The 144,179-nt window shown below is 37.1% G+C and overlaps 2 protein-coding genes across 4 annotated transcripts; one reads left to right on the top strand and one right to left on the bottom strand.

Moving 5' to 3' along the window:
- Positions 1-56,331: 56,331 nt before the first annotated feature.
- On the bottom strand, positions 56,332-86,046 carry RASSF9 (Ras association domain family member 9). 3 transcript variants are annotated; one of them, XM_054053624.1, is made up of 2 exons: positions 85,294-86,046; positions 56,332-61,725 (listed from the first exon to the last, which is right to left on the bottom strand). In XM_054053624.1, the coding sequence occupies exons 1-2, from the start codon at positions 85,338-85,340 to the stop codon at positions 60,450-60,452; spliced, it is 1,323 nt and encodes a 440-aa protein (XP_053909599.1). In that variant the 5' UTR covers positions 85,341-86,046; the 3' UTR covers positions 56,332-60,449. The 3 variants fall into 3 exon arrangements, with proteins under 3 accessions (XP_053909599.1, XP_053909606.1, XP_053909605.1); XM_054053631.1 differs by lacking the exon at positions 85,294-86,046 and adding an exon at positions 85,042-85,187; XM_054053630.1 differs by lacking the exon at positions 85,294-86,046 and adding an exon at positions 80,653-81,145.
- Positions 86,047-103,560: 17,514 nt separating this feature from the next.
- Positions 103,561-115,566, top strand: NTS (neurotensin). The gene is made up of 4 exons (XM_009557398.2): positions 103,561-103,823; positions 107,867-107,928; positions 112,887-113,111; positions 115,194-115,566. The coding sequence occupies exons 1-4, from the start codon at positions 103,754-103,756 to the stop codon at positions 115,338-115,340; spliced, it is 504 nt and encodes a 167-aa protein (XP_009555693.1). The 5' UTR covers positions 103,561-103,753; the 3' UTR covers positions 115,341-115,566.
- Positions 115,567-144,179: the final 28,613 nt, after the last annotated feature.

The following is a 144,179-nucleotide window of genomic DNA, read 5'->3' on the forward strand; positions in this document are numbered from 1 at the left end:
TATTTTGTTCATCACTTAGCACATGATTGTTTGGTCATAGATTAGTGAGATCTCCAGGAAATATCTTGTTAATTCAGAATTTTGAAAAGCAAATTGTGATTATGTATTTCTCAATTTTCAGATGTTCAAAGTCCAGCAAGAGGTCCAGGCTGTTAGAATACATCTTTCAAGAAATTATCCTTCTTAGGAGTCCCTAAACTCCTAAAACTCCAAGGAGGACCACTACTGCCCAGAAATATCAGAGAAGTTGCATTTCTTTGTAAAAGATAAACTTCGAAGACAGAGATGCAAATTTTAAGTAATTAAAATCATAGCCAAAAGTCAAATAAACTTTATTATTATAAAACATGTTATAATCCAAAAGAACTTCATCAAGATATTCCAATCACTTTGCCTACTACATTCCTTTTCCTTTTTTTTAGCCTTTGTTTTTGTGGTTTCGTGTACTTGAATCATTTAACATGAATAAATCATGTCTTTATATTTAATGGAACTATCTAAATTCGTAAATCTACACCTACATTTGCAGATACTAGTAAGCTGGATGTCAGTACTTCCTTCATCAAAATTGTACTGTATAGAGAGTGAACACACAAAAAATGTACTTAATGCCCACTCTCACTGCATTCAAGTTTAAGGTTTTTGCATATATTATAGGATTTTTAATGCTATCTGCCTCATCACCGTCCATGTATGTTTGTTGGAGATATCTGATGAAGCTGATTGATAAATGCTATCAAATTCAAGATGAAGATGGTAATAATTTGCTTTTTAAGGAATTTATCCTTAAGTTTGCCAAAAGCTAGACTCTTTTCCTTACTACTAGCTGTTATTCATCAGTTATTCATATTTATATTAAAGTTGTGAGTTGTGGAATTATTTTTCACGAGAAAGATAATAGAAAACATCGGTCAAAATTGCCATTTTTTAAAGTAACTTTTTCCTTTATTTTATAATTCAAACTTTCTATACAACTATCAAATCCTTGAATACTTATGTGAAATATAACTTGCAGTATACCATGCCTTTAAGCTGTTACTGCATTACTTCAGTACTGCCTCATTTTGTACATAACACCTAAGGAGAGCATGGAATATTCTGACTCAGAAAATAAATGCTTTTGAGCTCTAGAGCTTCTGCTCCTCACAAAAGGAGAAAAAAATCATGGAAAGAATGCTGGAAGGGACTTCAAGAGATCACTTAGTCATTCTTCTTTTCCTCTCTCAACCAATTATTTTTAGGGCTAGCCTGAAAGGTGTTTGCCTAAGATTAAAATTTTCAGTGTGTACAGAAAATCTTTCCTGCTACAATTTAAGCTTTTTAATTTTTCTTCTGACCACGAACATGAGAAAGAGATCATTCACTTCCTCTTTGAAGCAGTTTTTACGGACTTGAATTCCATTAGCATTTCTCTTCTGTCTTTGTTTGTACACTCTGAACAACCCAATTAATTAATTTTTTTTTAGTAATTCATGATTTCTAAATCTTTGATTGTTCTTGAGGATAATCTTTTTTTCCACTCTGCCCAAGTGGTTCACATTATGCCTGAAGTGCAAAGATTGCAGCTCACAGATAAAAAATGTGGCATGATGTGTGACAGAGAAAATAAATTGCTTGGATGTCTTAAATATAATTCATTTTTTTTACAACAGCATGAAATTTGTCATTCACAAGTAGCATGAAGATTCAAACGACAAACCTTTTTAGATAGGTTGTTAGCATTCCCCTCAACCCGTATTTCTGCTCTGAATTGCCACCTAAACATAAATCCTTGCACTTGTCTTTCCTGGGTAGCTTAAACTCCATGTGCTTATCTGTACATTTACTCCTAAATCTATATAGAAACAATAAATTTTTTATTATTAATTAAAATATTAGACAACATAACTCCAGGACTGATGTTGATGGTTGATTCACTTCAGGTGTTATTCTACCTTGAACCACTGATGATTCCGGTTGTGATTGTGCAGCTAATTATAAACCCATCTCTAAGCAGTTTCATTTAGACTGTTCTGAGAATCATAGTATGGTTTGGGTTAGAAGGGACCTTAAAGATCATCTAGGCCTCACCCCTCTGTCCTGGGCAGGGGTACCTTCCACAAGATCAGGTTGCTCAAAGTCTCATCCAACCTGCCCTTAAACAACTCCAGGTATCGGGCATCCACAAATTCTCTGGACAAACTATTCTAGTGCTTTGGCTTTCTGGGATGCAAAAGCATATTGAGCTTCATGTTGAGCTTCATGTTGAGCTTCTCAACCACCAGCACATCCAAGACATTCTCTTCAGGGCTACTCTCAATCCATTCTCCACCCGGCCAGTATTGTGCTAGGGATTGCGCCAACTCAGGTGCAAGGCTTGGCCTTGTTGAACTTCATGTTCACACAGGTCCATCTTTCAAGCCTGTCTAAGGTCCCTCTGGATAGCTTCCCTTTCCTCTACTGTGTCAGCCATGCCACAGAGCTTATCATTAGAAGTCTTGCCAATTTTTTTAATATGTCAATAAATTGATAAGAATGTATATATATTTCTTCTGCTGTTCATCCACTACTTACTTGCAGATGTCTGTCACAATGGTTGCTCAGCAACAAGCTAGTCCAAATCAGTGCTGTCTCTTATTTGCCTTACATTTATCAAATGTTACAAACACTTTGACTATTTTCCAATATTTTTACATGAACAGTTCCCTTTTCCCACTTGTTAAAGAGAGGGAACTATCCAAAAAATATTAAGCTTCACTTTGTTCCTCAAAAAAAATTACTATTATGCCTGAGATTGTTTCAGACAATCATATTTGTTTCAGTTTTCTGCAATGTTGGGATGAATTTTATCTAGATTTTTGTCTTTAAAGCACTCTTTAGCCCTCTCTTTGCCTGTTCCAGGTAGAAATTCTATTATTTTGATTTATCCTTAATTGCATTAGTCTCTTCTCTATAATCAAATTAGTTTTATTGAAGATTGTTTCAAAAGGGACATCAAGATCTTTGACCTCCTCAGCATTATCTACTCCCAATTACGCCCTTCCTGATTTTTATCTTCTGTTTGTATTATTCTTTTATGTTTGTCCCCAGTGTTGAAGACTGCAGTCAATGAAAAGTTTGTGATTCAGCTTTTCATTAGTAAATTGATCTCCTACCAAACTCCTGTCTTTTACTTGTATTTAATTATCAATTGTCAAGTAGAATCTTTTACAAGGATTTTATAAAACTTTATAGGGCGTAATTCAGTTCTTTTCTGAAAACGAAGTATTCTGAGTGGGACAGTAAAGATCTTCAGAAATTTTTTGTTCTTAGCTGATAACAAAAGACAGCAAACAGATTCCTGATTGGAACCTGAATGCAGATTCACCACAAGTAACAAATCTCTTTTGAAGAACTTTATAGATTTTTATATTATTATTATTTTTTAAAATGAAGAAGTGCTTAACAAATTGAGACAATGCAAATAAAAATTCACTTTATGTCTTTATTTTTATATAGTTAGTTTCTATTCATTTTATCATTTATGTGATTTAGATGTTTCACAAAGCTCTATGATATATCCTTATTAATGTCACAGGGCAAAGAAAACAAAAGACTGTATGTTTAATATGTTACTTGAAGCTCAAGAATGCCTTGATGATCCTCAGAAACAGGAGTTTTAATTTAAGTGGGTATTTTTGAGGACATTTTATAATTTGAAAAAGCCAGAGAAAAACATATTATTTATTCAGAATGCTTTGTGCACCTGCTTTTCCTGTTTCCACTTACAAATTTCCATAAGCATTTTATTTTCTCTTCCTGTCCTTTATTAGTCATTTCAAGTATTGCAGTCAATTAATTGTTTGATAAAGCTGATATCACCTTTTAGTTTCTAATAGTAACAGCAGTGAAGTGATCAAGAAAAGTATTGAAGACTGCATTAACAGCTGAATAGCTCTATAAAACAAACAATGGTACTATCACTGTTCTAAAATGCCTGATAATGCCCGATCAGGAACAATGTGCATAGTGCTGATAACCATCCCACAGGAAGGACTATACCTCAGAGAAGGCAAGGCATGAAGAAACACAATACTATATCCCAGAACCCTGATTTGACTTTCCTAGAGTTGGAACTGAGTTTTCAGAAAGCAGAATTATTCTTCAGAATGATATAAATGAAAAAAATATGTGAATGGCTTCTACTGTTCTGCTTATTCATTCATACCAGTAAGAACAAACATACATGCCACATTAGTAAAGTGCAAGATGGGAGTTAGGTCCCCGATGATCCCATTAGTGAAATTCAGAATCTGCCATATAAACCAAGAAAAAAAAAATAGAAGCTAGAGAGCTGTCTGAAAAGATGACTAACAAACTTTAAAAAGTGTGCTGTAGGTTAGTAGCGATGATTACCCTAAAGTATACATTCTAATTTAAAATATTTTTTGGTCATAAATAAAGTATAATGCATTATGTTGGTAAACTTTCTCGTGAGGTTTCAATACAGCATTGTAAGCCACAGACACTGAAAATTTAATTTAGTACCATACCTTGTGCCCACCCCATTCAAATGATGAGATTTGGAAAAGAGCGTATGTAAAGATTAGGGAGTTTGTTTGGTTTTGTACCTCACTGGGAATGTTTATCCTCTAACTAATATTCAGTCTGTTAAATGAGGGCTGAGATTTCTTAGCAAAAATCTGCTTTCAGCAGCTCAAATTTCAGGCTACAAAACAAATGAAGAAGACAAACTAAACAAAGAAAAACACATATATCACGAGTGATGAGAAAAAACTCCTTATATCACAAAATCTGCCAGTGCTACTGATGTTTTCCATATAGGTAACAAATAATAAGATCATAAGGATCTTGCAGACTAAATTAAATTAATGCAGCAAAAATAGTGCTTACCCTTTTCCATAAAATCATGAGGGATGGCACAGCAAGCAAGCTACACAGTTCTTTGAAAATCCAGACAGAAAACAGGTATCTGTGTTGGGACTTCTGTACCTGTTCTACCTCCTTGAAGCATTGTGTTTCCTATGTACTTTTGACAATACAAGAGAACTCCACTACATACTAAACAACGAAGAAAAGAGGGGTGAATTTAAGACAATCCTATTCTGCCTGTTAACCTTTCAGAATCCCTCTCTGAAGCTCTTAAATCTGGTTACAAATTATCTATAAATTTCTTGCCCATCCTCAAGTTATAACTTTTAAATGTGCTGATTTGGGTTGTGGTAGAGTTAATATTCTTCGTAGTAGCTTTTACAGTGCTTGTTTCAGATTTGTGACCAAAACAGTATTGATAATAGGCTAACGTTTTCAGTATTGCTGAGCAGTGCTCACACAGTCTCAACACCTTTTCTGCTCCTCACACCACCAGGTCAATGATTAGGCTGGGGATGGGCAAGAAGTTGGATGGGGACCCTGCTGAGGTTGCTCACACACAGGTACTCCGTGTCATCTTATAGGCTGTACAATATCTGGGAAGTCCAGAGAGGGATTGACAGATATGACATCTGACCTATGGAGCAGACCTGATTGATAGAGGGAAGCAGGGAGATCTGCCAGGCCCAGGGTGTCTAAAATGTCACTAGATGTCTATATTTAAGCAATGAAATCACTTCCTATGAATCCTGTATTTTTTGAGTAAGCAAATACTTCTAGTAGGATAAAAGCCTAAGAATGTAATGTGAAGGTAGTTGAAAAAACAATCCCATTACCTACACCATCCACATTGCACATGCATAAATACCAACATTAGAAGAAATATAACCAGTAACATTAGGTTTTTTGTATTTTAGTACACCTACTTGCTGCTATCAAAATATGCCTGTAAAGCAAGAGTAACATTAGCAGAAATATGATTTAAAGAGAAGATTATAAAAAGTTTATTTGGCTTTTGCTCCATGTCATAACACTGAGATGTTAACAGGGTTAAGGTAGACAATGCCCCGAGTGTCCTGGTCTCATTGCAGTTGGACTATACGGCATCTAGAGGTGCCTTCCAACCACAGCAGTTCTGTGATACTACAGATTCTTTCAGAACAGCACTAAGTTCTGTTGTACTACTGCTTATTAAGCTTATGGTCTGCATGAAAGCAAAATGAGAGTGGTCAGCTATTCTGGCCAGTAAAATGTGTGTGCTTTTGTAGTGGTACATCCAGGTTCACAGTTTACCTTTTTTTATTAATCTAAAAGGTTTCCTCTTTTGGTGATTTAATTTAACATACTAATTTGATTCAGACACCACTGCAGCAGAAATAGAACAACACAGAAACACTTGCAGTGCCCACCCTGTTGTTACAAAAGCCACTAAAGCCCGTTGAGTCTAAGCATACTCAGGTTCCAGAAGAGATGCAGCTGTCCCCTCTCTGTTGGCCTGCAGAACCCTGCACTTCCCTGACCGTGGAGAATTCAAACAACAACTCCTGAGCTGGAATTGAATCAATCTGCTTTTGTTTCAGCCTTCACCTACTGCTTAGTGCAAAGTTGTAAATGAAAAAATCCCATTCAGTGAGCTGTGGCATGCATTAGTTTTGATTTGCTTTACCTGTAGGGGCATATATGTTAACATTTAACAGTTGGCTTGATGATTCACCTTTGCTGCTGAAGGCAAAATTGTGTTTCACTCAACTAAAGTGCAAACAGTTTGTTCTATAAATCTTTTTCTACCCTAAAAATCTGTGTTCTTACAGAAATTCTGACATTTATCATGCCCAGGTTCAAAAAAAAGCCTCAGAAATATAGAATTATCTATTACAAGTGATGGTCAGTGAGGGCAAAACAAGGTGTTATTTCTTGCAATTCACACAATGAAAATAAATATTCTGAAAGAACTGTTAGCAGAAGCAGTTAACAGAATTCACAACTTTTCCTTCTGATGAAAGGTCACACCGGCCCATTCTTGAGTTCAGGACCTTCATGGTTAGTCTAGAAGATGTACCAACACACAAACAGCCCGATCAACTAAATGCTTCAGAGAAAACGGCAGCTATCTGAAGTACTTTCCAGTAAAGCATTTATTTAACTTCAATATATATTGATTCTGACACTCTGAAGATTACACCACATGAGCAACCATTTTTCTGTCCCTAAATTACAACTATACAAGGAGGAAACTGTAGACAGGTGTTGCACATTTTTTTTGGGGGGGGAGGCAACTTATGTCTGGTCTTTTGTTTGTTTGGGGTTTTCTCGTTGTTGTTGTTCAAAACATTTGCAACTCTTTTAATTTTTCGTCAACATTGTTGAAGGAGTGAAAGTTTGGATGTCCAGGCAGTAGTATGTTTGCATCCATACTCTAATCCAATTTTTATTTGCTTTTAAATATTATTCAAGATTATGCACATTTGTGCATAAAGTTGAAATGCTTCAGAAGGTGGTGCACTATATCAAAACAGAGATGCTAGTGGGGAATGATAGCACCTCTGTGTCATTCTATATGGCTATTTAAAAGGAATATAAATACAGTGGAGACTGAGAACACTTGAGCCTCTGCAAAATTAAAAATTTATGATGAAATTTATCACTGAACATAACAGCATGTATGATATTGATGCGTTCTCCTAACCAGTTCATTTTTTTTTGTCATTAATTCTAATTGCAATGTTTAGGGGTTTTCATCCCAAGTAAGAAATCTCTTTTACTATATGTTGTTTATTAACTTCAATATAACTTTGAAAGAGTGGAACTGTCTTTGTTCTGTTGGACTGCTGCATAAGTAAAAGACAATTTTGAAAATTGTTTTAGTCCATCCTGTCTCAGTTTCCAGACAGACTCTGTGTATATCATTCACAAAGTTTGTTTACCTTTCTTGGATCCAAACAATATTCTTCCAACTTAAACCTGAAAAGTAAATCTCTCCTTTCGAATATTTAATACTCTCATTGTCCAAAGCCTATTTTAATTATAGCAGGATAATATTATATTAACAACACAGAACTTCATAATTAATTAAATGTGTTTTCATGCATCAGAGTTTGACTACTTGTAAATTAACTCAAATTATCACTTAGATAATATGAAATTTGAGATTCCACAACAGAATTCCACCCAAACTCAAATCATATGTCCAACAGCAAAGAGTGCAAGAAAAATAAATCACTTGGCATAACATAAATATCAGGGCTGGATATGGTAAACAGATATTTAAAAGAAAATAGAAAGCACAATAGGACCAATAAACTGCAAGTCACATTCCATGTTTTCTCAAGACCAGGAAGGAAATGACAATGCTAAATTGGCTTTGCTTTTATTTCTGACCTCAACATAACACAACAAATAGAATAATAATATTCTGCACTGAATAAACTTTCAATAACTGTACATGTGTTTCTATGCCAACAATATTTCTGGTATATTCTTTATTATGATCACGTCTCTTGGAATGGGTAGGAGGCATTGTAAATAGAGCATATCATACATGCATTAAATTCACACCAGCTAAAATGACTCTTCACCTTCGTGGGTCAGAGATGCTAAGAGGCCACTTTCATTCTCTCTGACTTCTCTATAGTGCTTAAGCTCGACAAAGAGATAGCAACTATTTTCACCAAATGTGCTCACATGAATACCATCAGAGAAGAACAAGCATTCCATATTTCTTATTCCATTGTGAAGAAAAATATAGTTATTTTCATAATCCTGTTCTTCTAAACACTTTATTTATACTTTATTACTGGCAAAATTCTGTAGATAGAACAAAAGTAGACATATTCATAACTTCTTTGAAGACATTTGTATTTACCTTAAAATTACTCGGGAGTGGAGACACTTGCATTTCTGAAAATATAGAAAGGTGTGTATGCATCTGCATACATAAAGCTGGAGACAAGTATTGTGCTATTAAGTGATTTAATATACTTAAGAAGAATATTTCAGAGCTCCTCTCTAGGGCAATGCTGTGAAGTTCTGAAGAAGTTAATTTTTAGTATAAATGTATAAAAAATATTCTTCCACTTTTCCTTTTAAACAAATCTTGGAAGTGTTTGCTAAAGTTCTCTTTTATAAGCAGTGTCAGAATAACTGAGAATAATGGCACGAAACTAAGAAAAAGTAAATTTAGGCTGAGCATCAGGACAAATCAATGGTGAGAAAATAACCAGAACTCCCAGTCGGAAAGGATAAAGCACTTTTGTTTAAGTGATTTAAAACTTAGAAATTCACTTTAGAGAAAAATGCAGTGCTTGGCAAGGAATAGCCAAGATGAGTATCGGTTGCTTAAACTCCTTTCTAAGCTGATTGTGCGATTCGTATGATAGACTATCATTCTATTTACTTCTTATTGCTTCTTTATGATAATGTAGTTGGTATCACATAACATTACAGATTCATCTCTGCAGGATTTTTACAGAGCTGTTCAGGCAGACAGTTTTTAATAGGACCATAATCCCAGCTGAAGAGAAATCTGATGTGACCATTCCTCAAAGAGTAAAAGGAATCTATGCATTATTTCTACAGATTTTGGTTATCTTTTGATATTTATTGGGATCACGCATCTGCGTATATTTATACTAAACTGTGTCACTGTAATAATTAAAAATATGGTTGAAATTAAAGTAGTATTAGGCATTTCTCTACTTTCCATTTTAATATAGTGATATTACCTCTGTTTCATTTTTATTAAAATAATCTCTAATGAAATTTAGTGTACCACATATTTATATGCATATTAAGAGAATGTTCAGTATTTTTTTTTATTATTTAGACATGCTCAATTCACACTGAGAATCAAATACTTTGAAACTGTTCAGAGCCTCTAAGGTTCTGCTTTTTTATATATTTTGGAGGATAACACAAATACACACATATACTTTGTCTGAAGATTTTGTAAATATCTTTTATCTGTCAAAAGATGAACAGAAAGTTCATGGAGGGTTAAATTATTTTCCAGAGTAGTTGGGACGTGACTACAAAAAGCTGGTGTTCAGCAGATGGGATTCTGGCAGAGTTTTCTGCATCTCAGGTTCATTTGATATCTCAGGAATTCCACTTCCCCCTGCAGGACCTTGACGTTCACCACAACCATTTCAGATTCCTAAATAGGAGTTCTGTCTTGCCTTTGCTCCTTGTGTACCAACAGCCAACTCTCTAGCCAATCGAAACTGCCAGGTAAATCTATGCAACTGAGAAATGAGCTATAGTACAATATAATTGCCTTTCCAAATTTAAGCCAAACCAAACCAACAAGTCGAGAACGAAGACTTTCAAATAGAAGATGTATAGCATATGAGCTGGCTTGTAGATTTATTGTAATATTCAAATATTATTTCCTTCTGCCAAGAAACTATGTCAGAGTGATGGCCACAGCCATAAGGTCTAACAGTAATTTTTGTCATTTTTTTTTCCCCAGCATTTTGCCCTTACGATAAGTCAGTCAGTATTCTATGATTTTCAAACAAATATTTTCCAACAGCAGAGAAGCAGAATATATTCAGAACCTAAACAATCACAGTTTAGGGATCTGATGATCTTTCCAAATCTATGGATTTGCCACGGTGAGAGTAGAGCTTTGAAAGGAAGAAGATATGACAGAAAGAAACAATTTTCAAAAGTCTTTCTCTTCACAGAACTTGAACAGGGACAAAACAACCATCATCGTGACTCTGAAAGCTTTTGGACCCACTGACAATCAAGAATACCAAATGTTCTCTCAGTTAAAATAAATTTGATAAGTCATTTCTTCAAGCACCAGTAACAGATGCTCGAGTGTATGTTAGGAGTGAAATAAATTACATTCTCATTTACATTCCATACTTATGTGGAATTAAAAACTGAAATTGATAGATTTTTTTTCTCATGGTTTCTGGGTGCTCTCTGATATGTTTTTTCACACCCTTTCATGCTATGGCTTGATAACAGTACTCAACACTGATGAAGAAATAGTTACTTTAAAGGCTAAGTTTTATTCACCTTAATTTTAAAGGCCTTGACTCATCTTTCTCAGAACATCTCCTAAATTAGAGGATTACTAATGTAAAGCCATGGTTTAGCCACAGTTTTTCATCTTTTGCCGATCTCTTTCATACTATTTTAATTTCCTAAATACTATTCTTCAATTATTTCAGCTTTACTGATTAATCTTTATAATGCAGATATTGATACATGTACACTAATTTTCCAGGATCACATTACAGTTGGATTTAGCAAAGTATGACTGTGGTAAAAAAAATACTTGAAATGTACATAACGATATTCATTTCTTAGTTTAAATTCAGTTGCATAATAGCAACAATGAATGTTGTTTGGACTGACATTGTATATGTTCCTTAATATGGTGCTTTCATAAGATATTAGTAGGCAAAATGTATACTAATAAAAAATGGATTAACAATGAAATGTGGTAGTAGAACACAAACTATCTTTTTAATAATCGTATTTCAATAATCCAATATTTCAGTAAGTAATGTTAAAAAGCTAGCAGTCTTTCTAATCTCATTCATCTTTTGACTGTATTTGGAAATGAAAAGCAACAGTTTCTCTCTGAAATATTAATCAGATAAATAGTACAATACTGAACAGTAGGCAAAGAACTAGAATCAGTGGGCTGTAGCCATATCTGTATCCATTTAGTAATGTAGTCCTTGAATACTCTTATTTACTTGAAAGTCTCTATTAGGTACATTTTCAATGCTTCGGAGTACCAACTAGCTTCCATACCCTGATGAAATATATTTTTCATAGTGGCAACCTACTTCCTTGTTGAGTTTTTGCGTGAAGCATGAGGACATCAAGACAAAAATTGATGAAGCATTTCAGTCTTAGAACAATCTCTCATTTTTTTTTAATAGGATTATTCTAGAAGAAAAACTCCTGACTGCCGTGTGGATGCTTTCACAATGAGAATCTCTAAAAAAGCCCTCAAAGTGATCATGCAAGGAATAATGACTTTTTTTCTCAGAACGCTTGTACGTTATTCCAAGGTGGATAAAGCATTCATGGAGTCAGGAAGATCAGCAAGAAGCAAAGAAATACCTAGCAGTGTTCCATATTTGTCCTTCAGACTGTATAGGTTGCTCCTCACTTTTGCAGAACTTTATTGCCATTTTCTGAAAGCTGTAAATTATGAGACAGTCAGATGTCCTTCCTAGGGCATGAACTTAGAGTGCAGGGCTTGTTTGACCTGTAGCTGTTGATATTTGCAGATAGACACAACATGAGGGTCTGTTTCTACAGAGTGCACCCTACAAACAAACTGTCAGAAGGTGTCAGCTCCAGAGCAAACCATTGTTTTGAGATTAAATTCTCTTTTCACTCTTTTGAAGTTTCTTTCACTTTCGATGAAGTGAACAGCCAAACATTATCAAAAGGTTTCCAACCTGTATATTTCTGTAGAAGACAGAAATATACATATAAATTTAGCTACAACATATAAATAGGAAAAAAATCAAATTTGTTGAGTGGGACAAGATTGAAGCCTTGAGATTTTGACCTCTCCCTCCTTCCTTCTCTGTTTCTTGCTCTGCAGTTACTGTGTCTTCGTCCTTTTTGCAGTTAGTCTTCTTTCAATTACTACTTACATTTACTGTAGCTCTTTTTAGAAGATTACTCTGTTTTTAGAGGATCTTTCCTTGCTATGTCTCTTAGTTTTTGCCTGCATCACAGAAATTTTTCCCAGCTGAGAATAGTCACTTGTGCTCAGAGACAGAGTATTTTTTCCCTGTCTCCATTAGCCTCTGCATTGCCCACCTACAACCAGAACAAATAACCTGGCAGCCCTCTTTCCTGTTGCCCAGCCACACCTTCTCAAACAAAGCATATGGGAAATGACACATATACACTGGACCAAGAACAAACAGATTTAAAATTTCTGCCATCTTTCACTTAGCTCACACCCTCCTTTTACCTTAATTGCCGGATCTGGAGTTGTGCCAATGGCTAACTGCTGAAAAGTCTCTAGATTCTGGGATGGATTTTAAACAACGTGAAATAAATAACATGAGATTGGAAGATTTGTAGTTTACTTGTTTCCTATCCATCTTAGAAATTTAAGCAACAGATTTAAAACAATCTGATAGATTGTAGTGTGACTCGTTGGATTACTAGGTTAAAATTAAGTTTAAAAATTACGGCCACTGTGATCTGTGTTGTTTCCAAGTCTATATCAATGAAAGCGGATCAACATTTAGCCCTTTAAACAAACTTTATGGATATATTTTTCTCTGTTGAATCTTATCACTTCATTCCAAGAGAAATGTAAATAATACTTAAGAATACTTGATTGCTTTCCAGAATTTTTATGATAGTCTGTGAGGCTGATTGTTTTGCTTCTAACTGTGCTTCGGAGGAATTTGAAATCATATATCAGAAGTTCTGAATATTTAAATGAAAAAAGGGCACTTTCCCAAATATAAGAGGTACTTAATTTCTTCCAGCTAGGATAGATTTTTGGCAACTGATAATACTTGTTATATGTGTTACCTACAGATGATAGCATAACTTGTACTGCTGAGCTGACGTTTTCAGGTCAGTTAATATTACTGCACAGAAAAAAATGTGGCTGCCTACAGGAAGTTAAATGTAATACCTGATTAAAAATATTTGGAACATTTTGTGGTAGAAAACTTTGGTGAAATACAGGATTTTATGCAAGTAGAAAAATTTGCAAGCATACATCTGTTCCAACCAAGTTTTTAATGAGAAAACTCTAGGTTTGAAACACATCCAGAAAGTGAAGAACTGATGCTTGCTTTCTCAGCATCTCTGCATATAAGCCAAATTCCCACCCACCAACATATAGATGTGACTGACAGATGTATTTGCTGACTGATATCCAGTTTTACATAGATAAGAAAAATAAACAAGCAAACAAAATTTTGATCATTATAGTATGACAGTGAAAAAGATAAGAAAACTTTAACAGCTGTTCACAGACTAAATAATTAGTTATTACTGAACATTTTTGCATGGATGAGCTAAATTTCCTATGTTGCATATCAATAATTGAAATTACAGAGGGGAAAGTAATTACAGTTTTAGAAATATTTTTATTGCACCACTATTTAGATTTCAATTATATCTAAACATCTCGTGTTACCTCAGGATAAAAACCTTCTGACCACTTTAGTTTCAATTTGTGCCCCCAAGAAATCTGGGACTCTCCATAAATATTCAGATAATAGATGAAATTAAATCGATAAATTCATGTGACCTAAAGTTGAAAGGCTTTTTTCTTTTAAATGCAATTCTCATTTTCAATTTAGTTTAAATCACATTAGCAGGTAATTTTTAATTATGCTGGAAGAAGGAGCTTAGTCCAAAATTAGTGCCCCAGTGGAAAACTGTATTCTTATAGTTTGAGCAGTGTGGAATAATTTTACTGCTGTAACTTTCTTGGAAGCTTTGGAGATTCTGGAGATTAAGTACAGTTTCTGTTAAATTCCATTCCTTTCACTGTGGACAAGTAATTCAATTTCTCTTTGCAGTTTGCCCCATCTTAAACATCTAAAAGTATTAGACTTTTCCATCTTGTCTAGTTGTCTTGGAAACTCACAGTAGGGAACTGGCTCTGATTTTCTACATCTATTTTGCTTTTCAGAATTCTCTAGTGTAGTTATCAAGTGAATTACTGAACGCTACTTCCATATTAAAATAAAAAGCTTACCAGCAGACAAAAACTGAGAATCTTTTACCTTGTTGTTGATGAAAAGAACTTCCAGTCCAAATGAAGAAATAAAGAATCAAAAGAAACCTTGGATGCATTAGGTTGAAAGTGCATGTGTTATTTTGTCATTGGGTATCAATTCGAATGTCTGATTTTGGTATTTTAGGGCAGATTTAATTAGTAGTATTAATTAGTTAAATTAATTGAGATTCTCATAGATCACAATGTAAACTGATCAAATTCTCGTTGAAGTGTAAGTTTCTGAAAAGTTTGGTCACAGCCTGGTATTTTTGTTTAGTGTATGTGTTTTCTAATTTAAAAAGCACAAATATCTGGTTTCTTAAACAAAGTCTAAAATATGGTCAAAATCCCAATCAACTATTAAGTTGTTTATTTCCATGTTCTATATTTATGATTACCAAGTAGGGTAGCATAAATTGTTAATGTCACATTTTGGCAATTTACTGTCCATTCTAGTGTTTCCCTCTGACCAGCGTCACCACCAAGTCTGTCAATTTTACTGGCATGGAAGAAAAAAAAAAATTACTCAAACAGGTGTCTTTCATTTAATTATGCTAGACGCTACAGTTAAATTTACTTGTGAATAACATCACCAAAATAAATGCTCCACTAGAAAATATTGCAAGGGGAAAAGTCGTTATTTATCTTCTTTTTAAGTGTCAGGCTAATGAGAAAATAAAATAAAATGAAGGCTGGGGATAAAGCTGAATGACAATAGTAAATGTACTTATTGCCTCCATGCAGCCTGGACATTTCGGGAAAACTAACAGATATATATTGTGGCTGCTCTATGAGGAGACAGGAGTATGAATAAGTTTTGAATACCGTTATTGTTCCTGTCAGTAGAGGAATTCAAACTCTTATCACAGTGACACGACACTTGTTATAAATGGTTACAGACTCTGTGCTTTTTCTGTAGTCCAGAATTAAACTATTTTTGAACCTGCTAAACTCCAGCATTCATTTGGGACCCACTGTGCTCAGTGAGAACATAATCAAACCCCTGCACAACCCCCTTCTTGATGATTGGTCTATGAGTAACCCAGTTCATGATACAGAAAAACAGAGCATGGAAGTAAGAGCTATGAGAACAAGTCCTTCAAAGGATTGGAGGTGGAACAAAGAGCAAACGAGATCAAAGCAGCAGTCTCATATTCCAAGAGAAAACATTTGGATACATAGAAATAGATGTACTAGTACCAAGCTAGTCCTGTAGAATGTAACATTTGAAGTCTGTTACTTAGGAAAATACATCAGGATATTCAGGATGAAAGACTCAGTTTTATAACTTATGCTAAATTCTTGAATTTTCTCATGAAGGTATTAGACATACAACATCAGCAAACATTTGCCTTTGTACATGTTAATCAAGACATTCTAATGTCATGCTTATATATGTATTTTCTTTCTATATACATGAGTTAACATGAGCAGGCACATGCAAGATGTTGAAAGAGCAGAATTCAAACACGCTCCAAATATGGAGCATAAATGAGAAGTTGCCTGGTAATATGGGTAATTGGCTTTAAAAGAATTGTGAGGGTTTTTTTCTCATAGCAGCAGAAATTAAGAATCTAAAAGCTTTGAAAATCTTTTTTTCCTGTAATCTATTTACGAGTTGACTGTTCAGGGAAGGAAGACACTTGTAAGCCTTACTTAGTGCCAAGTATTACACCAACAAGGAGTTAGTTGTTTTCCCATCTCAATTTTAATACACTTTGACTGTTAAGAGTTATTTATCATTTCCATTTGTGTCACTTCTCTTTAAGGAAGATAATTCATAGATTGACCAGTTCTGGGGCACAAAGAACTGTAAGATAGGACAGAGATTCATAGTCAGCCTACTGAAATTTCCACACTGGCTTTTAGTCACTAGATTTTTGTAAGCACGTTACTTATAGTAACTGGTAATAACATTAATTCAGCATTAAGTTGGCAGTCCATAAACAGGGAGTCTTGGCTTGAAAAACTAATACAGAAAAGAAGAGGGAAAAGAAACGTGAATATTCTAGTTACTTTTTTGATAGTGCTATAATAGGCTAGTTGAAGATCTGACAACATAAGGTGGTACTTTTGAATCCCAATTCAAAATCCTATATCTATGAGACAGAATCACACAATCAGAGAATGACTGAGACTAGAAGTGACCTCTGGAGGTCATCTGGTCAAACCTATCTGTTCAAGTAGAGCCACTTATAACCTGTAACCCAGGCATTTGAGTATCTTCAAGGAGGGAGAATCCACAACCTCACAGGGTTCACCGGCCACCACTGAAAAGAGCTTTGTTACATGTCCTTTATACTTTCCCCTCAGGTATTTGTACACATTGATGAGATCCCCCTGAGACTTCTCTTCTCCAGACAGGACAGTCCTAGCTCTTAGCCTTTCACCATAGAAGGGATGCTTCACTCCCCTAATCCTCTTAGTGGCTCTTCACAGGACTCTTTCTAGTATGTCTGTTTTGTACTCTGTTGTACTGGGGAGCCCAAAACAGGGGACAGTTCTCTAGGCGTGGCCTCATCAGTACTGAATAAAAGAGAAGGATCACCTCCTTGGACCCATTGACAAGGTTTTGCTTAATGCAGCCTGGAATGCTACTAAACTTTTTTATTGCAAGGGTACATTCCTGGCTCGTGCTCAACTTGGTGTCCACCATGACCACCAGGTTCTTTTCTATAAAGCTACTTTCTGGCTGGGTGGCCACCAGCATCTACTGATGCATGACGTGGGTTCTCCCCAGGTATAGGACTTTGCACTTCTCCTTGTTTAACTTCATCAGATTCCTCTCAGCCCATTTCTCCAGCCTGTCAAGGTTCTTCTGAATGGCAACGCAACCTTCTGGTGTATCAGCCACTCTGTCCAGTTTGGCATCATTTGTGAACTTGCTGACAGTACAATCTGTTCCATCAGCCAGAATGCTAAAGAGGAGCTGAACAGGGCTGGACACAGTGTTGTCCCCTGGGTTACATCACTAGCTACTGGTATGCAACTAGACTTTGTATCACTGATTACTGTTCTGTGCCCCTGTCATTCAGTCAGGCTTCAGTCCACCCCATTGTATGCTCATCCAGCCTTCACTTCACAAGTTCCTCTATGAGAATCTTATGGAAGGGTGTTGAATGTCTTACTGCAGTCAAGGTGGACAATATCCATTGCTCTTCTCTCATCAATCAAGTCAGTCATTTTGTTATAGGAGGTGATCAGGTTGGTCAAACATGATATAAGAATATATTTTGCTACGTCCATTACGATTCTGTTCTTATTTTTAGAACTTAGTTCAAGTTTCAGAAGCTAAAAAAGCGAAAATAAGAATTGGTATAAGAATACGTCACGTAAGTTTTAAGGATAACAACTAAGAAACACTCCAAAACAGGAACAAGAAGAAACACTTTTTTTTCTCTATTTAATTACTGAAAATTAAAGAAAAGGCTTTATTAAGAAAATACCATGACTGGAAACTGATTCTGATGTAAATAAAACAGAGTTTTCAGATTTGGAGTTCTATCAGTACATCAGTAATCTAAAGGCATAGTATTGTGAAAACTCCAAAGATAGGATTTCTTTTATGGTTTTCTTAATTCCTCCCAAATGATTCATGAATTGGTCCCCAATGTTCAACAACAAACATATTCTTAAGCTTGGATGATACTGCTTGATATGAATGTGCATTATTCTTCTCTGTGCTTTCATGTCTACATTTACAGCAAGTCTCTTTTTGTTTCTAGATACAATTTCAAGCTTGAGCAATCCTTTGACATCTGCAGCACTATAAGTTCAAAGTATAAATTCACTAACGGAGAAATGAAGCACAGTTGTCCTGGCAAGATTACAGACAATGAGATGGAAATAAAGAAAAGGAGGCAAGTGCAAAACTAACAAAAACCTCACAGCTATATTTAATGCCTATGTGCTATGCTGTTATTTTCTGTTATTTACTTATAAAGTATGACAGGACATCAGTCTACTAATTAATTGTTGGTTTTAACTTGTGATGGAGCAATATATGACTATCAGATTTCTGTTAACTGGGAAGTTTTACATACAAAGCAGTGAAAGACAGCAGCTTTTTGTTTACAGCCATTCCAGTTGGTGATTTACCTATTCAGTTTTGTCATATATCATGCACATATTTTTTGAAAATGAATCAGTCCTTGCAATTGCCCAAAATTCACTCTTTTATTCATTCAGCTTCTTCTTGTGCATTCTATGTCATTGTAACCATTGCTTTTTCAGTGTAATCTATGTTCCCTTTGTCATAATCAAATCAGAAAAGTGAAAATCAAGATGACTCCTATTTAGAAGAGTTGCTTTCATTTCTCAAAAACTTACAAAAGCAGTAGCTGTAGAAGTTGGGCTACAGGTATGATTACTCACTCTATAATTTTATTTTTTTTTATTTTAAGTAGTGATAGAATGTTTTTCCATCTTCGTTACTGTACTTGACTCCATAGCTGCTTGATGTACAGAGAAGAAGCATGGAGAAAACAGTTTTGCCAAGAGCTTTCAAGAAAGGATGAAATCAAACCTGTGTGTCCCAGATCTTAGGCCAGGATCCTAGCCACTTGAGGTACTTTGCCTCCATACTCCTAATTCCCACCTATTTTTTACAAAGTAAATTTCTCAAGGTTTGCTCTTTATGGTGAGCTTGTTACATTATACATTCCCAAACAGCGTTGTAACAAACACATTTAGCATTACTGTGTATTGGTGTTCATACAAGATCATCAAAGCAGTACTACACAAGTAACTTTAAAAGAAGTGACGTACACATCTTACTACTCTCCCCACACTGTCTCAGCCATTCTCTCCAGTAAAAACTAAGCATTCTTTCCTTGAGACTTCTTTCTATAAAACTAAGTAAATATTTCTAGTGTGGAACAACTACATTCCCTGAAGAGTGAAGCAATATTAGTCTTAGCTAACATGTTTCAACTCACCTTGTAATTTAGAAGGTTCATTTCATCTCCTTTAGCTGCCATTGAAACCTTTCATTACATGTCTAAGGTTCTGAGGTCAGCTGTATTCCTTTAATTTGCAAAATGGCATTGCTATTAATGGTTATCAATAAAGTCAATAGCAGTAAAAACAATTTGCACCATTTTGTCAAGTCTTACTTTAATATTTTTTCTTTCTCCATTGAAGAAGCTTTTTTTAACAGTCACAGCTCATAGCAGACATCTCTTTCTGTTTATCTGCAAACAATGAAAACCTCCTCCAGCCACATATAGCAAAGGGCTAGGAATTTTGGTTTTTGACAAATTAAATGACTTTAAATTGCTTTCTTTACCTGAACCAAGCACTTCAGGTATTCCCACATGGTATTTTGGGCAATAATTCACTGAAAGAATATCTGAAATAAAAATCAAAGCTAGATCTATAGCAACTGAACAGAATGATAAAATCAGCTCCAAATGCTATTGAAAAGTTCAGAGTCATAAGGGCTATAGGCAACAATATCTAAAATTCTCTACTAACAACTTATGTCCTATGTATGAGGAGGGGGTGTAGAAAAAAAATTGCATACCTAAGGCATGAACAACAAGCTGCATCTATTAGATCACAAATTAAAGCTTTTTTTTCCCTTTTTTTTTTACATCATTTCATTTCTTTCACATTGAACTCAGCATTATTATTTCTTCCTAAAAATAATTTTATTTATCTGTTAGATCTATTATGGCAGCCTTTCTCTTTTTCAACCAAATTGTATTATCCTATGTTTGCCATGGGCTGAAAGGACACCCACAGACAGACACTGTGACTTAGCCAACGTGTGATAACTTGTGCATTATTCCAGTTTATTATAAAAATAAAGTTTCACTTAATGAGTCTGTGAACTCCTTTAGGTACTCCTAGATACTTAGACTTCATTTAAGAATTTTGTTTTCAATATTGGCTGAGCCCTTTGCTTTCTGGCTCTTTTAATTTACAAAAGCCAAAGGAAAAGTGTGATTTTCAGATTTTCATACAGTAAGATGAAAATCAGGTGTCTTAGAATGAAATATTAGATACTCAGAACACAAAGCGTGTGAATACCAGTTACCACCTTTCAACTGGGATCACTAAAAACCCTTGAGTGCTTTAATTCTAGAAGTGTCTATAAGAGTGGTGGAGGTGCTTGAGATGTCTCTTTGTTCCCAGGATCCTCAGGCTGCAAGTTTGTCTTTTAGAACATAGTTCTTTATTGCTCTCTTTCAAAAATGACACTATTCATTCCTGATTTTCTGAAGACACCACAGTACAGTTTTTCAAGGCGTGGTGGGTTGAGGTAGTGGAAGATGCAGATTTAGCTGGTATTTTTCTTATGACTGTTTCTGGAAGGAAGAAAATAAAGTTATACAGAATAGTCATAGCTTTTCCAGATGAATGGTCTTATCAGAAAAACATAGAGCCTAGTGGTTAAACTGTTCTTGAAATAGGGAGAGGTGTAGGTTTAAAATACCTCAGGTCAAGGACAATGTTGAATTTAGCTAGTGGATACCTTCAGTACCAATCTTTATCCTTCCCTTCTCTACAGATACAACATTACCACGTATAACATAGTATCCTTTGTCTAATGCCACCATCTAACTAGATCAGGCTTTTTACTTGTAAGTCTCAAATCATACTGAATGAGGTACAACAGAATCTGTGGGTAAGACACAGGCACCCTGAGGGCAGTAATTAGACACCCAGATGATGGAGCATAAAGCCTCTTTTGCTGTGCATAGTTCTCTGTTCTAGTTTCCACCAAACAGTGACCTATTTAAATGATGAGAAAAGAACATCAGTGTGATACAGTATTTAATACGTTAATCATAAAAGATATTACAAAGGCCTTTCATTAATAAATAGGAGTCACCACCCAGCACTACCCACCTCATGACTAGTTTACAAGCATCTTGTTCCAGAAACACGAGTTACTTTTCCTGTTTTAAATGTCAATCAAGTGATGGTAACATATGGTCTTATTTCATACTTAGATAATTCTGCCAACATTATTGTGGACCTTAGAAATCATTATTTCGGAGAAAACTTGCCTTTGATTCTCACACCCAATTCAAATATCTTCCACAGCATTTTCCTCTATCCCAGTTTCTGGCATTAGTTTGATTGCATGCATAGCAATCATAAGGAACTGTACCAGTTTTTCAGCATGACTAATTATCTCAAGCGGGCAGAGAGAGACAGCCACACCAATAACACACCCACTATCTTTTTGCATAATGTGTACTTTACACTCACCAATCTGTTCACATATAAGGATATTTTTTCAGCCACAGTAGTCAAGAATTTTAAAGAGATAACACGTAGAGAAAAAGACTGGCAGGAAAAAACCCCAAGCTGGACATATCCTTGTTCAGTCCAAATCACATCTGTTCAGAGCTATTGAAACATTAATCCAGAAAGGGTGTAGGCAATTTTCATGTTCACCCGGTTGTGCATTTTCTGGATGCATTAATTTTAAAAGAAACCAACCCACCTACCCTAAAACAATATACTCTGCTCCATCTAGTTTAGGATAAACTGGAATTTCCACAGATAATTTTATACTATATGATATATAGCATACAAGATATGATATATGGTACACAATATATGATATATAAAATATTATATATTATATCGTGTATATGTATATTATTTATTTATGTACATAAATTATATTTTAGTGGAAAAAATAAGCATAAGCACTCAGACTTCATGAGGCTCACCAGAACACATTCTCTGCCCTGTTCCTCTAATTTGGACCAAGAAATAGAAATTGTATTCAACAGTTATACATGCCATTCTCTGGAGTATGAGCTGTGCTAAAACCTGGGGAGATCTATATCACAGAGGATTTGGTCTGTACAAGGTCTCGAGGGACCAGGCCAGTATGCACTGATTTCAGCTACTCATGACCCTTAAAGGACAATGCTTCTCTGTTGAGTTACAGCATATGACTCTGGAAAGAGAAGTCAGAGAGTCACAAATGGCTTCTGAGAATCTCAGAAATTCTTTGAACTTTCTTCTTTAACTCCAACTACTTTTATTCCATCATTAAAGGAGAAGATCAGAGACAACCTGTTTAGTGGTATAATTAAATGTATGTGGAGTTAATCCATGCTTTATTTAGGCAGCATTTACTTTTGTTCTCATTGTACTTACTGGAATAGCAGGAAGAAAATTTTCCCCACTCATCTTATTTACTACACTGCCACTGTGTATTTTGCTTCATGTTCAGCAAATGCAGTCACAGAATGACAAAGGCTTTTAAAATTTTTCTCGAGGTAAGGAATTTGAAATTTCAATTTGAAATGTTTCCTTACTTCAACCAGCCAAAACTGCAGTATATAGATAAGAAATATGTGATGAAGGAGTAGAAATAAATAAAATAAAAGTACATATGTACTGGAGTCATCAAATATCTGCTGTAATTGACTGTGCTCTGATTCTTAGAGAGGATGGAGCAAACAGTGCTGAGCGTGCTAGTGGAAGTCATTATAACTCAAGCTCAAGGCAGATCCAGAAATCCGCGCTTCAGCCAGGTGAGATCAGCTTTCATTTACTGCCTGGTCTGTGCTGATGGCAACCGAGGTTACCTTTCTGGATGTGCAGATTGCATGCAACTGGAAAACTGTAAGAGACATATTGTCTGAAAGTCAGAACAGGAAACTTACTGAGAGGGGTGACTGAGGTCTCTCTATTTAAGTGCCTATTCCCTTCTGAGCTTTTATGCTGAACAGAGATAACCATCTGTGCTCAATTGCTAGTTATGGTTTTGTAACATCAGCATCTGCTGATGAAGAAAATAAGGGAATGTGTGCCTGCAATAGCTGAAGCCTCATTTACCACATCAGAATTCACTTTCTAATTGTTCAGCTTTATTTTAGTCAGAGTACAGGTGCTGCCATTCCTTCTGCCACAAGAAATTACCTAGAGTGAGATTCATCTTTAGAATGCTGTAATTGTTAGGTGTTTGTGCTTGATTTTTTTTTGTTTGTTTTTTTTTTACTTTCCTATGGATTTTTACAAAAAAAAAATAAAGTATATGTCTTTCTGTATGTGTCAAATTAAAAAAAAAAAGCTTTCTAAATATTTTTTCTCTGTTACCACATGATCTCAATCTAAAATGACAGTTTTTAGACAAGGGAGAGATGAAAGTGAAATCTCTTAAAGGATCACAGAACATATATCTCTTTTGTGCCAGCTGTAAAATATTAGCTCAGAATGTCTGCCTCTCTGCCACTGACAACTGACAAATTTTAATGTTGCAGCACATGAGATGTTAAGTCATAAAAAATGAGTCTCGCTCAAGATTGGCACATAGCCGCACATCTGCACTAAACACAGTGTGCACACATACGCTTTTGATATGATGCATCAATTTGATATGAAGTGCTGTATTTCAGACTGTCAAAATCCCTGTTAGGTTTGCAGACAGCAGTGTGAACACAGTGGATGATTTAACGGAGGATGGTGGGATGTACACTCAGTGCCTGAAGTACTCAGATCTTCAGCGTCTTTTATCGAGGCAACTTCTGTGCCATTGGAACTGCAATAGGAACACTTTCACGGCTGAGAAGAGTCAGCTTGGGTCTTGTGGTCTTGCTGAATGGGGCCTATATCTAGCCATAGCAGACCAGAGATGATTAAGGATGGTTACATGAAGTTACATGATCATTTGTTTCTGTATTTTGCTTCCAGAAGCCATAGTAATTGAAACACTATGGGAAAAGACCTAAACTGGCTTCCATCAGGCTTGTTAGCTAGAACTGCACATGGCAGGAGAGCATCTGCATTTCCTCAGGGTCCAAGCAGTCATCAAAATGTTGTACCCACAGCTACGCAATGTTGTCTATAGGCACCTACACCCCAGAGGGCAGTGTAGACAGCACAGTGAATCTGAACCTAAATAAACCATCAACAGGTAATTGAGTTTATTTAATAAACATCCTGACTATTAAATGAAAGAGTTGTCAGGAACACGAGATGATTGGACACTAAAGGATGGTAGTTTCAGTGCTTAGCTTCAGACAGTGTTCTGAGACGTCTGAGTTTCATAGGTCTGTTTCTGCACTTGTGTGATAGGGACCTGGCCTCCTCTTCTGAGCACTGCAGAGGAGTACCAGGCTACTTCTCCCTCAGCAAGTAATGCCCTGCAAAAGTGTTAATTCATTTATTGTTTAAGTATGAAAATATGATGACTGCGAAAATAATCCTTGAACATGATTTCTAATTTGATTTTTTACAGTTTAATCCCCTAATAAATTGAGACACCATGTAGTGAAACCTGCCAATACACTAATTGACTTACACACAGACATAGATGTAATTCTGACTGTCTTGGAAATTTACATTTTAATATTACATGTCTTAATACTCTATATTTGCCTTAAAACAATCACAGCATTTTGGTATAAATAAATCATTACTACTAGAAAAAACAATAAATATCAGTTAATTTACCTGGAAAAACAGGAATGAGCCTCCTTATTTATATATACCAATCATTAAGGTATAGGTCAGGTCAGATTATAAACTTAATTTAATTTTTTATATATATAAAAACAAGTCCACAATGAATGAAATACTTGGGATCTGTTTTTTGGGGGGAGGGGGTGTTAATTTCCTAAGTATCTGAGATGAGATGAAATAGATATGGTAGTAATGAAGAAAAATATAAATGACAGGTGAAAATGTTTGTTAAGGCACCATCAAAAGAAGCAACTAGTTTCTGGCAAATTCAAGTAGTAGTCTAAAAGACAATTTCATAAGAAAGAAAATTAATGTAAATATGAGAAAGATAGAATAATTTAGAATATAACAATAAAATCCTTTTTATATGATGGCATGAGTAGAGCCATGTGAGACTCACTGACAAAATCAAATATTTAAACAAATAATTTTGTCAGTGTTAGAAATGAAAACCAATAGGCACATTGAGATTCCTGTCCCAAAAAAAGAGTTCAAAGAGTAGATCTGAAGTGAAAGAGCTGAATAGATCAGGTAATTGTAGCAAACTTTCCACCTCTAAATCTCTATTTTTAATTAAAACTAAAAAAGTCATTGCAATCTGAAAGCTGAAGTAAATTTGCTTTTCTTATTCCATTTGTTTGTAGTGAACATTGGTCCACATCACACTTATTCTGAATAGAGAGGATCAACAAGGCTTTGTTCCTGGATTACTTTTTAAGTGAAAGAAAATGTTTCCTTTAGGACAGGATGTGCTTTACCTCTATGAATAGAGCTCTCCTTACTCGAGAGTTGCCATTAAATATGATCTTACAAAAAAAAGATAGAAAGAACTGGAAGGTTGCAATGGATTGAGATAGCTGAAATAAGGACAAAGAACATCACAGACATCTTCAGGAAATTTTCTGCTTTCAAAAATGCCACAGGAAAAGGAACTGCCCACGCAATGATATACAGAATTGCAGAAGTAGTTTGGAACAGTATAGTGTTTCCATCTCTTCCATTTCGTCAGTCCGGTGAAACTGAAGAGATCAGCAATATTTTAACTTGATGCAATTTCTGCCCTACCCTTCCGACTGAAAGACAATAAAATTGTACCAAAAATAAACTAAAACAAAATAAACTGTGGCATTGATGCTTGCATATGCAGTTAATAAAAAAAAAAATTAAGCAAATGTATCTCACTCATTACAGCAAAAGGTAAAAACTACGTGCAAGTTTTAACTTCTTTTTCCCCAGTAATATCATTGTAAATCCACATATTCTTGCAAAAGTTTTGTGTTGTAACTTTGTATATCATCTTAAACACTAGAAAGGTTTGGTGTTCTGAAAAGACGGCTATACTCAGGCACCTAAATTATCTCTCTAGCTTCAGAGTGATGTAATGGTGTTAAAGGAACACATTTAAATTACAGAAAGTAGAGAGTTAAGCTATGAAATCCAGAATTAAAACAAATGTGAAAAAGTAGTCCTGACACGCGAATAGGAATTAGAATAGGTGTTAATCAAACAAAATGGTAAAAGGATGAGACACTTTCCAATGACAACAAAAGGCCATTGAACAACAGAAGATCTGTGACATATAAAAGCCCACAACACAGAGAACTTTCAAAATATAGTACAAGAATCTTTATATATTAATATTTACAAGACCACCACAATAAGTCTTTCCCGCATACACGCTGTACTGTGTGGTAAATTGTCCCTAGCTTGTGTATCTTTGACAATTATTGTTGCAGTACGTATGTTTGCTGGCTGAGATCAAATGATCTGCTTGTCTCCTGTGACAAAGCTTTCAAAACCCTTAAACTGGACCTCTGGTGAAAGTGTGCTACTCTTTACATTTCAGAATGTATGTATTCTTACACCAGCACTGGACTGTCCTTACTTTTCAGATCTAAATGTGTTCACAAGCGGCAACTGCAGTGCTTTATCCTGAAACTGTGACCTTACACATCTCCCCACCATGCCTCCTCTCTGAAGTGCAAATGCAACAATTACTCCATCAACTCATGGCTGAGATTGTGACAAACATGGCTGAGAGCAGCCATAAACAGAATTTATAAAGGTGAGGTGAAATGCTTTGCTTTCATTTATGAGTCAGAGTCAGTTGAAGAGCTTTGACCGACTCATCACACAGAAGAAACCATACTGAGAATTCAGTGTCAAACTTCTCTCTAACAAGACCTTCAGCTAAAGCCTAAGAATAATTAGTGTATATCCCTACATCATCAGGAATTCAGGATGCTTACAAGTGTATGTTATCATCCTTAAAGTAGGGAACAGCAAGAACTAGAAACACATACCCAGCTGCTGGAACGTTACAAGCTCAGTTTTTTTATCCAAAGGTTACCAGTTCTTCAGCTGCTCAACTCAGCCACATTTGAAGGACTTGCAATACCACCCACAAACACACATAATCCTAGGAAGGCATGTTGGAGAAATAAAGAAGAGATTCTTACTATGGAGAAAAGATTCAAGCATATACTGAGTATGTTTCAAAATCAAAGAAACAAACTTCTTAAGAAGTGTGATCTAGATACACAAAACAAACAAACAAACAAATGAATGAATAAATATGGAATCACACAATGGAATGACACAATGAGTCCAAATGGCTACCGGAACATATTTTGGAAGCTTTCCTTATGGATTAACAGGCTCAGAAAGACTTCCTTTAGGCATTAGAATTTGCAAAATGTTCTGTCTGGAATTGGCAGTTTTCTTTACCTACCACCAAGATATCTCAAAATATAATGTACAGTGGTTCTCAGATAAAATTTTATTTTTTAATTTTTTTTTTGTCTCTCAGGAAACCAAAGAAATTATATTTGCTGAATTGATATTGACGATTGCTGTGTATTTATACTTTGGATCTTATTTTTTAAGAATATGAACTCTTATATTTTTTTATAGTCCAGTAGATAATTTGGCTTTGGTTACCAGTTCTTACGTTTCATGTGAAGTTTCTGGAAACAGATTAGGAAATCCTAGCACTTAGAACATTTAGTAACATACCATGTATTTTTGTCATGTAAATTTTTCCCTGTAAAATCAGTGTAGAGTAATACTTTCCTTCGCAGCAATGCTAGAAACTCCTGTTGTTCTATTACTTTCTTACTGTTGTTCAGCTTTTTAAATACAATTGTAAAAGAGTTTGGTTTTGTTCCTAGAAATACTAATCTCAGTCCTGACCAAGAAAAAAAAGGCATACAATTCGTTATGAATCATAATTATTATGACTGCCTTTGTCCATGTAGTTTTTGGATTATAAATGATTCCATATATTCACTAAATTTTAAGAAAAAAATCTCAAGTAATTTTAGAATCCTTAGCTGTTCACAAACTGACCAACTCAAATATTTGGCACATGATTTTTTATAATAGCTCATTTACATTATTAATTACTGTTCCTATTCCTAAATTTGTATTTGTAATGTTTTGAATGGGAAACTGCTTAACAACAAAATAAACATATTAATTTCTATTTAAATTACTTAAACTTTCAATCTTAACTAAAACTTGCATGGCAATAACTACTCATGAGCGACAAGACTAAAATCTTCAGGCAAAAAAGGATTCCTTATAACTCCTTACGAATAAATCTCATGCTTTTGCCAAAAGTAACTGAAATGTTTCTGGGGGAACTCTGAGCTTGTTTTTTAGCTTATTACTGCAGCTAGGGGAGGAAAGACAACTTTGGGATTGGTGGGATGTCTGTAAAGATTTTCAAACTTTAGATTTACAATAGGGTTGGGAAAATACTTTTCCCTGGAAAAGAGGTGGAAAATAGTAGTTCCTATTTCATTTTTTCTTGGCAAATATTTAATTTTTGTTTGATAAAAAGTCAAACAGTACAAAAGGGTTTTTGCCAAAGTGCTACATTTTGTTTAAAAAGTTTGATTAAAATTATTTCAGCCAGTAGTAGTAAAAATATGTCTAAAGTGAAGGAATGCATCTTCTTATTATATTAATATAGTACTCTCTTACCAGTAGAGCTAGTAAATGGTGCATATTTTAGCCATTTGATCAGGAAAGTTTAGGCTGGAGGTGATCACAGAGTTTACTGAAAGAAAACCATCTTCAAACACATTCAGCATAGGTAGATCTGAGAATTAAGCATGTACTTACAAGACATATTAAGTGGGGCTGAGCTTTTTATATAGTGCTCGCCCTAGTTTTCTTCATCTTTTTAATTTCCTCAGAAGTATAGCACGACCACAAAATATTCTTATAGAACTTTGATGCACATCAGCAACCACAATGTAAAATACACTTGCAAATAGAAATGATTAAAGTATAATTGTATTTCTCTGTATAATTTGCCTTGGGACATACTTACAGGATTCTGGAGTTCAGAATTTATCACAAAAGTTTGCAGTGAGGCAGAGGAATGAGCATTAACATTAAGGTTAGTGTTTTCAACTAGTGTTATTCCACTTCTGTTATTCTCAGTAACAGACATAGGACCAGATGAAGAACTGTATTTTGCCCTGAGCACATAAGTTTGTGGGCACTGTGATACTGGATGCCATGGTACATAATAGTTTGACAGATATATAAAGGAATGAGGTCATAAATATCTTGATCCTGTGGTAGGCTGTATGCATACAAAAAGCACACTGATGTAAAAGGGTTTTAAGTGAAAACTTGGGGTTCTAAGGCTGTTACAATGCCAAAAGCGTGATACAGTCTTTGTGGATCAAAAAGCCCTTAGTTCCCTTTATGGATTTTGCCAATCTCAGGTACTGTGGCTCTGCAATCAGCTGGATTCAGTTATATAGGAGATGTGAATATGAAAGCCTTTAGAAGCAGACACCTTAGAAAATGCTGAGCTATTAAAGTATAACAACTAGTGCCTTCCTCTCGTTTTATCTGTAACACCTTTCCTACTAATTAGTAATATTGGAGGAAAAAAACCAAAACCATACCAACAAGGTACAGTTATTGAAATGTGAAATTTTGATTGGAAAAATCACATGTAAAGCATATAAATGTTAAAATTCTTAATACGAATGTTCACCATAATTCAGCAATGTAACCCCATAATCTTTTTTTTGAAACTTGCCTTTTGTTCAGTCTACAGTCCATATTGGAAATAGTAAGAAAAGAAAAGAACAAGTGATACCTCACATATATATTACTGCAGTGTAGGATTTAAATGAATCCCAAACTCATTCTGTCGGCAGTGATTGAGCTGACTTATGGTAACTGCCTGCTGAAACTTCAGAGTGAAACACGATTTTTATCGTAAGCAGTATATTCCACTTTATTCTTCTCAACACACAGATCTTGCATCAATTTTTCTTGTCTGTGTAATTCACCAGCATGTTGGAGAATTTCTTGGCTTTGGTCTAGCAAATAGATGTAAAGACAATGTTAAAGGATGACGTGGATGACAGAGCAGGAATAGAACTGCATCTTCTTCCTCAAAATCCCACAACAGTCATTATATTTACCCAAAACCCCTGTTAAGACTGTGAAAATATGTTTTCCTCAGCCAAGGATCTTTTTTAAATAATTATTCTTATTCTACTCTTTGGCTTTCCACAACTAAATAGCAAGCTATGATCACTGTGGAACAGATATGATCATTACGCCACAGGTTATTTTTTTTTCCTAAAACAGTGAATAACTGAATATTTATATCAGAGCTAAAATCAAAGGTGAGAGATGGAGCTATGCCCATTTCAGAATGCTGAAGAGGTTGTGTAAGTTAAGAAAAATGGACTTCTCAAAGGGCATTTCATTCCTAGACAGGGTATTGTAAGTGTTTGGAGATGTACCAGCAAAGATGTTTAGTCTGTGTCTGCTTTAGATGCAAGGCCTAGTCCAACAAGAATGCTTTGAAACAGCTTTGTGATTGGATGAGATGCAAAAGAGAACACATAATTAGGTGAACAAATATATAATTTGTATAATAGAGAGAGAATAGATGAAGAAAAAACATTTTCAAATTATATATCTAACAGCAAAAGGATTGATGAATGATGAAGTTTAAAACTTTTGCCAGATATGGTAGTTAATTATTTTTCAGTAGTCAGCAAATCTATATGCTGAGTTTAGTTTAGTAGTTCTCAATAACACACTCAACCTATGTTAATACCATTTTGTTAGTTAAATGCCTCAGGCTTTTACTTAGTCCAAAATTTCAATTAATCTAAAACACCACAAGATAGCATCAGAGTGGGAAAAGCTTGGCAGAGATTTAGTTTAATATGATATGAGCTGTACACATTAATGAGTCAGTGGCAAACTTACCAGCTACATAAACATATAACACTGACAGGCAGACAAATGGAAGACGAGTTGTGGGTCTCCTCCTTAGTACATTATTACAAATCACTGATTTAGCTCAGAAAATGGCCAAAACTCTTCGCAAAGCAGAGGAAGATAGTAGCTTTCTCAAAAAAACTTATAGACAAAGATATGTGGTATGGAAACCCAAAACATTTGACAGTTGTTTATGCAGATATGGGGTATAGCATAATTATTGGAAGGAAAATAAAGATAGGAAAGGATTCAGAACGGTTGTTTAAAGTGAATTCTAAAGGTAGAAGGGAGATGGGGCAGAAGCAGATTATGATATACATAGGGTCCATGGTGAAAGAATAAGTGAAAATAACTGAGAGAAGATGAATAGATGAGCAATAAATTTTACAGAACCTCAACATGATAGTAAAAAGAATACTTTATGTACTATTGCTACAAACATGTAAAAGTCTGTGTATTAAGAACATACCGAGGTCAAAATTTCAAAGCAGTCACATTGCCCTTGAAACCGTTCTACTTTGAACTAGTAGTTTTGGACCATAGAAACACCTCTGTATTCACAGATTTCTAAACTTCCTATATGGAACAAAACCTGCGAGTGCTTTATTTTCTTCTTTGATCCACATTGTCCACTGCAAAAAAGCACGTCTAGGGTAGAAGTAGTCCTTTGCAGGTGTTGTAAAAGTAGGACCTCTGTTAAAACAGCTTCGGAGAAAATGTCCCACCAGTAACCTTGGAAGGCTATCTAAGTCTTCAAGGAAAGATGGGATCTTGAGGTTATCTCCAGTGACTTACAAGTTTACAGCAAATTGCACTTGAGATTTCAGCAAAAACTGGCAAGCACAGATAAGTAGGTGAAGGACAGAAGCAACGTGATCCCTTTTGGGTCTTCATTAGCGCCTCTGAGTGGTGATTAAGAATGTTACAATGCTTAAAGTGCTTTTGTAAGGAAGATGAGAGACATCTACGAAAGCTGCTGCGCTATATTCTACTGCCCATCCTGACTGAGATTGTTGTAGGAAGTAACTAGAAATGATTTGATGTGTAAGAAACATGCAAGAGGAGTTTGGGGAATTTTTTCTTACCAATGTAATGCCAAATAATTCCTTCTCACTGTAGTGGTTCTGGACAACAGGAAGAATTTTTGGTTTGAGCACTTAGTGTTGCTTTTGCAGCCTTATCATGTAATTTGTTTCCTGTGAGAATAGTGTCAGGGGTTTTCTAGGCCCGGTTTTCCTTGGCAGCGAAGGCTGCACCAAAGGTGCACCACAACTATGTCTGCTGGTCTTGGTTGGAGGGAAGTCCAGCAGTGACATAGCAGTTGCTGTGTGGGAGAGTTGCCTGGCTGCAGCTGAGCTACCAGGGAAAAATGCTTGGAGAACTGCCAGTTAAAGAGCCTTTTCTTCCTGCTGACTGCAGATAGCACTGGCAGAAAGAAGCACGGCAGGACAACTGCAAGAGGAGGGGGGTGGCAAGGGGTGTTGGATCACACCTCCTTATTCTTAAAGCATAACTCTTGTCCTTTGCTGAAAATCTATCCTCTGATAGCGAAGGGGAGGGTTCAGGATGACTTCTTTTAAAGGGGAGGAGGAGAAACACCACATCACCTCCAGGACTGCTGCACAGCATAAATTTTTAATGTTGTTTTTATATCTGGAATACAACTTACTTTCTCAATCCAGATAGTTGAACAGTACACAGTTCAAGGTTCCAGATACTGGTCAGTACTACATGCTTGTGGACCTAGCTCATGTTCTTTTGTGGGTTTCCTTATCTTGGCTGACTACATAGAACTTGATTAATTTAAGTAATTAATCTTGAAAAGCTTTTTTTCACATGTTATATTCCACGTCACCAACTGCATTAAAAGGACTCCTTATTTTTTTTCTCCTGTGTACAATGCCACAGGAATGCTCTCCTGCCTAGCTAAATAGTTGCATTTGCATAAATCGGTTTGCAAATGGGCTCTTTTGAAAGTTTAATAACAAGAATATGACCTAGTAGTAGATATCATCAAAACATATTTGGGGTAGTTATTTCAGACATATAATTTATTCTAATAATTGCTACTTAGGATAAAGTCCTTTTTTTTTTTAATATTTTTTTTAACTTTCTTATAATTCAAAATGCACATAAACAACATTATGGAGTTCTATCACATTTTCCATGAGAAGTAAACTATCAGAAATTAAATGCTCCACGGATCTAAGATGATCTTCTACTCTCTGTAAATAAAATACAAATTTGAATTTACTTTCATTACATCCCAGAGAGGCGATTGAACTGCTCTTCGACCAACTGACTAAAGCTGAAAATCAGGCATTTAGACAAATGTCGCTTTTATTTTGCCTGAAAATGAAAAAAAAAATAGAGGAATTTAAGATATATTTAAGACTTTTATATTGTCTTTTCTTTAGGAATAACGTACTGATAATGAAAAATATATTGGATTTAAAATATAATGAAAATTAATGAGTCAAGAAGCATAAAGCAATTAGTATAACATTTCAAAAGTTTGTAACGAAGTACTGCTTTCTGCTGGGTCTTCCTTGCCTGAATTTGGTTACCTCTAAAATGCTTTATTTTAACTGCTGGTGTAAAATGAAATGTTGTTCAGGGGAAAGTATAGGCTTATCTCTGAAAAGGTCAGAGGTTGGATTTAAAAAAAAAAATTACTTATATTAATGCATACTTAGATCACCAAAGCTTAAAGATCAGGTTGCTTTTGACTTCACCTAGTCTACTTCAGTCATCTGGAAGATGAAAGACTTAGGAAGAGAGCATGAACTCAACCAGTGGAACTTCCACAACCTCACACAGCTGTTAGCAGTTTTTCCAGTTAGAAATTTCCACAAACAGTAACATTCCACACCTACAAAGTCAACATGCTAGGCTTAAACTTGGTGCCAGTTTCTAGCAAAAACTGTGAACATGAATACTGTTAATGATGCCACCACTATTTCTGTAACTTTCTATGTCATACTCACAACAGTTAATACCCTTTCCATAAAGATACTCTTAATTTTTTAAAGCATTCTTGGGCAAACAACTATTTTCACTTATACAGCAACTTACTCATGCCTTATGATGCCTTATGATGTGGAAGAAGAAAGGATTCATGATGAGAAGAAAGGATTCATCATGAGAGTTAAAAGGGACATTACTTAGAAACACCACCACCCTTTTTCAGATGAGGATATGTCATTTTCTCTGTATGAAATTTCTCTGTATGTATTCTCTTCTTCCTCCAGCTACAGCAGGCTTCACGCTTTCAAGCTCTCATCCTACTCGGGAACTTCGACCACCCAGACATATGCAGGAGAAGTAGCAAGCCGTAGGCAATCCAGCAGACCCCTGGAGTGCATCAAAGATGATTTCTTAGTCCAGCTGATAAAGACTCCCACCCAAGGAGAAGCAATACTAGACCTTATGGTCACCAGTCCAAGCGAACTCACCAGTGACATTAGGATCAGTGGCAGCCTGGGCTGCAGTGATCATGCACTGGTGGAGTTCAAGGTCCAGAGGGATATGGGATAGGTAAGAAGTATAGTCAGGACACTAAATTTCAGGAAAGCAGACTTCCAGCTCTTCAAGGAATTACTTGGTAGGACCCCCTGGGATGTAGTTCTCTGAGACAAGGGAGCGTAGCAGAGCCGGAAAATATTTAAGGAAGCTTTCCACAGGGTGCAAGAGCGTTCAGTCCCCAGATGTAGAAAACCAGTCAAGAAAGGGAGGAGACCAACACGGCTGAGTCAAGACCTGCTGGTTAAACTAAAAAAGAAGAAGGAACTGCACAGGCAGTGCAAGCAGGGACAGGTGACCTGGGATGTGCATAGAGACACTGCCTGGTTGTGTAGGGATGAAGTCAGGAAGGCCAAGGCGCAGCTGGAGCTGAATGTGGTGAGGGAAGTAAAGACCGACAGGAAGGGCATTTACAGGTACATCAGTCAAAAGAGAAAGATCAAAGAGAACGTACTCCCACTGATGGCTGGAAATGGGGATCATGTATCAACAGATGAAGAGAAGGCTGAGGTACTCAACAACTTTTTGCCTCTGTCTTCACTGATAACTGCTCTCATCACCCCTCCTGGCTCATGGGACAGCAAGATGGTGACCAGAGGGGTAGACTCCCTCCCACAGCAGAGGAGGGTCAGGTTCATGAACACCTGAGGAACCAGAACACATATAAGTCCATGGGAGCTGATGAGATGCATCCCAGAGTCCTGAGGGAATTGACAGATGTGGTTGCCAATCCACTCTCCATGATATTTGAGAAGTCATGGCAGTCAGGAGAAGTCCCTGGTGACTGGAAGAAGGGTAACGTTGTGAAGGGTAACATGCCTAGCTGTCCATTTGAGTCTGGTGTAAAAATAGGGATGGGATACAGCCAACAAGCATAGGAAATCTGTAAGAATAAGATATGGCAGTGTTCCCTCTTGATATTCTTTTTTTTTTTTTTAGATTCAGAGATAACATAATAACGTGTAAAAATTTGAGAATTCTGCTTAAAATCTCAGCTCCCCTGGAGTTCCCAAATTAGACTTTAAAGTCAAGGCTAGATCATGGTCTTCTATTTCACATTTGCATTGAGAAAGCTCTTAGGTTTGCTGCGTTCTGGAGGGGCTCATGGCCTTTCTGAGCTTTCACAGTAGATAGGAATTGCAGACAAAGCTAGGCCTGCTTTCATAAGGATTAAAAGTAAAGTTTTTGTCCTAAAATCAGTGATGCAAAGTTGAAAGACTACTATAGCTCGCAAACAAATGGCAAGTCCTCGGGGTTTCAAAATTTATATTTAGAAGAAACATATGCTAATCTAGATATGCCCCACATAGCTGAAACAGCATGATTCACAAGGGAACCTCGTTAGCCCCGGAGCTGAATAATATTACAGCCCCTGGGAGATCAAATGAAATAGGTGATTTTTTTTAAAAAATACCCATGCATTCTCCTAGTTAATCCCTAGAGCTTCCTAGATATTTTTTGTTCTGTTCTTTTCGATTATTAATTTGCTGTCATACAAAACATAGATTGCCATCTAGGAAAAGAACAGCAGTAATCTTCATTCCGCCTAGGATGGACAGGCAGATCATTAATGCCGTACAATAGCAAATTGAATATGTCCTGTCTTCAGCGAAACAGACAGGCAGGCAACTTATCATCCAAAGGAGACTAGACAGGTAGGGTCATAAAATGCATCCAAACCATAAACCTAGCAGATTTACTAGAATAAAATTAGTCATTAGTTTGTAGGTAATTTGGAATCTCATGCCTCAATAGAATAAAGCCTGCCAGCTCTGAACAAAATTAAATAACAGAGAAAAACGTAAAAACTGAGAATATTAAGATTCATTTTGTTGAGACTTTATTCTCAAAAGAGCAATAATTGATAATTTATGTCATGCTACAGCTATTGTGTTCCTGTTGACACATAATAACAGTTATGACTCACATTCTTAAATAAAATTTTTGCTTTTTTTCTATATAAGAGGATATTTTTAGAAATTGAAATACAATAGAAGGTAACAACAGTCAGAATAAGTTTAGCATCGTGCCAGTCTATATACAGTCCATGAGTTTGGTCTTGAACAGAGACGCCAAGGGCCAAAGAAGCTGCTGTCAACTTGCAGGCTTCATTTAAATCCTAAATCAGCCTCTGTGACAGGAACAAATTTTGAGATACCAGAGAAAATTCACTCCTGGCAAAGTTTCAGAGAGCAGCCTCGGGGCACCAGAGATGATTCATTCCTGCACCTGAACTGTAAGTAAGGACACATGAAATCTGTTCAGGAATGACTGGGACTAGGAGAAAGTCACTGTCTTCTCTGCCAGTTCTGAAGTCAAATTGACTGACTGTCCATCATCCATTTATCTTCCACAGCTCACTAAGGCCAAGCTGGAGAATAATTGCAATTCCTAGCTTTCTCAAGCATTCCCCTGTGCTGCAGCACAGAGGATTTGATCCGAAGGTTCTTGCTGGGGTGAGAGGCTAGTGGAGCCAGTCTCTGGCTGCTTGCTGGGCTTGAAGCCAGAATTACCCAGCACAGGAATGCTACAGCTGAAGCCAGTCTAGCTTCTGACAGGAAGAAATTATCAAGAGTCCATGGATCATTAGTCTCATTAATACAATTCTCCTTAGCTCTAACAGAAGAATTCCTCTATTCTTCGACAGTAAGGGAGGTTTTCTGTGTGTCTATTGGGGGATTAACAAAGCCTTTCCCTTTAAAATAATTAGCAAGACCTACCCAAAGAATTTTAAATTTCCAAATTGCTGCTTCTTTAAATGTATGAAGGCATTTTTCCATGAAAATAGTTTGCAGCTGGAACCTAAACTGAAACCTATTTGCTAATGCTAGGTGTTTTTTTTCTGAGGTTGTTGTCCATATTCTTTGTGATTTTTATCTTTCAATCTAAACCCAGTTTAGATTATACCTCAAATTTAAAGATGGACAGCCAAGCTACTTCTTTTTTCTGGCAATCAAAAGATTGCAGAATAAAACTTCTGTTGTTCGTTTTGCTTAATGAATGTAAAAAATGACAATTTATGCTTTCTGTTACTGTTCACCTGAGAGTTATATTGCAGTATTACACATATGCGTTCTTGTTCAATGACTTCAATTTCTCACCAACATCTATATTGACTAGTATGCTATTTAATCAGGCTTTGAGACATCTTATTCCTACTAGTTTTCATCTTTGATGTGTTGTGAGCTCCCTTATGCCATTTCTTAGCCATGTGGTCTTCAAAAGCAATGTTTCAGTAGTAAATATTAAAAAAATCACACAATAGACCCAAAAATAAATGGACTTTGCAACAGCAAAATGTTACAAATATGCTAAATGTTCTATACCCTTAACCAGGTTAATTCACTTGGAGATATTTTTGACACAGCACGTTATTAATAAAATATGTCTTGAAAGATTTTTTCATTACCTTTTCTCATTCAAAAATCATTTTAGGTTACATTGATAACAAATGAGAATGCCACAATCATTCCACTTGCACACTTACTAAAAATGTAGGATCAAAAAAGGATGCCTTCCACGTTGTAACGCATTGAATCTTGAAAAAGAACTTATTAGCCAAACAATAGAACTTCTTAGCCAAACAATAGAACTTCTTGGTAAAAAAGCAATCCCATTGCACTGTGTTAGAGCTCTATAGCTGGAAAAAAAGAATTTCTTAACTGGAAAATACCTTAAAACACTAATACTTCTCAAAGTGAGATTAACTAAAACACAAGCTAGTCTACTGAGTATAAATGCTAACCACTCATGGTTGTAGAGGTTGATATAGTCGTAAAACAAGGTCGAAATCACCAGCTTTGTTGATTGCCTTTGAACAAAACAAAATACCTTTTGAACAGTACTATTTTCCTTACTGCTATGTGTCTGAGGATTTGTTTGGAAGATTTTGGATGACAATACCGTTGAAATATTAGTCCCATGATCTGCAGATAACAGCTACTGCTGCTCTGTTTACATGTGCATTGAAATAAAGGATGGAGTTTCCTGTTGTACATTAAGTAAAATCCAGCCATTGTTAATCAAAGGAAACTTCTTCCTCTGGTATTTCAGTTAAAATCTGATTAAAATTTTTCAGAGAGTCACTAAGGTGGGGCACAGTTTCGCTGATAGTCATTTCTGGCAGATTTTTTCACAGGCTCCAGGGAATGTTAGTCTTCAAGATGTAGTGTCTGCAAAGGCAGCAGAGCTCATGGCTCGCTTGGCACCTCGCAGCTGCCTGGCTTTGTGTAACTCCTCTGAGCTCTGTCAGCTTACAGCTCACACAAGGGTAAAGCCAGAAAGCATCAAGGTGCCGGCATCAGGACCATTCTGTCCCGTGGAAATGGTCGCATGTGCCAGCCCCTCGTCCAAAAAACAATTTAAAAAATATGCTAAATTTATACTACCCCTTCTAGATAATTAAGTACCAGCTGTTTTTTCTCCATATTTGTACAGACAATTAGTGTATTGCAACCCAGTATTAAGAAACTTCATGTGCTACTTCTAACTCTTTTATACAAGAATGTCACAGAAAGGGTGAAACAATGCCAGAGTGGCCTGAAAATAATCTACTGACTTTCCAGGGATATGTCCACTTAATACAGCTGAAAACATAATTTTAAAAAAAGGATTTTTTCTTCTTTCTGTTTTAATTACTGCAATCACAAGCAAAATTTGTGATAATGTTAAATATATATTAAAAAAAGATCATTTGGAACTAGTTTTAAGTTGACATTGCATAGTTTAGGGTATCACAAAATTTCTACGACTCTCAAATAGTGTATGCAAACTGTGTAATTATTCTTATTAAACCCCACTATTAAACAATGATGTTTAACATCACTTCAACCCTAACGCTGAATAATGAACTGTAAGAGAAATTTTAAGATAGATATATATATATATATATATATATAAATAACTGTTAGATTATGGATTCATTTGGCCAATGATGAAATTGAAACAGCTATTGAAACAGTCAAATGCATATTGTAATTTTCAGTTTTTATTTTGAATTACTTATTTACAATTCATTTCAACCAGGAGTACATTTTCACCATTTTATAGATTTCTTTCTACTTCATCTTTTTCTTCTTTCTTGCAGTTATCTTATTTCTGTTAGCATACTTACATTCATGAAATTTTCTTTTAATCTATTTCTCTCCCTTTTAACTCTTTCAACTTCAGACATCACACTGTAAGAGCAGACTATAACACTGGTGAAGTGCTATGATTATTGACATGCAACAAATAACATGATTCAAACTAGCAGAGGTTTATTGTCAAGAGTTTTTCGAAATAAACAAGAGGAACGGAAGTTTTCATTTCTATTTTGTCTGGCATCTTGATGACTTATGGAACTCTATGGCTTACAGAACATTTAAAAAACCCAGGTCTACCATATAAATGAGCTGAATAAAGGCTGCAATACACAGCAGTTCAAGAGCTCCACAGATAGGAAAGAACTCAGTTTCTGAGGAGAGAATACATCCGTAAACTCTTCACCTTTACTTACTAAAGAATTTTAAACTTGCTTCTTTTTTCCTTGCCATGGTTTCCTGCCCATAGTACCTTTTCAACTCCTAAAATATTTCTGGCTTTGTTATATATTTTTTTTCTGTTTCTATTCCTTCTTATATCTGAGAGATAACCAAGATCAAAGAGGGTTCAAAAAGAATTTTCCATCCCTTTCTATATGGTACATTTTCACGGTTATAACATTAAAGTGTCTTGCAAATTTACAAATTTTAAATGTGTATCATCTTCCCATAGAGGAAAAAAAAGGAAAATTAGGCAGTTATTTTTGTTTTCATTAGAATGGCAATACTTCAATGTTTTCAGCACTCATTTTCCCTTATGGTAGTGGTATCCTACTAAAACCTGGAGCTTCCAAAGGACATGATCGCTCAGCCTGCTTTTCACAAAAAAAACTCTCTGTCAAGTCTACACGTACCTTATTATGTAGAGATGGCCATCAATAAGAAAAACTACTTGAAATGCAGGAAAGCTGTCTTATGATCCTGTACACATTGCCTCTTAGGGGTAGTTTCAGTGTTGAAACTGAAGGCAGTTGGGTATGTAAATACCAAGTAGTTAGCCTGAATAGCATTTGAGCATCTACCTTCCATGAGTTTAAGTTCCTAAATACCTTTCAGGATCTGAGCTGTAAACACTTGAAATTTTATTTGGTTCATTGTCATCTTATAAGTCTCATTTGCATGATTTTACTGAGATGTAAATTCCTTCACGTTTCCTGTCCTCAAATATATACTCTGTATTTTAATAGGCTTTGCTGTGTGTAGTAATTTGCTGGATGATTTGTATTTGTATTAAAAATTCTATGTGTGCCATGCTGGGCCTGCCTTTGCCTCTAGAGAAGTGAATTTCAGAACCTTGCTTGGTTTCATTAGATCCTAGAGCAGTCTTGTAGTAATGTTTATGCATAGCAGGAAAAAGGGAAGATGCATAGCAGGCAAGAGGGAAGATGCCTCTATAGTATCTATGACAGATCATATACTCTCTGCCTAATGGCACTGCAATAAATGTCCTGCAAATTAGCAGGACATTAGCATGTGAGCTATGTTGCTACATGTTTCCATGTATTTATTACTGTGTTTTGATATTAGTGATGTTTCCTCATTGCTGTGTTGTGTTATTGTATAATATTGTATAGTATTGTTAAATATTATATTAAAGATGTTCCACTTATTTACAATTGCTATAAGAATTAGTTGTTAAGCTTTCTCTGTTACTTGGACAGGCTTTCCATAAAGGATGTAAGAATCATTTGTTTCCCTTATATGCTATGCTGCAGTAAAGAACAATAACTGTTTCCATTATGAACCACTTAAACAGAAAGCAATGTCAGCCCTACAATATAAAAGCATAAGAAAAACAGGTCTTTTGCTATGCAGGAAAAGATACTTTCAGAATCATAGTGATATGAGAAGATCATAATGGCTGGGAAAAAGTTTCCGGGCAAAAGAAAGGAGTAGAGAGAGGAGGGAGGATCAGCTTATAGAATTGAACTGGCATGGCTCTAAGGGGTTTTTTTGGACTGTTCCGTTTAGTTCTGTCACAGAAGAAAATGATGACCAAAGAATCTTCAAAAAAAACCTTAGTGCTGCCTAAACAGTGGTAGCACTGTTGGGAACAATGTTGAAAGTGAGCACTTCTGAATTTCAATAGGGCCTTTCCAAAGAGGAAAATAACAGCCCTGTACATTGTGTATCTTTGGACCAGACACCTTATGAGGGGAGCTGCTAGGAAAATAAGCTGAAGCCTATTACAGAACAAGAGACCAACTGTTTGCTATAATATGGAAGTACTGGCAATGAAAACCAGAACACAGAGAAGAGTGCATGAAAAAAAAGCAACAAGGAAACGTACCTATATTAAAAAAAAAAAAATGTGCAAATATCAGAAATCAGCTTGTCAGTTTACAGAAGGCATGTAGTAATTCAATTTGTACCCTGATACCTGAGAATCCGTAATGAGAAAATTAATTAACCATTTGCCTAACATGATTAGGTTAACTTAACCTGGAAACAATTTAATTTGGCAGACAGAAATAAACCGATATTGTATTGAGGAGAGCTCCGGAGAGGATTGTGCTCTGATTAATGAGAAACTGAGACACTACAACAAGCAGCAAAGGCTTTCGATCCCGTTCTGATTCTGATTACACCAATATGAATAAGACTAACCTTGCTAGTGACCTTCCAGTGCACGTCAGGTCACAAATAAGTCATTCAAACTTCAAGACCTACTTGGAAAAGGTCAGCAGTGAGTAGTAAATAAAATTACTTATTCCTATAAACTATGATACTGAGAAAAGTCACTATGGAGATTGGAATAAAAAAATAAAGCCGGTTTTGTTATTCCCAAAGGACATAATAGAAACTGAATTTCCTATCAGGAAAAAAATAAAAAGTTGTTAAATACTATTTAAACTGTTTCCATGTCCATATAATTAATTTATTATGATGACCTCGATTATAGCATGTTAATTTACATACATTAAAAAATGAGATCCAATGCAAACATGATAGGAAAAAAAAAGATATTCTGTTTGTTTTTTTTTAAAAAAGTTGGAAAGTTTCAAAACAGCCTAAAGTGATGTGGCTCACAGGATGATTTTCCAAGTAATACAGCACAAACTCTCTAGATAGCACAGCTAAAGATCTCATCACTGTATTAAAAATGAGGAAATTTTAACTGTTATTGTACGTGTCCTCTGGGTTACCATTTGGGAAATAGGATGTGTACAGAGGATTTTAAGGTTTGAGGGACTTCTCTTCAAAAGGAGACTCTGACCGGCATAATCCATAAGACCCACACAGCTCTGCCTTCATTTTTATGAACTCTGAACAGCCTTTGTGTGAAAACCTTACAACATGTTGCCATTGCCTTTTTTGTTCCAGCCTCATCAGTTGTTTTCTTCAAATTTGTTTTTTCTGTGAGGTCTTGTGTACTGGCCATATTGCCAAAGACCACCAGACCGTAACCTGCCCTGGATGAGAATTTAAAAAACACTGTACTCCATAAAAAAAGCATGAGAGAGCCGTTCGTGTTCTTTGGAATAACAAATGAAAACAAAGGCGAAAGATCACGCTCTTCTCTCGAATGCTACTTGGAACACACACACAAAATGCTTACAAACCAAAATGTTACAAACCAATACAACCACAACAAAGAATAGTACTTTTTAAAATGTAGTGGAGAGTCATTTAACTGTTATATGCAGAAATATCAGTTTATCAATTTTCTTCATTTTTCACAGGGTTGGAAGTCCAGCACATGTGACCACATTATTCAACGAGAAATTCCAAAGAAAGATTTCACAGATTTCATTGGATGTATTCACAAAATGGAAGTGAAAATAGTAAATGTTAATAATATATTCGTGTTCATAGTAACTAGAGGTACGTTATCATTTTAATTGCTGTCCAATCCACAAAAGCACTTTAAGCAAGTACTTACTTGCTTACTGTATTACGAAGTTTTAACATTAATGGTCCATTGGGACTTTTACCATTGACTTCAAAGGGAACCAGATTAGAATTTATACAGATTTGGCCAGTAGCACTACATACTATTAAAGACCTTCTTTTATGTTGCATAAAACTTTGCCAGACTTTAACCATTTAGGCTGAAATTCCATATGCTTCATAGCTGCCTCAGGCTGAATTCTTCTGGAAAACTCCAAACAAAACAATTCAGCTCTTTTAAAGAGCTAGGACTGACTAGGCACGAGACTGTGACAGGGAAGCCGGGGAACGTCAGTGGGATTGGAAGTGTCTGGAATAGGAAACTTAGACTGGCAGTGAAAGAAGTAATCTAGGACTACAAGGAAAAGCTGAGAGAGAATCAAGAAATACTAGAAAAAGAACAAGTCTGAGGAGCTGGGAATAAAATATTATGGAGAGGGCAATATGACTGGTAGAAGAAACCATGAGTGGGAAAGATGCAGAACTGCAGAACTGCTGTTAACTAAACTTCTAGGGAGGAATAGGAATTATATATTAAAGAGAAACCAACAATAAAACAAACAAAAAAGACCATTTGTGAACCAAACAGAAAACCCCAGGAAAAGAATAGAGTTAAAATTTTGGGTTGTAACCCAGATTATTCCTGGAAGTCCTTACATGACTCTGCAGAACGTTTGTGTCTGATTTATTTGCTTCCAGCTTGCCTGTTATCTTCCCTATCATAAAGTGAAAGGGTTATGTCAATTCCTTAGGAAAGTAAGAGGCTGCTCCTTAGATCATGGAGAAGGAGAAAAGTTTCCCGGAGGCTGCAAAGAGCAGAACAAAAAAAGAAAGAGAACAACAGCAACAAACTCTGAACATGAACTATTATGAAGACTGAGGATTGAAGATTGCATCTAAGACAATGGAAAGAAAAAATACCTAAGGATCAGGAGGAATTGAGTCATTTGTTTTTCAATTAATGGACAGCAAGACACAATCTGTCTTTGGGGACACAGTGGACAAAGTAAGTGTGATTTTTTTATTTCTATTCTGTTCCTTCTTTTTTTTTTTTAAAAAAAAAAACATTGTCATATCTAATCCTAAAACATCTATATATTTGATGGAGTTGCTTTGAGGTTTTGATTTGGTTTTTTAAATTTTTTTTTATTGTTTTACTTTACAGACGTTGGAGAGATCACAGTAAGCAAACGCTCTAAGCAGTTGGCTGAAACATCAGCAAAGCTGGGGTTCAGACATGATGATGAAACAGACATTTCAAGGGCAACTACTGATTTTGCATTCCTCATCTCCTAAAAAGATAGATTCCATAGGAAGAAGACTGATAGGGCTACTCACTTCCTGACAAACACCATCATCCTTGTGCTATGCCGTGGTTGCCATGCTGTTGCTGCATTTCTCTTCTCTCCCTCCAGCTGGCCCATTTTTTCCACTGAGAACCCTATGTCTAATTGAGGAGCATCCTGAAGAATGAATGAAATTTAAATTTAATTAATGAAAGACAGGACTTTGAACTTGCACCCGTCATTGATGGCTGTATGTTAATGCTGTGAGTCAAGCGCTAAGGAACTCTTGTTAAACATGCAATGTTAATGGAAATGTTTGACCTTAAGTTCTTTCTGCTTCAGCTTCCCTTCTTCCATGACTGGCTTATAACAAAGTCTTCGTCAGTCTCTGTGAATTTTCCATGTCTTTGATTCCACAGATGCTTCCCACAATGAAATCCAGGAGGGAACTAATAATAAGACTTCTTAAAGTGTGAATAGTGTGTAATACATAGAGCAGAAGGCCACATGGGGAACAAAGAAAGAATACCTCAAACAGTGGTCCATTACATGACAAGAATTTTTTTGCACTGCATAAAGGACGGTCCTACCGAAAAACATCATATGTTAATGTGATTGGTGTCTTTATAGTATAATACATGAAGTCAAAGGAAGTGAATTAATTTTGTGAAAGGGATGACCCTGACATTTGAGTGATTGATATTGTAGTTAAATGATATGTTTTTAAAGTACTTTTATTGGGTAGCATATATTAAAATAAAAGCTATGCCTCTGTAATCAGCATGCAGGAGTAAGACAAATAGGAAAATAAAAGAGGAAGCTATTTTAACCCCGGGTATTAATGATTGAAAAACTACTTCCATTAGACAAAAGGAAATGTCACTTGTAAAGGTACAATTTTTTTCTATAATAAATACTTGCATATTGACAGAGGGAAAAAGCAACGCTGTATTTATTTTGCTTTCCATATAAATATTATAAATTATCATCTAACTTAGGTTTATTGCTAAAAATGCATTACATTTAATATAAAGAAAAAGAGAAACTTTTATGTTTGAAATCCTAAGTTTCATTATAGACTCTTTTTTCAGTTTAGGTAATTCTGCAAATCACAGAAAAGCTGTTGTTCTATTTCCACTAACTGAGTCTCTGGATTAGAATGAAACAAGTCTCTTAGAAAAAAGGCAGAGTTAAAAGCCTCTGGCCCCAGCAATAACTATTTCTGTTGATATTTTCATTCACCTAAATGGGTTCTGGTTGAGAATAATAGACAGATGACTATTCTAGGATTCACTGATCTCACTAAAAATCCCAACTCTGCCACTGACTGACTGACTAAATGATCTTTGCCAACTCAGCTTTCTGACTTGATTTACCTCGGAAAGAGTAATACTAACATATTTCATAAGGTGTTGTAAGAGCTTAGGACAGAAAGCTTTGGAAACATTAGAAGCATTATAGCTATGCTTTCGTAAAAGCTATTACTGAAATGCTCAGGTGTAATGAAATCACTACTGTATGTTATATTAAAATCAAGGCATTCAGATTTTTATTTTTTTTCCTCATTCCTCCTCCCTAATGTACACCTACACATAACTTTCGCAAATCTAAAAACATGCTCATATCCTCCCACTCCTGTGGATCAAATGGCTTCCTCTGTATGTATCTATGAAAAAGCTCAGATATTTCAGCAGGCATTTGAACAACGTGGCTTTTCTGATCAGGTACCATATGAGAAGAAAAGTTTTCAAAACATATTCCCTATAGTCACTGCTTAATAGAGGAAAGTCACGGTCGCAAATGGCAATGACTTTAACACTAGTTGCTTTGTATCTTGCTTTTGCTTTGAAAATATTTCAAGACGTGATCCTGTGGTGATAAGAAAAGCCATGAGGTTCTATTATATTTAGTAGTGATAGCAGACGCTAAGTCATTTGTTGCCACAGCAGGAAACTCCTAACTATGCCCCACACGATGTATCATATGGCAGAAAATTCAATGAAATTCCTACATGCTATTCCTAACTCATACACACAGCATGTCCTTTGCAGTACAAAACTAAGCAGTTCCACAAATATAATAAAGAAGTTGTTGCATAACTTCTGCACGTTTGGCAAAACCCCTGCTATTGTGTTTGGAAAATGACTGTTGGTAAACACTGGAAAAATTTTGTGCAATAGCACCTTTGGCATGCGGAAGCAATAATCTACTGTAAAGCTGATAGCTATTTTATTCCATGCTTAATCAATACTCACAGCTTTCCTGGGGCCCATTGTTAGGTGTGGTGCAGGTACTAGCCTCTGTGCATGAAGAAATGCCAGCCTGAGCTCCAGAAGGAAACTGTCCAAGGAAGTGACTTGTCTTCTCTGAACCAGGGGCCCTGCCAGCCACATCACATAGAAACCTCACTCACAGTTTTCCAGCCTCTTGTGAGCCGAGGGAACCCATTTTTAAAAATTTAATCAATTTTCAACATATTTATTCTCTGTTCCTCTCCCACATCATCCTGCTAGCAGGAGAGTATGGAGGGAATTCCAATATTGGCGTATCTTGCCTCATCTCTTATTCTTCTGATTTCTTTTTTTTTGCCATTCAAAATCACTCTCAACCATAGTCTAACAGAGGCCTATTCTGCTGGATGTCTGGATTATAACTGAGCCAGATTTTGTACCATAAACATTTGCAAAATACTTTATTATTAAACAATTTCCTTCTGTGAGATAAGATGAATATATCTAAAGTGAGTAGCAACTGAAGAGGTTAGGCAGAGTGAGTATGTTTCAGTATCCTACCATTTTGACTTCTCCCCCTGTGAAATGTTTTTCTTAGAAACCTACATTGCTGTAACTGGTTTTGAATAGTTATTCTAGGATCAGTTTTCTCTCTAGCACTTCCTCCCTGTGATGTATTTATAAAATACCTTATGCTCCTTAATTCTTTTGCCTGGCACCAATAGTTTGCTATGAATGACTTCACTGTCAGTGTTCCTGCAAAATTTTACACTTCTAAGTCACATGCAAATTTTCTGACATTTATTAAAATAACCAATAGTTTATGCAAATATAAAGAACTTATTATTAAGAAAAAAAAAGGAAGAAAAAAGAAAAAAAGAAAAAGAGAAAAGAAAAAAATTACCAGAATTTCCAATATGTAGCAAAAGGTCTGTAGCATAAATCTATAAATGACACAATTTCATAAATTCCTTGTTCTGGACTACTTGCATCCTTCACTTGGGGAGCATTGTGTTGCATGCTATGCGAACACATGATGCTTTCACACAGAATACCACAGAATATGGTTTCTTACATAGCATTCATCATGACCATATTTGCTGTATCAGCCCTGAAATTTCTTTAAGACGTAGCCTAATCTTTGCTGAAGACTCCACCGTGCCTATTTGAGAACTAAGTATTCCAAGTTCCTTGTCAACTATGTGAAGTCAGATCACTATTTCCACCTGGATAATCCTTGAGAAATTCTTCCTTTTTTTCTATATGTCACGGCTCTTGCAAGGCCTCATGACACAGTTTCCAAGTACATCCAGGCTTTGAGAGACTATCAAAGCAAAAATTCCAGTCCTTCTTTTGGTCTTTACTTGTCTGTTCCCAAGAACATTGTATGATTTGCCAAGCTAGGTGAGGAGAGGTGTATTTGACTTACCGACAAGGAAAGTCATGCAACTCCATGTGAAATACCTACTCCTTTAAGGAATAAATTTAGCTTAAATTGCAGATGTTCTTATCCTTTCATGTGTAATTTTCTGCTCAGCATGGGTATGTATATTTGGAGATCCACACAGTTCCACAGAGAAGCAGGCTGTTCTCAAACACCTTTACTTAATAAAAGACTATTTGGAAAATTTCTTTCCAGAGGCTGCTATAAAAAAAGCATATTTTCTCCAATAGTCTATGAACTTTGTTGCATAGTAAATTATCCAATTTCCAGTAAAGCAGATGGAATGCAGCAATTAGATGATGTATCATACAGGACCACATGAATGTTATTAGATGATGTCCTTGCTAAAACTAAAGCTGAAGAATGCACAGGAGTATTTCTACTTAGAGTGATCTCACACCTTAAAATGAGATTCTCCATCTTACTTTTGTCAATCAGGGTAAATTCAATTATACTGAAAATTTCCCATGATGAACTGTCATTGTATTGAATACATCATGTGTTGGACCTTTAACAGTATGTGATGAATTGTGGTTCAGTGCACAGGCATAAACACAAGTTGTACATCAGGAAGCATTTACAAAAACCTGCTGTCCCAGTGAAGTTCTGCTGAGCTCAAGGAAGTGATACTTTGATGGAAAAGCTTTCAGTTTTTTTTGCTCCAGTTAACCTCTTTTAACTAAAGGCTTTTTGCTTTCAATACAGATATTACAATTATCAGTAGAGAAGACCAAGAAAGTGAGATCAGAAATGATAATAAATGAAGTTCAGTTAAATGACTACTGGTGAAATAACTGTCACAAAATCCTTTGCAGACCATGAGTGAGGAATATCATGTAAAACAGAATATTTTTTTTTTTAAATATTGAAAGAGAGATTTATCCCTCTCCATCTGTTCCTTTCGTTGGCTAACTTGCATTATCTGTAGTCCCACTGGGTATCTTACATCACAATTTGGGGGTATTCAAATTTCATGCTTTTGTGAAAGGATTTCTCATTCCTTATTTTTCAAGTTTTCAGCCATACCCAGCCATTAGGTCAGGTATCTTATCTCATCTATTACATGTTCTGATCTGCCACTTTTGCTATCAGTGATCAGTTTTCAGATGCTATTCTTCTGAAAAATACCTTCGATGTCTTTCTAACCATGATCATTTCATGATGTAGATGTAGTTGGGAGGAAAGGGAGAAGAGGTGGAAAAAGATTTTTTCTACAGTTTTCTGGGATGGGGCCATCTGAAGGGTTCACTGTGTAAAAACTTCTGGAAACATTCTGAAAAAGATGAAAAACTGTTTTTCCCTGGCTGGCACAAGGTTTCTTTTTAATGTGTGAGCTCAAGAGAGTGGATCAATAGTTTGTAATTTAAAAGGATATATGTCAATACCAAGCCCTATGACATGGTGTTCTCATGTTTTTGACATTTTTTCCAAGTACATGTAATGTACCTCTTATTCCTCAACCTTACAAACAACTTCTGAGAATTTACTAAGCTATGTAAGCCTAATACAATTACAGCAGTCTTGTTTGGCTTGATGATTTACAGTAAATATATAAAGAAAAAAGTGCAAAGAGATCTTTGCAGCTACAGCTTTATAGAAATAGGTTAAAGCAACATGAATGTGATTACATGACAGAAAATTTAATTAACCTAAACCAGCTCAGGTTTTAACCCTAGTAAAATAAGACCAAGACTCATTTTCAGAAGTTTACTTCATACACTCACATGCAGCAGAACTTCCTGAAGCCCAGAGTAAAACTGTGAATGGAAAAATTAAGAATTAAAGTTGAAGTAGTTGAGAAATGTATAATTCAATAATTTTTGGGATGTAGCATGAAGCTAAAAGCTAAAGCAGAAGACAGAATTGATACCTTTGGGCTATGTTATTTCCTTCCTCATCTTTTGCAGTAATAAAGAAGAGAGCCAGAAATCACTTCCCTTTTCTTTATTTTATATGGTCTATTATATTCCCTTTGCATTCATCTGTTCTCCCCATCTTCTTTTCACCTGTTGTCAGGTGTTACACATAGAGTACTCCCACTCTTTGGGCCCTGTAGTAGTATCACAGTTTCAGTAGAAGGAAGTAGGAAAGATTTACTGTGTGTGCGGGCTTTGCTAGTCTAGTTCCTTAGTTCCTTTCTGTTTCTCCTCCTCCAGTAAAGTGCTCTATGATGTGAGACAGGAAGGCTGAAGCTAGATAGGAGGGAATGTCTTAGCATTAATAGCATGACAGATCCACACCTAATTCTATTTATTCCCTGACTCTGACAGAAACATCACAACGTTGAGTGACTCAGTGATTCTGAGTCCAGTTTCTCACCCGCGTAAAGCCACTGTTTCTTTGTCTGCTCCAACAGTCATTGCACAGGCAGGTAAATCTCTGCATGGGCTGACACAAGAGATATGCATTGTGGAAATAACTACAAGCAAGTCTGGGGACATAAATATTCCAGAGCAAGCAGATTTGCCCATTCTGGAAACAATGTTTCTTTATTATAAGGAAAATACTATATAGTAGTATCTCAGCTGTCCTTGTTCCCTTCGTTATTTTCAGACAAGGTTTTGTTTCTGAGCAGCTGTAAATTTTAAGGGCAGATTTTAAGACATAAGGATCATCTGGTTTGATCTTTGCCTGACACAGGCCATGAAATTTCACCAATAATTCTTGTAGTGGGACATATCATCTTCCCCTAAAATGTAAGCAAAGACTGTCAAACCCAATAACTTGTGGTTTACTAGAGCATAAAAACATCCTGTTTCAATTTAGGGTATTCTGGAGATAATGAATTTCCTTCTTCCTTGGCAATGGATGATTACTATCACTGCAGAACAGTTGTTTCCAATTTTCATTTTGTCATATGATATGGGTTGGTATGGCCTTAGAGTTTGTCACTCCCACAACAAGGGGCAAAATATTCTACTTTATATCTGTGCATATCTCCTTGCTCTGCTGGCCTCTCATAAGTATGTTTTAAGGGTTTACTTTATGGTTAGCTGCAAGTCAACCCTTACTTTACTTTTATGCTACTTCAATCTAAACGGCTCTTAAATCAATTTCTCTTTCAGGCCTCTCAAAAGCTGTCCCAGGCCACAGAAAAGAGAAGGCAGGAATTATCTGGTGTGTCATGGGATGTAAGAGAGAGGGGATTGTGTGATGATGGTGCTTTTCACTCATGTATTTTGTGTTAGGAGAAGAACTATTGTAGCACAGTTCAGTTGTGAGACATGATTATCTGCCTGTGAGCCAAGCATCTGCCAAGCATAAGCTTACCAGCTTCTGAAAAAATCATGCTGGGATCTCAACTACCAGAGGCAATTGGTCAAATGTAAGCCTGCCTGACTGCATCAGGCACATGGGATCATGGAGCAGGAGACTGCCAGCACAGTGAATGCCAGAAATAACTAATACTGTAATAGAGAAACTTGAAACTGGAGGAAGATATGTACAAACGCATGTCATACCAAGACCATTCCCAGTGTATTTCCATACTCTTTTGCCTTAAAAAAAAGAACAAAAACTCCAATCTCTCCCATAATAAAATCGTATAGACAGACTTTCTGTATGTCAGTGTCAATCTATACTGTAACTGGCAAAATCATGTATTTGCCTTATAAATACCTCTTTAAAAGTATTGATAAGAATTCTATCTCAATAGTGTAATAGCTGCATTAACAAATTGAAGCGTCTAAGTCTATGTGCACTGATTGTGTCGAAAGGCTATTTCTCAAATAGCCTTTCGACACAATCAGTGCACATAGAATTAGAGTCAGTCTAAAAGGAAGGAAAAGCAAATGTTAATGAAATATAGATACAAACAAATCGTAAGATTGTTACTTAATGACACAAAGATTACTTAATCCAACAGTGTATAAAAAACCCCATGCTTTGTTTAAAAAAGAAAGTAATCTAGAGAATGCTACAAAACAGTGGAAAATTAACTGTGAATCACAACAAACTGTTGTGCTTTTATGCAGAAATATAAGGTTATTAATTTCCTTTTAGAAAACAGATAATTCTTTTCTTGTTTTATTCCACTGAATTTACTCATAGCATAAATTTGAACTGCTGTATCACTCATTCAGTATAAGGAGGAGTGTAACATATTTCTGAGGAAAATCTTCCACGTTTTGTGTACAATTTAACTGACAGTCCAATGATGGAACAAAAACAATTTCTCAGATGCCACGTGTTAGGATGCTGTTTTGATGGATGCTTTTCATACATACTAATCTGAGGCTCTATTGTGGTTTAGTAAATTCAGGCGTCAATAATTTTTTGAGGCAAATCTGTGATTTAAAACTACAATTTTACTAACCCAAGAATTAAGAGACATTATCGAGACCTGCTATCGTGAATTTAGCTTAAAGATCATTAAAAATTCTTGGGTTTGAACCAGCTTCTTGTGTTTGATCAAAAAATTATATGTGGGTCATTTTTCAGGCAGTCTTCTGCAAAGCTAGAACAGGAAGTTCATTCCGTTGTCCTAGTGAAAGGAGAATCACATGTAATCACAAAATCCAAGAAATAGGTTTATCGGGATGTTACATTTCATAATGAATTCTCTTGCCATCTTCACCAAGATGTAGTTGTAGAACATTCATGTTACAGCAAATGCTATGAGATGGATCTGCTTCCACTCCACAGTCATACATAGACAATTTCTCTTTCTTGAATCTTGTGAAATTTTACAGTAATGAAACAGTTAAGCAAGCACAGTACCTGGCCTTTCTCTAAATGCCTACATTGAACAGCTCAAATATTGACTTAGCTACAAATGCTCTCAGCCTGTAATTTTAGACACCGAAACCAAACATACAAAATATATCTTGAAAAAGAACACTGAATGCAGCAATAGTATGGAACTGACGAGTTTGTACAGAAAAAGAATAATGCATTTTTTTCTTGAAAGAGTTGAGCTAAAACTTGTTTATATCATTCCTCTTTTGCAGAAATGAGAAAGGAAAAACTAAAGATCTTCTTGTCAATACAAAGTCCTCTCAAAGAAAGGGAGTGTTCAAATTCACAGAAAAAAATTGTTTGCACAGTAAAATAATCATCCAGATGGCAAAAATAAGCAATCTTGAAAATGGGAAATGTTAAGAGGAAGACTATGCCTCTTGAGGTCATCATCAGTAACAGTTTTATAATAACTATTTCAAGGTTTCAGCTTGAAGCACACCAGAACAGTTTAGTGAACATTAGCTAATCTGTGTATTGCTTATCTTTTATTCTAGAAATGTGTGACTGCACAATACAGTCCTGGGTTTATGAATGACCTGGACCTGTTTGACATGAAAATACCAGAAAAGAAACATCAGTTCAGATTTTTTTTTCATATAACTCTTTTGCTGTCAGAGTTCAGTGCAACTATAAATAATGTAGGAAATATTTTAATCAAGGCATTCTTACATTACATAAAAGCATCTTCTGATCGACTTAAAATTTTTCATACATAAAGAAGCGTAAAATAACAGCAATTTACTATATGCAAGCTATTAAGAGGCTAATCAGCTTGTTGAACTGAAATCTAAGCAGCAACCTCCATCCTCAAGAAAGTATGTACATATGTTTTATTAATAATGTAAGCAAAATAAAATATGAAGCAGCAGCTATTTAATCACCAGTTTACATGCACTCAGAAATAAGAACTTGAAATACAGTATCTGAAGCAAAATAGGAATCATCATAAAATAAAAGAGCGTGATATTTGATGCTGGAAGAAATTGTAAATAAAATCTGATCTAATCACTGAATAACTCAAAAAAGTACAAATATAACCATAATACAAGCTGCGAGGAGCTGCAAATGCTTAAGTCTGCTAATTATTTAGATACAGTACGGAGATGAGTCAAATTAGAAATGGGAAAAATGGTCAAATAAGCTTTAAATTCACCCGGAAAGCTGAAAAAGAATTAGGATTACCACTAACATTTTATATTTTTCTGTCAATATAGTCTATCACAGAAGAAACCTACACTACTTTACATCATGAATCACAAGAGCACTCTGAACCAAAAGGTCCCTCTTTAATGCCTAGCTAAACATCCGAATAGAGGTAGAAAGGAACTGAAAGCTACTTCTTCCTGCAAATTATTCCTCGTTTCCCCATGTAATCCCCAAAGTTGATGACATGTAGCGTTCTCAGATAAGGTGCACTGGTAAGGTGCTCAGATACTTTTGCATCTTGTGTACTCCTTTAATGCTTTGCTTTGTGGGACAACACAAATATATCATAGCAAGTATCTGCATGACTTTCTTGATAGTTAATGACATGATCTATCCAACCTCAATACTTTCTAGGATTAAAATTGAACTTTTAGATGACTGAGGAACTTTTGTACCACCTGTCCTTTTTCCTTTATCTTACCTGCATCCTAGCAAGATAATTCCTACATTGTTCTTAACAAAATAATTCCTTTCTCCCTGGAAAGAACAATTATTTCCCCAAAAATTGATGTCAATGAATGAATCGAACATCACAAGTTAAGTTTTCAGATATTGGGGTGAACTAAAATCTCAACCAACAGGCTAGTCAAGCAAAATATACATATAGTCATTGCATAAGCAAAAACCTGCATTTACATGCACAAAGACTAATTTTCCCACCCTTATGTGGGATTCAGCTGACAAAGCTAGCACAATCAACAGTGCTTGCTGTAAACATTTCTGAAAACCGAATTTGTTTTTTGAATGAACCATTGATACAAAATTTCTCAAATCCCAGATTAATAAAATAGAAACCCAGTATGAATCATAGTCAGATTGGACGTTCTGGATTTTCATTTTTTTACACCTGAAAAATGAATGTAGCGTAAAATGTAAGCACTTAATTCATAATTCAGGATAAGTGAAATACTGCCCAAAACATAACTATAGGTTCTTATTTGGGAATATTCCTGAACTAACCTGAAGGTTTGTAAAATATTATGAATAACTGTTATTGAAATTAGTGACTGGATTCCAGTTGGACTTGATCTGTTGGGAGGTGCAAGGCAGCCACAAATCTGATGCCAGAAAATCAGTCTGTAATCATCCATCTGAAAAGCTACATTTTATGTAAAGCATATTAACTAAATATTAGAATCTGTTAAGTATTAGAAAGAAAATCTTAATGGCTTTATTTTATATTCCAGCGACCTTCTTTCTGGAAGAAAGTAATTTCAGTCATGGATAGTTTTGTTTGAGAAAGGACTATTAGATTTTGACATAGTATAACATACTCTGTGTTGCTTGTTCAATTAAGGAACCAACAAACTTTGCAATGATATTAATACATTTTTCAAAATGCTCTATCACAAAGGCAATAAAATATTGCCCCCACCTCTCTACTAATTTAAACAGATTTCAGGAAAAAAATAATAGTTTTAATATATGGAAAAATGTATTACATTATGGACACTGGAAATGTAGTCACATTTGTTTTGAAGTGTTTCTGTTGTCAGATGGAGCCTTGAGAAAGACAGCCAGCAGCAATTTATTTTTGGAAGTTATAAAATGCCAAATAACCTAGTTGTATTTTAAATGCTGTAGTAAAATATCCAGAAGTATAAACATCACAGCTGTTTGTATATACATACTGTATGTTCAAGCATTATGATCATTCTACTGTTGGAAGAAAACAGTCATTTGTATTCAAGCTAACTAAACTGGAGACACAGGAAAAGACAGTCTAAGGTAAGTTTGAAAAAAGCCCTTTGGATTAGAGACTTCTGTTCCACTTGTGCTGTTAATGAAAATGTTTATCATTACCAAGATATATTATTACAAACCCAGTGTTTCATGAGATGAAAATGGAAAATAGTAAGTTTTGGTTTTTCTTTATCCGAATGAACAGTCATAACAATACCAAAAACTTAGTAAGGGATGCGCACACATTATTAAAGAAAATATAATATGCATCGCATGCAAAATCATTCAAATTACTATTTGCTTGAAGTTAGATAAGCAGTACTTCTCTCAATTAGGTGCATGGATCTAAATCTTCATGCAAAGTAATGAACATAACTAGGGAATCAGAAATAGAAAGGATTTAATTTTGTAATAATGACTCGTTACATCTATTTATGTTTTCACACAGTTGGAAATACACAGAAACCAACAAATTATTCTTGGCATGTAAAAAAATATAAAGCCTATTACTTTTAGCAGCCAAAAGCTGCAAGTTGAAGCTCTCATCTCTGTGAATTTCTGTCAGTGTCACATAACCAAATACCTTGTGCTAGCAATATGTATGCATGTACAAATGCAAGACAGCCAGTAGAACAATCCCTGAACGCACAATCTGAAGACGAATATATAATCTTTAATTCTGAAGTGATAAAACTTTTTGGGGATTGCTCAGTTTTGGAGGAAACAAAAAAAAAAAGCAATAGTTCTGTAATTACACAGTAATTTTTAAGAACATAAATGGATGGGAAATCCTGTAAATTTATGTATAAACAAATCATAATTATGTTTTATATTTGAAAGAGTCATCAAGGAACAGAAGCAGGTAGCTAAATTGACTCATCTGCTTTCATCAAATTTGTAAAAGTAAATAACAAAGTCAGGCAGAAACATGAGACTGGGGTACGCACTGTGTTCCCTGGAAATTGTGGAATACATATATGTGTGTGTGTGTAATATAAATGTGGAAATATTCATGTATGTAGGATCCAAAACACTTTTTATCAGGCAAGTCCATTCATTTCAGTAGTGCTTGTCTGGATGACAGCCACTGAAGATCTCTGCCTACACTTATATAGGGGACTAAAATATCCACAAAATAACCATTGTACAAGCTGAGTCTGGCACCTACTCACCACGATATTCCTCTCGCTCCGAAGAAAAAACTATCTTTCTCTCAAAACCCCCTTGCACAGATGAGTGTAATGGACCAGATTTCCTTTCATTTCACAGTTCCACTTGCTGGGTAAAATTTTTCTCTTCTCCTCTCTTCTTTTATGCATGACTTTTTTGATCTTCTTTTTCAGTAATTTTAACATACTCCATGGAAAAAAAATTATAAAATAAAACAAAAAGTGAAGATGGAATGGGAACAGACTTAAGAGAATAACAGGAAATGAGCCAAGGTGTTTGATTGTGCATTTTGCTATGGGAATTTTAAAAATAAAAACAAAACCAAAAACATAGATAGTTGAAACAAAGAAAGAATGTTTAAGTAAGGAGCATAAAGGTTCATAAAATCCTAAAACCATACTGAAAAAGTATATGAAAATTATAGAGGCAGATAAACAGCAAAGAGTGCACACAGTCTTTGATCATCTTTTATGCTCATCTGAACTCTGAAAGAAACAAGTTTGTTTGAGATATTAGAGGATAAGCTTCAAATATAAACTTCAAAACAATGGATTTTTTAATATTATTTTATTTTTTAAGAAATATTCTCTCCTAACCTACTTTTCCTATTTTCTTCTTAAAACATTGTAACACTCTTAAGATCTACAGGTTGCAGGGGATGTACACTCAAGCACATAGTTTGGCTAAAGATCAGTTCTGAGAAGCAGTATGAGTTCCTACGAGTGGCATAAATCTGATAGAGTATGAGTAGAAATTAGTTCCCCCACCAGTCTTGTACTAGTCTGCACAGTTGTTAATATTTTTCTGTTTGAATTCTTTATACTTTAAGCATTTATATAAAAAAATGACTCATTAGAAGTAACTGTTAGCTACATTTACAAGAACTCATAGATTACATTAGCCTACTCTCAACATTCAGAGCTCTGTGATTACTACTTGTCAGAGTGATATCAGAGTTCAAAAGATGCTGAGCTGCATTAATAAATTATTACAAAGATAAGATAACATATTTGATACACACTTGTATTTCCATCAGGAGGTGAATGGTCTAAATATAACATATTATTACTGAAGTACTCAAAAAGCATTGCATGACAAAAAACCAAAATATATTATGGAAATCAGCACACTTTCTTGGAACAGAACTATTTATAATATCTAGGATTAAAAAAAAATTAAAACAAACAAACAAACAAACACAAAAAAAGCCTTTTTAGAAAAGCCTTTTTAGAAAAGGCTTTTTTTTTTTTCCTGTATCACATATGTGCTAGTCAGCAGTCCTAGCACTATGGTCGTTTTGGAGAACAGAGAGTTGACAGACATTTAAGAGAAGAAAAAGACAGGAAGGGAAAGCAGTGTATCTGAAAGTATTTTACATTTATACCTTCTAGGTACTGTCCATTCATTTACTCTGTAGGGTTTTGATGCCAGAATGCATTTAAATTTTTCTGGAATTAAACTTTCTTTAGGAAGACTGTAACTATTTCTCCATTCATTTAAACAAAAGCGTTAAACAGATTGACCTGCGAAAAACAAACATGGTAAACCAGAAACTACTCACGTACTCTACGTTAACACAGTCTTTAGCTCAGAGTTAGAAATTTTGTTTGATAACTGAGGAGAACACCTCAGTTGTACACCTTTGCCTTGGATTCGCAGCAACATTCTGGAGAAGGATGTGAGACCAACTACTACATCCGAAGTGAAACAATTTGACTTAACCACAGAGTTGTAAAAATCTCATGTTTTGCATTCCTTCCTTTCTTGAGGAGGAGTGGGCAATACTTAATTAGCAATATTGGGTGGATCGGCTTTAGCCGTATCCCAAAGTCCTCACTGAGGAAACAGGATTTACAGGTCCATACCCCTGCTCCAAAACAGCATCAGACAGGATTTGTCAACCTGCTATGTGAAAATGGTGACTATCTGGCTATTGGGAAACTGTCTAAGCAGAGCCAAAAAATGCCTGGCTCCTGCCTGTCCTTTCTCTTATGCTTTATTTGGCAGTCATTATCTGAGGAGGCCTAAGACACTGGATCTGACTGGTGACACAGGCAAGGAGAAAAGCCTTGCTGAAAATGCCTTTGGGGTTAGGTGTGAGCTTGGGTTCTGAGCATCTTGCACAAGCAGGATGTAGGAAGTTCTGACATGCCTGCTGGCAGAAACTATGTAGACTTAAACATCACTGGGGCAACTACAGGGTAACAGCAGATAAGTAGGGGTTTTAAGGATCTTAGAAGCAGCTACACGTTGCTGAAAGAGAATGGAAATTAAAAACCCATGTGTATATGGTAATTTTAAAAATGAGATTTAGAGGATTTTGAAAATATTATCCTGATAACTCAAACCTGATTTTAAATACACAGAGTAAATGCTATTTCATTTCTTTTGTCCTAAAATACTATAAACCGTAGTTTTTTAACAGATTACATGCTTGATTATGTATTCCTTTGCAGCAGCTTCACGGCAGGGAAACTGAATAAACAGTGCGGAAAATCAAACCCTTTGCCTAGCTTTGTCTAATCTTGAATTCACATTCCCCAAAATTAGAGGGATACAGAGATGGATCCAAAGATGAGGGGATAACAAATCTCCAGACTTTTGGTCCAGCTCGGTCAGAATGCTCCTGTTTCACTGAGTATCAATATTACAAGGTCTAAACAGTCTATCCAGATTTAGCAAAGCCAACACCTTGCACCTGTCAGCAGTTGCACAGACTGTTCACGTATTGAAGCACAAGTATAGTATTAAGCACATAAGCAGACACTGCTTACTTTGCTAGAGCAGTGCCGTAGTTTTAGTGTCTTGAAGGGCTGAACTCTTAAGACAACAAGGTTTACTAATTCTTATAAATATCGTCCAAAATATGAATTTCCACTAATGTGTGCCTGTTTTCAACTATGTTGACAACAGTACCATGTCCCCTGAAGTTATTTCAGAGTCCTGACTGTGTGTAGAGCTGATTCCAGTGTCAGAGTCTGTATCATTGATGTCCAGATTAGTCACTCTATGAACAAAGTCAGGAACTGCAATGCTGTTACTGGAGATACCACTGCACTTGGATGGCTCTTCATTTGATGGAAGCCTAGGTTCAATGTTGTCTTTAACATGCAGTAAATTAAATTCTTCTGTAAGAAGTTCATATTCTTTTTCCTTCTTTTGAAGCAGTGAGTCCCTGAATGTAAGCTCTTTCTGAATGCAGCTCAGGTATGAATTGATTCTCAGACCATCTTTCATACTTTTTTCCAGCTCATATTTTACACTTTCCAAATTTGGGTTTTCCAGTTCAGTATTAGCAGCTCCTTCTGTGTGAACATCATCTCCGTTTTTTTCTGTGCATATACCACGTACTTCTCTTTCAATTTCAGCACACAGCTTCTCTATTAATTGTCTGTGATGTTTCAGTCTCTCTTCAACTTGTAAAATTCCCTCACTTCCGCTCAAATACTCATGAATCTCTTTTTGATCATCCGGCCTACTCCCTTGCTGCTCAGTCTCACTTGGATTAATCATTAAATAGGAGTCCTGCACATAATTTTCTCCATCATTGGCTACACGATCTAGATGGAATTTTGCTTCACATTTTTCAATTTCCATATCTAATTCCTTCATTCTAAGGACTTGTTGATGAATAGTATGATCTTGAGAAATGATCAGATGAATCAATGTCTCCATATTATCTCTCTCTTGCTGAACACTGTCCTGTTTAAGCTTGGCCAGTTTCCGGAAAGTCTTCCTGACAATCTTCTTCTGCTTGTCTATTGGCAACATCTTCATGTAATTTGCTGGACTGAGGTCCCACTGTTTTTCTACATTTTGTACTACTTTAGCTTCAGCTGTCTTCCACAAAGGAAAGGAGAGGAAAGCATCTGACTTTACCAACACAAAGTGCAAATTAGATTGCTCTTCCCCCCAGGCCTTCCAAAGTCTCAAAATCTTTGTCAAGGGAGGAAGGACTCGTTCTGAGCCTCTCCATTTTTCTACAATGCAGTAATCAGTAGGTTTTCCAAAAAGGACCTTTTTCTCTCCAAATGTTGTCTGATGTTCCTCAAGCAGTGCTTGAACCACTTCTGCACAGGTTGTGTGCTTCGTCAGGCCACACACAATCTTCTCTTCCTGGCAAACCCAAACCACAATCTCTCTTTCATTTGAAGCCATGTCCTTATTGGGAGACCTGGAAGAGGAGGATAGGCCAAATATAAATTACATATCAATTACACAGACTATATAAATAACAAATACAATTCTGACATGACTATCACATAGAAAAATTCCCATATTATTGTACAAGACAATATACTTTTTTCAACTACATGAAAAAATACCACACATGAAGCTCATTTCAGCTACTGCTCTAATGTTACTACTAGTCCTGCTGAACATGAACCTCACACAAGATGTCCATTATCAAATTTAGGTTTTGTACACGTAATAAGTAAGTATTGACAATAAGTGATGAGTTTGGCAATCTGCATTACATTTCTGGACTGACCTAGGACAACATAACTTTCAGATCTGCGTAGCTGTTCTCATCACACAGACTTGCTTAAACATTTGTAAGCTCTTAATATCACTGAGGCATCTGAAGGGAAGAATCATGCCCCTAATACGCACTGAAAATGAGAAAAGATGACTAAACACCATCTAAGTTAAAAGAACTTGATGAAAGGATAACTTTCTAGTTCTTTTGACACACCTGCACCCACATCAGCATACACAGTATTGTTTTCCACTGTAATTTTTCACTAACGAGGTTCAAGAAATTTGCTGCTTTTCCTGAAGCACTAAATAGCCTGAATTCCATCAAGTTGTGAGAAAATATCAACTACGACAGAAAACATACACAGGTCTGTATTTTATAACCTTTTTAATGATACAGAAATGCCAGAAAATGTAAAAGCTTCAGACTTTTTTAAAAAAATTACTTATGAATTCCAATGAGTGTGGTATTAACCTAACATTAGCAGCTAGTACCTCCTTATACACTGAAGATACCTAACTCCAGGTGGCTAAGATCCCATTATGGCTACTATAATTGCCTAATCAAAACAATCATTGGAGTCTAGAGATCGATTCAGCTGATGAAATATAGAAGTTCACTTTACAATTAACTCTTAAGTTTGTTCCCATCTGAGTAGCCTTGGACTGCCTATACTGGCAGAGTGGCCTCATGGAACCTGTCCAGGATATTCCTGTCCTCTAGCCTCCCCAGGCATAATTTGCTGCTTGCCCAGACGTGGTAATTTGACCTCTAGCCTATAAAGATAAACTGATAGATTCCCTGAGGAAAAATGCATTTCATTGGATTTTCTGGAATCATTTCCAGTTCATTTGAATGAATGAGATTTAACCTAGTGTGACAGGGAAAGCCTGAAAATAAAAATGACAATTTGGACAATATTCTAAGGGCTCAATACCGTATTTGTGGTACCTGGGACTACTTATTTGCAGTACTTTCCTAATCTTTTGAGGTGTAGTAGGCATGGAGTTTTATTTGGCTTAATTAGGCTTATACCCTATGATTATTAAAGCAATCCAACTTGTTTCTTTTTCTTAATTACTGCACAAAATGAGAGACAAACTGCAGTCCAATAAATTGAACTATGATTGACTCAGCTCTAGGTGCCACTCTGACTAGGAGGCAATAATCCTCAAAAGATGGGAGACTGCAAATGAATACTAACAGAACTTACAAGAATGAGTTTGTTAGTGTCAACGCACAGGAGAGCTCTGTCCAACTAAATTGCTCCAGGCCTTGGAACATTCCTCTATAAAATTTGTGTTTTGGTAGATTACTCTGAGTAATGACATCATTTTCTTACTTCAGTAGCTCTCTCTTACACACCAGCACTTTGCAGTCATTATTTTTTAAAACTGGTGTTAATCCTGTTTTCAAAGACTTCTTCTCAAAACAGGAAAGCACACCACACAGACATAGAAAATGGCAAAATGGCACAAAGTAACAAAACCATTCAAGTTTAAATGGAGGAGGAAGGAATGAAAGACAATCATAGTAACTGGCATTATTGCACAGGATGCTATAGAAATATTTTTATCTGTTGACAGATTGATAGTTAAATGAAATTACATAAATAGACAATTGCAACATAAGTCAGCTGTGACTATTAAATATTGCAGTATTTGTTTTACACAAATGTTTGTTTTAGAAAAAAAAACTAGTTACATTAAATGTTAAGCATAAAACTATGCAAAATGATTTATTATCAAAAATACAGTATCTCAATGTTCACCACAGATACATAAATAATTGACCTTGAAATAAAATTATATTGCCAGTCAATGAATTTCAACTTATAAAAGTTCTGAGTGAAAAATAAAAATTAAATAGGCCTAAGAACATAAGAAATACTAAACTGGGACTTTGAGGAAGTAAATTCAGAACATGATTTCCTTGGGGTTTTTTTTGCAATCAACGAAAACATTTCAAGGAATACATGCTATCTCACTCTTTTAGCAATCTTCTGGGAGACTCACGCAATTTTTTTGCACATTGAAACTCTTCCTAGCTGTTTTTAATTCCACATGCTTGTTTTCGGTTAATTGCCATATTGCCTTCTAGTCAGTATTTTTAGCATATAACAGATCACCTGAGTTAAGCAGAAACTTACTGTCTTTTTTACTCCTGGCCTCTTTAAAGCTTTCCTATGATGACAGTTTCTCCCTGTAAAATTAGTAAACCTTCAGATAAATTTGAAAACCCCATACATAGTATTAGTGTTCTGATAAAATACTTCTGCTATACTGATTTTTTATATGGGCTTCCCACTGACTTTGGCAAGAGTTAAGCAAGATTCTGATAGAAGTACATTGTTTATGGTAAAACAATCTCTACAGGATCTCTGCAAACAACATGGGTATAAAGTAACATTTTTATATTAGGGTTTTTATTTTCTGGCTGTTTATCATTCCCTGATACTTTTCCAGCTACTATGCATCTGTTTGCCCATTTTTTGGGGGAAAGATTTTTCCTTACCTTGTTTATAGCATATTTAACACGTTGAAGTCTGAAACTAGCAGTAGCACTGCAGGAATGCATAATGTGTACACATGCAGGTACACAAAGAATGCAAGTAAAAATATATACACACATATATGTATGCATAGCATATGTAATAGACACCTTATAATTATATTGTCTCCTTTTAAAGAAAAGCAGAGAAAAAAAACCAGAGAAATTCTGAACATCTCTGTAGCTCTTGGATCAAATAGTACTATAAAATGTAAGTTCTATTATTTTTCAATGTGTTTGTCACAACCTTTTTTTAAATTTTTTCATTTTCTTCATTTCTATTCATAATCTCTCTAATTTTTTTAATCTGACTTTTTAATCAAAATGAATTAGCAAGTCACTTATAATCTCACAGTGCCACAGAATTCTAGTATCATTTAAAAAAAAATCAGAAGGGTTCTTTATTATCTTTCACTATAAAATTGTAAACTGATGTGGCCTTCCATGGATCTTTTAAGTAAAATTCAGTGTTTGACTTAATTGAATGTATTTATTCAGGTAGTCCCAAACAAAAATTAAGCTTCAGCATAACAGTTATTAAAGACCTGCTTTCAGGATGCAAGAAGATGCTAATACTAGGAACCATGTTTCATTAAGCTGCACTTTCCTCATGGAAAGTGGAGAGCAGATTCTGCATATTTGAACTAGAATTCATCTTACTTATGCATCTGGCAGTTAAGACTTCAGTAAAAGTACACCATCAAACTTTCTCCTTATCATGGGAGGAGAGTGGACCTACAAAGAGAAAGTCACTGCAGTGTAAGCTGTCTATGATCATTGGGATGAGTCCTCAAATGAAGCTATTTTTCATTCACTACAAGAGACCTTTGTGACTACCTTCAACTAAACAGCTAACTTTCAGGTAGCTAAATAGAGATGGGAGTAATCCAATCAGGTTCTGGCTTGTTGTCAGAGACAGGAAACAGAATCTTTCAGACAGCAGTAGATATAATAAAGATAACTAAAAGCGCACTTACATACTACAACTTCATAGGTTAGCTTAGATGCCAACTATTCTGTTTGCTGTTCAATTTATTATTATAATTTTAAGGAAATCTACGAAGGGATTTCAATACTAAGGAATATGTAATCCAAGTTGTAATGCTTCATCTTGAATAAGGTCATTGACAGTGATTTTTTTTCCTTGAGATTTAATATCAAAACTAATGATATTCAGGAACAAGATCGGCTTTTATATTGTCATTTTAATGAAGAGGCGAGTTTCTTATATTTAATAATTCCTTGGCCTTGATGTCTTGTAGATTTGTAAAGAAAGCAAAAGAACTGTCACTTTTAATAACTTATCAATTAATGAATCTCGAACAGGTAGGGTGTTTGCCCAGTTTAAATGTTTTAATCTCAGTAGGAACTTGCTGCTCAGGAACAGATGAGAATTTAAATTAAGAATGTTCAAAAGAACATTTTCAATTTCTTTAGTTTGTTTGTTAGTTTTATGCCTTCTAACTTTTTTTTCTCCTCATGATGACCTAAAAAAACATTCTAATCATGTTACAGACCTCACACAAAGTCCTGATTTTGTCAGCACAAGCTGATTGTTGTGTGTCAGATACACACTTCATTAATTTATTATTCAGGCCTAGGGGAAGAAAGGAAATACATTCCAGCAACGTACAGACAAAACAAAAACATATACTTACCTTGCACAAAGTCAAAACAGAGATAGCTTAAATGCTGGAAGCAGAGCTTTTGATAGTCACTAACTTTAGGGGATGTCCAGCAGATACTCATACATATCGAATGCATAATTCTTTGCCTTTCTGAAAACTTTAACATTCTTCCTAAATATGCAACATATAGTTTTAAAAATAATCATGCCAATCAAATAAAGGGATCCCTCTATTTTTCAGAATTTCATCTATGTGTGCACAAGACACTCATTTTACCTTGCTAATTTCAGCAAACATTCTGTTGGGACTATGTCACTTACGTATCATATTTTTGGCAGATCAATACAGTGTTTCTGAAATGCCATTGCTATTACAAGGATATTTTGTCTCTGTTTAGAAAAAACACAGATAAAGCTCTTGCTCTTCTCTCCCTTCATCGTAATAAATTCTTTGTAGACTTTCACAGAAAAAGAAAATGGAAATTCATTCTCAATGTTCCCCTATTTCTTGATTATTAGTTCCCTGGGGACAACACAGAGTGACTCAAAAATACCTTTATAATGGCTACACATTTCACAGACAAGACATTTCTGTGAACCCCTTGCTAGCACCACTGTTTTACTAATTTTAACTGAGCACAACAAAGTGGATCAATTTTAGGTCAACATAAACATAAAAGTTGTTGTGTTAGGAAAGGGATTAGAAATTTGAGATTATGTTCATGATCAAAAATGTTATTGTCTCTTCCCAGTCATAGAGATCACTTATACAGAACAAAAAATCTGTAAGCGAAAATAAATGGCACACAAAGCAGTCCATAAATCCTTTGCTTGAAAATGCAGACAACTTAATAATTTATATTTGACATCAAAGAGTTTATGCTGGAAAGTAATTTGTGTGAAATAGCTTACTGATTTTTTCATCAATTTATTGGGAAAATCATGTTTTACAATCTTAACTTTTAGATGTGGAAGAGAACTTACGTGTGTATGAAGTAAATTATTGTTAATCAGATGTCATGAAGTTGTATCGGTTAGAGAGTACAAATGTTCGTAGGTTGGAATATTCTTGTACTTTTTAGTCTAATAATGTCACCTTTTTTCTCTCATGATTACATCTGCAAGCGGCACATAATCTGTAATTAATTATTCTTTACGTCAGAATGACTGCTTCTAGTATTATGTTGGCAGATGATAGAACTAATTTATCCAATTTTAATGTAGAAAATGAATCAAATTTTGTACTTTAGCGACCTTTTCTTCTCTTCATCTATTTTTTTATTTTTGATGTGTTGCTTGCATAAATACATTTCAGCATACATAAGATCCTCAAAACCATACGGTACAACTATCGCCTTCAACACAGAAAAAAGCAACAGAGAACTATTTTATAAACAGACTCCTACTGAGAGCGTAAACCCTCTCAATGGTGTATTGGAACATACAGTCTAATCTGCAGCAAAGCAGATGATAATTGTGGTTTGTGAGTGAGCGGCTGCTGTGATGAGGTCCTCAGCTGATCTGAACTCTCAGGTAGGTATGCTGTTGTCATGACATCCCCAGAGCAAGAACAAAGTGCTAAACTTCAAAGAAACAACTCCCTATGTTATGTCAAGATACCACCCAGAACAATTCAATTCTTCAACGGACAAACCAAAAGTGACTACATGACAGAACAGAACAGAACAGATTAGAACAAAAATAAGGCTTTAAGAAACAATCCTCCTGCTGCCTACTGTATCTTTGCAGTGAAATCCTCGACTAGAGCTTCAGTGTCTGCCATCTCAGTGCTTTCCTGGAGTCCACTAAGAAACATGAAACTTTCAGGCAGACCTAGCAGGGTCTCTGTGTTCCCCGCACCACTCAGCAGGCTATTCCAGTCTCAAGCTGCACACTCCCAGCTCCTCGCCAAGACCTTCTGTGCCTTATCCACAACCCACTCTGACAGAGGGAAACAACCGCCCAGTCAAGTATGCTCAGATGAGGAGTCACTTGCAGTCTTTTGAAAACAGTGTGACACAATGGCATAAAACATCCTGGGAAATCTCAAGGCATTTGCCACAAAAACATTTAATAATCTGTTTTTAAAGGAATTGTCTTTAAGCATGCTGCTGGGGCACATAAATCTGCTTACTTATGTTCTGACAAATATGCATTTGTGCTATGGTTTTCTTTTTGTTCTGCATCCATAAATATTTCCTTCATGTGCAAGGACGCAGAGAACATATGCCTTGTTTAAGCATGTGCTAACAACCTTGTTACCTCTGTGTCTCAGATTCAAGCCAAACTACGTAGAAAAGAAATCTGATGGCTTTTAATTATATTTGCTTGCTGGAAACGAGGAGAGGCCAATATCAGAGGGATACCTACTAGACACAAACAACCTGCATCTGTAGCATAGAAGATATACCCCACGTCACTTAACAACTTCTGATACCTGTGATATATACATGCCAGGATATATAAGGGCTAATTAGCTTATCAGTCACCACATTCCATTCAGAAATAATAATATATTATTTTGCTTTTATTATTTATTTTTCAAAATCTTATTATGTTACCATATATTCATGTAAACAAAAGCAAACATGAGACGGTGGAAGATCATTCTAAAAGAAAAGACCAAAACACAACATTTCAGCCTGGAGAAGAGAAGGCTCTGAGGAGATCTTATAGCGACCTTCCAGTACCTGAAGGGGGCCTACAGGAAAGCTGGAGAGGGGCTATTCATAAAGGCTTGTGGAGATAGGACCAGGGGGAATGGGTATAAACTGGAGAGGGGCAGATTTAGACTGGACATTAGGAAGGATTTCTTCACCATGACAGTGGTGAGACACTGGAACAAGTTGCCCAGGGAGACTGTGGATACTCCATCCCTGGAGGTGTTCAAGACCAGGTTGGACGGGGCCTTGGGCAGCCTGATCTAGTGGGATGACCCTGTCCATGGCAGGGGGGTTGGAACTAGATGATCTTTAAGGTCCCTTCCAACCCCAACTATACTATGATACTATGATATTTTGGCTCTGTGAGATTTTCATCTGTGAAATCTGCAAAAATGTGAAGCTATTGGTGCTGCGTGTTGCAACCTTTGTTTGAAAGAAACTCTAACTTAATTTGATCAAAATGGATTTTTGACAATAAGTTTAAACATTAAAGCTATAAAGAGTACACAGCTCATAAGAAAACTGAGGTCAGCAGTATTTCAACCTTTCAGGCACAAATGGATCGCATTAAAAGTTCACAGTAAATTTATTCAGACTATCCACATTTAATCCACCTTTTTCTCAACTTTCTGTCACCTTCTGTAAAGTTATTCAGAGAGCAATAAAGGCCAAATCGTACGCTCAGTATGCCTCCTGTCTAGGTAGATTACATGCTTCTGAGTTTCCTAAGGGCAGCAATAAGGAAGTATCGTCTTTCTCACCACCCAATGAAGCTGGAATTACTCCAAAGCCTTAGGGTTCAAGACAGCCTATTAACTAACTGCATTCACATTCCCCTTCACCTATGCCTAAACCCCAGTATTAATAGAGGCACAGTTTATATCACATAGGAGATAAAAAATCTATATATAAGGTGTCAGAAACTTGGTCCTTCCCTTCTGCATCATACAAAAGGCAGAGCAATGTCTAGCTAAGAAGTGTCATGGCAAGGCAGAACTGGTACTTTAAGTATAATAAGAATAAAACCCCTTGATATAGATAATCAGAGTAGTCCTAATAGTGCAAGATGACTTGGAAAGAACACCACAGAACTTGTGAAAACAAATAATTCTTTCAAAAAAACCCACTTCTCCCTACCATCTGTTTCTCTATCCATTTAATGCTCCTCTATGATAAAGCTTCCTCCTTTGCAGAAATGTACATAAGCACTTACTATAAAGAAAATAAAGCATCTATATATTTATGTGACATTTATCAAACATAGATATATACAGTAGTTTGAATGTTCTAATTGAAATATTTCAGATATTTTAAACAAGAAAACAACTTAAACAAAGGCTATTTTAACTAGCTATGTACAACACATTTATCCTAGTATATGTTTATGTTCATTTTGTAATTCCTTTTTAAATGCATAAATTTTTAACTGAGCAAGATTCCCATACTGTCAGGAAGCCTTTCTGAGACATTTTAATTAGCAACAGCTGTTGAAAATTATGTCCTATATCAATTATCATTTGTGCACTTAAAACTGTAACTAATTCCTTAATCCTTTCCGCAGAAGAATGCCATCACCTCAGTCAGCGACTGTACAAAATTGCATACATTATAATTCAGCAATGACCTATGATGATAATTTCTGTTCATACAACCATTTTACACTATCATAGTGTTCTATGACAAATTTCAGTTAAGCAATTTTTAATTGGAATCGGATAGTACTATGCTGTTATAGAACAAATAATGTGAAAGGTAGGATGGTTCTCAAAAATGAATTACCTAAGATAATTATTTTATTGAAAATCAGTCATTTACACCAGAGTACATCCTGACTTCACATGTCAGACTTCAGTAAAAAAAACATGGGAAACCGTGTGCTTCATTCTAACAATTATACTGCTTGGGACAACTGCCTGAACAGGGACCAATATTCTAGAAAAATAAAAAGGGACCACACGCACCCACCCTTGCCACTACTTGAAATAGACATAAAAGAAATAAAGGCAGCCAAAACCAAGAACCAACAAGGATTAACAGTAACAATTCTATCATCTGTTAAAGAGAGGGATTGCGAATTTATACTAGGTAGAAAATTAGCAAATAAAATGCACTAACTCATCATGTTGTATTAACAGAAAGAAATAAGACATTATAAGAGGAATTATGCACTTTGGTAGCTAGATAAGACTGCCAGATATGGTGCATTATCCAAAATGCCCTCCTGCCCCTTCCCCCCATCTAATAATGCCCTCTGTCTCTGCTCCAGTGGCAGATACCGTTTTGCAAAATCTTATTTGCAAAGTTCAAGTGCAGATATTCAGCAAGGATGACCAAAAGATTATTAAGTCCTCCTCTTCATTTATTAACTGCTCTACACCATGATTATGCTCCAAATCACTTAATCTACAGGCAAAGGCAAAAGCTGCAGTCTCCATTCAGATGAAGACTGCGTCTCCCCCTGCGCTTTTCTCCTGTCTTACCTCTGAAAGTATTCCTCTCTCTCTAAGGGTACACGTTCTCTATAAATTATACCTTCGCATTAAATTTGCCTTCCTTTCAGACAAATCGTCATTTCTTCACTGTATATTCAGAATTGTAAGGTTGGTAACTGGATATTAGTCAAAAAACTGTTTGGAACTGCAGTGAATAACATCAGTAAGTGTGCTGTGTATGCAAAATGTCATGATAACGACATGATAACGACATCAGCTCTCTATTTTTGGTGGCCTCACATAGTGGAGGTTTGAGAAGAGAGGAGAGTTAGCTGTGCAACAAAATATTTTCCAAGATAAGCAACAATAATATTAACAATTTGCTTTACTGGGAAAACAGGCTTTGATGTGTATAATGCAGCTGCTAATGAGGAAGCAGCTGTGATGCAGGAATGGAAGATCCAGGAAAAACTCCAGAGCCAAAACAAACACCGACTTACTCAGTGGTAATAAGTCTTGCACTATGATGGGAAGAATGAGAAGATGGGAATTTTCAAGTTCCTCAGTGTTAGTAAGCAACATGCAAAGTTTATGAATATCAATATAGCAAATGCTACATCTTGATTTCAGACCGTAGATAGTTCTCACAAGTTGACAAATGAAGATGCAACTGGTATTTTTTATCTACCACAAGTATTTTGCTACGTTGCAAAAATATAATTCTCTATAGTGTTCCAGTGTCAAAGTGCCTATGCATATTTAAGCACTGATTAAACTATATGAGCTTTATGGGGCTCCTATTCATAATGTAGAGAATGTGTCTAAAATTCCACCACTTCCAATAATGCACAGGAAGAATTATTATTTATAGCTTATTTAGAACATAGGCTTCTAAATGACTAAGACAGAACTACTATTACACTTAAAAGAACTTTGGTTTATCTAACTTCTCCTTCTAGAACTACTACTGCATTTTAGAAGCACCCTGTTTGTTTACGAGCTTCTAACCGCCAAGAAGCGAGGGGAATTCCAAGGGTTGGAAGCACAATTTTTGTCGTTGCTGTCATTCCATGAAATTCAGTTCAGCTTTTGTTGAAAGGCAAACAAATGCTGTTTCCCTGCCCAGGGTTTGTTGACATCTTGCTCAGTGAAAAAATAAACACAAAGTATTCTGGGATTTGGTCTGGACTGCCAAAACACGAACAAAGCACACTATATGGACACTAGTGATAATAAGGTAAATTGAATAAAGGAACAAGATAAAGACCTTTTCAACACTGCCTGGGCTCAAGGAGGTTAGGATGGTTACCTTCTTACACAAAGTGCATGGCTCAAACAGCTCAGTGTACTTCTCTGCTCCTGGTGGTGCTTTGTGAGGCAGATGCCAAAAACCTCAACCACAATGAAAGGAAAGAAAGTACAGATTCACTTGGGTTTCTTTTAACCAACCTTCAAGCTGAACTCAGGCCGAGCAAAGCATTTCTTCTTTTCCTCATAGTCTTTTCCTGATGGCTAGCTACTGTAACTTCTTCTGTGGCTGCTCTAGCAGCAGCCTGGGGTGAATTTCAGTTTGTACTCTGATTCTGAAAAGGAACGCTGAAGGAATCACTACTTTTATGTTCTGTTTTTTAAACACCTCGACTCTCCCCAGACCTGTCCCAAAAAGACACAAAATTATTTACAAGATAACTCTCTTAGGAAAGTGATTATCCTAAATATTACTTTTACGGCTAAACCTCACAGATTAACAACTATATGACTTAAAAATTCATGAAGTAGTTTAGGCAACCTGTCATCTACCTGAAATTCCGATCTCCTTGTTTGTGCCAGCTCTATTAGTTTAACAAAATGGTTTGGAGCTTAGTGGGCAGCAGCAGGATGGGCTTTAATTTTCTCCTATATTTATTGCAATAAATTTTTCAATAAGTGAACCACACCCCTTTGAAATTATACTGTATGATCTTCCCAATTAATTTCCTTTCATTAAATTATATTGAAGATGTCACCTCAAAAACAGTTCTGTCAAGATCTCATTTACAATCAATAGTATTTTTTTTAAAAAAATTCTCCCTCAAATTTTCTAAAAGATAATTCAGTGACAAATGTGTTCTATTACTTACAACATTTAAAGAGCTGAAAGGAAAAAAAAAGATGAGATGATGAAGTGGACTCACATGAATCTTCACCATAAAGAGCTAAATTGAGTGCTAGATATGTAATTATGTGAACAAGACAAGTGGACATAAATTTGCAAAAAAGAAAACTTAAGCATTTTAATGTCCATTGACAATCTGAGAGATTACCACTTTCAAGTAATTTTCTAAAATTGCTTATCAATGAATGTTTCAATACGTAGTCAGGCACAGGCTGACAGGGTCTCTGAAATATCACCACATCCTCTCTGAAGAAGCTACTGAACAAATGAAATAAATTGTTAACCTTACCAACTGCGCTCTGCCCTAGCAATGAAAATGCTAAAGAGGGCATAGGAGTTTGCAAAACTAGCTCCAGCCAGCTGAGCAATAGAGATAGGGAAGGCAAGAAGGGAAGAACTGCTGTCAGGAAGCACGGTTAATATTGGATCATAAAGATCAAGAATAATGAGAAATTCACAGGATTAATGTAAAGAGGAAAGTGCAAGCAAGAAAGAGATACAGAAAATGGTATGCAGGTAATGAGCTTCCAGCTGGTGTCACCTGAAGAGGCTCATAGCCATGTCAGTTGTCCATCACAGCCCTCCCACTGGAGCAAAGCTGCTTTTCCAACCTCCAAACCATAAGTCACAATGAATTAGACCATAAAGGGCTTGTTAAGCCATCTAAGATAACACACCTGAGTGTGACTGAACAGTTTAGGAAGAAATAATTCAGAACTTTGATGTAGCTGAAAAGATGGTAACCCCTGCAAAGGGGGTTAACTGTGATTAACAGTGAGAGTAGGGGGTGGGCCAAAGCCCAAAGTGAACCCAAACTAAGCCAGCTGTCTGTGGTCAAAGACCAAGGCAGGTCCAAGAAATAATGAGGCTAGGGCTAGTTTCACCCAATGCATCTATGGCAGGATAGTTATTATCCCAACAAGACTGTGTCACCAGAAAGACACTGCAAACTACTTGTAATCTTCTGTTCAAGGAAAGTCATACTGAGTCAACACTTAAATTAATCTGATGTTTCATTATTTCATATATCCAAATGTCATTTCAGGTAGGGATTCTTTCAACATATGATCAATTCAGATGACTTCATAGCTCAGAGAGGATAAAAAGGCAGTTTACTCATAAGGCAGCACTTCATAAACTGAGCGGATGCTGCAGTGACAACTAAATGAAACTATTCTTCCTTCTGCCTTGCAAACAACTCTGCAATGTTTGGAAAAATATGCATATTTAGCATTCTTCTGTGACATGTTCACTTTGTGTTTGTCACTTCTGACTTTTAAAGAACATTTGCATGTACCTAGTTTTGTAACATGTAGATGCATACGTATGCAAACTACAAAAATGCCTATTTCTGCACTTATTGTTTATATATATGATGATTTGGAGTTTATAATATATTTCATTGTACGTTAGATGTAGCTTATACAGGTTAGATCTATAATAAGATATCTGACAGCATATTTTATTGGCTATACATAAGCATTACATGATCACATACAATAAAAACTGTTATATATGCATTTATATATGGAATATATGCCTACCACTTTATGCACAAACTCTTTAGCAGAAATAAATATGCTTAAGTTGCAGTCAAGCACTCAAAAATGTTGAGCATTGGTGCTAAAATTTTCCCTTAGTTCAACCAAAATGAATCTGACGCAGTGTATCCATGGTGAGGTACATTCTTTCCATTACATTGGACCCCCGCCTCACTTGAATGAATACATGAGACAATACTCAGATTTGCTAGAGACACAGACAGCACTGAGGCATATTCATTGTCCTACCTTGGACACCTAAACTTCCACAAAAAGTGCCATGTAAGAGTTTCACTCCTAAAAACAGGATTTGCTGACACCAGCAAGTTCAGCAGGAACTGACCTGAAGCAGTCAGGAACACGAAAAAAAGGGCAGGACTTTGGTACTGTTAGACTACATCCAGGTGTTCACTGTGTAAAACATTACAGTATTAATTAGAGTAATCAAAAGCCTGATTCCTTTCTCCTAGTGAAGCCTTCAACAAGAATTCTTTTATCTGAATTCCTGTAAGTCAGTCATATAAACTTGCTCAAAATTGAACAGCTTCAACAGGAAATATTGAGAGAATTTAAGTTTAGAATAACTTCACAAGACTTTCTGGACAAATACATACTGTGAACTCTAGAGAGGGCACAGGGTTGTTCTGGCCACCAGGACACATGGCTGCACTTTGTCAGTGGCTGCGTATGCTCTGAACAGGGCTATTAGAGGAGTCCTTATGGCTGAAAAAGCAGAGAGACTGTCTTAAGACATTCTTAATTTTGGTAAGGTGTGAGGGGGGCACATAACTGCAGGGGTTTCAGGACTGCTGTAAGACATGATGGGAGTACAGGTGGCTGGGGAATGCTGCTGGCCTAAATGTTCCATATTTTGTGAACATAAGTTCTTAAAGCCTTAGGTGACTACAATGACATTTAAGTATCAAAGTCTCTTCATAAATCTAGCCCTTTTTGCTTATGTTTGTTCATGATGTATCCATTTCATATCTTCTCTCTATGTACAGTACTAGTTTTTACAGAAGATATTTTTTAATTAATGGATTCTTAAGCTGACACATTACTGAATTTATCTGTTGTAGGGAGAAAACTTCTTTTGACAAACCAAAGCTCAAAAAAGTTAGGCTAAAGTGATTAACTTGTCTAAGTTCCCACTCTGGCTAAATGAACTGGTAGCTGTAGAGATGTCCAAAGCAGAACATCCACAAACTTCCTTTGCTCATCTCTTGCGCAGAACAGGTTACAGGACAGTGTATTAGAAAATGAGAAGCATGCAGTGAGTAAATGCTTTTGTAAACTGTGGTTTATGTGACTTGCCCAACATCACGTAAGAATTTTGCGACGGGGGCACGGAAGACATCCACGTTATTAGGATGGTTCTCCTTTAATTATACATTATCCACCTGTAATTCACCTCTCCACTCACTATTCCCTTTTTAATTTCTAAAATGGATGGTACAGAAGATGGTTAATTAGATGCTCCACAACATCTGAGCATGCTCCATGAAGACCTTCCCTTTGAAATTGATTGGAGTGGAGCTCATGTCATCTACCTTAAGCTATTTAAAATGCAGATGTGTAGTCAAAGGTAATTTTCTGACCTTCCTCTGTAATCAGTAGCATAAGATAGGCACCTTGAAAACGGTGACTAATCCCATACTGAAAGCCTGTCTAAGGCTGAATGAATTGCCCTCTGGAAGTGTTTAGATGTATCCATTAACTACAAAGAGTATCTAGATGACTAGATACCTAAATTTTCAGTGGCTCAAGTTGACTAAGACAAAGCTTGACCTCTGTGCTTTACTGTGTACCTGAATCTTATGAACAGTGTGCGTCTGTAAAAGTAAGTACAATGACCATCCACAATTCCATATAATAACTCATATATATAAATAACTCAGATCTGTGTCTGACACCTGACATAGGGAAATATGTTTAGTTATCTACTAGACCTTAAAGCAATAGAAGTTAAAATCTGTGAAAGTGCAGCACAGTCAATACCAATCCTAAATTTTTGTTAGGAAACTGTATTTGTACAGAGCTCTCCAGTAAAACAGGATAGCAACAACAAAGCAGCCCTGAGAGACACAGACAATAATTGGTTTAAACAAGTACCCTTTAGTGCATTAGCAGTCAGTACAGAGGAAGTCTGTCAACAGGTAATGTCGAAGTGAAACAATAGTTGAGAACATCAATGTACCGATTATGAAGCCAAAAGAAACAAGAGCAGCTGAAAATTGGCCTATGATCCCTCATTTATAATTATCACTATTCTTTCATTCTTTCATTAGTAAGTAGAATCCTGTAACTTTGTATTTCAAATAAAGTATACTTTACATCATCAAAACAGTGTCCCAGCTGTTGGTCTGAAAAATTTAGTAGTTTAAAAGCGCTTTCACAGTGGAAACTACTCTCTGTAGAAATAATCCTTTTGAATTTGGAGGAGGTTTGGGAAAGCAAAGTAAGGTGTTCCACATGGATGAAGGAACCTAACGCAAAGCAAATTGCAGGTTCAAGACCCACGGGCAGACTCTCTTAAAAATTAGTAGTATTCACTCAACTACATTATTCCACTGAGGTCATACATCCTTACAAGCTGAAGTAAGGTAAACATATTTATACATGACCAAAACAAAACTTGGTGTAATAGATTATTACATTTTGTATAAACCTGATTTTGTTCCCATACAAGAGAATGCTATGCTTTTGAATATTTATGTAAAGCTTTGTTAGTTTTGTATTATTAAAAGGAAGACAAAACAAATATCTTGTGCTTTTTAAGACAGCGTATTATATTTTCCATTACAATAGCAAATCCATAACTCAAAATCCTTTACAGTAATGAATAAGAAGAGATAGGGGTGAAGAATAAAAAAAGCACATTAATCATGTTAACAGTCTTGACCCTCAAAATAGACCTACCCTCTGTATAAATATATTTTCCCCCTATCATTACTTTGCAGCTGATGAATGAACACAAAGAAAAAAAAACAAACCAAACCAAAACACAAACAACTCCAACCCAGGAAAACAGGTTTTAATCATTTCCAAGATTACAACATACGAAATAAGTTGGTAGCCTGGCTTCTTCTAATGCTAATGCTCAAAAAATGTATGTCTAACAACCATCTAAACTAGAAATGAAATGGTTCAAACTGCCAGAGGCAAACGTACTCAGGCAGACAGGTGTAAAAGTGAAATAGAAAAAGTCAGTGAAAGAGGAATACATTTTTAAATAAAGTGGATTTGAGGTATGTGTCAAACTTGCACTGGAAAATTTTCTTTCAAGTTCAGTATCTTTCTATCCACATGATATCAGACTTAAGTTTCATAGCATTAAAAATACAATTACATGTCAATTTCACAATATCTACCAGTGAAAACCTTCCCTTCTGATTTTTGGTTTCAAAAGTTAACTTTCTTTCCCTGTGTTCACAAAACAAAACCACCTCAAAATCTGTTAAGATACAGGTGGCATTTTTTAAATTATTTCCCTTTCTGTGGCGTTACAACCCTCCTCACAAGCAATTTTTTACACTATGAAAAATTTTACATAGTTGGAAATTCCTCAGTGAGTCATGTGAAATCAAACCTGAACAATCTGCAATGCATTCTCATTTCTCTGCATAGTAGCCAGCTCTAGTGGACTGTACAAGAATTAAAAAAAAAATTGGAACTCCCAGATTTTATTCATACTTCTCCTACTAACTGGCTTTCACACTCTGTACTTCTACAGATTTTACACTGTCTAATCATGCCCGACTTATTTTCCTGAGGCATGTAAATATTATCACCCATATTACAGCTAAGGAAAATTAGGTATGCTCACTTGTCTGAGGCCACAAACAAGTTGGTATTATTATCACTATTATAACACATGCAGCTTAAATGCATTTCTGGATAGGTTGAGACAGGATAAGGTGACTAGTGGGTGATTAAGGTGTGTATTTGAAACAAGTTCCAGAAAGGTTCTCAAAAGTTTTCTTCTGGACAAGGGTCCCCCAAAAATGCAACTTTCAAAATCACTAATTAGCTCTGGCTTTTATATTTATGTGCAACATATATACATGAGAAATCAGTTACGAAAAGTTCTCATTTTTTTGCAAGAATTTTGCATGTCTGTGGAAAATTCACAACCCTGGAAGGTAAAATGCTATCACCAGAATTTACACAAAAACTGTATCACACTCAGTTCTATGTAATTTTTTTTCTAATGGGAGACATATGCATGGAATACTTGATTAAACAAAAGAGCAGAAACAAACTGATCTGATATAAATTTTCAGAGAAATCCTCATGATATTCGTCTGTAACACAGTATTTTACCTCCTTGAAAATTACTGAACTGTACTTACTTAGTACCTACATTCTTTAGAAGATGGTTCTGGACTTTGTTACACAAATAAATTTAGTCAACTATTCTCCCCTCTAATTCTATTTGGCTGGTCCCTCTTTCTTTATGGTCATCCTGAAACCATTTGATTCTTATCTGTTGTCCTGTGTGATACTTGTGTAATTGCTAGCACGATAACACTGAAGAACAGAGAAAGTCACTATGTTGAGTGTATCCTAACACATAAGAGAAACAATAGAAGCGACAATAACTCAGTTACCTACGCATATGACTGGGTACCAACATGTTCAAATTCAGTTCTAGGCTTCACTTAGTGCGTGGTCTTAAGCAAAAAACTTTATCTCGCATTGTCCTTTCTGCCACTATTCATAAGGATTTATCTACATAACACATATACAAATTGGATGAACTAATTAAGGTTTGCATAGTGTGCGTGATGTTAATGCTTGTAAATAATGATGTTTAAGATCATAATTTTAAGTTGTAATTCACCATATAAACTAAACAAACAAAAAAAAAATAAGATTTTCTGAGTGTAAGTGTATACTTGTAGGTCAATCAAGAGGTACTGCTCTCTGATTATCACTGACCTTTATTAAAGTTATTAGAATAAAAAAAAAAATCTCTGAAAACTTGCATCTCTCTATTTAAGTCATTACACGTTTAGCAACACGTCTGACTCTTCTCTCTGCATTTAAAATGTTAGTTTTTCATTAAATAGGAAATCAACATTGACCAGCAGGATTTTTCTTCTCTCTTACTAAAAACATGTTTCTTTGTTTGAAGTGTATCTATTCAGCCTGACTCTACATTATACTAGTGTTTCAGATTAGCTTCAACTTAACCTAAGTAATGCTCTTTCCTTACATGGTGTAGCATTACACACATCTATTATTTGTTTTATTTACTCCTCTGGAATGAAATTGCTGCCTGACCTCCTGGAATAGTAGATAATTAACTCTTTAGAAATAAGGTTAGTGTTTTGCTAGACAAAAAACTCTTCCTGAAAGTGAAGTGAACAAATATGTACAAAGATTATTAGAAAATGTATGCAACCATTTTGATCTCTGAGACAAAGCTGAAAAACCAGACTAGAAAATAAATTATAATGTATGAACTCTGGCTTTAAAAGGAGCAACTTCTTTGATAGTTCACTAATACATCTCATGCTCAAGGAAAAGTAAAGATAAAGAATGCATTCCACCATTACCAAACTTGCATCATCTTTTCAATCTAAAATTTAACACAGATAGCATCATTGATTCTACATAAGCTTTTATCCACCCCCTCCAACATACATACCAAATGCCTGGTCGTCTTGAATCAAAAAGCACCTTTATAGCTTCATACAGACTTTTCCCCAGGTATGGTCATCCAAGAAAAGAAATATTAGATATCTCACATGATCCTATAAGACTTATAGTATGGGTCATGCACAGTTCTTTCAGATGAGCAGCTGATTTCCAGGACCTTTTCCAGTTCAAACCTAAATACTACAATATTTACAGGTTAAGCTTTGAAATGTACAGCAGTCTACTCAGCTGTAGAGCAGTAGAGATGTTCCGAGTAATACTCAAATCACTGCGCTAAGTAGGTACTACGAGAAACTACTGGAGGGAGGGAACATGGTAATGTTAGCTCAGTATCAGATAGATGAAGTCTCTAATCTAATTCATTAAGCTGCACTTGTAATACAAAACCTGAGAGAATAATTGAATGTTTCTCTCACTGGGGAGGAGCCTCTGACTGTCAGGACAGGAAGAACTCCCTCTATATCTGTATGAATGAATGGATATATATAATCTTTCTTTCTACATGTGAAGCAGAGAGATGAGCTGATTAAAGAGAGGCAGACATTAGAAGTAGGCAAAGCAGATCGTTACCTCTTATATAGAAACACTACACTAACGACTGTGGCACTGGGACATAGACAGTAAAACGTGGAAAAAAAACCCAAACAGGAACTAAAAGTAAAATAAATACATTTAAATAATAGCACATTTGCAACACAATTGTTTCATCATCAAACTGTACTGTGGGTTCAGATGTGTTGTATGTCAACAGAGCATACAATTGGTTGTGGTAAATTTAGGTTCAACATGAATTAGATTGGCAAAAAAGTACTTCTCAAGCTATTTGGGCCTAACAGGTCAGCCCTACAGCATCAAGGACAACTATATGAAGAACATGGATTCTCTGTGCCCTCTCACTTTCAGATTGCTGCATCCCTCGATATAACTTGCACGGAACAGTAGAGCTTCAACAGGTTTGGGTAGAGTTTATGTGAAATACCCAAGGAAGGGGCCCTAATGAAAGAGAAATAGCAATGGAGTCAATTTTCTTGGTGTGAGTTCACTGGCCAGATAAGACAATAATAGATGCAGATACCCTTGAGATGATGGGTAACGTTTGAAGTGTTTAAATGAATGCGAAGGCCTATTCTCAGAAGTGAACAAATCTAGCACCCAAGGGCAGAGAAGTCCTGATATAACAGAAAATCAATGGGGCACAGATTCTAGTTCCACTTAGCAACCAGGAAATCGCATACTACGTGAAACTCTCATACATTAACACTGCAAGTGTATATATATGCTTTGTATTTTTCCCTCATATTGGATAGGGAGCTAGTTTGCCCCTGTGCACTGCAATGTGTTAGATCAATACTAGACCTATCTGCAAAGAACTCCGTGTTCTTTCTCGTACTCCATCTTTGACTGAGCATTTCCTCACATCACCACACTTCCAAAATGCCATGTCAGCCGACCATTCTGGACACTCCCAGAGAACAGCATCTTTAAGAGACTTGCCTAAAAATAAATCCCCTTGAGGTAATTCATGCTACAGAGGTTTAGTCCTGCAGGAAACTGTTTCTTTTCCTTTATTTCTTTAAAGGGTACAGCCTGTCCCTGCAAAACATACTTGGATTTGTAGGTGGGTGGGGCATAGCCGTGTTACCTTGTGGATGTATTGTTCTCCAGGGGACACACTGACAAGAACATACACGCTCTGAGGACTACAACTATTTCTGGATGACACAGGAGGTCAAAGAATAGTAGAAAAAAACTCACAGCTCTTGAAAAAGATACCAAGATATCACTCATTCTCTTTCTGGCCAAGAAAAATATGTTGAGATCACTTTCCTAATGGCTGCTCCTCTGAAATCAAATCAGTGCTTACAATGAACCAATGGTTACTCAGGTCTTGGGCTGTCCTTCTCCATAAGCAAGATTTCAGCAGCCCAAAAGAGTAATATTGACTGAAGATCTTTCAAATACTAGAAGAAGTTCAGCACAGGTTTTGTCCTCCTCGGGTTTAATCTCAGCTTCATTCTTCAAAGTCTTGAGGCATCACAGCCGACATCCTCCACCTCTTGCTCAAATTCCTCAAGTAGAGAGATACGTTCAGAGTAACTTCTTTGTTCAAACTCTGAGGTCTTAGGGGTAGAGACTGACATTTCATGATCTGGACGTGAAGAGTCTACTATGAAAGAGGGCTCTGATCTGGGACCTCTGAGCAGTGCTGGAAGACAAGCACTAATTACAGAGGTGTCATCTTGTTATCTGAGCAAATGACTGTAACACCTTCTTTTCCTTCTGGCTCTTCTTCCAACTTGTTGCCTTGACTTAGCTTTACTTTATATGTCTCAGAAGTTATATTTGCATGTACCTAATGGCCATTAAATATTTTCAGTGAAAAAGCAAAGTGGGAAGAGATGGAAAGCCAGTGCTTGTTCCTCGTATACCTCACCTTTACTCAATAATTTTTCTGTTACAAAAACTTTGTTTCTCAAAAACATGGACAATTAGACCTAATAAACAAAGCAGCAGACTAAATATATACATACAAATATGTCCCTTTTTGGTCCCTCTTTACAGGTAGGCAAACTAAGACAAGGTAATGAGCCACAAGTTCCAACTCCCCAACTAGCGCCCTAAACACAATCAAGGATTTCAAGTGAGTTCACAAAGACACAATTATAATGATAAAGGAGTTATTACACAGCTCTTCGGTCATAGTATAAGACCCTTTTACTAATTGCCTAAGCAACGTTTAAGTCTCAGAATATTTGAATAGATAATAACGCATTTTAAGAACGATATAGTTTTCTTTGTTCTTGCCCTCCCCCCCCATCTGTAGTCACAAGGCTTTCAATCCCTTCTTATTGCCACAACACCTCTCTGCCATCAAACACTAAAGGCATTCATTTCTTTCTTCGGGGAGGGGCCGCGAGGGGAGGGGTAGAAGGAAAGTGAAATGAGAAGAAAGTGCTAGATGTACACAGTAATGGTTCCTTTGGCATTTTAATTTTTATTGGCTATTTACAGCTTCAGATTGTGACTTTCTTTTCCTGAGGAATAAAATGTCACATCAGCAAACACAGTGAGATTGACGCAATTAGTATGAAGATATTTTAAATGTCCAAAAGAGAAACAGTTTAACCATTGAAGGGAGTGAGGGAGTGGAACTGTGCTTTGTGATTTAATGTAGCTCAATTAAGGTAACTGATGGCAAAACTTTTTTTAATAGCAAAAAACTTTTTTTAATAGTAAAATGTTACAGCTCTACAGAAAAGTTCATGAGAACTTTCATGGAAAGAAAGAAATTTCATCGGAAAGTTCATGTCTCTCTTTCCAGCTCTTCTGAACATAAAATGGCCACATGAGAAGTACATCAAAGTTTTTCTGCAAAGTTAGCAAAATACTCTGATTTATGAGCAGTCTACAGCATTGTAAAATACTATTCTATTTTTTAAACCTTGACTATTACTGTCTTTCTGATTTATATTCCATAAATAAGCTAAATTAATATTTTCATGCAAACCCAACAAATACAATCCCTCTGGAATAACTTTCAGTGTATCAAATGGGAAAACCAAAACCCAGACCAGGAAAAAAAAAATCAGTACATTTTACATGACTATTTAGGGTCCAATTATATTCTGTTTTCCCTAAATTTCAGTAGAGACCACCAGTCAAAGTGGGGAAGAGATTACAAGTGATTTTTGAGCTTCCCGCTGAGCCAGAAGTTCAGTGATCTTAGCTAGACACGTTCAGCCACTGTAAATTCCATAGGGTCCAAGCAAATTGACTCCAGCCGAAGCATATTTGCTCTTAAAAAAAAAAAAAAAAAATCGAATGCCATCCTAGAGTTTAAAATTATTACATAACTCTTTTCCTCCTTTTTTTTTTTTTTTACAGCCGGTGTGCACGGCATGTGGAAGCATGCACAGCGTGAGGGGCAAAGTCCCCATAAAGAAACTTCACAGCCCAAAGACTGCAGCTGTCACCCTGAGTATTTTTCTAGGCAAGAAAAAGGAAGGCAATCAAGTCCACCTCAGGCTTAAGGCTAAACAAACAAAAAGAACGATGCTCTCCTACTTCCAGACTTACAGCCAGGGGATGAGTTAAGGGAAGGGGTTGCAGGCTGTGGTTCTCCCTCGCGGCAAAATTGGGGGAACGCGGATGGTGGAGAGGGAGAACTCAGCCTGGAGAGGCTCGGATTGCCCCAGCCCTTCCAAAAAAACTCAGGCAAACGCTTTCCCGACTCGGGTGAGGGGCTCCGGGTCACCCCATCTGTCTGCATGGACCCACCAGCCTTTCCTCACAGGCTCACCTTGCTAACACGGGGCGAAGAGGGGGAGCTTCTAAGCCTTGGCTTAGACGAGAAAAGTTCAAAATCAGGATGACCTACCTTTCCCCTCACTGAAAAATACTGCCTAGGCGTCCAAAGAGCCGGAGGAAGAGGGGAGAGACAGGTCGAGAGGAGGAGGTGGGGATGGAGAAGCACCCCTTCCCCGCTCCCACTGGCAGGTGAGCCCCGAAGTTCCAGCTCCCGGGAGCGGCGTGGAACAACGCATCCTTCCCCCAGAACAACAAAAGTATAAAAGAAATCCATCCCATATCGCCACCCCCCCCCTTTTCCTCCATGCACCCACGCATTTACCTGTTTTTATGCCGGGTTTTTAATAAATTCCGTCCAAAAGGAGCCATGATCCAAGAGGCAGAAGCATAACATCAGCGATCCCCAAACAATTCGAGGGTGTTACCTTCTCCCCTATTTTTTTTCCCTGAGCGCCTTCCAGTTTGTTAATAGTCACCGAGCGTAGCGATGAGCTGGAAAAGTTGTGCAATTTACTGCTAACTTTGAACTCCGGCTTGTTGCTGCTCCTGCTGCTGCACCTTTGGAGTCCTGCCCAGCTGCAAACTTGAAGGAGGCGTTTAGGAGCAGGAAAGAGAAAGGAGGGAGGGGGAAACACGCACTTGCTCTTGTGATGTGAAGTTATGCACAAAACTTGCTAACTTTCAGCCTCGTCACCCTCAGGGCACCAGCGAGCAAGTGGGGGGAAAAAAAAGGGGTTTTGAGCCGGTGGGGAATTCTGTAAAAACACTCCACAAAAGGACTGAAAACTTCCCCGGAAGGCTCCAGCCACTCCAGGTCAAGTCGTTCAGCTGAACGCCAGCGTTAATGAAGGGCAAGCAGCAGTTGCCACACCAGTTTTCGATACATAATAATCTGACTTTTCAGTACCTCTTTACAAAGTATTGAACAAGTAAGAGGAAGATGAAGGGGAAAGTTGGACTGCTGCGGCCCCTCTGCCCTCTCTGGATTTTTAAGGTAACTGGCTATTTGCATGAAAGCCTTCCTAGACCAAAAGCACCTCCAAAAACCTCTTAAGCGTGGCCTAGCAGAGAACAAGTGAGGCTACAAAACAAAAGGTTCAGTTCGTACTGCAATGTTACAGAAACTTTTTTCTTATTATTTTAAGCTGGCTATGCCAGAAGGGAAATGAACGCACCCTACAGTTCCTGTTTGCTGAACCTCCTGGGAATGAGAGATTCGGAGTAATGCTTCAAAAGGGAAAAACTTTTTAAAGCTTCAGAAAAAAAAAACCCTCTACTTTTCCCCCTCCCCTCCAGTTCAGAGAAGAGCAAATGAAGGCTGAAGGTGGTGGTTGAAGGTCTTGGGGCCAGCGGGCAGGGAGGGGAGGCCCCCAGCACAGCCCTAGATCTCTGCTTTTTCTAGTTATCTTAGCAGGTCCATAGTAGATGTAAATAACTTTATTATTTATTATTATTATTATTATTATTATTTATCATGTGTTACAGGCCAAATTCTTTATGTGGCTGCCCAAATGTGCAGTGCAACAGGGAATTGTTTTGTTAACCAGGGGAGACTATTAAATAGGAGCTACCAGATTAAGGGCATACCTGAAAAATAGGCTTTTTCTTTTTCTAAAATTTCCCTTTCTTGCCTTAGTCAGGAAAGACACAGCAGCCCAAAGAAAATAAAGCAAAAGCCCATTCCATGGGTTACCTATTACTGGCAGCTCTGAGCATACCCCACATATTTTCAGTTCAGTCCCACAACTCTGAATTCTCTGAGCTGTAACTACAAAGAGAGGGATCAGAGACTCTTAAAAGGCTTGTGTAATCATAGAAATAACACCAAAATAGGGAAGCTGAAATGAAACAATTTTCAAATTTCTTATCCTGCTGCCAGGGGAGATTATAAGTAGTCTGATTTTGGCATTATGAACGTATTCTCAAACACTTTAAGTATATAGCAGTCTTTCGTATTGCTTTGAATGAGGTTACATAGGCTATAATGAGGGGATTTCCTCACATATAAAGGGCTGAGAAATTTTTTGGTCCCTAAAAGATGTTCAAGGCATATTTGGCATAAAATTCAAATCACTGTAGAATTTCCTAGAGAATAAGTACTATTCAAATAACTTCTTTATTGTTAGAAGTAAAATGAAATAGCTTTATCTACAAAATATTCACTTTTCATTATGAAAATAAATGGGAACTTGAAAACATTTGTAGCTGGTTTTATTACTTCTGAATAGTCATCTCACAATTTTATTCAAATATCAAAATACCATGTAAATTGTTCCTCTTCTACTAGCAAATGCAAAATAATTCTCAGCCAAAGATATTTAATGTGGGAACTGGCTCCCTCCATGCAAGTAAATCAGAATACTTCTTACATTTGTGTTGCTATGCAAAGAATTGTAGGAAAGAGTCCAGCATAATAAGCAGACATTTTCCCCACAGCTGAGAGAGGAGGCTTTCAGTCCATGCACTTTCACAATTAGGCTAACTAAAACCAGGAAGAAAGTAAGTGGGTGTGTGATAAAATCTTACAAAGTAATAAAGAAGAAAATCCTAAGAACAAGGAACATCGATTTTTACTGCAAACAAGACCAAAGGACATTTACTGTACCATAAAGAGGTGAATACATGCCGTTTCACTCGGTATTCAATTAATTTGTAGAACACAAAAGTATCTTAGGGGGCAAAAAGACTTACTGAATTTATACAAGCACATAGAGAAAAACATAAAACCGCCATAGATTTAACATAGCAACAGAAGGGACATGAATTTCTATTCCTCAGCACATAAACCAGTCTCTGAATACGGCAGAATTAGTAGCAAAATATTTGAGGGACAGCCTTATTTTGTAGGCAATGTTGACACAACAGTTCAGTTAACTCACCCTTAAACTTCCAAAGTGCCTCAAACTCTCTCTATCTGTATGTACATGTTCTTAGTTTTCTTTTAACTCCAGCTCTGATCTTCCAGGAATATTGGGCCAACATTCCAAAACCAGGGCCCTGGTGCTTCCCAGCATGCCACGTGGACATAAAAAGCAACCAGTGCTCAAGTCTTGAGTGTGATCATCTTCTAATCTTACCTCTTTCATGGAAAAGTCTAAAAGGTGAAGAGCTGGTAACATTTCTCTTTTTGCCCGTGAGCTGTTAAGCTCAGCCAAATTGTTCTCCTACACATCTTCCCCCTAGGAGAAGTAATGAATGAATGGTAGATAGTTCACTTTGCAGGACTTGTTTTTTTTGAAAACACTCTGTAAATACCTATGTCCTGAACTTGAGATCATCAGAAAGACGTGTGAACAATTCATTCTTCTATTTAAAGGAGAAGGAACAGGAATTATAAACACTAGAGTAACACACACCACCTGGGTAAGCTCACTGAACAATATATCTGGATGTAAATCTTGGGCGATTGATCAGAAAGCTTCAGGTTAATGAACTAAAATGTTTCATTTGCTACCTTCCAAAGCAGCTCACACTCAGCACTGTATACATTTGCAAAAAGTACTACAGCATAGCAGTGCTTTAAAACCCAACTTCAGCACAGCTTTAAAACCCAGCTTTAACTGTTTCAGTATATGGGTAAAGTTTCAAGTGAACTTCTTACATGCAACAAGGAGCAGGTGTGCCACTGCTCTCTTCTTACCTTTGTTCCCTCTCCTACCCACCACTTGGTTCCAGTGCCAATTTTACAGTTTCTGGGATTTAATCTGGTCACCTGGCAAACTGATGTAACTCACTTGAATTACAACCTAGCAACAAAAGTTCGTTCTATCTATTTGGGGCTGATTGGTGAGGTGAGTTGGCTAATCTTGGGATCAGACAAGATCAGTCAGACAGTGTGATTTCCAAAACTGGTGAAAGAGAGGAGTTGAACTACAAGTAGGTCTAAGAGAATGAAAGAGAGAAAGCAAAGTGAAAGCAGGACTCGGAAATGGGGGGGGAGCTAGAATTTCTCCTTTGGTTATGTGGTAGGGTAACTTGGCAACTCAATGAAATCTACCCTGAGTGGGCTTACATGGAATTATTTAACCCAATCTAATGGCTTGCTGTCCTTAACAGTGGCAAGGTTTCATTCCTCTCCCACCAACTACAGACTCCTGACCCTTTCCTTGTGCCAGGTCTGATTGTCAACGGGGTTTGTGCTCACACCAATCGACTTTTTAAATGGATGGAAACCTAACTTGACACAGAAAAGCAAATAAACAGCATTTTGTTGGGCTAACTAGTTAAATTGGTTTATTGAGGTATCAGACAATTGGCAGGACTGGCATGTGAGGAGAGAAACAGGACCATGTGGCCAAGAGTGTGGGCAGAGAGATGTGGGAGGAAGATATCCCGTCTGAGCAGACTAGAGCAGCTGGATTGGCTCAGCCACATTGTGCAATTACATTCTGGCTGCAGCAGTGACCGGCTCAATGAAGGCAGCCAAAGCCAATTTAGGAGCAAGATAAATTGCCCATTCTTTTCTCTAGATTACTGTGCACAGGCTGCTCCTTGTACCTTGGCTCCATCTGCTTAAACCATCATAAATATTTATGTCTGCTCTAAGTGCAGCCAGATATATGAAAAAAAGACACCAGAGTAAATGGTCCAATAGAGTCAGCGCTGGGATTATAACTGGTTAAAAAGCAGGAAAATGGGTAATTTGTCTTCACAGAGATTGTGGATTTGTGCTACTCAAATTACTTACTTGAGAAGACTTGCAAAAGGGACTCGAAGACTGGTAGCTGATGATAAACTAGCAGGTGAAGGTCATGTTGATGAGTGCAGAGTAATATACTGAGAGGAAAATCTAAACAAACCTTTAAATTAGCTGTCACATCTCAGAAAAATAATTTATTTGGGGCAGTTCATTCAAAACCTTAGGTCAATGTTCTATACTGGTAAAAAAGAAAACCAACCAACCAAAAAAAGGAGAGTTAACAATTAATAAGAAAGGAATACATGATGAAGTGGAGAAGATCATTATGCCACTGTAAGCTTTCATTTGGAGCTTAGACTTCAAATACCCCAGGTATCCCATCTGAAAATGGAGCAGGAGGGATAGCAGAAAAAAACTTCTAATGTACCGAATAGATTAATTAACATATCAGGAGAAATTAGGTGGAGAGATGAGGCTCTTGAATCTGAAGAACAGCAAATATCTCATTATTACAAGAGAGTCCTATAGTAATCTATATAATAGAGAAAATAAATAGGAAACAGTTATTTCTCACAGTGCAAGCACATGGGTCTGCTGAAAGAAATAATCACCAAAGTTAAAATAAACACACATAAAAATATTACATGCCAGTATAAGACAGAATTTCCTTATGACTGCAAAAGTCAGGAAAAACAAGTGTGATTGAGTTAAGAAAAAAGAGATTAGGCAAAACCATGGAGTATATGGCTGACAAGAGGTCTCAAAAAATCACTGGGTTCTTAGGTCTTTAACGCCTCAGTCCAGCTGCTTCCCAAATCTCTTCTTCTCGCTTCCTTCCCCTACAGCTCACTAACTACTGGCAAAGCCGCAAGCACAGTAAACCTCACAGGTTACTTTTGACTTCCAAATTAGGTCCAGGTGAAGCACCACTCCAGCTGCTGTGGCCTCTGCAGAAGACTTCCATGCAAGGATTTTCCTGTGCTTTAATACAGCAGTAAACAAAATAAGCAGCCTGTTCCCCTGTAAGCAGCTTTTTATTCAAAATCACAGAATCCAAGTACTCCTAAGCATATATCTCAAGGCAGGAAGTAACTCCCCAGATGTGGAGTCAAATTCTTTGCACATGACTGTCCCACTCAGCACATTCTTAATCCAGCCCCAAATCTTTTTCTGTCCATGCTTTCATTAGATACCGAGACAATATCCTGTCACTCATTTGACTGCAACACTGTTCTCCCTTGTGTATTCCCTCTCTTTCTGTAGCGATATAAATGTTTGTCAGCTAAGTACTTGAACAGTCTGCAATAAAGAAGCTGAAGTAAATTAAGTGAGCGCTGAGGTTTATGAAAGAACATCCTTCTGTCTATTGCAGGAACTATGAAAGATAAGCTTTCAGCTCTGAAAATCCTTAAATCCCTGATTACCTGATGCTAGGAGTAAAAAGGCTTTTTGCCTTGCTTTTATACTTTCCCCAACCACATGCTAGTGCCTACTACCAGAGGCAGGATGTAATGCCAGCAAGGTATTCGGTGTGATCTAGTAGAGCAGCTCATCTGTTAATGATTGGATGTAATGTGACAATTTTTCTCCTCTTTGTGTCTTTTCTCTAACTCCCTAGCAGATAGCAGATCCTTTTTTTTTTTTTCCAGTCTGTAATTTTGACAAAAATGTGTTAAGAGACATGAACTAAATTCTTAGCTCCTACAGATCTGCACAGTAATCATGGAAACAGCAGAGCTAAATGATCTATGTAATACTCTCCTTTACATTTTGCTTTTAATCCTCTTATGAAACACATCATATAATTACTTTTCATAACAGTTTTTGCAGCATGCTCCAACAGTATTTTCTTGTTATATCCTTTGGTGCGAGTGCCTGACTTAGTAGCAGCTCTGACTATCACAGCATCTAAATTAAAGTTTAGATGAACTGCTGTGCCCCAAGCTGCCATACCCGGGTCACCAATAATTGGTGTAGAGGATTCATTGCAAAAATATAAAACTGATCTGAACACCCCTCCAAGAGCCCTAGCTCATGCTGTATCCATCGTGACAGGCACATTGGAAACTCACCAAAGAAACTTGCTGTTAGTCTAAGGGTTTAGAAATTGAGGAGAAGGGGCACAAAGAAAATAATTTTCTGAATTTAAAAACGTGACAAAAATACTTCCTTGGTATAAATACAGATACACCAAGCTATGTGATATGGTTGACATGCTGGAGGGAAGGGTTGCCATCCAGAAGGACCTGGACAGACTGGAGAAGTGGGCCTTTGTGAATCTCATAAAGCTTAAGACCAAGTGCAAGGTCTTGCACCTGGGTCAGGGCAATCTCAAGCACAAATATAGGCTTGACAACGAATGGATTGAGATTGGCCTCAACGAGAAGGATTTGAGAGTGCTGGTGGATAAGAAGCTCAACACGAGCCAGCAATGTGCACCTGCAGCCCAGGAAGCCAACTGTATCCTCACCTGCATCAAAAGAAGTGTGACAGGAACATTGAGGGAGAAGATTCTGCCCCTCTACTCTGCTTTTGTCAGACCTTACCGGGAGTACCGCATTCAGTTCTGGAGTCCTCAGCACAGGAAGGACATGGATCTGCTGGAGTGAGTCTAGGGGAGAGCCATGAAGATGATCAGAGGGCTGGAGCACCTCCTGTATGAGGGCAGGCTGGGAGAGCTGGGGTTGCTCAGCCTAGAAAAGAGAAGGCTGAGGGGAGACCTTATAGCAGTCTTCTAGTACTTAAAAGGGGCCTAACAGGGAAGATGGGGAGGAACTCATTATTAGGAAGAGCAGTTAATAGGACCAAAGGTAACAGCTTTCAGCTGAAAGAAGGTAGGTTTAGATTAGATAACAGGAAGAATTGTTTTTCTGTGAGGATGGTAAAGCCCTGGAAAAGGTTGCACAGAGAGGTCGTGAATTCCCCATCCATGGAGGTGTTCAAGACCAGGTTGGATGAGACTTTGAGCACCTGATCTAGTGGAAGGTATTCCTGATCGTGGCAGGGAGGTTGGATTTAGATGATCTTCAAGGTCCCTTTGATCCAGTCTATGAAATATCTTTCATAAAGCTTTTCCTGTTATCTTTTTTCTTTTAAGGGACATACCAAATTTACATAATGTACTATAACCTACTTCCATGGTCTGAAAAATGCTGCTTATTTTTATGCTGCCTACATCTAAGGATGAGCAATGACAGTCCTTGCAGCACTAAATGAAAAAAAAAAAAGATGAGCACAGGACTTGTAGGTAAGCAATTGACAGTACTATTTTCAATTATTTGAAGACTTATGAACACAAAGAAAGCGAAGGAATACAGGTAGAATCTGTGCAAATATTCTCAGAACAGCCCATCTGACTTTAAACCTCCATTAATGATGACATGCTTTGCACTCCACTATGTGATTAATAAAGGGAATTTTAATTATATGCCTTTTGGCCCACAATGATAATGGCCCATTACTTTCATATTTCATGGTTTTCTGAGATTTACATTTAGTAAGGATTCTCCCAAGATCTTGGTTCACACAGCAGGAAAAAAATGCTTTCAAACTAAAAAAAGGGACAATAATGTTATTATCCCTCTGCTTCCTAATAAAATTTTAATCATGTGAGCACTAAGGAGGACAAGGACCATATATTCACCTGACAAGCTCTGAGGTAAGGAGTCTTTATGCCCTATATAGAGAGTTTACCTCTTTTTTTTGATGTTGTGTTCAAAACTGCTTCTTAACAGAATGATGCATTCTCACTGGAATTAAAGATGAACTGTTGACCTGCTCATGGCCAGGTTTGATTCCTCAAATACAAACATATACAGAGGTAATATTTTATTTTTCTTGTGGCTGTATTTCAACAGTCTCTTGCTCAACTCAGCTGGATCAATTGGCTCATTATTTAACCTTGGGTCATTACTTCATATTTCTTTTTTTTGTAATTTAAACAGATTTTACAGCATTTAGAAGAACTGACCTTTGTAGCTGAAAATGATTTTCAGGAAGAAACAAGTCTCTGAGTGTGCTCTTGCCTGCTGAATGAGAATATCTTTTAGAGACCAACATCTGAAACAAATGCCCCTTGGAGGTGTGCACTACTCCAGTCATTACAGAGGGAGTTTTCATGTTCTTCTTTAATGCCAGTCCCTGAAATCCTGTCAGTACCTGCACCCACTAAGCCTATCACTTTTCAACTTTACACAAAAATCCTTGATACTGTGCTCCTGATGTACACTTCCAGCGTGTCTGTTCTTGTCTTTCCGCACAGACAGAGGCATCTTCTCCAGATGTCAGCTCACATGTGGGCCAGACACACGTTACAATACAACCCCTTTATCCTTGCTAGGTTCCAGCCATGAATGGAAAATACTCAGACTCTACCTAAAAGGCAGAAGAACTCCATCCCCACCGTCTATTTTCGTGAAGCACAGAAAAAAAAATGTTTACATGCTTTATGCCCTCTCAACCCTATCTCCTCTCATCTAGAGGAACATGGAAAGTACCACAGACAATTCCACAGTGGCAGAAAGCTGCTGTTTCATAATCTTACACTGGCACACTGCCACTCCATGAATTGCTTTTGAAGGAAGTTAGGGCATCATGGTGAATAAGGAATCTTCTAATGCACAACATATGAAAACTCTATGCTGAAGCAGCTTCTAAATCTTTCTCTCACTCCATTTCTTATTAAAAAAAAAAATCACCAGAGTAGGAATCTGCATATGATGTAATACATGGAGACAATTAAATTCACATTTCTATGCGCATTTTTGAAGCTTTTGCATTGACACCAGTGGGAATTTTGTCTGATCAAGGCCTTCTTACAAAAATGAACAACTGCAAATGTGTTAGGAAAGAATGATCTCTAGGACAATGAATCACAAGTATTTTGTCTCCTTCAAGAGAACAAAAAAAAACCCACCCCAAACTCCTGAGACTAGTCGGCAGTTCATATGCAAAAGAATTTCTTATTTTCATCCTACCTGGAAAGCAGATTTATTTCACAGAACATTAACTTAAGAATAAACCTGGTGTTAACTTCAGAATAAAGCAATTCAAATAGGACCAATTTAAGACACAGAAATGAGAAAAAAAAACAAAACCAGACTGTATTGATCTTACTCTCCAGATGTGGCAGAATACTTTATATTGTATTTTCTAGCAGCTTTATCTGTTTTAAATATAATAATATGACAAAAACTATCTGAATCCTTCAGAAATCTAAGACACATTTGCTCTTTCATAGCTTTAGCAGTAGTTCCAATATGGAACTTAAGTCTCTAATGAAAGGTTTAGGAGGGTTTTACATGCCTAAATACTTCTGACAGAGATGCCAGAGATGGCATTCCAGACTAGCTAATATCAGGAAGATTTTTAAAGGGCAGAAAGCCATGTGGTATGCATGCTTGCATCTGACAGGCCAAAAAGAAGCAGCAGGATGAGACAGTTTACATAGCAGAGATAGGCATGTCAAGACATACATCTTCTCCTGAAGATGTTATCATGTATTGAACCAAGGTATATTCATTGCAATGGAGGAGACTTGCCTCATTGTAAATGACTGACCCAGGAAACTCTTCTGTGTCTCTTGTTCATGTATATATTTCTCCCATCTAATTCATTAATTATTATTACAGCAACAAAATTGACCAAGGCCCAGGCACCCACACTCCAGGGTATAAAATGAATGCACCCCACTTCTATCCTACTTCCTGAAGCAGTGTGAAGGAAATACTGTTATCTAATAAAAAGGTACAGAGGCTTTTGCCTTAGCATCACTTCAGTCCAAATCCACAAAGTAGTTTAGATAATTAATTCCCACTGATTTTAATACACTTTACTATTTAAGCCCAGCTCCCTAATGCTAGGAGATGCAGCATTAGGAGGAAGACGATCATTTTTTGACTGTGACTATGACTGACAGTGCAGGCCTGTGTGCTGGCTTGAAGGCATTGTTCAAAAAGAGATCTAGTTGGTTTGGTGCATAAATCTTTGACCAGGACTGGTATACAATCAGCTATGTATCCACGAAGGGTATGACTTGGCAAGAAACTGCTACCGTTGAAGTACATATGCACCAGCACAGGTACAGCACTGCAAATATGAATGACATCTACCAGCAGCATGGCCAGGGTTGCATGGCTGGAATTGTTGTTACACATGGCAGAGAAGTATCCTATTCTGTCCTTCATGGTGAAAATTACTGTCAGAAACATGAATTGAATATGCCCCTGGTATGAAGGCTGTAGGCTATGTTAGGATGGTGCTGGTGTCTGCACACTATAAGCATTTCAAAACACAACTGCAAGCTCCGTTCCACAAAAAGAAAGTGCACATGATCATCCAGCATAGGCTATCTGATGAAGCATTATATCTGAACTGTCTGTTATAAATAAATATGTAAATAATAGCCAACTCCTTACCTCAGGTGTTCCTGTTTCTGAGGAACTTTGGAGAGTAGTAAAATTTGTCAGTTTGTCCTGTGTTCTCTACTAAGGTCAGCAAGAGTTGAACATTGGAAAACCCACAATGTGGGTTAATCAAATGTGTCTGCCACTTTAATTGAGGCTTTGGTCTGTGATGCACATCTTTCTGTGGCTTTGGACTGTATGGAGTAGGAGCTACCTATAATTGCTGTAACTGCGTAAGCCTGCCACAGATAACATGCCACACCTGGCAAATTTTTGAACTCCTTCACACCTTCTAACACCCTGTAGCTCTATATGGATGCTATTTAACATTATTCTTTCTGCATTAAGACCTCAACTAGCTGTTCGCACAATGGAGTGACCTCGTCTGTGTAAACAAACCTTTTCCCTCTGGTGATGTACACTGAAAAAAGGGGCAGAGAGGTTCACTTCCAATGCTTTACTTTGCTTATAAAGATATGGCCTTATGGAGCGAGACCACTGCAGCTAAAGGTGTGCAAAGCTATCCTTTAGTTGTTAGCTCTAGCACTGATTATCAAGCTGTGTCACCAGTTACCACTGAATACAGCTGGAGCACTTGTTCATCCACGAGAGACTGGGGACAAAAGGAACAAAGAAGGAAGAAAATGAGTTTTTCTCTTTTCCCTAAATATTTATTCCTGATTTGCAAAAGTTTCAGTGTTACCTAAATTGACAGCGTGAAATATTACAGGGCACCACCAGGTAAATGATATGCTCTTCAAACCTAATCACAAACTTTGACTGTTAACATATTTTCAGTTGACGTCCAAAATTTCTGTAGGTATTTCACTAAAATAATGACTTGCAACCCAGGCTTTGCTGTTTAAATCAACAATTCATGTTCTTTGGTGTGGATACACGAAATTTACAGATACAGACAAGCTTAAGTTTTAGCATTTGAGTCATGCTACTCATCTTCTTAAAAGTAGGCATGTACGGAGGTGTTTGCAGGATTGGGGCTACATCACCAAGTGATTAGAAAACAGTTCCCTCTGGGTCTCAATTAAACATGGCTCCAGTAGCACAAATCAATGTACCAAGGAGGGGTGATTTGAAGCTGAGATCATGTCTACAGTGCAAGGCATGGCTGACATCACTGTGTTAATCTGGGGTGTGAGCACTCTGTGCTTGCTGAATCCTCTAGTGTACCTGCAGTTATAGCAGCACAACTGCTCTCTTGCCAGTCTAACATATTTCTGTTGGGAGGAAGCAGGAGGGAGAGAAAGAAGAGTGAGTAAACCAAGGCTTGATGCCAATATGACATGCGTGGTGATCGAAGATGTGTAATTACTCTCATGATACCTGTCCAGGAGGATGCACTGCTCTGGATGGCTTTGATAAGGGATAGTTTTGATAAGGGATAAAGGTAAAGATTGCAGCTCTTCTGCATTACCAGTGAAAACAACACTGGTATAGGCTGCCACAAATTACAAACATTTTTTTTTCCCCAGAGCAGTGTTTATTTATGAGCTGGATTCCAGTTTAGACATGGCTATAGTTAATTAATGTTTGTAAAGCACTGAAATTGAAAGGTGCTATGCAAATGTAAAATATTCTTCAGATGCAAAGCCTTATTTTATTTTTCAGAACGGCTGCTTTCAGTTATATTTGTGCTTATGTTATAAATGATTGGTTGCCTGTGTTTGCTGTTGTAACATGTATTCTTATTACCACTTTGTCTGTCTTTATTGGGATGTCTGCTTTTCAATCTCCAAGGAATTTCTTAAATGCTATGCATGCAAATTTCAGTTCACAGATGTGCAAATTACACAGATGCTTTCCATCCCTCATAGGTAAAAAGGCTGGAAGTTGCAGAAAGGGTGGATACTTGGAATGTACATGCTGGCAGAGTACTGAAACCACAGCTCTTTGAATTCATATGTTGCTTCTGAGGATTATTCCTAAATCAAAAACAATCAGATTTTACAATGGTTTTTAAATGGTCTACTCACAAATGGTCAAACCAAGCTCTTTGCATATAAAGAATAAATTTAAAACTAGTGTTTCTGGCTTGCTTAATGAAAATTTCTGAAGAAAATAATGGAAAATAATTGAATAAAGGAAACACCTCTATGAAATGGGACAGTGATTCTTAGCCTTTTCTTATGTTGTATTAGAACTGTGGAAGACTGTCCATGAATCTTGAGGCTCCCTTTCATTAAAAAAAAAAAAAAAAAAAAAGATTACTGGCTGTTAGAAAATCTCTTATGGTCTCCTGGCACAGAACCCATATCTGGCCAAGATGAAGGTCTCAGCATAATCTTACTGATTTACATTAATAATAACATGTTGCCTTTCTGCTGTGCACATAGGAAATATTGCTCAGTATTTCTTAATTCAAAATCTTTTCATGCCTGTGTGATTTCTAAATAACGAGTTAAAGTGACATTGCCTCTTGAGTACAAGGAAACAGCACGATTTTTTAAGAAATGTGTGGAGGTGGCAGAGAAGACAAAATACAATGATTTCAAGAGTTTCCCAGTGTGGAGTCCAATTCCTACTTATGTGACATAATTAAACCACTGTAATATAACAATGTATACTACATGTCTTTAGTTACCATGTTCCAGGAAAAACTGAAGAATAATTGCAGACAAAACATGAATACCATGAGAGAAAAAAAAAGCCACCTCTGAATTCAGATCAACTTCATTTTGCTCTTTCAGGAATTGTACACAATCATTGTCATCTGAACAGTCCAATTGTAATACTACTAAAGCAATAATTTTGCATCTTATAACTATTTCATCAGTTTAACACAGAATTTCAAAGCATGATCACTCTGATGAACAGTGGATTACATGAATATGCAATCATCAACAAAGTTGTATCAGGCTCTTCACCCATGTCCATTTTATATATTATCTCCTGAAACTGAAATTAAAATATTCATAGCTCACTAGACATAAATGAAAAATTAATTAACTTAGGAATTTGGGGAAAATATGTAATCAGAGAAATGAGAAAGACGCAGTCTGGCCCAGGAATGCATTTTTGAGAGGTGAAAGTAGGCAGGAGATGCCCAAAGCATAACTCCTATGACACACTGTGGTGGCACTTCTAACTGCACTGTTTGCTTTCTCAGGAGGATTCTAGTAAAAGCCAAAAAAAAAGAAATGGAAATTAGTAGTAGGACGGAGGATTGTTTTCTTATGGCCTTTTTATCCAAAATTACTTTTCCTAAACAGTTTCCACGTGGTTACATAGATATATGACCAAAAGGTTCACATTTTAACTGTAGGTGTGTAGGTGCACGCATGCTGTTTTTGCTTTATGGTAATGGAAATGCCGAATCTATTTTATCAGAAGGGTTAGGGAATCTCAAAGTCCTCAAAATGTAATGGTGGTGCTTTAATGGAAAACAGGAATCCAAATGAAGAAATGACATTGCAGGTCTTTCTGTTGAGATACTTAACAAATATCTGTGATGTGAGGATCAGAATCCCCTGGGGTACTGAGATGTTGTTGCTGTTTGAAGAGTCAAAGCATCAAGAAAAAAAACTCTGCTATGCATGTATACCTCATATGTAGATGCCACTTTCACAGTTTCAGACTCCAGAACTTTAAAACATAAACAGACCATTAGCCCCCCATGAAGTTTCTGCTGATTTGCAGGTCCTTACAAAACATGGCATAAATCTGCTGTGTTTTAGGAAATATTTCTGACTCAGATAATGTTGTGGTTGTTTATGTGTTTGGGATTTTTTCTACAGCACTAAATTCCTGAACATTATTCAGTAGACTCCTCAAGGTTTCCTTAAAGCGCACAGCCTCACAAACCTAAAAAATCAAGTCACATATCAGCTAAGGGAGACTGGGTTTGAAATAGAGAATGCTTAATGTTTTACTTACTTAGGAATGACCCAGTGTGTTAAGCATCCCCTCCTTTTCACTGTCATTTATTTTTTTCTGATATCCTCTGTGATTTCCAGGAGTTTCAGCAGGTGAATACACCATCATTTTTTGAGCATCATTGTCCTGACCAAACAGAATAAATAATGTAGACATATTTTAAGCTCAGAGAAAGCAAAGCTGAGAACTCATAATGACTGGGGAAATTCAGCTGCAGAATCTGACTACACTTTGTGCTTTAAATGTGCTCTGAATACCTGTCCCTGTCAGTCCTGCTGCCTCGCTGGAGTTTATTGTCCTTTGAGCTGACATGATAGAAATTAATTTGAGTTACCAGTTTTCAGCCCAGCTTATTAACCTAAACTGCTAATAGCCAAACTGTTGTTTGGCAAAGCAGCTTCATCACCACAACTAAATTAAAATTTGAGATTCTGAATGAGTATCTCGAATCAGTTTGCTGTATGAAATCTTGTCTTGCCGATCACCTCCAGAATGATTCCTCTTCTTGTTTCCGTACTTCTGTAACTACCACAATGGCTGGCTAAAAAACATAAAACATAAAAAAAGTCCACAAAAGATATCAAATATTAGTAAATGTAACGACAAGACTGAATAGCTTGAATTGCTTGCCATTCATTCTCACTGTATTTATTCCTATTCCCAAGGCAGAAGACTGCTAACTGGAATATCGATTGTTCCTTACTATAGTCTCCAGTACCCTTTACGGCAGGATCATTAGCAGAACAGTTTTTTCTGTCTCTTTGGTGATTACAGCTTTTGTCTTTGGTGTCATCTACATGTTATGATGGTAGCTTTATGTTGCAGCGACAAAGCAAATAGTCGTTCATGTATCTATTCTTTCATGAATCTGCCATTTGCCTGGTTATTTCATTATCTTCAGATGTGTCACAGTTGTGAGTAAGCTGGTTTGTAGGCCTGGACAGGCTGTTTAAAATCACATGTTGAGGGCAAGTGAAGATAGACTGAATTTCCCAAACTGACTGACACTAATGAATAGTTATAAATGTTTTCTCTAGATGAGGAATATTTAAAAAAGAAAAAAGAGAGAGAAAGATAGAGACAGATCCGCTGAGTTTTGGGCTTGGTTTTTGGTTCTGGTTTGGTTTTTTTTTTTATAAAAGCTCCTCTGGTGCACATTTCTTTGCAAGATAAATCCTCATTGAAATGTGATATGAAGATGACTTGGGGAATTCAAGGTGATTTAGGGAATTAACTGTTGAAGGTGTTAAAATTCCTAGTACGCAGTTCTTAATGGAACAGTAGAAGCTATAGATGTAGAAAAGAGGTAGGAAAAATAAGTAAAGGAGCATCTGAGAAGTAGAAGCTCAGTTCTACTGAGAAAACAATATAATTGTCCAAGCCCAGTTGTGCCTTATCCAGGGGACTTGAGGATAATCTAGCAAGATCATTCAACATGATAAGAGAGCCAAGAAGACTTCTGACACTGAAGTTTCTGCCTCGTCATTTTCCAGGAAAAAGAAAAGGTGAAAACAGAGTAATGATAAAAAGAGATTATGACCCATAACATACCATACATTCATTCTCTTGAAATCAATAATAACTAGTATCTCAGCATTAAAAAAAAAAAAAAAGGCAACAATTAAGTGATCACATATCTCTAATGGGAGGGAAAAATAGCAATTACTCTCTTCCTGAGGAAAATATAAAGCATCATTCCTATAAATTCCAGTTGCATAAGAATATAAGCAATTCCACTATTGATGAAATCTGTGACAGAGAGTGGGCACTAGAAAATATCTATGAAATATGATTCCCATTCACAGAGCTTTCTGAGCTCCAGAACACCCACAGAGCAAAATCAGCTGCAGATATGTCTTTCTACATCACGGAAATTATAGAAAATAGGACTAGAGGGGAGTATGAGTGGCTATCTAACCTAAACTCTTTGCTAAGGCAAATAAGTGATAGCTGAAACTTTCTGGCAGACCAGCACAGCCCCCACAATGTGATAAACATGTTTTGAGGCTTGTTTGTTTGTTTCTAAATTCTTAGTAGAACAGAAAGATGTGTGCACAAATGCACATAAAAATGCATGTCCTTAGAACAGCTAACACCACTGCAACGCACTCAGCTGGTTTTTTTTGTTTGTATTTATTTCACAATAAACCAAAGCAACATGCAAATTTAAATTTTACTGTGCTACAAAAGTTAACTCAGGGAAGAAGGAATTCAGTTAATTAAACTTTTCTCACCAGGTGTTCCCTGTGGCAGGGAAATTCTGCAAGTTTGCTGTTTCTGCAGCATCTATTCAGTAGCAGAGATAGGCACAAAGGGCATCGGAGAAATGCAGCACCACTTGTCACTGTTTTTTTGCATTTTAAAGGAAAACTTTTTGCAGTGAAGAGAACATCCACGCTACCAGAATCTACCATTCCTGGAGTGTGTTCCTGCTGTATGTGGCATGTGCATTTATCCTTAAATGTATTCACAGAGACTGAAATGTTCCGCATTGTATTATCTGCATTCAACAGATGGAGCATTTGTCTGTATCTAAGAAAAAAAATCACAGTAAAAGCAGTAGCACGGTGGAGGCTGCTGTGAGATTTCAGCTTTACATTTATATACTCACGCATTAATGATTAGCCTGCCCTACCCCTCTGCTTCGGATAATTTCCGTGGGCTTTACGGTTCAGAAGAGCTCAGAACTGTAGAGATATCGGAGAGATACCGGTGTAGGCAGGGAGGGGAGGGAGTGGGATGAAGCGATGGGGTATCCTGTGCCCCCCTGTCACCCCCGTTCCCCGGGTATGCTGCCTCCGGGCTTCACTGCCTGATTTACTGGGTTTTCAGCTCTGGATAGTGTTCACGGAGCCTGTTCTTTGCTGGTAGTTGAGGAAAAAGACCTATTGTACAAATCCAACCATGAAAAGTGTATCTTAAGAGAAATGTAGCGTCGCATGTTCCCTTGAAGCCGTAGCTTTTGGCTTAGAGCAAACGCTCTGGGTAGTCCTGCCCTGCCGGGTATCAGAATTTTTTGTGCATCTATGAAAAATCTCTATCAAGTGACTTTCCTGTTATCTTTCTCCATCACTCTCTCACACCTACATGCCTTCTGTTTTTTATCCCTTTCTTTTTTATTCCGCTACCCACGCCCGGTGTGACACCCATGCCCAGGGTTATGCCCCCACCCTATAGCCCGGTGTCGCATTTCCACCCCCCCGTCCGTCCCCGGTTTGACACCTCTGTCACTGCCCCGTGACGCTTGTGCGCTTCTCCCCACGTTTCTTCTCCCGCTTTGTGCGCTTCTCCCCCCGTTTCTTCTCCCGCTTTGTGCGCTTCTCTCCACCTTTTTCCTCTCACTGTAAGCAAAGATAAAACTCGGGGCGGAGGAGGCGCATCCCCGCACGAGAAGCGCGGCGCTCCGCCTGCCCCCACGCAACTCCAGTAACTTTTTTTTTTGTTGTTGAAGAAATACAATCCCCCCCCCTTCGCCTAAAATAATAATAATAAAAAAAAAAAGCCCACCCCGGGCTTATTTCGGGGCTCTTGACTCGGGGGAAGCTCCGGTGGGTGCGCTGCGCGCCCCGCGTGCGTCAGGGCTGCGAGTGGCGTCAGCGCCGCCGGGCGCGGAGCGGCGGGGAGAGGGGGGAGGAGGGGGGGGGGAGCTTCGACGGGAGGCGATGTCGGCATCGCCGTGACATCACCCCGCGGCTTATATAGTTGGGGAAGGGTCCGTGTGCCCCGTCTGGTGCCTGCAGCCGCCCGCCGGTGCAGCGCTGGGGGCGAGGAGCGGCGGGGCTCTCACTCTCCTCTCTCTGTGTGTGTCTCTCTCTCTCTCTCCGTGTCTCCCCAGGATTTATGGACTTATGGCAAGGATGAGAGCCCAGCTGGTGTGCGTGGTGCTGCTGGCCTTGGCCTCCTGCGGTCTCGGCTCAGGTAAGCCCCCGGTGAGCGGTGGGGACGGAGCCGCTCGCCTTGCGAAGCCCCTGGAGAAAGGAGGTGAGGTCGGAGCACCCAACAGGCACCGAGGAGCCGGTCCTGAGGACGGGCTCTGCCCAGCATCCTTCTTTTTTTCTGCCACTCAATAACTTTCTTCCCTCCTATCAACCGTTCTTCTTCGCAGCATCCGCGCCGTGGTAGTCCGTGTAGACTAGTCATTGGGAATATGCATGACTCCAGGCTGCTTGATTATGCTCCCTCATTTGTGTTTTATGGAATACCATCTCTTTCCAAACGCTTGTAGAAATTACATTTTCTGCAGCTGATATGAATAGCTGCCATAATCCAAATGGGTGTAAATATACATGCACTTTTTGTCACTTTTTAGTGACAGAAATACAGCACTGGTGTTCTGGGAGAAAATAAAATAGCTAGCAACTGGTCTGAAATGATGGAAAAAAGGTGCATCAGACACGGGTCACATAATAGGAAGGTTAATGCAAGTGCATTTCTATTTCAAAAGCAGTTGCTTTAGAAACTGGAAGAAAAAAGAAGAGGACAGCGTATTAAAACACATTGTCTCTCTTTGGAAAATGCCATAGCTAAGTGTGTATCATTTAAGATCTAAGTTTATGAACAAAAATAGACGTGATGGTATTTAAACAGGTGTACGCATGCAGATGGGAATCAGAATATGGTTTGAAACCCGGTCTTAACTAGCTTACACATTACTTTGATTTTTAATTACACAAAATATTGACTAAATTTACATGTAGCTTCATTTTTCAGCTTCAGTGTTCAGAATTCAGAATTCCTAATTCTCACTTTAGATGAAAGTTTCCAATTTGTGTTTCCTGGTAGAAGAAAACTGCAACAGATGTAACCCTGCATCTTATTACAGTTAAAACAGTCATTCTGTATATTATAGACAGATGGTGATCTTAGTGACAGGGGTTAATATTTTTTATTTTCTCATGAAGCTTTTTAAGTAAATACTTGACTAGCATTTTCAGTGTAACAGTTCCATATGCAACTGTTTGTAGATCCTGAATGCAAGCCCTCTAGAGTAAAAAAAAAAATCAGTGGAAATTAAAATAGGCTGATTAAAAAAACAGGACCAAAATTGTATGTTCAGTTGACACGATGGTTTATTTGCTCAAATATTTGAAATTATATTTAAATAAGAACTGCCATCGAGAAGCTTGTGAGGAGGGGCCAAATCACTTTTAATTAATATGGAAGACTATGTCATAAAGAAAATGATGGTTCATTTTAATTGTCTTTTGAAAATGTTTGCCCTCAGGGGAAAGAGCGTAGCTGTGGAATGTAACTGTTCCTGTAGAATATGAATATATAAATAGAAGCCAGATTTCTTGTTGATAAGAAGGGAATCAAGAGGACATCTTCCAACCTAAATGATTCCATGACCCTGTGTGAATTTCTCTCTGATTCAAACAATCGTGTGTAACCAGGGTTGTTATACATCGATCTCCGAGTCTGCTCTTTTTATGCTTTTACTCTTCATCTGTCTCTTTCACTCCTGAATTACCTGAACGTACTCCCTTCTCTCTGCCAAACCTTGCTTTCTTCCTAAATAACGTCCTCCAGATTTCATTTCTCAGTGAAAATATTTCTTAATACCTACTTGTCTTCCATATATGCAGGTATCTTCCAACCTCAATGGCATGGAAGTTATCTTCCATCCTCTATAGAATATAAACCCCAGGTGCTAACCAAACACAAGTCCTTTCATTGTCCTCAGCTGGTATGACCCAGGATTCTACAAATCATGATGTTGCCACACACGTGCCACTCACCTGTTCACAAGAGCTGCTCCTATCATTAGTGGAAATTCAGCTGAGGTGATCTTATGCTGCCAGCAGGACTTTGGCTAATGGTAAAATGGTTAAGAGATGAGGAAACGCTGAAAACCGGTAGTGTTGAGAGGGACGAAAGGCATTAGGTTGGAGACTAGTTGCTAGTGGCTTGCTGCAATACTGAGCCACAAACCAGTGTTATGTAATATTTTGAGTAACAACTTCAGTGCAAAGATAAGAATGAATGAATGAATGAATGAATGCAGTACACCGGTAATGCAGAGGTAAACAGGACCATCACTACAGGGGAAGATAGGCATAACACACAAGTTTTTGATGCTCTGAGTCATAGAAAGGAAGCAGTGTAGAAGTACAAAATAAGAAAGATTAAGAAATAATAGAAGTTAGTCTTAAAACTCCTTGTAACAGAAGCAGAGCAGTTGGAAGTTTCTGAGGAGATAAAAGACTGGATCATATTATCTGACCTCATTTTTTTTTTGTGAGATACTAACGATTTTCAGCTACAAAAGCAAAGCAAATAAAAAACGTGTGAGAGAGCTACTTCTTGCGGCTAATGGTAAGCATTAAGGTAGTTAAGTACTGAGGGAGGCTTCTGATCTGAACTGTACTATGCTGTGCTGTCTGGAGGTAATATTAGGTACAGAGAAGGGCCACTCTGATGACTCGGGGAATGCAAGGCTATTAAAAGAGAAGAGCATAGACAAGAGTCTAATAGCTCTGGGTAGAGCCTTTCAGTGAAGTATTTATAGGATTTCCAGGGGAATGTTTACGTCCAAAAGGCAGTTGTTTGTTAGTCACCATGTAAGAAGACTCTGAAGAGCCAAGCTGGGAAGGGGTGTGAAAATACGTGAGTTGGGTAAATACTACAAATAGAAAAGTGTCATTTATAGTGAAGGAGGTTGTATGCAAACCTTTAATATATTTGTAATTAGAAATAAATTAGGCTTGAAATTAGAGAGTGTAAATAAATAATCTTTGATAGTTTGGAAGAATTCCCCAGAGAAGGAACACAGTGGTGGTGATGAGATTTTGTTAATAAGATGGAACATGGTTGATTTTTTAAAGCAATATGATGGTTGGCTTTCTGTGCTAGTAGATATCTATTGCAGATTAGCACATATTTGTATAAAAGGTCCCTTACAGTCTCATATTCTGTGAAAGGCAGACACACTATGATGATGATCCCTGAAATGAAGGTGTAGGAAGAACTGGTATGTCCACAAGTTCTGTGGTAGGGTGTTACATGCCAACAGCTTTGATCAATTTAATGAAACTGAGATATGACTTACATGAATATGCAATAGATTTTGCTTTAGTTTGTTTTTAAATATAAGTAAGTGTATTTTTTGGCTTTGGACTGCTGGTATTCCTGAAAGCCATGTGGAACTCTTTTTACCTGGAGGCATAGCTGATTTCTGTATATATTTCGTCTTTGAGGTGGTGTTTGTTGCTACATTTTCGAGGCATCAGACCTTTCTTGTGATTCCATACAGCACAAAGCAGAAAAGTTTGTCTGTTTTCTTTTTCTACAGCAATTTTTAGCCTATTCACCAAATCACAGATCTTGCAAGTCTGCTGAGCTATCAAAGTTCAATTAAATTAGTAAAGAAAATCCCAAGACTTTCAATCAGAATGCTTTCTTTTGAGATATACACTGTTAAGATGTTGTATCACAAACTGGTCAAGCTCAATTCTCTCATATCAGTAAAAATATTCTTAATTTTACCAAGAATAATCCAGACTAAATCTTGTCAAGTAGTCATAACTGCCACTCACCTAAATATTTATCTGCTATTTAAATGAGTATTCTTTGAAAATAAATATCTACAATCTACTTGCAAAGTACACAGAGATGACAAATAGTGATTATGAAAATCATACTGATTTTGATTGAAAAATATTGCAGAAGTCTTGTTTACTGAAGCGGCTGCAGATCTGCCACTGAGTGGAGATTAAGGAATAGTTTCATTCACTTCAATGAACTTGATCATGCTTTGAAAAGGCAGTGAGTATCCATTTTAGCATAATGTTGCTAATACCTGAAGACTCCTCACAGTCCCTCTAGATTATTTGCTGTGTTTTTATCTAAGTTTATTTGTTTGTTTTTCAGAATTAATTCATATAGCTCAATTCTGTATGCTGAATTGAAATATCCATGATTTATGATGAAATAATAAACATATGTTTCTGGTTTATTCCCAGATTCAGAAGAGGAAATGAAAGCGTTAGAAGCAGATTTATTGACCAATATGTATACATCAAAGGTAATATTTTTCCTCATATAGCTGACAGATAGGGAGCAAATGAATTCTCATTACAAACCTAGAAGTCTTTGCACAAAGTAATAACCTATGGTCTAGACCAAAAAGTTCAGTGGTACACATTACTTTGGTGCAAGGTTTTCTGCAGTTCAAAGGAAATTTAAAGGTGTTGATGTGACACACTAAAAGTGTTCCTCACTTGTAACACTGGTACTTTCATTAAAATGTCAAAACTGTGCTATGTGCAGAGATGTAAATTTATGTGAGGAAATGTGTTTCCAATAAAATTATGCCTGATGAAAGCTAAATTAACCTTGAGTCAAATCCGTAAGTGCTATTTTTATGCAAAATTTCCTATACGCATATAAAATTGAGACAATCATAAAGCAAAAATTGTTAATACATATGCTGATTTTGGTTTAAGAATTTAATCATAGTGTTAGTACAAAAATATGGGGTCATGACTGTGAAAATATTAATCTGATAAATGGCATTTCCTTGACAACTTGCCAGACTGAGCCATTCGTGTGTTATTTGATACAAATAGACAAAATTTTACTTCCAATCTCATATTGACAAGGTGAAGCAGCAAATGTTGCATATACTTATTGAACAGGGTGACAAACACTTGATTAACACCGTTATTTTCCATGAATGATCTAAGAAATGTATGCGTCTGATGTTTCTTCAACAACATATTAAAGAGCAAACCTTGAAACAAACGCCATGGGCTTAAGTTTGAACATACTAACTCTTTGTTCTAATGAAATTTAAGTGGTGCTTAAATTCAATGGAAAATAAAATGAGAAATGAAAAATTTCCCTCCAAAAAAGAATTTTGTAAGCCAATGGCCAACTGAAGGTTAAAGACAAAACTTACCTGGAAGACTCCTGTATTTTCTGCATTTGCTTATGTGTGAGCTTTTTCACAGGATCCTTGGAATGGGCTAAGATAAGAAACGAGGCTAGCAAATTGTTTTGATCTGGTCTAACATTTCTTAAGTTCCCGTATTCTTTACTGGCATGGTAATTAACCTTAGAAGCCAAGTAAACCTGTTTGCCACTCCTCAAAGTTACAGAAATATTTCATAGATATCCTTTCCTCAGACAAAATTAAATGTAAGAGGCTGACAGAAATAGTTTTTTCTCTACATGGCAAAGCCTAGTATGTCCTGGGAGGAAACCCTGCAGCTACTGGTATTTCTGCTGCCGACTTCAGTGGAACTGTGGACTTACCTTCCACTTTCATCTTTTCCTCCCTCTCAGCACAGAACACAATCTCAGGTAACAAAAAGTGCACAGAGATAGCACACCGGTTGATAAGTTAATGAAGATTACCATAATATTCTTCTATGTTGTTTTGTTTCATGTAGCTTGCTATTCAATTTCTTTATGGTATATACCGTAAGCCAATCACAGCCAAGGTTGACAGATGCAGTAGATGCATGGTGGGGACATTAGTAGTTCAATATATATTGTTTCTTGACATCAAAGTAAGGCATGATAGAACCACTAAAAAGTGCACATAAATGCTTCTACAAAAGGCGTACCTCTGTTCCATTCACTACTGAAATGACAAACTTTTTAGGTTTTTTCTCTGGTCCTCTGCTAGCTTTTAACTCTCAGAACAAAAGCGTGGTTCTGCTGTGAGAGACAAATTTGAGGATGGTATATGTAATAGCTGTCTTGTATTGTGCCTGAGATCTGGTTCCAGTTGAGGATAATTACTGTTAAAATGCATTAACCATCTTTGACACAGACTTGGTAATAAGCAGCAAAAGAAATCCAGACAATTTAAATAGTATTAAAATGTGGGAAAAAAGAAAAAGAAAATGTTTATGAAAGCTCACTTGTAAAAATGCAGCAAAGTGGATTATCACTTGTGGTTCTAGTATTTGACAGAAAAATTCTTCCTAAGTAGCCACTTATGAAGTATAGATCAAGAATACAGCTAGGATTTAAGCACACGCCTTTCACAACATTCAACAGTAGCACTTCAGAGTGCTGCCCAGTGTATAATGGCCCTTTTCAGACAGCTCTTTAAAACCATCTACGTGCTGAATCACTCTTCATCTTTAAAGAAGTTTATCTATGCTTATTGTAACCTGTCTTCAACATTTAATGCAGTTTATCAGCCTTCCCTGCTGTTAGATCCCAAAGAAAATACAGGGATCAAGGAAGTCTCTAAAATACTTTATCTGTCTTTCTTCTAAGATAAAATCTAGAGAGCCTTTTGGAAGATCTAGTAAGACAACACAACCTGAAGTGTCACAAATACACAGTTATCTGATTCTGTCTCTTGTATCAAATTGATAGCTCTATTCTCAGCTTCCCAAATGCTTGCCTGAAATCACCAGGTACATGAAGAACATCCTGAACTCAAAGAAGATTGAGATGATGTTAGTTAAAGAGAAAAAAAAAAAAAAAAGAGCAAAAAGCATTTCCTGCCTATGACAGGGAGCGTGGAACTGGATGATCTTTTAAGACTCCTTCCAAACCATTCTGTGATTCTATGATCACTGAAATACCTTTGGGATCCTCACTCACATTAATTTTCTGAAGTCCTGGACCCTCTGAGCTCCTTATTGTTCTAGGATGCCTACTGATGACTGGGTGTCTCCAGAGAGTTTAGCCTTCTTTTCAGATGTGGTTACAGCTGCCTACGAGTTACTCAGTCATCACGTAAAAAATCATTACGTTTACGGGCATTAGTATACACTGTGGAAGAACTTGTGCTATAACAGAACTCAATACCGTAACTTGAGGTTCTCTTTAAGGTTTCATAGGACAGCGCTGTTGTCAAAGGAAATATTCTCAAGCTCATTTCAGTTTCTTAGATGATTTAAAATTCTCTTTCAAGATATATGAGGTGTGGGAAGCCATGTATCTGAGTCTCATTTCACAAGCATGTTCAACAATGAAAATACATACATCATAATTCAGCATTAATAACTTCTTAATTCTGTTTCATACTGCAATCTCTTTGTTACTTAAGATCAGTCCCAGGTATTTTTCAGGTTAATCTTAAAAAAATATAGTTCCATCTTGCCAGATATGAATTCCTTTATCTCTTACGTAGGTATTTTCCAAAATATGTCTTGAGCAGCTGTAGATGATATTTCTTAGACCTGTGTGGAAAATATATCAGACATTGGAAATGTGCATGGACATTTGGGTCATGGTCATCTTAAACTGTATATTCACTTATTCCTTTAGGATAACCACTTCAGAGATTTCCTATCATGTCATTTGACATCTTTTCAAATACTTTGACAGACTAATTAGCATACCTAGGTGCCACAACAGATGAGCTGAAAGTAAACAATGCAGAACTAATTTCAAGCTTCTGAATAAGATTTGAGATTTGTTTTCTTCCTAGCCTCAAAACAAATACTATTTTTTTTTCTTTTTTCCTGAGCTTGGTCAGGAATCTGAGAAGTTAGTGTTTTTATTAAAGGGCTAATTTACTCTCATTTTGAAAGGCATGCATGTATCAGATGTATGTTGGAGTAATACATCTGGTCAAAAGGGATTATTTTCTAAGTAATGCTGATAATGATACCAGCTTTTTTTGTTTTTTCCTCATTCCTCTCAACTTTCCTCTCCCTCAAAAAATAGTAATGTTGAATATGCATGTCTTGCCTACAATACCAACAGATTGTGTGATTACCTAATGTTCAGCTAAGTAAGCACTACATCCACACTCTTAGTTAATGCTGTTAGTACGTAAAAGGAAATTTAATACCTATATTTAACTTTGTACATCCACAAAAAGAAGAAACTACATTTTGGTTCACAGGTAAAATGTAATCCCACAAGAAAGCCTTTGCAGTAATAAATAGGAATTTGCTGTTGGGAGTTTGATTGGAGATAGCTATGTCACCAGTTCTAGTTTAAGGAATACTTAATTTCAATACTCACCACTAAAAGGAATACAATTTGAAAGAAATAATTAATAGCAGGAGAACTAAGAAAGCAGCAAAGATATGAAAAGCAGTGGATGAAGTAGCAATTAGTTTTTTCACTGACTTTTTTCTATTGTTAATCAAAACTAAAGACTATTACCACAACTGCTTAGGAAGAATAGTACCAGTAGAAAAGTAAACATTATTTTTCTCAGTGGTTTTTAAAAGGGATTAAAAGTTAAATAGCTCCTAAATAATGTGAGGTACTGAAGCAAGCAAAACTTGTAACAAATCATGGTGAAAATTCTGTTTCTGTCTTTATTCCTGTTCAGGAACATCTCTGAACAGTTCCATTGTGGACTACCTAAATACAGTTGGTCTAACTTTTTCAGTCCAGTTGTCAAATCAGGAATGCATTTTTTTTGCACGGTTCTATTTCATCTTTTTCCATCTTCATCTAGACCTTTGATATGCACCTCCCTGGTTAATAACTCTCTAGCATCCAAAGCTCCTGGGGCTTACATATTCCATAACTTCAGACCCAGCCTCATCAGACTGCTTGGCCTGGAGCAGGGACTCCATTCCTTTTCTCAGGGAATTTTGAAATGACTGGTAGTTGTTCTGAACTGGGGAGAAGCGTCTAGTTAACCACAGGCATCCACCTTGGATTCCAGCACTGGGAATTTTTCCAGTGTGTTTGACTCATTGTCCTGATTTACACCTGTGAATTTATATTATATTAATTTCCATCTGTGTTTTTGTTTGCACCTGTGCAGAATGGCTATGAAATGCTACCATTCTGGTTTGGTAGCAGTTTATATTTTCATTGTTTATATCTACCTTGCGGGGTAAGGCTCTGAGGAAGCAGACTTGGTGTGTTTAATAAATGAGTTGTCCTAATTTCAACACTCTGTAATTTTTCTCTAAAAGTTGAGCAGATGAAAAGTACTTCCGGTGCACAAACTTCTTCCTACCAAAATGTTTGTGTCACCCATTATTACTAAAAAAAACAAACAAAAATTGCAACATGTTAAATAGTGGGCATTTGTATTTTCAGATTAACAGAGCAAAACTTCCTTACTGGAAAATGACACTTCTAAATGTCTGCAATCTTGTCAACAACATAAACAACCAAGTCGGAGAAACAGTAGAGGCAGATGAAGAGGATCTCATTTCAGGAAGACAATTTCCTGCTGCTCTGGATGGCTTCAGCTTGGAAGCGATGCTGACAGTATATCAACTCCAAAAAGTTTGTCACAGCAGAGCTTTTCAGCATTGGGAGGTAAAACAAACTGTCACAAATGCATTTTTCAACTGCTTTTAAACTCTCAGACTCTATAGTGATGTTTTAAAATCCGTATCCATGTGATCCCTGTCACGTTGTCTTGAGCTTTCCTTCCCTCTTTTTTTTTTTTGTATTCTCTAATGCTTCTGATATACATCTTATTGACAGACTCGTGAGTGCCTGTTGTTAGTAATGACCCATGGCCAAATGAGAATTATTCTTAACTACATACTTCCTCTGCATTTTGTAGCCATTCCAAGGAACTAGATAGACACATGAAAGTGAGTTTTATGCCAGAACACAAAATTAGTATCTGCCTAACATATATGAAGTTACTGCAGATTTGTTGAGGCACAACTAAATGTACTTAGAGTTTGTGAAAACTGTTTTAAGACCCTAAGGCAAACTGGATTAAAAATATGTGCACACATGCCCATATGTGCATGTAATTTCACGGTGTACTCTGGGCTTCCTATAATTGCTAGGAAAATGGTAGCAAAGGAAATTGCTTTTTGTTTCCCCACACCTAAAGTAAGCCCTGGAAGTTCACACTGTGATTGTATGAAGATTGCTGCTCTTAAGTAGTGATTGCTTATAGTCCATTTGTGGTATTTATCTTAGTGCAGTGATCACATAGAGGGATAAGGGGCACGGCACAATCCACTTGTGTGTTATATATTACACTAAAAGCTGCTTTGCATAACAAAACCCAACATCTCAGTGCCACTACCCACTTTCCAGTAAATCTGATTTCTTCAGCTGTCACAAGTTCAAGGTCAGTCTGGCTAAATCTTGATACTCTTTTGTTTGCTGAATCATAGCTCTGTATTTGAAGGCTTATTCTCAGTCCTTCATGTTAGCTAGAATGGTCCATACAAAAGGCTGGAACGTCTGTGAGAACCAGAGTTTTCCGAGGATTGGTCTTCATCAGTACATTAGTGAAAGGAGCTGCCATAGAACTGACTATATGGAAGAACCCATATGACTAAATCACAGTTCCTAACATGCAGTTGCCTCACCTCTTGTGGTGGTTGGGAATCATTACCCCTAACAGTACTGCATATGAAATTAAAAGAAAATATTCCTCACTCAGCTTAGGAACACAATTAGGCAGTGCAAAGGTTCATAAGACACAATAAAAGAAGAAGGGAAAGAGCTAGAGGGAGCAGGATAGAAGAAGGCTTGAAATAAAGATTTTATGTAATGAAAGAAGTTCTTGTGATGTTATTCGTCCAGGACTGACTCCAAAGTCTGTTGAAACCATGAGAGTCTTTCCGTTCATTTCAACAGAATTTAGATGAGCACTCATTTATTGGATAATTAAGTGAGTAATAGATTTTGATTGCTTAGGGAAACACTGAGGTGAGTATAAAAATATTTTCAGTTTAATGTCTTTCAGACAGACAGTAGGACTGTACTTGACCAAGGAAGAACGTGGTGAGAGAATGGATGTAATCTTAACAGATAAAGCAAGAACTAATATGAACAAAGCACTTTTAAAAACTCCAAGCAAAACTTAAAGAACAGTTATCTAAGAAATTTAGATTGACAAAATTTTGGCTTTCTTGTGCTTTATTTTGGTTTTTTTGTTTGTTTATTACACATTTTGATTTTTTTAGCTGTAGGAAGTTGCATGTAAAAATCTTGCTCAAAAGCTGAAAGAGCAAGCAGTGGGTGTTTTAGGAGGTGTTTAGCCTAAATGAGTGATTATAGATGCCAATCATTAGGAAGTTGTCAGTCAATTTGAGTTTTAGTTCAAGGAGGACATACCAGGTTTTCTCTCTGGCCAAAACCAATGATCTCATTTGTTTCAGTGGAATTTAATTATCACCTGTGTAGGATCCCTCAAATCTTTAACCTGATCTTACTTTTGTTTCTTCAGTTCTTGAGTTATGTGAGTTTAGTTTTTCTTCCCCCTCCCTTTTTTTTTAAAACTGTTATGGTAGTAGTAGATAAATCTTTATGGGAAAGCTTTTTCTTGATGGCAGATGTTAAAGTTTTATGAAATTTTCTAGAAATTTATAATCTTCATTACCTAAAAAAACCTGATAACATTGTATCGCTTCTTGCATCCTACAGTTACTTCAGCAAGATGCTCTTGATCTAGAGAACTCAAGCCAAGACAAGGAAATAATGAAAAGAAAAAATCCCTATATTCTGAAACGGCAGCTACATGTGAACAAAGCTAGAAGACCATACATACTCAAGAGAAGTTCATATTACTGATGCAGAAGAAGAAAAATATGTATATTTAGTTTATAGGTAACTGTGCGTTATGGTTATCCTATTGAAATCTAAAATCATACTTGTGTGAAAATATACTATGGAAAACCATCAAGATGATAACGTAAATGTGTCTTTTTTGCAATTGCTGTTTCTTGATTGTGATTTTTTCCTACTTGAGATTAATTGGACAAATACATTTGCAAATAAATCTAGTTTCTAAGCATGATGTATTGTACAAAACTGAGATTTCAACGTATTTCCAACAATATTGTAGTCTTCTATTTTCTAAAGCACATCAACGTACACCAAGTAAATTGATATTGTCCATAAACCCTACTGAGAATCTTAAATTTTCTTAATGCAACATCTCAAACATATACATGCTTGCAAATTTTTATATAATACACTAGTCAGAATTTCCACAATATTTTATATATTGGCCAGTTTAGTTTATTAGAGATTTGTTCTAAGGAAAGAAGGAAATACTATCAGCTAACCATTAAATGAAAATTTCAAAATTCACATTTTATATGACCTACTTGTAAAGGAATTTTAAATTCTTCACTTCTAACTTGCCAGTGAAGTCATAATTTAAGAAAACAATACATAAATGAGACTTCTGTCAAAAGTATGCTAGTGAGAACAAGCCTAGATGTGCATGAGAGTCTTGTGTATCATTGACTAAATAAGGAAAACAATTTATTAAATCCGTAAAGCAATTTAAAGTGTTTACCTAATCTATGAATGCTCAGAAAAAAAAAAAAAAAAGACAAAAAATAAAAGCTGATTCATACTTCTGCGCTGTCACTGGTCAAATACTAATCCAGTTATATGAGAAACTTGGGAGAAATACTCAAATGAGGAATTAAAATTAGAACATTTTAAACTTACAATTGAAAGGCATTTCCTTTCCCTCCCTCCACAATTTGTAATAACAAGAAATGGTTTCAGTGGGTAAAAGCAGTCTTGGAAGCCAGTGGAGAGAGAAATTCTCAGCATGGAAAATGTTCTTTTCAAGCCATGAGAAATCAAATGCCATCTGAAACTTACACATTTTCCAGCTTTGTGTGTGCACGAGACTCAGGATCTCAATGATCTTAGATTCCAGTCTGGAGGAAGACAGTCTGGAAGAATGGAGAGTCAAAACAATCAAAACGGTGGGGTAGTCCAAGACCCACGAAGCCTGTTTGCTCAGACTTGGAGACAAAAAATGCTTTTGAAAGTCTACCTGTTTTCTGTTCAAAGCAAAGCTGTTCTGAAAAATTCCCAGAAAAAAAACCCAAAACCAGAGAATTTCCAAATTCTCTCATAGGTCAGTTTTTCTGTCAATTGTTATTAAACATATAGGGATGTGCATAGAAAAAAGCATACCCATACCAATGTCTATATAACCTTTGTTGCATGGGAAGGAATGGGGATTTTTTTACAGTAAAGGGCGTTTTCACTACATTAAAGCTAATTATAATTCCTTTTCTCACTGCATATGTTATTAATCAGTTTATTAATTCAATACCACTAAATGTGTGCACTTGCAAGATAGAACTGAGCATACACTAATTACTGTAATAATCATTATGACTTCAATACAGCAAAGCGCTTAAGCAGATTTGGTGTCAAATGTTTTTAATGCCTAATGCGCTTAAGGGCTTTGCTTAAATAAAGTTCTGGTAGTTTCATACCCTTTATTTTTTTATGAAACTTGTGGAACTAGACTGGAGACACAGTATGCTCTCGAGTGGCTAAGAAACATCTCTTTCCAACAAACCTGCAAGCTCCTTAGACCTATTACGCACACTTCGAATTCTAAATTACTTGCTGGTCTGAAACAACAAAGTAGGAAAGAGTTTATTCCAAAACTCACTGCTAACAATATATGAGGAAAGAAAGAAAAGAAATTTCAAATCACTTTCAGAAAATTAAGACAAAAAGAAATAGGTTGCCATGACATTTTTAAGTTTGAGAATGTAAGAGTTAAAAGAAACAGTAAGGTAAGGTAGTGTGGTTGTCTGATAGAGGATGTTAAAGTTTTAGAAAACAAAAGCACCCTTCCAAATTTCATTTTAGGGATGATTTAGCAGGGTGATGCTAAAGGGCCTTAAATGATAATGATTAACTGTTCACCCTCATTTAGTGCTCCACGCCCGAGTGGCACTTACACTGTGACTGTGTACTTGTTCCTTGCAGTGCAGAGTTAACAGATAGCCAGACTGACTGGCTGAAGTGGCTTAAAATAACCAATTTCCTTTCAGCATGCTGTGAATCCGCATAGAGACAGCTACTGTGTGTCACTGGAGGAGGCAGAACTGAAAGTATGTCAGGAGGCAGCTTGTTCAATTGCTCCTTAGCCTCTGATGGAGGTGTTCAGGGAGCTGTCAGAAGAATATCATCCAAAGAGACAGTCATAACTAAATGAGGAAATAATGCCCATAACTGTAACATAGTCAATGAAGATACAAAAGCCAATGCTGGCACTTCGGCTTATTGGTCATCAGTGAAAAGCAAAGATAGCAGCATTAAAATGTTAAAAAACAAACTTAAGCCATACGATTAAGCCGGATATACAGAGCTATTAAGGGGCATTTTAATGTCAGGAGGATCCTTATTTTCTTGAAATCTCCTGTTGCTACCTCCTGGTGACTTCACTGTTGTGGAATTGCAGCCTTTCTTGAGCGTTCCTTTTGGAAGGCGGTAGCAAAAAAAATAGGCAGTTTAATGCATATTTGTCCTAATTTTTTGCATATTCTTTCAGTGGGGTCTTCAGGGTACCTGCCTTGGCCTTAGCTGTGCATTGCCTATAAAATCGATGCTGTATTTGCAGCAGCAGTGGGCGCTGAATGAAACTGAAGGCAGAGGAGGCCCTCACAACACATAAAGAGTTGTGAAGTCAGAGATCTTGCTTTTCTTCTTTTTTTTTAATTTTTTTTCTGCAGCTTGTAGTTTCCTTAAGTTTAAAAATGCTTTGAAGACCATGAACTCTTATTGCTGCCTTGGCTTAAAGAACTGCCTCTTGATATGGGCAATTTTGTTTTATAAAGGCATTTACTGTGAGATTTGCTGTCTGTCTCGGCAGAGGAGCACATTTTTCCTGCATATTCCATTGCTGATGTTTTTATGAAGTTCATAGATGAATAATTATGCCAATTATTCAGACTCTTTGTACTTAATTTCTCATACTCCTAAAATCTTGGTTATTGTCATAGAAAACAATTGCAGAAACCTCTCAGTTATTTCTAATGTAGAATTGTAACAGGTTTGATTTGATTTGATCTACTTTTAATAGCTGTCATCCATAATCTCACAAATGCCCTACACAAGAAAAGTAAAAAATAGAGAAATTAATAATTTTATCATCTCTGGAACATATATTTGTCAGCTTTTCTTTAAAAGAAACATTAGAAAAATAGTTACTCTTCTCTAGGTTAAACATGGTTATAAAATAAGTTGTTAGCTTTCTTGAGTCTTGCTTGTGGTATACTATAAAATCTGCTGCTTTCTGTCATTTAGAAGTCTGAATTTTGTTCTTTGTTTTAGGTAAGAGTTTAATGGTTGTGAACAAAATGGATGAAACATGGAGTTTGCAGATGAAAAGATTTAATTTTGCCATGTATGATTGTGGCTATGTCTCTTTCCCTATTCATAACTAACACACAATGGAGACATAATAATTTGGTTTTGATTTTCATTCTTTTTCCCCAAGATTAGTTATCAATTTGTACTGTATGGTATCAAACTGAAAATGGAAACCACCACTATAATACCTGAGTGTAGGAGGGCAGAAAGAGGAACAAGTTCTTCTGAAATTCCCTAAAAGTTCCAGACTGATGTTCTCCACTTCCAAAATATTGGACTTACTTATAGAACAAGAGTTGTAGAGAATATGCAAAATAAAGTATACTGACTTCTGTGATATAACGATAGAATCAGAACTTGTACCTTGGAGTCCAGGAAGTGGAGGGAGGGATTGAACTTCACAGGGAACCTGGGAAATGAGATTTTTATTGCAACCAAATTCATGAGCAAAGCTGCAAAACCCTGCAAATAGGTAAATAGACAGACAGATAGGTAGGTAGGTAGGTAGGTAGGTAGGTAGATAGATAGCTAGATAGATAGATAGATAGATAGATAGATAGATAACCCTGACATGTAATAGATTAATAAATAGGTGTAAAAGGATTTTTATTTCTCTCCATTTACTGGACCACCAGGGAGCATCGTAATCACATTTTTAAGGAGTGTCAACCAAGGGAGCTAAAACATATTTGTTTGGTTTTATTCATTGCAGTTGAAAATTAAAATTCTTATCCAATCTTTGGAGTCTAGCAGGTGTCACATTAAGACACACACAAAAGCACAATGCTGATTATCAGATTTCAAAACCTGTCGGATCCAGGATACTTGGATGGGTCTAACAGACACAATAATCATACAGTCGACTAGAGAGAGCATTGTGGTACCTCACTAGCAGGCAAGCTTTGACTGGCCAAATGACTGCCCTGAGGAGACAAGAAGGGGAAATGGCATGAGAGCCACCCAGGAACTTTTTAGAGGGGTGTCAGCTACCAAGAAACATAAAGCCTTCAGGAGCTGTTAGTTGCCCAACAAAGACTTGATTTTTCCAAGTAGATGAGCGTGTACAGCTGATATTTCAGGACACCCTTCACATTGCCTCATGCAGAAGGAAAAGATGGGAGCATACATAACTGGACTTGAATTAGCAAGAAACAGCATTTTTTCTGACTGAGCTGCCTGTGGGTCAAGTACCAGTCTGTTTTGTTGCAAAAGTTACAGTTCAGTATTAGTCTGGAACCTTTTTCCATTATACTCTTGAAATTCAGTTGTAGGAATCTTTTGCAGGATGTGTTTCTCTTATATGTTCACAAAGGGTTTCTCAAATAGTCTGCACATTGCTTTCATGCATGACTGCCAGCAGCCTCAGGGCCTCTGTTCAGATGTATTGTCTAAGCTGCTTAAGAAAGTGTTAACTATATATGAATGAAAAACTGCTGGGTTTGTACATCAGAGAATTTGATCTTGAGGGCAGACTGGAAACATCCTATAAGACAATCTTGACATCATTATTGCAGCTTTTTCTGATTCTTTAGTTAAAAATCCAAGCCACAAACCAGATTTTTCTTTGTGATCACATATCTTAGAGTTTAAGATTGTTTTCCCCCAATTAATGTTGATCTCAAGCTCTGAAATAAATGTGTAGGCAAAAAAAAGAAAAAAAGAAAGAAAATAAAAAAGGAAGGAACTAGTAGGTGCTATATTATCCATCGTTTTCTTACAGAATGCGGTCACAGAGCAATATGACTTGGGAGTCATTTTGTCTGGAATGAATGGTGTGGTTCCTCCAATTTTTTTTTTCTCAAAACCATATAGTTTGTATGTATCTAAAAACAACTGTTCCTAGAATCCAGTATTGTAATGCCTTTTATTAGGATGCAAAAAAAAATTTAGTTGATTCAAGAAATAATCCCTGTGGTTAAAAAACAATACTCCTCCTTCTGCAAAAAAAAAAAAAAAAGATAGATCCCCTATTTTAAAACAGGTATAGTGAAGGTATTAGAAATAGTCTTACTTAATAGTTCTTGCACGAATGAAATCTCTTGGTTATTTTTGTGTACTGCCGAATCCTTAGGGGAGTTGGATAGCCCATATACTGCAGTTGTTGTTGTACTTCAGTATCTTATCCAATGATCTTTTAAATAAAGAACTATTTGAAACAGACAACATGCCTTTTGTTCTGTTCAAAAAGGAGGAATAAAAAAAATAACAACACATGGAACAGAGGTATATGTGTGCATATGTACCCACGAATGAAGAGTTTATTCCAATTATTCTGTCTCTTACAGCAAATAAAGTATAACTTTTGGGGCTACATAATAGCAGAATGCTATGACCATAGTACTTTTCCCATTTGCTGCAGAAATAGACAATAATGATACGCATTTTTAGATGATTGTCTTTAATATACAGAAAGCACTGAAGTACTAAGATTGCAGTTGCTTTTGAAGCTGAATTCCTTGGTGAATACTTATCTTCCTTTCTCCCCAAAAGTTTCAATTTACTGAAGGCAGGTTTTTCTTATTATAGTGGAGTTAACAGTTACTATTCCAAGAATTTGCGTGTGGAGAATGAGGGAGTTACAGGCATTATAATTTTTTTTTCAATAAATGTTACCTGTACCTCCAGTTTACATTTATGATTTTATAGATTTCTGTGTTAGAGGGTTGAATTGAAAATGGCTATAAAGGAACAAGCAAATGGGAAACAAAATACAGACAGATAAGGGACTTAATGAGAAAACGTGGAAAGATGTTAACCAGGTATTCCTTCTGTTTGGCTCCAACCAAAGTGTCAGAGCTGGCTGAGGCATTGTTCATATGTATGTGGAGGGAGGGAGGGGAAAGTTAGGGAGAAATGAGGAAAAGAAATCTAATATTAAGCTTTGCTAGGTTAGTTTTAGTTGAGGACTAAACTGTTCATAAGGTGTATGAATTAGAAAATATAGGATAATATGAAAAAGAAAAAGAATTCTCAGTAGTGGATAGTAAAGGAAACCATCTTCCCCCCATCCCCAAGACGCCTTGAATCAAGAAAGACATCTTGAAACTGACAGGTTTCAAACTGAGAGTTTTTCAGCTGAAACGGTAACAACTAAAGAAAGTTGATCAGGAAAAGCAGAGAGTGGGCAGCAAGGGTCAGGAATGACACAAATCAAAGTCAGTGCAAAGTCAGCAATCTATGCAGAGCCAGGAATACCAGTACTGAGTAGAGCAGAAATAGAGATTTCTGTTAATAGTTTGGGGTTGTCAACACTAATCTGCCCAGGTTTGAGAAGGCTTGCAGTTTGAATGTGTGCCTCAAGCAAATTAGCACCATTTTCTCACACTCTTCTCAAAATTAGAAGACATCATGGAATCCATGCAGGAGGAAGGGAGAACTTTTAAGGGCTATGAAAAAGAACAGAAGGAAGTTTAGCTGCAAGGAGGTCTTAACATAAAGCAGAAGCTTATTTCATTCTTTAAATGTAACGTTAAAAATATTTGTAGGTGGGTACACTGATGGATCATAAACCGCTTATCTTCTCTGCTTTGTAGTCATTTTCCCGGGTTTTTATTTTTCTTACTGTGGTGAGACCATTTATTACATTTTATGAAAGTATTCAAAACAGAGTCCCTTGATATGTTCCATCTCTGATGTACTCATTATCGTCCACCAATTCCTTGCCCTACTTTAAATTCTAGTGCTGATATTTACTCTGGTTCACTTAGCAATTTACCTAATAGGGCGCAGGTTTGTCGCTCTGCTTCAGATAAGATGATTTTATAATTTGAGGGGATAGAGAATGTCAAATGAAGGTGCGTGGTTGCAGAAATCCTGGTCCCTTCATGTTAGCAAAAATGTGCAAGTCTCCAGGGTTCAAACCTGGATGATTTCTGCATGGCTGACAATTTAAATCAGGTTTCCTTCTAATGTTAGTGAGATAGAAAAAGGACAGTAAAATATCTGTTGAGGACCTACTCGCTGTGTCCAGAAACTGAAATGATCCAGGACTGCAGAGACTAGACTTCATGCAAAAAAATCTGTAAGCCTACATTTCTGAACCCTCATGTGTTGTCAAGTCATTTGAGGGTTAAAAAATATCTGTGAGAAGGATCCCAATCTCTGTTAATCTTCTCCTTCAGTGTAAGGTCAAGAAGTGGCATTGGGAACTGTAGCTTTTCTCAGGCAGTCTTCGCAGATAAAAGTTTAGGGAGAAACTCCAGAAATGTGTGTTCTCTTTAAGAAAGTAAACTGGAACAGGTCTTTGAAAAAATTAGTTTTTCTTCATGTACCTAATGTAATTGTGGCAAATTAGACAACCTACTTCAATGTATAGTTCTCTGTCTTAGTCCCAAGGTTCTGTGACCTGCATGGATAAAGATTATAAACAAGACCTCTTCTGAGCATTCAGCAAGGCAGAAGGCAAAAGAAGATATCCTGTCCTAAAATATTATTGATGCCTTATTAGCAGCTTTCAGCAGTGTGTGAAGAAACATAATGTACTGTTTGCACCACTTTCCAAGGCATATCTTAATGTGAAAGAAGGAGCTGACATTTACTGTGAAAAGTAAAGTCTTTATTTAGATAGAGAGTGTTAAAATATCTGAAGCATGGTGCTTGTAAACCTGATTTCTGTTCACTTAAGCTCTTCAGTGCTTTTCTGCTAGAAGTGCATCTGCCCCTTTGAGGATACTAAAAGTCTCTGACTCATCTTCCTCAGCTAAATTTTTACCAAGAAAAAGTGGTTGGCAACAGATGTGAATGAGAAAGCATTGTTCCGATTCATCTTTATAGATGTTCATTGAGACTGATAATATAGAAAGCTAAAGCTCACAAAACCAGTAGAATTTAGTACAACCAGTTGAAAAGATTTGGGAAAATAGGAGGAAGGTCAAATAAATGGGCAATATTCCTTTTGCTGCTGTATAGGTACATGTGCACACAAGCATTCATTTGTATATGAAAACACTGCATGTAATACTCTCTGCCATATCTCTGTTAAGCTGTACCTCATCACAAGATCTTCACAGAGGTGTTACTTGATTTTTCTGACCAAAAATGAATGTCTGTTCTTATTTAGTGTATGAAAAAATGCCCATAGTTTCATAATTCTTGCTATGTCTTAGCAGAGGTGGCCAAAATGATGATGTATAGCTGATGTTGGGCAGTCAGATCTAGTGGGATGTCCCTGCCCATGGCAGGGGATTAGGAACTAGAATATCTTTAAGGTCCCTTCCAACCCAAATTATTCTATGATTTTATGATTCTATGATTCTATGATTCTATGATTCTATCTTGTCTAGTGCAGGAGTGAGCTGCACAACTGGGTAGTATGCCTGATGGTCATCTTCCAAAATTCACAAAATCCATTCCATATCCTGTACAGTCACACTGGACCCAAACTGAATTTAGAGTGAGAGAAGAGGAAAAGATCTGGTTGATAGAGAAACTCTAGTCTTCTGTGAGGAGTTGACTCACAAAACCTCTCAGATATTGCAAAGATGACAGGAGAGCAGCCTTCTGGCAGCTGGAAATACAGCAGCATAGGAACAAAACCATATAGTGTTTGGATATAGCAGCATAGGAACAAAACCAGCGGATCAAATGGTTGCAATTAAAGCAAAATGAACAAAATAGGGACACAGAGATGTATTATGTTTCTTCCCTCATAACATAATGTGAAGTTATTTAAAAGGATGTTGCCATTCTTTAAAGTTACTTCATTTCTGACATTGACTACAACAAGCTTATGTCTGTCCTCTTCCAAGAACAAGAAGCAACAGGCTCTTACCCATCCTCCTAGTACTGCAGAAATCAAACTTGTGAGAACTAGTATTTCATTTTTCCTATTGAAATAGCACCCAGTCAGCAGCAGAAGGTGAAATTGCGCAACACAAAGTCTAATCCTGTTTTTTTGAGGAGTGATTGATAGATGGGTATCCTACTGCACTTATTGTTTTTAACACACCTCTAGAAACTTCAGTACTACTCAGCAAAACTAAGTTTCCTTGTTAATTCCATAAAAGTATCCTGAGAGTTGCTGGATAGTAAAAATAAAGCTAACGCATGCTTGAAAGTGCATGAAATTTGATGTGAAGTAGCACAAAAGATAGTAGGAGTAGAAGACCCCTTCCAGGTCACTGAGGTCAATCCTTCATGGTTTTAGGCTGGAAAGCATTACAGATTTTTCATGTGGAATTTATCTCACGTAGCTGTAACCATTTGAAAGTCAGATATCTAGGTCTAAGCTATTTATGCAGAATTATTCCAAGCCTAATAAGAACAGAATTACTTTAGGTTAGAAAGCCTATATCAGGAATTATCTATCTGTAAACAAACTACCTTGGACCAGATGCTTCATCTTTGACTGTTACAAGGATGCCAGGTGAATCTTGGTTTGAGCCAAGGTTTTTTTTTTGAGGTTTTGAGTCATAGAAGTTTCTACCTGCACAATGATAACAATCAGATTAAAAAGAGCTAGTTCCCTGAAAAAGGGCAGGAAAGAATAACACAAAAATTAAAGTAATAATCACCTTGCTAGCCCTGGTATCTGGTGCCACAGGAAATATTTTTTCCAGTGCCATATGAGATATTCATTGAGTAGTAAGTGTTCAAGAGAATTAGGTGATAGGTGATAGGACGAGGGGGAACGGGTATAAACTAGAGAGGGGCAGATTTAGACTGGATGTTAGGAAGAATTTCTTCACCATGACAGTGGTGAGACACTGGAACATGTTTCCCAGGGAGACTGTGGATGCTCCATCCCTGGAGGTGTTCAAGGCCAGGTTGGATGGAGCCAGGGGCAGCCTGATCTAGTGAGAGGTGTCCCTGCCCATGGCAGGGGGGTTGAAACTAGATGATCTTTAAGATCCCTTCCAACCCTATCCATTCTATGATTCCATGATTCTATGAGCTATCAAAGATTTAGGTAAAATCTTGGAAATTAAAAGGGAGGGAAATTATATTTTAGATAGAATGGACATAAGACAAAATTTTAGCTGTAATTTAAAAATTAGATTCTCAGAATATAATCTGCAGCTAAAGAAAGTCTTAAAGAATTTAAATAAGGAAGTGTTAAAAAAATTGTACTGTGGAAAAATGATTAAAGATTACATTTTCATTTCAAAAGGTATGTTCTGTGAAACTTCTATGACCACAGCAAGATTAAGAAAAATCTTATTTATATATGCTGGTTTGGAAATTTTTGTCACTGAATAAAATGTCAGGAAAGCTTGAATACTTTCCCTAAAAAGGAAGCTGACCTAAAATGTTTGACAGAATATTGCATATATTGCAATATAGGTCTTGATTCGATAAGTATTTGTGAATGTGCTGAAGTTCGTGTACTTTGATAAGCTGCTGTTCATAATCAGTAATTTTATGATGATCAGGCAGTTGAGCAGGCAGCAGTCAACATAACAGAATAATTCAGCAGAGAATGGATGACAGAGTTGGGAGTTTGGGCTGCTTCATGTTTGGACAAAAGGGTAGAATATCTGTTTTAATTACATTTAGCTTCTGAGACTTTGACTTTCACATGAGCAGAGGATAATTAGAGAACAGTCCTGCTCCAGGCTTGAAGCTTACTTTTCATATCCACACAGCTTAGAGCGGAGTGTCAGGACTTGCGTTAAGTGTCATATTCCCAGGGGCCCCAAGCTCAGCATCTAGAACTTAAGGATTAGCAAGTTTGACCCTTTTATTTGTGAATACATATCAAGGCATTGCCTCGAGAGACAGAGAGAATAAAACATAGACAACAGCATTATATTTTGCCTTTTAAGTTTTTCCGTTGCTAAAAGCAGTAACATACAACTTCTGCGCAGTTCAGATGATGAAATAACAGTCTCCCAATACAAGAAAAATCACTGTATTCTCAGATGAGAATGCAAATGTTTTAACTGGGAGCCCTTCAGCATTTTTTTTAGATGTAAGCACTTAGATGCCTACCCATACAGATTCTATTCAATACCACAATACCTGGAGATGCAGAGTAATAGTATTAAATACCTAAAATAAAGCTTCAAACGTCACAAGTCATATCACCCCCTGCCACCAAAACCCATGGCTCTTGCAAGAAAAGCCCAAAGACTGCAAGAGCTTCAAAATTCAGTGTTGCTACCAAGTTAATCTGTTCTGGAAGGTGCTGGGGATACCAGCATGACTCTGTGCATGCACTCATCTCTTAGCTGAGGTAATTCAGGATCACTGGGAATATGCTTCTGTTGAAGCCAAGGCCCATCTTTAAAGCCAGTCTTCCTTCAGCTGATGTCAAAGAATTCAGAACATTTGAGGGTTATATCATGATACCTAAATATGGTTTAAGTACTTACATTAGAGAGCCTAGGACTTTGCTTTTAATGCAGTAGAAAGGTTCAAAAGTATTACAGGTGAGACAGAGAGCAAAATACAACTAGTAAACTCTGCTAAGAAGAAATAGATGAAGACAGTATAGGGAGGAATCACTGCTAAAGTGGGATAGGAATACATTAAAACATTTTATTAAGCTCCCCTCCCCAACAGTTTTCCTAAAATGTGTTGAAAATAAAGCTATCTGGCATCTGAATGTCTAGAATTCTTCTGAACAGGCTGGAAGGAAAGTAATTTTACTAATGAAGTGTTTCCCTTGCTTTTCAGGAAAGGACTGGGGAAACCGTTTTCACGAGTATGTTTTTTTGCAGTTTATCACCATCTGGTGGAAATAAAGAGAAAGACAAACCTTTTCAGCAGTTGCCTCTCTTGATAATTGGGAAGTTTTAGTTTCCTAGTATTAATTGACTTCAATGGACCCTTAAGGCTCTACTGTACCAAATCACTGAAAAACAAGTGCAATTACCACACTGCTCTATTCAGCTTATTTACTTCAAACAGTTATTTAATTTAAGGGACTTAAGGATGTTCTTAAAGAAAAAAACTTTACTCTCAGAAATATCTGGTCTGAAAAACAAGACAGAATTTTGCTTATGGTGATATAACATACTTCAGATTACTTTTCTAGGTATCAGGCAATATTTATGATATGGAATATAGACAATTGCTATGCATTCTCTGTCTTGGCAGAATTTGATTCCTTTCTGTTTCGAAAAATGGATAGCAAGATGACTGTCTTCTTTTTTCCCTTAATATCTTGGTCAAAATCTTAGGGAAAATATTCTAGTCGTACTGCCTATGCCTTTTAGGAGTTAAACTTCATTTTGCATTGCACTGACAAAGGCAGGTGTTACCAAAGTTCGTGATATATGCTGATAGTATCATCTGTGGCCTCTCTATGATCAGCATGTCCTTTCTAAGTTTTCACCAAGAAATATTATTAAATATTATGAGTATGACAAGATTAGAATAAAATATAAATACATTTAAAAAAAAATCTTTACAGAAAGATCTATGGAAAAAAAAGAAAAAAAAGTTGCACTTTGTTTGTTTTATTTAGAACTAAATATTCTGCTTTGGAACTCTTTTCCAGGGTCCTCTCTGCCTTCATTCATTTTTCTGCTGGCTGCTAGGCTCCCAAACTAAATCCTCAGGCATTCCAAATGTCCTCAAACTAATTCTGCAGTCTTGAACACCAGTAAAAACTTTCCAGGGGTATTAAGAGTTTTGCTGAGATAGGTGACATGGTTGCAGCCAAGTGGTCAGCCTGACTGTCAGTTTCTGCTGGAGTTTTGGCAAGATCAGCCAGTCCACAGGAGCGTGCCACAGCCAGACAACTGGCATTTTGTGAGGGAAAATGTTTTGTTACAACATTTTGACCATGTCTAGTAGGATGCTGTGCATAAAACTGTGGCACTGGCTTTGTAACAACTGCCATTCACATACTGGGTGGAAGGATGCCTTCTGGTCTCTAGAAAGCCAGAGAGAATGCTGCTGTCATTAGAAGGCTTTCAGTGGTGTAAAGCGGCTGATCCCCTTCCAATGTACCAGGGAGGAAGAGATCTCAACAGTGGCTTAAGTAAAATGTTGAATGTGTCATATATTCACAAAGGCTGCCACATATACCAGGTGGGATAGGACCTATTCTCTTGCTTGTTTATTTTCATGAGAGTTTGGAGTTCATGGATTTTCATCCACAGGTTGATGCTCCTCCTACCTTGTAAAATCTGGAGGGGGTCAGATTTAACTTCTAAGAAATTAGTCCTTTGTTTCTGTAAAATTATTTTCTTATATAGTTTTAAATTGGTTCTCATTTATATATTTATTTATTTATTGTAATTTCAGATAAATTTTGAAGAAATAGCCTTGCATACTTTTATTGTACTATATAAAGCAGGTATCATTTTTGTGGAGCATCTAAGCATGTGGGACAAGGGCTCTGATTCCACTAGAAACAAAGGCTCAGGTTTAAGCTATACAGATGAAGAGAAAATGGGAAACCTACATCTAGTGGAAAGTGCAGCTAAAATAACTCAGAAGATTGCACTAATTTAATGCCACAGATATTTATAAAAGCAAGTTATCCATACATCCATCTATCATACTTGCAGTAATATTGAACATCTTTGTTATACCTAATATTGACAGTTTAGTAAAGCAGTTTTATTCGATTTGTTCGTACATTCTCAATCACATAGAAACAAGTTTCACAAGGTAATCATGTCTTGCAACATTAATCCTTTTTGGATATTTTTTTAACATACTGACTTTATTTTTTGTTTACAATATTTCTTCTTAAAAGTGGATAACGATGCTGTCTTCAACCTATAATAATGTTAATTACTTTTAAATTTGTTTGTTTGGGGTTTTTTTTTGACAAAAAGTCTGCTTTTTGATAAGTCCTTCAGTTTCCTTTTTAAAACTGCCATGCCATGGCTATTTTACATTGCTCCATTGCCTAAAGCTTTTGCACCACTGCACAGCTGATTGTTCATAAAATTGCTTTTTTCCTAAAACAGGTTCTTGTATGATCCACAGTATTTTAAAAAATATTGTATGGTCTTTTTCAGTTCTCTGCATGGGATTTAATGCTGGCAGACAGCTAAGCACCGTACAGCTGCTCACTCATTCTGCATGACCCTGGCCCTCCCTACAGTGGGACAGTGGAATAGGAAAGAAAGAGTAAAACCAGGAAAACCTGAGGGTCAAAATAATGATTAAAACCAATTTAATAAGGGAAGGATAAGTGGAAGAAGAAAGAAAGAAATCAAGTGATGCAAAGTCTATGGCTCTCTACCTCCCAGTGGAGGTGGACAAACACCATGCCATTGCTGACCATGATGCTATACAGCATAGAATGTTTCTTTGGTTAGTTCAGGTCATCTGTCTGGTCCTCTCTCTACATGTTGTGGACCACCAATCAATTCAGTGCAGGGGCAGAGTGAGAAACAAGGGCAACCTTGGTGCTGTACGGGCACTGTTCATCAATAGATAAAACATTGACATGTTATCAGTATTGCTTTGGTCACAAACCTAAATCGCAGCACTGTATAAACTGCTATGAAGAAAGTTAACTATATTCCAGCCATGTCTAGTGTAACGCATTACTATGGGATATGACTGAAGCTTTCCAAAGCATCTGGACTACATATAGCACCAAAAGCAGTTTCATACACAGTCTTCAATGCAATAAAAATTTATTTGAAAAAGAAGATGAAATCTTCCATTCTGTTCTTTGCCTGAAGGAAGTGCAGGATTAGTTTGCGGTCTCCTTTTTCACTACAAAGGTGGTGGGTTTTATTTGTCCTATTTTTTTGCCAAAGGTTTGACTTTTCCCTGCTTAAGGTGACAAAATTAGTAAACATACATAGCAGTCTAACAATTTTATTGAAAAAACCCTACAAACACCAGCACTCCACCCAAAATTCTGGAGTTTCTAGTTGCCTGTATGACTTGCGTAAAGGTTACAAAGATCTATTTTACTGGTTAATATGATATCTTTTAACTATCTGTTGCTTGCACTGAATGGCCAGAGTCTTTCTGGTCTTCTGAAGCCAATTCCACAGGTCCTTTGAGCTTTGCCCTATGTGTCTGCAAGAATGGCAGCCTGAACTGAACCCCATGTTTAGAAAAACAGGTTCTACATGATGAGTTTAGTGGCACTTTATAAAAGCTGATATTATTTTCCTGTCTATGTTATACCTCTCCATATATGCTTTGCTTTTTAGACTTATCACAGGCAAAGGTTTGCAGTCCAGGTATATAAATTGGTGCTAAGGCATGTTTTATCAGTCGTTAGAGTTCAGAGAATCATAATTAATATATGAAGAATTAAACACTGAATCACTGTTTCTGCTTTCCTCTACAAGGGATGCAAGAGAATTTAATTAAGGCTGAAGCTAATTTCCCTGTTTCCATTTGAAGACTTCAAAAAGACAAATAGTCTCACTCCTACCTTTGATCATCTTTTCCAAAGACTAATCGGTGTAGCTGATGAAAATTGGAACTAAGCAATGCAAGTTAGAATTTGTCAAGTGTTAATTTGTAACTATTTGTTTATTATGCTTTTCTGCACCAGATTAAATATCACCTTTAGTATCCAATATTTTTTCTTCAGAAAATACCTTATAAATGTCATTTAAAATACCTCCTGGGTTTCTTTTACTTAAATCAAATGCTTTCTGTATTTACTGTATGAAATGTTTCAGGCTCAAATCAGAGCTGATTCCAGATTTTCTGTTGAAATTTGTGAGAAATTACACTGGTCTGAGGGGGAGAGGTAGGCAGAATCAGCTGTGGCAGTGGAAAGCTAAGGCGAGTCCAGAAGAATGAGGCTGGGGGAAGGAAGGGAGGCTGGGTCTTTGGATATGAAGGCGGGGGGTGCAGAGTTAATGGGGCTTGTTTTTACTGGATGGGCAGGACAAACAAATAAATGGGAACTTTCAGAATTTTGGCCTTAAAAGTGAGGCTGGAAAGGAGCAGTGGTATTTTGTGTAGCTGACTGTTTAAGTAATGAGTAGTGTGAGCGTGCTCGGTGAGGAATGAGAAGAGCAACTACCGAGTGTCTCCTGACCCAACCTAGAATGTGAACCTCCTGGCACTTACCGGACTTCATAGTCTCTCTGTGGACCCTTGCTACTCCTAAATGAAGCTCCTCCTCTTCCTCCCTTCTTCTCTGCTTCACATGCTGGATGGGAATGCAGGCTGAAGAGGAAGAATTAGGACATGCCCACTGCTGACAGAAAGCGTGTGGCACAGGGTCAGACACCCGAGCTGAAAATCACGAGTAGGAAAACTTTGTTGTTCCAGATGTCTTTAAAAGCGGGAGAGTTAAGAGCACTTTTCACTGTTCTGTGTAGGAAAGTATATGATTCTAGAGACCATTCCAGCCTGATACTGGACAAACAAGCTGTTCATTCATACATGAATGTTTACTAGCATCAATAAAAGTAGATGCTAAGCCAAGAACAGTTGGCCTCCTGCATAATATTTCTCTCAATTCTTTGGCCTTTGTTTATACATATAGTTAAAGCAAAAAGAACATTGTTCAAATCCATATGCCAGAATAGTATGAAATGGTGGGAAAGGCATGGAATTATATTGTTTTAATCAATAGAGAAGGAATAAGTAGCACTGAGCAGAGTATATTTTCGGATAAACTCACAAAAAAACCTATGGCCAGTAGGTGGTACCCTTATTCCAAATAACACACGAGGGGAAAAATAAAGCTGGGTCTCTGAATATCAGCTCAAAGCAGGGAATATTTTCCCTCCCCGTTAGCTGCTGCAGACTCCAACACACACTCTGTAAAGAGCACTGGGCAAAGCTAATGAGCATTTGCGCAAGGCAGCTGTATGTAAACTGTGAAAGGGCAAAGAGTCGGATTCTTTTATCGACAGGCTCTTGTTGCTGGAATTAGACACTGTAGTTTTCTGTGATGGAAAGCTTTAACCATCTTAGAATCAAGCTTTTATGCTTTCAGCAACTTGATAGTCACACTAAGTGCATAAACCTCTGACCCACAGATTGTACTGCTAGTGAATATGATTAACTCAGTAAAGCTAAAAGATGTTTAAAAACTTTATGCTTAATTTGAGTGAACATTACAAATTTGGTTTTCTTTTTTAAACTGAGGCCAGCTTCTTTATTATCTTAGACAATTCTTAGAACAAAAAAGCAAGCTATGAAGAAAAGTGAGTTTAATAATATATAACATTAATTAGTCAATATACTACGCCTTGCAGATATACACATTGAAATGATTAGGGCTAAACATTAATGCATGTGAAATAAAAGCCAGGCACAAGTTGTTACAATAGAATGGACAGCCTTTCAAACAGATCCTCAAGTGTTCGTACAGTGGATTGAAATTAGTAAAAAACAAATTGCTGTAAGTATTCCTCCTTTTTTTTTATTTTGAAAGATTGTAGAGACAAGCATGGAGTCATAGAATCATAGAATCATAGAATCATAAAATCATAGAATTATAGAATAGTTTGGGTTGGAATTGACTTTACAGATGATCTAGTTCCAACCACCCTGCCATGGGCAGGGACATCCTGCTAAATCAAGCTGCCCAAGGCCCCATCCAACCTGGTCTTGAACACCTCCAGGGATGGAGCATCCACAGTCTCCCTGGGCAACCTATGCCAGTGCCTCACCACTGTCGTGGTGAAGAAATTCTTCCTAATGTCCAGTCTAAATCTGCCCCTCTCCAGTTTATAACCATTGCCCCTAGTCCTATCACTACAAGCCTTTGTAAAAAGTCCCTCCCCAGCTTTCTTGGAGGCCCCCTTCAGGTACTGGAAGGTTGCTATAAGGTCTCCTTTGAGCCTTCTCTTCTTCAGGCTGAACAAGCCCAACTCTCTCAGCCTGTCCTCATATGGAAGGTGTTCCAGCCCTCCGATCATCTTTGTAGCCCTCCTCTGGACCCATTCTAACAGTTCCATATCCTTCTTATGTTGAGGAGTCCAGAACTGGACACAATACTCCAGATGAGGTCTCACAAGGGAGGAATAGAGGGGCAGAATCACCTCCCTAGACCTGTTGTCCACACTTCTTTTTATGCAGCCCAGGATATTGTTGGCCTTCTGGGCTGTGAGCGCACATTGCTGGTTCATGTCGAGCTTTTCATTGACCAGCACCCCCTAAGTCCTTCTCTGCAGGGCTGCTCTCAATCACATCATCCCCCTTCCTGTATTGAAATCAGAGATTGCTCTGACCCAAGCATAGGACCTTGCACTTGGCATTGTTGAACCTCATGATGTTCTCACAGGCCCACTTCTCCAGCCTGTCCAAGTCCCTCTGGATGACATCCCATGCTTCCAGTATGGCAACTGCACCACTCAGCTTGGTGCCATCTGCAAACTTGCTGAGGGCGCACTCAATCTTGCTGTCAATATTATTGATGAAGATACTAAACAGCACCGGTCCCAGTACAGACTCCTGAGGGACTTCACTTGTCATGGATCTCCATCTGGACTTTGAGCCACTAACCACCCCTCTCTGAATAGAACCAGCCAACCAATTCCTTATCCACTGAACTGTCCACCTACTTAATCCATATCTCTCCAACTTAGAGAGAAGGATGTTGTGGGGACTGTGTCAAAGGCTTTACAGAAGTCTAGATATATCACATCTGTTGTCCACTGCTGTAGTTACCCCATCATAGAAAGACACTAAGTTGGTCATACAGGAATTGCCCTTGGTGAAGCCATGCTGGCTGCCAATAATCACTTCCCTGTCCTTCGTGTGTTTTAGCATGCCATTTAGGAGGATCTGGTCCATGATCTTCCCAGGCACAGAGGTGAGGCTGACAGGTTGGTAGTTCTCAGGGTCATCTTTTCTACCCATTTTAAAAATGGGCAGAATGTTACCCTTCTTCCAGTCACCAGGAACTTCTCCTGACTGCCATGACTCCTCAAATATCATGGAAGGTGGCTTGGCAATCATATCTGCCAATTCCCTCAGGACTCTGGGATGCATCTCATCAGGTCCCATGGACTTATATATGTTCAGGTTCCTCAGGTGGTCACGAACCTGATCCTCCTCTACTGTGGGAGGGGGTTTACCCGCCTTGTCATCATCATGCTGTCCCATGAACCAAGAGGGGTGAGGAGAGTGCATATCAATGAAGACCGAGGCAAAAAAGTTGGTGAGTACCTCTGCCTTCTCCTTGTCTGTTGATATGAGGTCACGATTTTCAACCATCAGTGGGTGTACATTCTCTTTAACTTTCCTCTTCTGATTGATGTACCCATAGAAGCCCTTCTTGTTAGTCTTCAATTCCCTTACCAAGTTCAGCTCCAGTTGCACCTCAGGCTTCCTGACTTCATCCCTACACAACTGGGTACTGTCTATATACACATCCCAGGTTACCTGTCCCTGCTTGCACTGCCTGGGCAGTTCCCTCTTCTTCTTGAGTTTGACCAGCAGGTCTTGACTCAGCCATGCCGGTCTCTTCCCTTTCCTACCTGATTTGCTACATCTGGGGACAGAGCTCTTTTGCGCTTTATGGAAAGCATCCTTAAATATTTTCCAGCTCTGTTCTGCTTCCTCGTCCATGAGGACCATGTCCCAAGGGGTCCTACCAAGTTACGTCTTGAAGAGCTGGAAGTCTGCTTTCCTGAAATTTAGGATCCTGATTATACTCCTCACCTGTCCCATATCCCTCTGGACCTTGAACTCTACCAGTGTGTGATCACTGCAGCCCAGGCTGCCACCGATCCTAGTGTCACTGATGAGTTCACTTGTATTAGTAGCCATGAGGTCTAGTACTGCATCCCCTCGAGAGGGCAGTCTCTAAGCTAGACTAAGAAATTATCTTCAATGCACTCCAGGAGTCTCCTGGATTGTCTACATCTCACCGTGCTACTTCTGCAGCATATGTCTGGGTGGCTGAAGTCCCTGAGTAGGATAAGAGCTTGTGAGTGTGAAGCCTCCTGTAGCTGGAGGAAGAAGGCTTCATCGTTTGACTTTCCTGGATCAGATGGCCTGTAGTATTCACCAACCACAAGGTTCCTGTTGATTCCTCTGTCTTTTATTCTGACCCAGAAGCTTTCAACCTGCTTGTGGCTACTCTTCAATGACAGCTCTTTACATTCTACCCCTTTCCTGAGATAGATGGCAATGCCTCTACCCCTCCTTCCCCTTCTGCCCCTTCTGAACAGCCTGTAGCCATCAATAGCCACAGTCCAGTCATGTCCCACCACATTTCCATGATGGCAACTAGATCATAGCTTTCTAGTAGCACAGTAGCTTCCAGCTCCTTCTGCTTGTTACCCAAGCTTCATGCGTTTGTTTAGAGGCACTTCAGTGGGGCTCCGTGTTGTATCACCTTCCCAGTGGACCCTTTATTACCTATAAGATGTTTTGGAGAAGCATCCCCCTGACGCCTGTCCTCCCACTGCTTGTCACAGGCTAGCCTGACGTTATCCCCCTGCCCCTTCACATCTAGTTTAAAGCCCTATCTACAAGCCTTGCAAGCTCCTGGGCAAAGAACCTCCTCCCCTTTTGAGAAAGGTGGCTCCCATCTGATACTTGTAGTCCTGGTGCCATGTAGGCCATCCCATTGTCGAAAAACCCGAAGTTGTTGCCCTGACACCAGCCATGGAACCATGTATTAATTGACAGCATCTTCAAGTTCAAAATAGTTTGAGTATTCTTTGGGGCTGGAGTAAGGGGAGGGAAAGTTGAACTGACAGACAAACCATAGTATACATCGCTCAATCAGTCCATTCAACACTGGAAGTCTTGTCTAAGCTGGTCATCCAGGTGTCATTACAGCCTCCTGTGAAAGTATCCTGAGAGGTTGCCATCTCTTTTTGGCACTTAACTCAAACTAGCTCTCGGGAGACATCCTCTCTCTCTGCTGACTATAGACACTCCTACACTGCTTATCTTAAACCAGATGCCTCAGTCTTAGGTTGCTTTAACATTGTATTTTACTCCTATTTTTTATCATGAAGGACAGTAATAATACTTGGCCAACAGCTGACTCTTCTGAAGGCTACTTATTATCCCAAATCCCATTATCTATTGATCAGCCCTGGATTTTGGATGTCTCTGATCTCCAATAATATCTAAAACGGCACTGAGCATCAATACTCATGAGTATGAAACCTGTCCAAGAACAATTACAAACTTTTCCCATTTATTGACCAGAATCAAGTTGAAGTAATTTGAAAGTGCTGAAAGGTTAGCTTACTTTTCTTTCCTTTTCCCATTTCCTTCACTTTGATTTTCTTAATTTTTAATTTAAAACAGGAAGAATTTTTGAAATATGTGAAATATTGTCAGTACATAATCTCTGATATTTTTACACTAATCTGAGAGAAATTTTTTAAAAATCTTAGTGAAAAAAAAGAGACTATGTAATCAAATAAATTGAGTAGGCTGATAACACCCATATAGAATGGATTCATTTTAAAACATCTTCTGAACCAAACTCAGCTTTAGGCCTTTGAAGACACATGTAACTCAGAACTCTGCCTCCACTGAAAAGCTGCATGAACTACTGGTAGAGATTTGGTATCTCTGAGCCTAACTTCATAAGTCCCATTAGACTTCCTTATTTTCTATTCTAGCACTACAAAACAAATGAACTAAAGTGTTAAATAAAAATTAATTGAACAAATAGGAAATATTTTGTTTGAATTGTTAGCTTTTTAAGTGACGACTCAAAGAAAACTATTCACATGAGTGAATATGCATATGTTTATGAATTTTGGAAAATAATCAATAGAATTGTAAGCTCTGGGTTTTTTTATATATAAAAAAAGATGACTCTTAAGTTTTCCAGTTTAAATTTTCTTAACTCATTCATAAAGCTCCTGGTTTATACTCAGCTGTCTTTACCAGTCTGCTAGCAACAGCTTTCAATTCTTTGTTTATGGTGACTTAAATACACACCTGGTATTCAAATAAGCCCTAATTTATGCATGTCAAGCTGAAATTCTCAAATCAGTATGATTTTGCAGCATAAAAAATGCTTGTCTATAACAGCAGGAAGCGAAAATGTAGAAAAGGACATGAATGAAATTAAAGATAATTTATTTACAGGAATCGCTTTGTAAGACAGATAACATAACAGGCAATGACTATTTTGTGCTGGAGTTTCTTATGGCCACAAGATTACATTGCATGTAAAATTAGGCCAAAGAAGAGGCAAAATCAAAACAAAATGTTTGCAGCTGAACAATGAGAAGACATGGAGACCTGGGCCCAGCTCATGGCTGTAATATAATTTTACTTTATGGTCTTGCTAGCTCTTAGTGTTTTTCTCCTTTATTTCATCTGCTTGGATTAACACTTTTTTTTGTTCTCTCTTGATTTATCTTTTTTATGTCTTTAGATCTGAGACAATAAAAATATTAATATATGTGCTAATACAGACAATATAGGAAAAAGATTATAAATATCTCGGGGGCTACAGACAACTGCTTAGTCATTAACTACACAGTGTCTTCTTTCCATCTAACTGAATAGCATTAGCTCCGATCCATCAGCTATGCCAGCAGAAGCGCAGAACTGAACTAACACCAAAGATTTTATTTCTCACTTGGCTATAATCCATATTTTATTCCTGTCTTTGGTTCACTGACTCACTGGGTGCTTGTACCAGCGCAGTGCAGGGAGGGCATGGAAAGACAGGAAAGGATCACGGCATTACCACAAAATCCTAGCTTAGAGGAAATGGTGGTAACTGATTTTAGTTAAATTTTACGACTTTGAATAGGATTTCTTAAAAAGCATCAGTATTAACAGTGTTTTGTTTGCATGGCAGTTGATTGAAAGTGCCATAAGTAAGACCAGTTTAATGATTAGAGATAATCAGGATGATTACACATAAATTAGGGTGGGATCAAAGACCTGCTGAAAGGAGAAGAGATGCTCATTTTAATTTCAGTGCTCTTTGCATTCAGTTTGAAATATTTCAAATTATAGAACATTTTGGGAGCGCTAGAAACATCTGAGTCATCCTTTGCTTTGTTAGTAACTGTTCTCTTTTTATATCTAAATCCTCATCAGTGACCATGGAATTGCAGCCTTCAGGACTGAGGAACAGTTTAAGCTCAAGTAATTTCTCTGCTTTACCTGTTTAGATGTAGACAGTGTGCCACCCTACATGCTCGCTACTAAAGCATTACAGAGCATTCCAAAGGAAAAATGCCCTTCAGTAACAGTGCTTTGGCAATTTACCCCCACTTCTTTCTGTATGCTTTCTTTTGTTGTAAGTAAAAAAGAGAACACAAGCTCAATTTACCAGGTGAACTGATTCTTACAAATAGTTTCCATTTTGATAAAGGAAACAACCTCCAAAGAGAATCTGTTAGCATGTCCTCATCTGGATTCCAGAATAGTTGAAAAAGCAAAAAAAAAATTGCCCAAACTCCCAGAAAATCACCTCGGGTTTATAACAGACTGTGATTGCTTAGACACAAACAGAAAACTAAAAAAAGCAGCCAAGGGGAGGAAAAAAAAAAAGGTGCATTAGCACTTAAGAATATGTTGCAAATAGCAGTCTGAGTGCCAAAAACTCTGTTCTGAGATGCCATATGGGAGAAAAGATCTGTTTTCCAACAAAAGGGATAAAAAATGAACAATTCTCCTGAAGGCTATAAACATCTTTCCTAATTGTTTCTTTGCGTGTCTTACACATTTCTCTGAAAACTTCAGTGAACTGAAGCAAACAAGGAGAACAGAAATAATTCCGTATTGAGAAATTTTATGTCATTAAAGACCAAAGCCTGAAAAATCGGTCTATTAACACAAGTGCAGTGAAGGCAGTTGGGATAATGAATGCAGCATTTTAGAAATGTGGGACAAGTAGGAGAAGCTCTCATAAGAGTCCTAGTTGAGCTCCATTTATGAAATTATGAATTTCATCCTTTGGAATAAAGACTGTTTTGGAAGAAAGATGCTTTTCAGTAGCTCATACTGAGTTGAAGAAGGAGCTCGTGTTCCAGGTTCCTGAGATTCAAAGGTTGAAATTCTTGGGAAATCTGCATTAACACCTTCTTTTGTTTGAGAGAAGAGAACTTAGGTCTGGCTTCTTACTCTGTGTTAAACTAAAGATCCTGTTCCCTCTAAAAGGCTTTTGAGGCTATTTTAGTCATCTTGTTTTTTTTTTAATTACAGCATTAAATGGAAGAAAATAAAATGAAGAAGGAAAAAAATAGGTGTAGCTTTTGTTATTCAGCTAGTAGTGAAGTAGTTAATTGCACCAGAGTAATGCAGATACCCGTCTGGCCCACAAGCTATCCTGGCACTGACAAAGTTTTTTGTTTCTTCTTTTTTAAGAACTAGGAATTTTTCCAAGACATCCTGACTACTGGGAGCAGAGCATCTGACCAAAGTATGCTCACCAGATGGTCGATATTTCCATGTGGGTAAATATTAAGAAGTTTTGAATCTATGCAAACTGGGAAGTAGGGGTGGGAAAGGTTTGCTGTTGTTTTTCAGTTTCGATTACCTCTGCAACTAATAAACGTGAGAGAAAAAAAAGAAAGATCAATTTAATGGAAAAAATAAAAGAGAAGTGTCTCCTAATTTGCTACTGGATCTGACCTGTTGTTAATGACTGATTTGGGAAACTTTAGAGTTAGAAGGGTTCTTTTCTTTTCTTTTCTTTTCTTTTCTTTTCTTTTCTTTTCTTTTCTTTTCTTTTCTTTTCTTTTCTTTTCTTTTCTTTTCTTTTCTTTTCTTTTCTTTTCTTTTCTTTTCTTTTCTTTTCTTTTCTTTCCATAATATCTTTATTACTTTGCTGTTCAAAAACTTGCTGCACTAAAACCTGATAGCTCTGCAAATAACGGCAAGAAGGATTGTTTTGTGGAAATGTGGAAAAAGAAAATCCTGTTTTAAGGGCCAGCTGAAGGCGTTGTGCAGCGAGCTCCCTCCGAGCCACCGCTGCGTGGTGGGGCAGGAGGAGAAGGCAGTGTGGGGCAATGCCAGGTCACCTGTCAGAATACTTAAAATACTGATGTAAGTGGGTTTACACGAAGACTCTGCACAGAGCAGTGGCTTTGCTGGGCTCTTGTCTTCCACCGGCTCCAGTGTTGGGGCTGTTGTTTTAAGCAGAGTTTAGAGAAGAGAGTAAAACAAAAGTTGGCCGGTGGTAAGGTTTTAAACCACTATAGCTGCTGGCTGGCTGGATGCAAGTCGGAGGCCTGTGGTGCTCTAATACACATACAAGGAGTATTCTAGGTGATTAGTGTGCCAAGTTTGGCTCCAGTACCCAATCTCAGCAGGAGTAGACAACTTTCTAGCTTAAACATCTGCATAAATGTTTCCTGGGTTAGCAATTTATCACAGATTTAAAACCACGTAGGCAGCTAGAGGATACATCTGCAAGCACAATGTAGTTCGACCAGAAAGCAAGCTGGCTTACATGACAGAAGCTTTATAGCTGAAGTGGCACAGCAAAATAGTGTGGAGTTAATAGAAAAGTTCCCACTAAGTGTGGTGAGCTTTAGATCACGTATCCACAGAGGCACATGAAATGGAAGAAATGTCACAGTGAAAAGACAGGGCAGCAGGAGAAAACGTTCTTTAGCTTTCTTTGTACTGAACTTGAAATATCTAAGTTTCTGATTCTCTCTTTCATGCTCCCCTCTACCAGAAACCTACTGCTTATAATGCCTTTCTCTTTATTTTTTTTTCACTCTGTAGTGTGGGCCTGCAGTGAATGAGGGAGTAACAAAATCTGACTATGAAGAAGGTGATAACAGAACTAAGTAGTGTAGAAATACAACCTACTTTTTCACCCTCCACTCCTCAGCAGATCTATTTCTATGAAAATAATTAAATTAAAACAACTAATAGCAACTAATTATTGAAACAATGAGACATATTGACCAGATCTTTACAATATTTTCCTCTTTGGGACAGTGGAAGATAGCTGTTCCATCTTTATTAAGCATAAAAATATAAAGTTTTGTCAAACTAAATGCATACAAATGTGATGGGGATCTAACTTAATTCTGTGGACATAATGGAAATACAGGATACAAAGGTACTGAGTTCATGAAGGCAGAACAAGAAAAATGTCATGCCTTGCACCTGTTAGCGTAGAGACAAACACATAACCATACGAAGAAGGTTATATGCGGTGCTTTATTTCGAGGCCCCGGGAACCAGGGGTACGCACCCAAATCTGGTTCCAAGACCGTCACATCGCGTTCGCCATTTATCCTTAAAGTGTTGCTCAATCTGTTACATATTCAAAAGGGATGCAACCTACATATTCATTTCGGTGATTGTCACATCAGGTCTTGCAACATTTTCAGCATTCTTTACATTTTTATGCAAACTGTTATCTCTTTGCAAGTTTACTGCTTGCATTAGAAAAGATACCAACTCTATGTCCTGTTAACATAGATAAGATTTCTTCTGGCTCAGTAAGAGTTTTCAGCATTCCTTCCCAAATGGGGATACCTGAGACTATACCCTGGAGCAAGCGAAATTTCAACAGAGTAATTAGTTTTTAACTATATTTAATAGAATTGTTAGAACTATTAGTTATTCGACTACATTTTAGTAAGACAAACTAGAGTTTTCCAACATTTCCCCCCTTTGGAAATACTTTCTTTCATTAAGAAGGTATTTCCATTTTTCAGTTTTTCACTTTAGTTCTCCATTCTCGTAGTCTCGTAGTACTTCGGTGGCGGGGTCAGGCGTCATGGGTATTCCCGGGTTACTGCTCCTATAATCTTATGCGTCCAGCTAGTGTTACGGGTGATTTCTTGACGGATACACAAGTATACTAGGTAGATGACCAGGAATACTAACAAGAGTGTGCAAATAGTTTCTAAAAGTGATTGTAGCCACCCGCCTAAATGAATCCCCAATCCATTAAATATTTCTCCTATCCAATTATGGCCGATCTCTTTTCTTTCTTCTTCAGCTTCTTGTTCAATTCTCTTGAGTTGAGATATGTCATATTCTATATCCATGGTTACATTCGGTATATGCACACAGCAGTGATCAACTCGATCCTTTAAATATCCGCAAACGCCATGTTCCTTCAACAATAAGATATCTAATGCCATTCTGTTCTGCAAAGTCATTTTTGTCGTTGCTTGGAGCTGCATATTCAAATCTCTGAACCCCTTTTTAGTAACTCTAGCTAACCTTTCAGTCTGCCCTATCAATTTGTAAATCATGTCTCTATTTCGGTAAGTAGCTACTGGAGCAGCAAAGAGAGATTCAAGGGCCCATCCTACCTTCACTCCTGTAGAGGGCTCCTGCCATGTATCATCTTCCTTTATATCTCTTTTGATTCTGTTGATTTGTAGAGTTTCCAGTTTCCCTTTAAAGGGGGAACGTTTCCAAATTGGGCATAAGGTGGGTAAGCCTAATGTGATTTCTTTAACCTTCCCCGTAACTGGTAAATGGGTAGTCCACGTTCCATCACTATTGGCCCATACAAAATTTCCCATACTCTTAATAGTTGCATACTTACAATCTGGTTTATGATAGGGGATCATCTGTCCTCCACTTTTGTATCCCCGGCAGGCGCACCCAGCCTTTAAAGCCACTCTTACAGAGGGTATTGTTATTTCATCTGGGTTTGAATCACAGTCCCATATTTCAGAACAATTCCACCAAGGTACGTTTTGTATCACTTCTCGACTAACTCCATTATTGCCCAAAAGGGTTTCGGTTGGAATTGTTGCGTCCTGCTTTCCCTCCCATTTGATACACCACGAAGTGTTACCACCATAGTGGAATTTTTTGCAAGATATTAGTTGACCAAATGGTTTCCCATTCTAATTGTTTTTGTCTTTCTTGGCATTCCCATTGTGTCTCTGTTTTTGTGATAATTCTATCATACATACATACCCCAAATTCTCCTCCTGAATTCTTAGTAATGAAGGTGGAGTTTGCGAGCTGGTTACAAATCTGTTTTGGCAGCCATTCCCCTTTCACCCTGACCTGCCGTTCCTTTTCTATGGTTATTTGTTTGCACTCAGTTTTATTTCCCTGTGATGTCGGGAGAGGGAAAGTTATTATTCCCCAGTTTATAGGTTCCCCCGCTGCCTTAGGAACTGGAAGGCAAGCAGTGATTTTACTGGTATTCTGTATTCCTGCAAAATCCTTAATTAAGCCTATTATTAAGTTTTCCTCAGGGTCCCTTGAGGGGAGGTGTATTACCTGTGGTGTTGGAGTGGGCTCTATATCTCGCCTTTCTCTATGGGATACTATTATCTTTTCCAATCCTTTGTTAATGTTGAATTGGATTCCTTTTCCCGATGTTACTTCCACTTTCTGATTTTGAACCGTGCAAGACAGAATGGCATTTTGTTCTGGATGATATCTCACATTTCTATTCTTCCGGTGGGTGCCTGTGGAAAAAGTCATATTCATCAGAAACCATATTATTATGATTGTCCCATAGACGTAATTAGACATCCTTCTGGT

The sequence above is a fragment of the Cuculus canorus genome, chromosome 1, assembly GCF_017976375.1.
Source record: "Cuculus canorus isolate bCucCan1 chromosome 1, bCucCan1.pri, whole genome shotgun sequence".
NCBI classification, from domain to species: Eukaryota; Metazoa; Chordata; class Aves; order Cuculiformes; family Cuculidae; genus Cuculus; species Cuculus canorus.

Excerpts from the sequence above, each read along its gene's own strand:
- RASSF9 (XM_054053624.1), bottom strand. The coding sequence starts at position 85,340 with ATGGCTCCTTTTGGACGGAATTTATTAAAAACCCGGCATAAAAACAG. Across the intron at positions 61,726-85,293 it reads AAAACCCGGCATAAAAACAG|GTCTCCCAATAAGGACATGG; the intron begins GTAAATGCGTGG and ends CTCCTCTTCCAG.
- NTS (XM_009557398.2), top strand. The coding sequence starts at position 103,754 with ATGGCAAGGATGAGAGCCCAGCTGGTGTGCGTGGTGCTGCTGGCCTTG. Across the intron at positions 107,929-112,886 it reads CCAATATGTATACATCAAAG|ATTAACAGAGCAAAACTTCC; the intron begins GTAATATTTTTC and ends TTGTATTTTCAG. Across the intron at positions 113,112-115,193 it reads GAGCTTTTCAGCATTGGGAG|TTACTTCAGCAAGATGCTCT; the intron begins GTAAAACAAACT and ends TGCATCCTACAG.